At 37.1% G+C, this 144,179-nt stretch overlaps 3 protein-coding genes across 5 annotated transcripts; all 3 read left to right on the top strand.

Annotated features, from left to right (window-relative positions):
• Positions 1-3,253: 3,253 nt before the first annotated feature.
• On the top strand, positions 3,254-10,837 carry LIN7C (lin-7 cell polarity scaffold C). The gene is made up of 5 exons (XM_039866055.1): positions 3,254-3,359; positions 4,503-4,621; positions 4,876-4,947; positions 6,180-6,389; positions 6,982-10,837. Exons 1-5 carry the CDS (start codon positions 3,323-3,325, stop codon positions 7,135-7,137), a joined length of 594 nt encoding a protein of 197 aa, XP_039721989.1. The 5' UTR covers positions 3,254-3,322; the 3' UTR covers positions 7,138-10,837.
• A 13,406-nt stretch (positions 10,838-24,243) lies between these two features.
• On the top strand, positions 24,244-114,903 carry LGR4 (leucine rich repeat containing G protein-coupled receptor 4). 3 transcript variants are annotated; one of them, XM_039866035.1, is made up of 18 exons: positions 24,244-24,946; positions 71,496-71,567; positions 89,922-89,993; positions 91,213-91,284; positions 97,825-98,040; positions 98,806-98,877; positions 100,659-100,727; positions 101,596-101,667; positions 101,860-101,931; positions 102,267-102,335; positions 103,871-103,942; positions 105,022-105,087; positions 105,790-105,861; positions 107,510-107,581; positions 107,871-107,996; positions 108,820-108,935; positions 109,193-109,276; positions 111,706-114,903. In XM_039866035.1, the coding sequence occupies exons 1-18, from the start codon at positions 24,762-24,764 to the stop codon at positions 112,980-112,982; spliced, it is 2,856 nt and encodes a 951-aa protein (XP_039721969.1). In that variant the 5' UTR covers positions 24,244-24,761; the 3' UTR covers positions 112,983-114,903. The 3 variants fall into 3 exon arrangements, with proteins under 3 accessions (XP_039721969.1, XP_039721970.1, XP_039721971.1); XM_039866037.1 differs by lacking the exon at positions 24,244-24,946 and adding an exon at positions 25,080-25,461; XM_039866036.1 differs by lacking the exon at positions 89,922-89,993.
• Positions 114,904-117,484: 2,581 nt separating this feature from the next.
• CCDC34 (coiled-coil domain containing 34) lies at positions 117,485-139,073 on the top strand. Its single transcript, XM_039866042.1, has 6 exons — positions 117,485-118,036; positions 122,884-123,019; positions 128,739-128,846; positions 136,075-136,233; positions 136,744-136,885; positions 138,532-139,073. Exons 1-6 carry the CDS (start codon positions 117,696-117,698, stop codon positions 138,744-138,746), a joined length of 1,101 nt encoding a protein of 366 aa, XP_039721976.1. The 5' UTR covers positions 117,485-117,695; the 3' UTR covers positions 138,747-139,073.
• Positions 139,074-144,179: the final 5,106 nt, after the last annotated feature.

The raw sequence follows: 144,179 nt of genomic DNA, 5'->3' as shown, positions 1-144,179 counted from the left end.
CCCAATTAATAAGAATAATTCCTGTTCTTGCCAGGCAGGGTAGAAACACACAATTCATGGGGCCTTGGGTAAGGAATTTAGAAGGGCATTGCCTCAGAAGTGGGACACAATTAGTCCTACACAAAAGGCTGAACTAGGTCCACCTACCAAAGCTTAAAAACAATGCTTAAAAGAACAAAATTATTTCCAAGTATCCAACTGTATGTCAGAACAATCTCAAAAGTATTTATAGGACTACAAAAATATCTAGCACCCAAAAAAGTAACTTTCATAAAGCCTGGCATCCTATTTATATATAAATTATCAGTAATACAAGAAGCAGGAAATTATGAGCCATAATGAAGAGAAAAAATGATCAATAGAAACAGTGTTAGAAATAGCACAAATGATAGAATTAGTAGACGAGGTTGTTAAAACTGTCTTTATAATTGTGTTCTATGTATTCAAGAAGCTAGTGGAAAGATTAAGCATGTTAAGTAAGGACATAAAGATGTAGAAACACATGCACCATAAATCAAACTTCTAGAGAGAAAAACTACAATACCTGAGATAAAAAATGAACTAGATGGGATAAAGAGTATATTAGGTATTGAGAAAAGGAATCAGAGAAAAACTTGAGAAAAAAAAAACCAAAACGAACAGAGCATCAGTGAGCTGTGAGACAGTGTCAGGCAGCAGAATATACATGTAAGTGGAGTGAACAAAGGAGAAGAGCTGGAGGATGGGGAAGAGAAAACATTTCAAGAAATGAGGGCAATGTCTGCATTTGTCTAACTCTACATGGTATTCTCAGTGCCTAGCAAGGCACCTAGTAAATATCAGACACTCAGTAAACATTCCTTGAACACATTTGTGATAAGAGATTTGGATAATAGATAAGCACATGTGCACTATTGCTGTTATGAGGGCCATCAGGGACCAAAGAAGGGAAACAGTATTCAGAAAAGGAAGCTTAGTGGAAGTGGCATGTCTTCAGCAGGGACCTGAAGGATGAGTTCAGTTTGAGAGTGTATACAGTTTAAAGAATTGGAGGAGATGAAGAAGGGCATTCCACATAAGAACATAAATGAAGACTTGGAAGCAAGAATAAACGTGGCTTTGACTATAAAATAGTCTGCCCTTATCCATGAGGGATCCATTCCAAGACCCCCAGATAGTATGACAAACCACAGATAATATGACACCCTATATATACTGTTTTTTCCTATACGTACATACCTATGATAAAGTTTAATTTATAACTTAGGCACAGTAAAAGATTAATAACAATAACTAATAATAAAATAGAACAATTATAACACTATATAATAATACAAGGTATGTGAATGTGGTCTCTGCATCTCTCGTCTTCTCTTTCTCAAATATCTTATTATAACTGTACTCACCCTTCTTCTCATGATGATGTGAGATGATAAAATGCCAAACCTATTTCTGAATCTGTGGAGCCATCCTTACTTGGAATAAATGGCTTGGTATCACTTGCTTCAGGGGATTCCTTGCTGAAGTACATATAAGCTCAATGCTTTCTGGTGCAACACGCTGCCATCAATCAGAACATGTTTTCTGTTCGTGGTTTCCATCCACAAATTTAATGCCTTTAACATCTTAACCAAGGCACTTATCACACACTGTGGCCGTAACCTTTGCAAGTTGAGGTGCAACAGCAAAACTAGCACAAATTTTTTTCCTTCTTCACAATTTCAGAGATAAAAGATTTGTTCTTATCACATCTTAGCAACCTCAGCATACAACTTTTTTCTTTCCTTATTAAATCAAGAACTTTCACCTTTCCACTTAAAGGAAGCATTTTATGGCTTCTCTTTGGCATATCCACTTTGCCAACATCACTACTCTCGTGCTTTGGAGCCTTTATTAAGTAAAATAAAGGTGAGTTGAGCACAAACACTGTGATAATGGGATAATGGATCTGATAACTGAGGCAACTACTATGTGACTAATCAGTGGAAGTGTATAGAACATGGATACACTAGACGAAGGGATGATTCACATCCTGGGCGGGAAGGAGCGGGACAATGTGAGATTTCATGATGCTACTCAGAACGGTGTACAATTTAAAACTTAATTATTTATTTCTGGAATTTTCCATTAAATAATTTTGGACTGCGTTTGAACACAGATAACTGAAACCATGGAAAGTGAAGCTGCACATAAAGGGAGGCTACTGTACTACCTCTACTGGAGCAGTGGTAGCACTTGAGGGATAATAGAAATGAAGTTAAGTGGATTAGGGTCAGAGTATAAAAGATTTTAAAAATAGGAATGGAGAAATCAATGAAAGTTTCTGAACGGAAACCTTTGATGATGAAATCAGGGTTCAAGGGGGTGAGGAAAGAGTATAGTGGTGATGTTCACAGTGGATTAGAAGAAAATATTACTGTTGAATGGAAAGGGTGGGCCAGGGGCACCCAGGTTGCTGAAACAGCTGTGTAATGAAGTGTTGAAAACTTATATGGGAGAGCACATAACTTATCGGCATAGCCTAAGACTTGAATAAATCTTACTAGAATTTAAATACTGGGCAAATTAATAATTCATTTAAATTAAGGACTAACATTTTATAGATTTATGAAATTTTCAAATGTCCCTAAAAATCAGTAACGCATTAATAATATTATTCGCTTCATATTTTATTTATATGATTCTAGATCGACTTCAAAAAATTACTTTGTGGTGCGCTAAAGTGCCTTACTTTCTCTGTCACCCAAGTGTATTTCATGATTTGTTACTTTTCATCTTCACTCTCAAATAAATTTGTAGGGAAGATTTGCGCCTTGAATTTTTTAAACTAAAGCAGCTGCCACAAAAGGAAAATTTGTAATATACCATTTACACACTTAGGTGTCACGGAATCCCAGGGTTTAAGAATAGAAAGGACCTTGGAGATAGGGCTCTTTGTCGCACAGATGGAGAAACTGAGGACGAAAGCGGCTATGTGAAGATAGAGCCACAAATGGTGAAACTTGGACAAGGATCCGGACTCCTCCACGTGAGACGAAGGTTCCAAGCAGGTGAGATGAGGCTTGAATCCCGAGGCAGGGACCAAAAGCCGAGAAACGGGATCTTTTCAATTTTAGGAGGCTAGGATATTCGACACTTACAACCGCTGATGGTGCAGCGCACAGCCCACCTCCAGCACCTGCGCTCATGCACGTCCTCCCCTGAAGGCCTGGGTGAGACCCAGACCTCGCTGCACCTCTCGCGATACTGGCCAGACCTCGCCCTCCCGGCTACCTCTAGGCCCCGCCCCTCACCGCAGCCCCTCTGTCGTCATTTCCTGCGGGTCTGTAGGCAAAGGGAGAAGATGGCGGCGCTGGGGGAACCTGTGCGGCTGGAGAGGGGTGAGTGCGGCGGAGGCCCGGACCAAGGAGGGCGGAGGGGGTGGAGGAGTGCTGTGTCGCAACAGGGGAGGAGGAGCGGCCCAAGCTCCGAGACCCGGAGCCAGGCTGTCCCTCCAGCTGGCGTCGGTGACCGTCGACGTCCTTGCGCCCGGCCCCAGGGTGGGCGCTTGCGATCCTCTTGACCAACATCCAGACGACTTCTCTGTTCGCGTAAACTGTCCCAGGGCAGAGCACTGTTGAATACCACCTGTCCGCGTTCGCAGACACATGCCGCACACTCGGGTGAGCACAGCAGACGCAGCGTTCAGAGACGTATTAGCTCGAGACACAAACATCACACGCCCAGTTCGGACAGAATACCCGCTCAGCCCGTGTTTATCCGTGCACAAAGCAAGTGTACCCACATATCACACGCATCCCGGACTCACAACACCTTACCACAGAACCGTGTTATTCCCCTTTTATATGAAGAAACTGAGACACAGGGAGGTTAAGTAATTTGTCCAGGATCACCTAGCTAGTATTGAAACCAGATTGACAAAATTCACTTTTTATTTTTCTCTTTTGTAATCATATGTATTTGATTGTCTTAATTAAAACACTTCTTAAGTTGAAAACAGACCAGTTAATTTGTGTCCCTGCGACTAACTGTATCTGTAATTAAGCAGTTGGTATCTACCATATATATTGTGTTTTCCTTTGGAAAATGAGCAGTGATTTCACTAGCACACAGTATATTCTGTTGTTCAGTGCTTTAATTACTAACAATGATAGGTAAGTTTTGACTGAAAAATTACAGATAATACTGTCAGCTTTTCTGAAGCAGTACAATGTTCATCTATCACATTTGAGCCCCAGTCCTTTCCTGTGACATTTAGTATTCACTTTTCCTGTCTCTCAGTGATGCTTTTTCCCAGATTTTGTACATGTGCAAGATCAGTATTCTTAATCTACTATAAAATTGAGCCTTCTGATATTTTACATTCCCATCCTCACGTGAGTACACACACACTCATACTCTTATGCTTTTTTTCTCTGTGTTCTACATATGTTCTTCTTGATGAATCCTAATTAGTACACTGTAAAATAGGTATTTAGAGACTCTTTGGAGAAAATTATCAGTGTGTGTTTGTTTAACTCTAGATATTTGTAGAGCAATTGAATTGTTGGAAAAATTACAAAGGAGTGGAGAAGTACCACCACAGAAGCTTCAGGCTTTACAAAGAGTCCTTCAAAGTGAATTCTGCAATGCTGTAAGAGAGGTGAGTAAATGAGATTAAAATTTACTAAAAACTTGAGTTAATTAGATAATACTTTGAAATTTGGTTTCAGAATTTCTTAAGAAAACAAACTTTGAAAAACATTAGAATCTGTCCTCATTTTTGGAATTTCTAACAGAAAAACATTTTACAAAGATGCATAACTTTGCCTAAAATTTTAACACATTCATTAACTTCACAGAACTCAAACCTAGCATATTCTAAGATTTAAAATCATAATAACTTTCATTTTATAGGTATATGAACATGTCTATGAGACTGTGGACATCAGCAGCAGTCCTGAAGTGAGAGCGAATGCGACTGCAAAGGTAAATTTTGTCATTTACTAAAACATTTACTAAAATGATACTTCCTCATCAATAAAATAAGGATAGTAATTCATATCTCAGAATTTTGAAGAAAATTTACATAATATATGTATATTGCATATACATATGCAATATACATATATAAAAGCAGGGTTTATGTACGTGTTTTCCTCTAATAATTCCAACATTGATCTCAGTAGCCATCATATATGGTTAGAATAAATTTATGTTAGCACTGGATGACTTATACTAACATTTGTCATTAGCAAGTAATTTTTCATTGATAGTTAACTGGTTCACAAAAGGAAATACTGGATTTTCTGTTTGAATACAAACACTCAAACATGGGTGTAGTTTGGCAGAATAGAAAAAAACGTAGAAATTTGGCTTTAATTCCTGAGTTATATGACCTTTATAGCTTAATGAATATATGAGCCTTAGTTCCAATATCTGCAAAATGGGGCCTCTCTCAGAGTTTAGAACATAGTAGTAGTCAACAAATCTTGATTTTCTTCCTCTCCCCCCTCCCATTTTTGTTCATGCATCCTGATCTATCACGAAAAATGGTACCAGGTTACTTAATTACCTTTAAAAGAAAAATAAAACCAAATATCTTAACTTTGTGTTAGAATTAATCTAGATAAACCTAAATTTGAAAATTTTAAAGTTGTGGCTCTCTTTCATCTGTGCAGTTTTAGTAGTAACTAGAAAACGAACAAAAAGATTCATGTTGACTACATGTACTCCTCTTTTTCTTGATTCTTAGTTATTTGTTAATGAGTTATTTAGCATAAGAAACATAGTACAGCAGCCAAAATGCCTGCATATATAATGACACTTGCCTCCTTATAGGTTATGTAGATAGGTTGTGTTCTACACAAAAGCCTTTGAAGGAGCCGGGCTATCCAGCCCCAGAGCTCAAGACTGCTGGCATGTCAGGGTAGGGGTTCTCCTTTTTAATGTTAATGTTCGTCTGCCCAACAAGCCTGTTTCACAGAAGTTCTGAGCCCTGGATGGACTGACCTGAACAATCTTTACATGTCCTACATAGTCCCATGGTATGCTTCCCAGTCGTCTCTAAAACGTCCTCTTAGCTTACCTTCTCCTCGAACTACCAATTTGTGGGTATTCAAACATCAAAAGTAGGAACCTCGAAGGTAGTTTCTAAAAAGAGACTAAAGAACTGAAGTTAACAAAGGTCATATTTTTTAAATAGTAAAAATTTTTTTCAGGCTACTGTTGCTGCGTTTGCTGCCAGTGAAGGCCATTCTCATCCTCGAGTTGTTGAGCTACCAAAAACAGAAGAGGGCCTTGGATTCAATATTATGGGAGGCAAAGAGCAAAACTCTCCAATCTATATATCTCGAATAATTCCAGGTGGAATTGCAGATAGACATGGGGGCCTCAAGCGAGGAGATCAACTTCTTTCTGTTAATGGAGTGGTAAGGATGTTTTATTTCTATTTGTAGTGATGTGTTAAGACCACTTGGGGGTGTATATGAGTTAGAGAAATAGAAGATGTAGGGGGAAGAACAAAACTTTGTAGTTTAGAAATCCCATGGGAGAATTCTAGGCAGTACTATTTAGTACGGTGATAACATTTTAAAGCACTTTAAGTGTGTTTTGCTTTTTTCCAATGTAAATTACCACTTAGTATGATTTTTATGAAGTTAGTATGCTATTTAGTAGTTGAGGCAATATTTAAATTAGAAGTCTTATCTCATTTTAGTCTTACAGAATGGCAGCTGCTTGATTTACTTCTGGTTTATTAAATAATGGGGCATATAGATTGATATGCTAATTGCTTGGATCTTATAAACCAGTTCCTGCACTACAAAAGATTATGACTTAGCAGAGGATTTCACACTGATTAGCATTAATAAAACTGGGTTATTTCATAGGTTTATAGTGTTGAAATGATATTAAAACTTTTTACTTACATTAAAACTTTTTTTACTTACACGTATTTTAAGCATTTTTGCATTTTGAGTGACTTACAAAACCTAGTTACTAATTATGTATTTTTTTTTCTAGAGCGTTGAAGGAGAACATCATGAAAAAGCTGTAGAACTGCTGAAAGCGGCTCAAGGAAAGGTTAAATTAGTAGTACGATATACACCCAAGGTCTTAGAAGAAATGGAGTCACGTTTTGAAAAAATGAGATCAGCCAAACGCAGGCAACAGACCTAATGCAGTTCAAAACTTTATATTCCATTTTGCTTATACTTAGAGAAGTTTTACTTGTGACCTACTGATGGCTGCAGTGCCAGTGATTGTAAAAAACAAACTCCCCGTGAAATGCTCCTTGCCGTTTTATAAATGCCTATTTTAACATCATTTATGGTTCCAGAGATGCATACACTTTTTTCTGACAAGAAAAAGTAAAAGGTGATGAGGGCAATTTTGTCCCGCTCTTTTTACAGGCCTTTTTCAAATGCAGATTTTGTCATAAAGTTGTTACAGATTTTTAAAAATGCTTTTTTAATATTCAGATGTACTTTTACATTCTTAATCTTTTTTTAGGAAAAAAAGTTTTCTTCCTTTGGCTGCTTATTTAAAAATAACTGTTCTCTGTTTCTTTTTTTGCTTACTCTATTTTTTTTAACCTGTAAAATTTCTTTACAGTTTTCCAAGAAATTAAACAGTTTCAGCTATAGCAGTTCATTACACTGTCAGTGTTAACATCACTGCTGCATTTTGTACTTTGAACACACACATAATACGTATAATCATTGATAAATCATAGCACAGTGGAAGTTTTTTACTTTTAAACATAAATGGATAGTGATGACTCATTTCTACTGATTTATAAAAGTAAGTTTTTAAACACTTGAACAATCATTGCTAAAATATGTATTCTTTCATAATTGAGCACAAGGCAAAAGGATGTAATTTGACTTTTAGCATTACTGATTACATCTATATTCAATGGTATATCAAATTACAAATACAAAACAGGTTCAGGTTTTCATCTTTTGCAAATTTTTTAATGCTATTCATTTTTATTTAAATATGTTTTTCATATTTTGGTCCTTCTATTCCTAGAGATGAGCCAGTTAGTTTGTGGTGAGAAATAGCAGAAGCAAAGAAGAAAAAGTAATACTTTAACCTCATTAGCCTCTAGAGTTACATACACCAGCATGGTTTAAGGAATTGATTTTAAATAGGAAGATTATGCAAGGATCTATTTAAGATATGTAGGAATTATGAGGTAATGTATTCATAAGAATCTGTAGACTCTGTCAGAATGAGTAGGAACTTAAAATGGTTGGATTTAGAGATGTGATCTTTATGATTCAAACATAGTGATGGGAATTCTGAGGGATACTTTCGGTTGTCCACTGGATGTCACTGTTTTACTAAAAGGCAGCTATTAGTGCAAGACAGATCTTTTTAAAGGCTGAAATTAGAGTTGAAGTTCATTTTCAGTCACAACTTACAGGAACATTTGTATGGTTTTTTTTTAAGTGACAGATGCTAAAAAGAAGATAATGGTTTGAAATAATAAGGAATTTAGACCCTGTGTAAAAAGTGGGCATTTTGTAACATTCCTTCAGGAAGACTAGAAATGTATAACTTTTTCTGCATGTTGTGAACACTGTGCGTCTTAAAAGATTATTCCAGTATTCGGTGATTTTCAGAATAAAATCAGCATTGTTATTTATCATTTAGGTTTTGAACACTGGATTGCATGGTTGAATGTGTCTTTCGTCCACTACAAAATATGCTTGTTATTGATAGGATCATGTTGTTAAATTGTATATTTTCAAAATTAATTGTTTTTAAAATGTTGAGACCAAAGTAGCATAGAATTATGGATTTATTTTAATTTAATTGTAAAATTATTAGAGGTATTTGTTGTAGAGCTTTATATATTAAAGAGAGGTATTGGTGCATATAAAAACAGTAATAATGTTATGCTCATATTCTTGCATTACAGGGTAAGTAAACCCTGAAGAAATCTTATTTAAGTATGGCTACAGCTGCAGTAGCTTTTAAGGGCGTGTCAACATTTCATTATAAATTATAGCTTCCTAGTTCAGTATCTCAGCTGTTTCAGAACTTGAAGCCAAGTTAAATCTTTTTTGGTGTTGAAACTTAGTAAGTTGAGTAAGCTATTTTTTTTTTTTCTCCAGTAATCCACAATCTGTTCTTTGTGTGGGTTGGCACTTAATTATAATTCTTAAAATAAAGGTAGCTTAGAGGAGCCAAATACAGTAGTTTTGCTTGCTGCTGTTGAGCATGAGTAGCAGTAGTTTGTTTTCATTAATGCAGTTTTCACAGTGTATCCCAGAGTTTTAAATCCTGACCATAGAAACGTTTAATCATTCAGTGGCCAAGATGTACAGTAGTGGTTAGTGAGGAAATGAAGGCATTTTTTTGTCATGTAAGTAAATGTATGATTCATGAACATAACTAGGAACATAGTAAGTATATATAATAGGTGCTGATTTATAATTTATAATTATTCCCTGCTCCCCAGTTTCCATTTATTTTCTTGGTATTTCAAAACGGATTAACTCAGTGATTCTGAACCTTAGCTGCATATTAGAACACCCTGCAGAACTTTAAAAAGTGTTAATACCTGAGTTCCATCCACACCAGCTAAATCAGAATCCCTGAGGGTGGGTCCAGACACTTTTTTTTTTTTAAGCTTTCTGGGTGGTTCTGAAGGACATGACATGTAGGGTTGAGAACCACTAATTTTCCCCTTTATAAAATTACACTGGACTGTGTTTGGAAGTATCAGAATAGAATAATTCAATTTACAGCTGCTGTTAAGTAGCAGCAAATATAATGATTGGTTATATTTCTTAATTTCTTTAGGAATAAAAGGTACTTGACGTTCCTTATTTAAGAAGTAATTAGTCTACTTTTTTAAAAGAAAGAAATAAAATTTGCCAGTAGTTTAAACATAAACTTGATGTTTTATCTTTCTGCCCCCTTTGCCTTAGTAAAACTTACAAAGATAAATGTTCATTATTTGAGAAAGCATGTTTTAAAATTGTAGATGAGAAATAATGTCATTGATAATTACATGCTATCTTAACATGGCCACTGTATTAGCATAATACTAGATTATAGTGGCCTAGTTCTTTGGGGTTCGATAATTCAGATGTGTGTTTTTTTTTAAATCATTATCTTTTGAATTTTTGAGTTATTTTCAAGTACTTAAGCAGTTTGACTCAAGTACTTTGTTTACAATTTAAATAGATATTATAGCATTTAATAGAAGAAATGGCTATGGCTTATCGGAAAAGAATGTCAGCATGACTTATAGACTTAAATACATGTTGTGATTATTTTATAACGTGGAATGATCATTGAAATATCAAGGATTCTAATAATCGTATTTACTGAATAAATGTATGTTTATGAATTTTCTAATTTATATCTTGTCTCCTGCTAACAATCTGGTTTTATACTTTTATTGTCCAAAATTTAATTACTAGTGTTTTTTTAAAGGTCATTGCAGTTCTGTAATTGGTTAAATAGTGGAAAAAAACCAAATCGCTTGTTCATTAATTTTCAAGAACTTCTAAACATTTGTATCTGGATATAGTTTTTAAAAATATTAGCAAACAGTATGATTCTACTTTAATTCTTTTTTGAAGTAAAGAAATACCCAAAATGAGTTTAACACTTTAATAGATGATTTCATTTATCAATTGAATTCTGATTCTAAGACTTATTTAAAATAAATTTGTATTGTGTTCTTGTTCATTGGATTTGAAAAAAATGAAATAACTGCACGACAGGTGTGTTTTTTGAAAGCTATGTATAAAATAACTTTTAAATGAGGTAAAAGCAAAATCTATGCTCGTTAGTGGAATGAAACTTCAAATTCCTATATTTTATTTTGTCTTTCATAAAATATAACTAAGGAAAATGGTCTCGTGTTATTTTAAGAGAGACAGTATGGCATGTGATTGAGAGCACAGAATCTGGAGCTGGACTACCCTGGTTTAAATCCTAAGTTCACCATCACTGTATAACCTTACACAAGTTACTTAACTTCCCTGAGCTTTAGTTCCCTCATCTGTCATGTGTAATAAGAATGCCTGTAAGTGTAATATCATTATTTGTGAAGCCCTTGGAATGGTGCCTGGCATAGTAAGTACTATTTGTGTTTGCTATTATTTTCATGTAAAATAGCATTGGGACCTTATTAACTGAAGGAAGATGTTGTGGCCAGTAATTAAAATTAGCAAGTTCTTATTTTTGATGACTAGAAAACATGATGTTTAATTTGTGCTTATAACTTTAAAAGAAATAAGATTCATAGGAATGTTCAGATTTCTGTCCAATCTGATCAAAGAAACACCTGGAATTCTAAAATTAGTGGAGTTTGGAGGGCAAAGGGTTGAAGTCACATGCACAATAAAAATCATAGCACTATAAGTCTCAGTAAAGAATTTGCATAATCAGAAAAAATTGTAGGGAAGATATATCTAGCTCTAGAGACACTGGATTGTTAGAATAGGGATGAGACAATACAAGGTGTAATTCACCATCATGAATTTTTTAAATGTATGAAAATGTACCAAGCAACCAGGGATACAACAGAAAGCATTTATTGTTATTCCTGTTTCTTCAGAATTTCAGTAAACCAGAATACCTGTTATCTAAATCTTCCAATTCTGGTTTTGTTATATTCACTACATTGATTATTCTGGCATTAAAATAATGGAGTGGTGACCGAAGTTTGTACATATATTTCTATGCTGGCAGAAAACCTCCACCTGATGAAATCTTTCAAAATGTTATATACAGAACAAAAAGTAGATTCATACAGAATCCACTTGTCAATTTTATTCCTTTGATTTTAAACTTTTTCTAAAACAGCTTTATATCAACAAGATATGTATAAGAGCTCCCTTAATTATCACCTACAGAAGTATATTTTGGACACAATCAAGAGTTGGTCCTTTAAAAAAGTTTTTTTAGGAAAGGAAGTATGGAACAATTTTAGTTTGTTACAGTCTCCAGAATTGTTCTAACCAATTGGACAAAGATAAGAAAATGTAACCATTGGTTGCAGATAAGTTCCCCTTATATGGTGGTGATTAAAAATAATTTATCAAGTAACAGAAACCTCAAACTTCTAATTTTGTTTTTTATTTGGCAAAGAAATGCAATCTGAAAGCACGAAATAGCCAAGAGAAATTTCTAATTTCTGGTATCTCTTATTTGACATACTTTGAGCCCAGAGTTTAGATACTGATATTTGACTTTTGTGTTTTAAGGTGTTCTAAGTTGAATTGCCCCTCTACCCCAAAAAAATGTATGATGGGAGTCCTAACTCTTCAGAATGTCTTTATAGAAATAATCAAGTAAGATAATTAGGGTGGGCCCCAATCCAATGTGGCTAGTGGCCTTATAAAAGAAAAAGAAATTTGGACACACACACAGGGAGAAAACCATGGAAAAATGAAGTCAGAGATTGGGGTGATCCTTCTGCAAGCCAAGGAATGCCAGTAAACTACCAGAAGCAAGGAGAGACACGTGAATACATTCTCCTTCACAGTCCTCAAAAGGAACCAACTCTGAGGACACAACAGTTCAAACATATCCTCCAGAACCGTGAAACAAATTTCTTTTTAAACCGCCTATATGTGGTAGCCCTGGAAAACCAATGTGTAAGAGAATACATATTCTGGTGGCATCATTATCAAAAATGGATACTGAAGCAAAATTAAATGTGGCTTCTCCCAAAATTAGAAGTGTGCAATAAAGTTTTAGTAGAAGTGGTTTGGGTTCAGAAAAGATGAGATTCCTGGCCTTCGTGGTGAGAGGGAAATGCTGAGTTCTTTGTTTTCTGTGGTTGAAATGCTACCTTAGACACCTGTACACCTGTGTAATTGAGCTCGTGCTTCCAATTGGCCACCTGGACCCATCAGCCCATTAGAACTTAGTTTTTTCCCTCATTTTAGGCTGCCAATTACTGCATGGCTGCATCTTTCTCAACTCAAGGGCTTTCCAAGAGTTGGCAGTGGCAGGAGAAGATTCAGCACTGAGGAGAGATGTTTCTGCAGCAGCCCTTGCTCCAGTGGAAATGTGATGAGAATTTGTCTTTGGCCAGGGGTATTTCACCCATTAAAGATTTGAGTGGGTTCCTTATGGTCCATGTGCCTGACACAAAAAAAATTCAACCAGAACCAATTGTGCTGCTTCATCCTTAAGACTCTCCATTGCACTTTGGATAAAATCTAAATATCTTGCCATGATTGCAAAGGTTCTGCCTAATCTTTTCCCTGCTTCCACTCAAGCTTTATCTCAACCCACTGCCTCACTTGCTCTACTCCACACCAAATTCCCTTGGCTGGAAGCCTCTCCCTCTGGTTTTTCCATTGGCTGACTGCTCCCATTCATGTGTAAGCTAAAGTCACCACCTCTGTTAAGCTTTCTGTCCACTTCATCTATTGGTAGGACCCTCATCCTGTTAATGTGGCAACACCTGTTCATTTCATGCTTAATTGTGTCTTCCCCATTAGAATTTAAGTTCCATGACAGCAAGAAAGATCGCAATTGTGTCATTCACATCTTTTCCCCCCATCACCTTACACAGTTTGCGTAAAACCTGGGGATTTGTTATACATTGTTGAATTGACCTATTTTCCATAATTCCACAGGTAGATCAAGAACTTCCATGGGACCATATAAAAACAGCAACAATGACACACCTAAGTTAGACACAGAATTTGTTAGCTGATCTTGTAAAAACAAATGTCCAAGAGAGGACCAAGATTCTAAAGGGGTAACGCCATTGTCAATCTTTCATCCCCTTGCTCTGTTAAAATTTTGGGTCCCATTTGTGGAGAACAACAATGGAGGTTATTTTAATCTTGTGTTCTATGTAAATATAATAATAGCTGAAATTTTATAGTAACTAATGTCTGATTTTTGTTTTTAAGTAAAGCTTTTCTTTAGTTAGATATTAATTACCACAACCAGAACTACATGAAGAATTGTGCACTGCTCACTAAGGTCTGCTTTTTAAAATGTCTATTGTATAATTTTTAAATAAGTAACTAATGATATGCTATAGTGGAAGGAACACGGCTTAAATTAACAGTTCTGCCACTTAACACATGATTCTTGAGTCCAATTCCCTTAACTGTATATAATAATGGGAGTAGGAAATTTCCAATTTCCCTTCCTTGCTTCCTTCCTTCTTTCCTTCCTTCTTTCCTTTCTTCTTCCCTCCCTCTCTCCCTTCCTGCCTGCCTGCCTGCCTTTTCTTTCTTTCTTCATATGTGGTGAACTGGAACTACTCTGGTTCAAGGAATTGGGGGGCCCCGATGCTACCCCCTTTGACACTCCATCCCATGCCCCAAAGTCTAGAGGTTCCTCTGAGTACAGTTTGAAAATTTCTGTATTAGATGATCTCTAAAGTCCATTTCTGTTCTAAAAGTTCAATGGTACTAAAATGCTATTGGTAATGCAGATGATTTTTATCACAACATATAAACTACGCACAAAGAAGAATTTGCTATAATATCAGAAATATTGATAATAGCTGCCTTTCATTAAGCATCTACCAGGCACTGAATCTAATCCTTAAAACTACCCAAAAGTGATACGTATTATCCCAGTTACACAGAATCAGAGACCAAATAGTTTTTTTCAGAATCACACTGTGATCAACACAGCCAAGTTTCAATCTCAAATTTATTTTTGAAACCTATGCTTTTCTTCCAATGCCACAGTGCACTTTTAACTACTTTTTTCCTCATTCTTTTTTTTAGGTTTCTTGGCTTTTTTTGTTTAGATGTTTTCTTTTTTGAGCTAGAGTCCTGTGTTACACACACAAAAAAGCAGAATAAATTTAACCAGTGTATTATGTCAGTATTCACATGGGCATTTTTAAGTTGGCATCTTTTCTTCATTCTATAGGTATTCCATTAAATTGCATTAGCCTGTTGAAAATACCACTTTCTACCTGTTGGATTACTTTGTGTCACAAAATTAGAAATAACTAGATAGTAGTAATAACTGCTTAAGCATGATAGAAGGAACTAGCTGAAGAAATGACTGAGAAAGTTGGAAGAAAGTTATCAGCTATGGTTCTATTCATTTCAATTAAATGATTTTGATTTTTAGTCTGGGTAGGAATCATAAAAGCTATTAATTCACTCAACAAGTATTTTTTGAGCATCTATTATGTACTGGGCAGTGTGCTTAGGATACAGCAGTAAACAAGACAAAGTCCTGCTGATAAGAAGCTCATATTCTAGTGAGAGAACCAGAGGAACAAGAAAACAATGCACTTTCAGGTGGTGTGGTGAGTGATAGGTAGTTCAACAGAGTAGGAGAGCTAGAGAACCGTAGGAAGATAAGATTCAGGAATATTAAATCACTGTCAAGGTTCACAACTAGTGATTCCACAGTTTTTTCTCATAGTAGGCTGTCTGAGATGGGCTCGGGGACACAGCTCCACCATATCTCAGTGGCTAGCTTTGTGATTGTCCTTGGAACCTCCATACAGCACCAACTGCAATTCTCATAATCCTTGTGATGCTTACTAAACATTCGAGCTATTTTCAAAGCACCTGTTGCATGCTGATGATCCTTTTCTATCAGTTATCATGTCCATTGACCCCTCCCCCAATCCCAGTTGGAATAAAAATCTAAACATCTCACCATGACCCACCAAGCCCTGCATGGTCCAGTTTCTGCCTTCATCTCCAGCCTTCATTCAGTATTTGTTGAGAAAACAATACCAAAGAATGCAGCAGTGCTATTTTAGGGAGGACAGAGAAGTTCTCTCTGAGAAAATGATAGCTGGAGAGAAACCTGAATGGTGCGAATTGAAGCCACTTGTTTACCTGGGGAGATCGGGGTTTTTGACAGGGCCCAATAAATAGTATCTTTCTTCCCACGCTGGTTCTGAATACAGCAGGAAGTAAAACAAACAACTTGGCAGAGGGGGACCGAAATATTATCTTTATTATTTATCCATTTATATTACACATATTTGTTGAATGCTAGTCATGTGATAGGGGGTAGGAATACAGTAGAGCATGGAAAAAATTCCTTGCCTTATGGAGCTTCCTATTAAAGGCTGGGCAGGCACACCTGCCCTAGACTTCAGAAAAAAGAATATGCTCCCTCAAATTAGCCAGACTGACCCATCTACTCTGGACAATGACTGAATTCTCATCATCCCCAGACTGCAAGAGCAAAACTTGCTCACTTCTTACATGGATAAGGGCAGAGGAGTGACACAAATGCTTCTTCCTTCGTCCCACATTTGCCAATCAGATTCTCACCCCATCTCTCATGGGGTGAGAGTGTCAAGTTAGGAGCAGCCACTGAGGTAGAAGTAGAACCCAGAAAGTGTGATGTCCCAGAAGCCATGTAAAAATATGGACAAGTGAATAATTTTGTAAGCAGAATGGCTGGTAAGAAAATTAAAATATAAATTTTCAAACCACCTTTTAAATCATTTTTTAATTTGCAAATATTGGCAGAATTGGATTAAAAACCCAAATGCGTCTTATTATAGGCTATAAATATTTTTCTTTTAAAGTTGATTAAGGAGGGAATGCATCAACAGCACACACACATCTTTTTTCCCCATCTCCTTCTGTAAGTACACAGAATCTTAGTTTTATTATACTGCATATAACCTTTTCCTCCTACCTTTTTATATTTTACCACAAGGTGGCACCAAAGTGCTATTGTTTCTGTTTTCAGATTTTCTAGCAGTTCTTGCTGACTAAATACCAGGCCTAAGTTTAAAATAGTACCAATGTTTTCTTTTAAACTAAAAAGTAATAGTTAAATGTACTTCAGGAAATTCAAAGTTTTGTAAACGTGGAGAGAAAATTCTTTCCAAATTTACCCTAAAAGAAAACAAAACAAACCTGTATAAGTTACTAAATTACATGAATATCTATCTACCACTCCATATATAAGTTTGCAGGGGGAGGTAGAGGAAGAGATTGATTTAGTATTGTTTTGGTCCTCGTACAAAGTATGAACAACTGTAGTTGACTAGAAATTATCTTTGGCTTTACATCTCTTAGATATCTTCACCCAAGCTCAAATAGGATATTTGATCAAGAAAAAAGTCATTTTAGAAGGACATGGCAAATTCCTTTAACTAAAACAAAGACCATCTGAGGCATTAAATTAACTTGCTTTGCCTGACACTAAATATGTCAAAAAATTTTTTCTGTAAAATTAAAAATATTAATTAAAACAGGTATAGAGTAGAAAGCTCAATTGATCTATATATTAGCTTCAGTTCTGCCAATAACTAGGTATGTCGCCTTGGGTAATTTAGTTATCCTCCATGGGTCTGATTTCTCACTAGTAAATGAGATTTAACACATGATCCCCAAAGCTCTTTCTATTTTCTGAAGATTTTAAAAGTATCATGGGAAAATTTGGCAGAGCATGAGACAATTTCCAATAGCCAGAACTGCCCTGGCTGTTAGAAATTGTCTCATGCTGTGCCATAGACTCTACTACCAATGTGAATATGCCCCAATGTATCTAAGAGTAGCAGAGATACTGTTGAGCATTCCTAAGCCTTGGGCAGATAACTGAACTAGTCTTAAGGTCCTTTCTAACTCTAAGCCTCTAAATTCCATAAGTTAAATTGAATTGTAAGCTGGTCGAAGGGAGGGACTCCAATGTCATACCCTATATCTTGGGGCTGCTGTGAAAATGCAACTCTCAAATCTCTGACTACAGGGAGACTGATTGACTAACAGTCCTGTTAGGGAAATCTTCACCACATTTACCACAGGCTGCTCCTAGTCACTGAGTGAGCACAGCAGAAATACTAAGCAGGTCTTTTTAGGAGACAAGAGATTCCTCTGATGACTGATTTTGTCTTGGGGTCTCCCCGTTGGTCTTCCTGAATTTTGATAGAACTGCACTGTCATCTAAAACTCAGCCAAACCTTTTCCCTTCCTTCTCTCCCTGATGTGGAATCAGAACTGGTCTCATGGTTCTGGTTCTGTGTCTCATGGTTCTGGTTCTGTGTCTCTCTCAGCTCCCTCTCTGTTTTTCCTCGCCATCATTTCTCCTAATAAGTCTCTTGCATGAACAATCCGTATTGGTGTCTGCTTCCAAAGGACCCAAACTTGCACAATCTTCTGGCAGAGGGACATAAATTGGGCGGGGTGAGGAGGTACTATATCAAAATCAGGATATTCAGAATTCAAGGCCCCAATCTAGGCCTACTATATTAGAATCAATGTAGGTGGAATGTCTGTTTTAGAAATCTTTTCTAGGTGATTTATATGGAGACTGGCCAGAATTAATCTAAATTCTTCAGAATCTAACAGAGTAGATTCTGAGGAGTAGATGCATTGTAAATATTTCTTGAAAAATAAAGTGTTGAAAAGCTTGATAAGTTTGTGTTATTCTGGAATGAAAGGAGTAAAATGGCAAAGTTTTTACAATGTATTTCCCTATCACCTCAAGGTCTTCCATTTTCTCTTTGATACTGAAATATTTTAAAATTTTTCCTCAGTGTTCTATGAAATTAATACATATATTTTAACACTAACATGAGGCAAAAAAAAAAAGTTTAATAAATAGTATCAGATTTTGCCAACTAGACCCAAAGAATTGCATTTTTGACATCATCCTAACATCCAGCACCATTGACCTAATCTCCATAGCTTTCTTTGCTTTGCCCCTTTCCAAGGTATTATTGAAAATGACAGATGGTTGGCAGTCTGCTTGTGTTTTTAAAAGCATTTCCTTATAATTTTTTTTAAAAAAATGATTTAAAAGACATTTTCAAAACCCTTAGGGTTGTTAAAAGTTTCATTCTGACATGGTAGCTGTCACTAGACGAAAAGGAAGGTTTGGGAATCATACAAGAGGTGTTAATGAGTGTCTTTTCTTGAAACATGAAGTGTCTAGGTCAGGAAAAGAAAGACATCTACTGCAGCTTCTCCTCGAGTCTAAAATCTCTCATTGCTTTCTTTTCTAGGCTACTTTCCAAATATGTTCATGTAGACAGAGAAGAGATTCCAGAACATTTCAGTAGGAGCCGCAGAACCAACCCCCACCCCACCACAAGGGCTGCTTTTCTGTGTGCACATTTTTTTGTAGGATACACAGATTCTGCATGTAGTTTTTTTTTTTTAAGTAATTGTCTCATGCTAAGGTCTTTCTAAAATGTTTAGAGTTTTATTTGGAATTCTGAGGGAATGAAAAGGAACCCAATTCAGACTGAACTTTGTATTAATGCTTTGATCCCAACAACTTCTCCGCATGACTAGGTGATGATATTCCCATTTTTCTACTCTGATTTTTCTACCTTCGTTTTCCTATTACACTGTTTGGTTCCTTTAACACTCCTTTAATTTTTGCCTCATTCTGTTTCTCACCAGTAGTTTATACACTCAGACCTTAGGATCCGCACATGGTTCTGTAATTCAGAAGTTGTTCCTTTGAGGCTCATTCTCCTTTTGGGTTAGATTTGAAAGGGAAAGATCAGAAAAAGAAAATCAGTTTTAGAAAGAATCAGGAATAGGTGGGAACACTTCTCTGATATTTACCCTAATGTTTTGAAATTTCAGATCAATATGGACATTCAGAAGTATTGGAAAGGATACCTGTGGGTATCAGAGTAGGTCAGGAGACTAAGAAACTTTTTGGTGATATTTCGAAAAAGTCTGTCTTCAAGAATAGCCTTCAGCCAGTCACACCAGAAGCCTCATTGTCTGTCAGTCCTCACATGCCCCAAATTCATCTGTTCTGCACAAGTTGTATTCGCTGATGCCAACCATCCTCAAACCTTGCTCAAGCACCCAGTGGAGTAGAAGAAAAAGGGCCCAGAAGCCCAGATTTAGCAACTGAGTAGCTTAAAAGGATGTTTTTAATTTTCCAACAATTTTATATTGTTATTTTTTTGTGCTTCAAAGTGATTATTTTATATTATCCCTAAAAATAGGTGCTATTTCCTATACACTAGGACCACTCTAGGGATACTGAGACTCAGAAGGAAAGGACAAGTGAGTAAAAGCACCTATTTCAGACTGGGGCCCAAAGTGGAAGCTCTTCCATTCCAAAGCCCCAAATGCAAATATGAAGGCATCAGAGCATAGAAGCAATAGCATTTGTCTTGAGGACGCAATTATTAGAGTAGGTACATATCATCTTTGATAGGTAGGGATTAGACCTGATATTCTTTCCATATTCTGTGAATCTATCATGTTTTAAAATGTTTACACATATATGTGCACATAGATACCCATATATATGTATATGTACGTATATATAGATACATATGTATTATTAATATACATATTTAACCTCTAACTTCAGGTGGTGGGTTTGGCACTTGTGCTTTTATAAAGTCAAGAGCTATTTTTCACAGATGATGTGGTTGCATCATGTCAAGTATTTGGGGTGCCTTTCGGATGAAATATATGATAAACCCTACAAGCCTAGGACAAGTTCTGGGTCATTCATTTCAGAAAGAGGTGCATTTTAAAGCTTGTAATTGGTTCTTTTTGGCTCATTCTGCAATATAAATCTTATCATGAACTCACCATGGACCAGAAGTTTCAAAGTGTTTGCTCTAAACTTGCAAGAAAAGGTGGTCACCTTTGAGGTGTATTCTTCTAATTTTACATAATCCTGAAAATGGTTTTCAAAAATAATCAGATTTCAATAAAGGATCAGTACTTATGAAAGAGGGTTGGGAAACTATGGCCATGGGCCAGAACTAGTCTAACATGTGTTTTTGCCAAAAAAGTGTTACTGGAACACAGCCACAACTATTTGTTTATGTATCATTTATGGTTGCTTTCTTGCTACAATGGCAGAGTGAAATTATTGCCCATAAAGTCTAAAATATTTATTACCTGACCCCAAAAAACAAAAACAATATGAACAACCCAACAGAAAACAAACAGGCAAAAGAAATAAATAGGAAATGCATAAAAGAGCACACCAAATATCCAATGCATACATGATAAGATGCAGTTATGATCAGGGAAATTCAAATTAAAACTATATTTGGATTTCATTTTATATGTATCAGATTCACAAATATTTGTCTTACAATATCAGATGTTGGTAGGATGTAGAGTAGTGAGGTTTTTTTATTCTCTCCCGAAGGAAACACAAATAAGTACAGTCACTTTTGAGAGCAATTTGGTAACATCCAATAATGGTGAGTGCACAAAATCTAAGACCCAGCAATTCCAATCCTATACACACACACACACACACACACACACACGAAACGCATTTTAGAGAAACTCTTGCATATATTAACAAGGAGACTTGTACAAGAATATTTATGGTAGCATTGTTAGAAAAATAGAAATAAATTTAATATCGATGAGAAATGGATAAATATGGAGTATAATTTTTAAATGGAAAACTGTATAGTAATGAAAATGAACAATAGCCACATATTTCATAAACATGAATAAAGCTTATAGATTTAGTGAAAAAAGTAAGTTGCAGAAGAGTACAGAATGGTATTATTTATATATGCAAAACAATACTATATATTGTTTAGGGATACACACATATGAAAAACCTGAGAATATGCATGGTAATTAATTATAAAGTTTAAGAAAAGGCTTACTTCCACAGGAGAGAAAGAAGGAAAGAAATATGGTTGGGGAGAGGTACAAAGGAAGCTTCAATTACATTTGTAACATATCGTAAGCTGGTTGCTGTGAACTCAGATTTTTGTTCTTTTTGTAAATTGAAAATATTCCATAAAAAGTAAAATTCTTTATGTTTGAGGACTTTTATTCCAGTCAATCATTATAGCATTGCCAGAGAGCCCGACCACCACCCTGATCTTTCAAGTTTTTTTTCTTAATGGAGCTCCTTCAGCCCATTCACCCAGCAGGTAAGGCCTCTGAATATACTTGTGTAGTCTTTATATTTACAAGAGGGTGAGGGGGCGAGTGAGACAAAAGTCCAGCCTTGTATCCTTTGTACAAAGGACCTAAGGTGAGCATCACTCGCAGTGGGTGCCTTCTTCATTGTCCAAAAGCACCCTGCAGTATATGAAAAAAGGCTGAAGACAGGCTCCACCTTCTCTGATCTAGCTGGTGGATGCTACAAATGTACTCACCCAGAGCCATGAAAAACTAGAAAGAGGAATCAGTCTGAAGGCAGAGCCTCTATTAAGTTTTTTACTTGCCACCAAAGTTTAGTTTATCTTGATATTTTTATAGGTTCTCATGGTTTATGTGAGAGCTGATCATTTTTTTTTTTCTAGTTATCTGGAAGTATATCTTAAAAATTTGTTTTGCTCTCTCAGGATGTCTATCTAAAAAGTGAAGATGAATTGCCAATTTATCTTTAATGCAATGCACATGTAATGTAGCCAACTGTAAGAAAAACTAACACATTAACAGAAATTATCACTTTTCTTATCTATTCAAGTCCTTCGTTCTTCAATATATTGTTCTGGACAAGCTGCAAATTTGAATACTTTCTTATCTTCTTCATCTGATAGACAGTAGCAATTTAATCTTTAATAAAATCTAAATCTCCCCCTTTCTTCAAAATCTAAACTTCTCCTTTCACCTAAGTTGCCAGCCCTAAGATTTTATTCCTCGGAAGCAAAGAATAAAGTTTTGCAAGTGTGGTTCACGGACCACTTTCATGTGATGTGCATCAAAATGTTGATGCTCCACCCCAGGCATATTAAATCTCTTTGCATTTCTAATGAAGCATTGTAGGCAATTCCATTGCTCACTAAAGTTTGAAAACCACTTCTTTAAAAGAAAAAAAAGATGAATCAATTGGCAAAATAAAACCAATCAGTATAGTCTAAAATTGTTATTTAAAAACAGCGGAAAAAAGCGATGCCTCAGCAAGAGAAATTATCCTATTTCAATGTCGTTATAAAAGAGAGGTCTTAAAGGAATCAATTAAAGGATCCAAATTTATAATTTTTCCTCACTTCACCTGCTTATGAGAGTTGTTAGAAAATAATGGAAATGGTTTAGACAATGGAAGCCAATTTAGGGAAGGCTCCAAAGGCACCAAAGAGCCAGGAGCTGGGAGTTGTTCTGTGATGATCTCTGGCAGAACACAATATCTGAGAGCTTCAGATTTCTTATCTATAAAACCAGAGGATTGTCCACCTATCTTTAAGTTCTTTCACACCTACAATTAGAGGAAATATGTCATCCCTAAAACTTGAAGTCAAGGCATATCTGTATTCATTGACTCTCTAGCATGTAAATAAATTTATTGTATGTTAGCCATGTGCCCAAACGGGTATTACTTTTAAAGATAAACTCCTGAATGCAAAGACGATGAAAATGCTTCAGTTTAGGTTTGCATCAACTTGTTTTCATTTTAATTTTACTTACATGACATGAGTAGTCAACTTTATAACAGTGACATTTTTAACTCCGTCTGCCTTAAAGTAGCCATGAAAAATGTCTCTAATATAGAGTAAAACAACCCAAAGGCACAGTAGAAAACAGAAAAGGATGTGCCAATAAAGCAGTGTTTGGTACAAGTAATGATTCTGTGGGGTCTTTTAAACCACAAAAGTCCAGAAGGGGAAGGAATGCTGATAATTACCTAACACCGGCAGTTGCTGCTGGCTTCTCAGGGATAGTCTCCTAGCATGCAAACGTTTTGTCTGGAAAAATCATCCATTATCGAGAAACAGCACCTGCTTTGACCCTTACAAGGTACTTGTGTTTTAGGATTTTAAAGTATGTGAGAAAGCAGTCTGAGCTATAGTCACCAAAACTCAGTATCGTTGATGGTTAATTGCTAAGATTTAGCTACCAAGTGCATATCAAGATAGGTATAAAGATCTTAAGTGAAGTGAGAGGGCTTGTGGGAGCACACCTTTTTAACTTGGCATACAGTTAAAACCTAAATATTTATGTCAGATTAAGGGACACTTTTTCCCTCCTATTTAAAATCTTTTTTCCACTTTGCACAGCTCCCAAAGTCCTAGCCCTTTGAACAGTGGAGAATCATTTGAAACTTAATAGAATGCCGAGACAAGTTCTATTTTTCACGTCATCCAATTTAGGAGATTCAATTTCTGCAGAAGAAGACAGGTGAGGAGGGTAAAGTCCCCCTCTACTTCTTTAGATCCGTCCACCTTCAACCCACAACCTGCCACGCAAATGAAGCCAAGTCAGGGATTTTGCATTGAACCACCACCACCTTGTCACTCACGCCCGATAAACACGCCCCTCTGGTCCTACTGTTGGCCAATGGCGACTATCCTTCTTGCATAGTAATGAGCTCGAGACCTCCCCCGGCCAATGACGCTCCGGGAGAAGGGTTAGTTTTGCATGTACCTAAGTGATTTGCATAACCCAGCGGCTGGGGGCTTGGGAACCCGAGCGTGCAACCCTAGAAGGGAAAGGACGGGAGGAGATTGAGCTGCGGCGGCGAGCGAACGAGAAAGAGCCCGGGTGTTTGTGCGAGAGCCGGGCGGGGGCTGGGTTCAGGGGCCGGCATGGCTGAAGGCTGTGCTCCGCAATCTTGAAGAGCGGCTGCGGCAGGAGGCCGGAGATCGGGAGGCGGGTGCGATGGCAGAGTGCGGTCTCCGCAGCTGCGCCCGACCGGGCCGGCTGGCCTGAGCCGCCAGAGGAGCGGGGCTGGCTCTGCGCTTCCATGGAGCAGCGGGAAGGGCGAAACTCCGGAGCGCCGCGTCCCTGCGCTGCTGCCGTGGACTGTTAAAGGGGCCGAGCCCGCACGACCGCCGAGAGAGGAGACCCCGGCCCCAGCCCGCAGGCCGGCTGCGCGGGGGCGGCGGAGGGTAGCGGAGGCACGCTGAGCGAGCTGCGCCGCGGGAAAGGCCGGCGCGGGAGGCGGCCGCAGCAATGCTGGGCCCGCTGGGGCTGCTCTGCTTCTTCGCCCTGGGGCTGCGCGGCTCGGCCGAGCCCAGCGGCGCAGCACCGCCTCTCTGCGCGGCGCCCTGCAGCTGCGACGGCGACCGTCGGGTGGACTGCTCCGGGAAGGGGCTGACGACAGTGCCCGAGGGGCTCAGCGCCTTCACCCAAGCGCTGTAAGTGCGGGCGGTGTGGGCGCCCGGGAGGGGCAAACTGGGGGACAGTGGTGGGGCGGAGTCAGCGGTCAATCCCATCCCCACCCCCATTGTCCCGAGGAGGGGGCGCCGATCACCTGTGTGAGTGGGTTCTTGGCACCCACTCCCGCGCCAGGGCTTTCCAAACTTGGCCAGTCCGAATCCTAGCCTTGGGTAGCTCCTTTTTCCCAGACTTTCCGGCTCAGTCACCCTCCCCCCCAACTCCCAAGTGCATCTGGGGCCAGAGAGGAGGGAGGAATCTGGAAACGCTTGCCCTGGCAGCCTTTTCACGCGACCTTCCCTTCTCTCGAAGGCCCCTGTTCCTCTGGCAAGAGCTTTGTAGTCGGCGAGGGTGAGGGCGCCTAGAACTTGGCCCGAGTCTGCAGACCCAGGCACGTTCCGTGGGGAAGCACCTGGAGCCTCCTGGGTTCCAGCATGTGGGTAGAAGAAACACCTGTACCTCAGGGCGAATCGCCTTCCAGTTTGGCCCTATCCAGGTAGAGCGACCTGGCACCTCAGTCCAGTTCCTTCTGGCCTCACCCTTAAATGCCCGGGGTTCTGGAGCGCGCAGAGGAGCCAAGCCAAAGCAAGGGAGAGGGAGGGCGAAATTGCAGGTTTCTTTTGGTAGGAATATTCATACATAGCAAGGGCTTTTAAAAAAGGAATTCTGACCTGAAGTACAAGATGTTGGAAGAAAAAGTTCCAGAGCATATGCTCTGCCCATTGGAAAGGTAGGCAGCAGTTGTCTGTTGTTTCTTAACCAGCAGAACTTTCCTTTTGAGCTGCCTGCAGGTAAACTCTCAAATGGTTCTGACTTAAAAACACCCTCTTCAAACAGAGATCAGGGAGCTTTAGACATTCCCTTCAGAAAATAAGAGGAATCTGAAATTGGTGTTGGAGGTGGCATCGCCACATGCCACCAATAAAGAATAGGGTAATTGAGTGCAGGGCTTGTTGTGTGCTCTTGCAGTTGTGTGGCCAGATGAGTGATTAAATCGAGAGCAGTGAAAGAATTGTTTGAGAGAGGAAGGGATTCTGAGAGGCACTTGGGTAAAGGGAATTTCCTTTTACCTTATAGCCGCTGAAAGGGACCTTAGAAATAGAGTTTTAAAGGAACAACAGACCCTGTGAAGAAATCCTTTCTCTGCAGGCCAGAGCAGTTGCTGCATTTCCAGGTGGGTGGTGGGAGGTGTTCTGCTTGCCCTCTGCTAATAGGGTTTTATTGAGTAGGCCTGTTGACTTGGAACCTGTCTCATTCTTTGGCCTACAGGCCCCTCTCTCACCTCCCCAGGCCTCCTCAGGTGTGTTAGTTACACATTTGAAGTCATTTTCCTTCAATATGGTGAAATTTAACTTTTTACTAAAAAAAGTTAATTTTTCAGTGAAGAACAGTTTGCCCACCAAGGTACTTTAAGTGGGAAAGTTAGAGTGGGAGTGAGGAGAAGTAAAGGAAACAGAGGATGGGGCTATTTTTTCCTCCAAGTCCTCTTGAAACTTTTAGGGAATTCATGCAGGAGAGCTGAAACCTCTGTCAGGCCTCTCTATAATAGAAAAGCATGATTTTACTATTTTGACCCATTGTAAAAACCTTGTTTAGCAGATTCCTCGAGTTTTTATGAGTAGGCTTGCCCTATAAGGAAAAGAGCTGTTTTACATTAGTACCTAAAACCACAAAGAAATATCACATTTTTATGAGCACACACTCTGTGGAGCATCAGGCATCTTCCCGTAAAACTCACTGAAGGTAGTACAATACTATATTCTCAACCTTGAGCCTTACAAAATGTATTGTTCATGGCTTTGGGAAACAGAAAGATAATTGGCACCGGTCCAGATTACATTGCCTAAACTAGCATCATCATATCACTTTTCTGAGCTGCGGTGGTGAGTGTGTTATATTTTCCTTTCCCATTCATGACCTATGAATGGAGTGATTGTATATCCTGGTAACTTTTTATTTCACTCTAAAACTCTTCATTTTACTCTGAAAAGTATTTCAAGGGCACTATATTTGTGTTTTGGGAAACCAGCTAGTCCAGTGACTCTCAGAGGCCAAGTTGAGGAGGGACAGGTGCTGTGGATCTACACACTCCAGTGGACCGCACAGGACACCTTGAGATCATCTGAAGTCTCCTCCTAAGTCTGCTCTCCCATCACAGCCTTAGGGAGCCACAGTCAGACACCAAGGGACCAGATACATGGTCCCCAGACTTCTGTTTATAGATTCCTAATTTCTGGAGCATGTGCATCAAGGCATACTTAGTTATATATAAAATTACAAACACAGAAATGGAAGTTAAAAAGATGAGACTATAGTTATTAATGAAAGTTCTTTTATTTTCCTCTCATTCCTCAGTGGTGTACCCTCACCTCCCTTAGGGGTATGCGCATCCCACTTTGGACACCCCAGGACTGACAGCAGGGATTTTATTTTACTCCCTTTTGGAGTCCACAGAGCCTAGTACATAGGAGGCACTTAAAAATATTGCTGTGGATAAATAAGGACTCAGGCCACACTGAGGGCAGAATTGGGGCTTGGAATTCAGATGTCATTCCCACACGGGATTGCCAAATTCAGCATTCTCACCATTTTAGTCTTTTGTCCAGATCTGAGAAGGCCCCAGAGAGAAGATACCTAACTGCTTCTTCTCCTTTAGGCTCGTTTAAACTTGTTCAGTCTAACAGTGTCTATTTCCTGCTGAAAGCTGCTTTATCCGAGGCTGGGGGCAGAGTCAGATATAATCCCCAGTATTGTTGATGGGATTCCCATGTTCACACCATTTGCTGCACCTGTAGTTAGTATTTATATTTTGCAACAGTTTTCAACCCTGTGTCACAATTCACCCTGAGGTGTTTTAAAGGAAGTACTTTTACTTACATTAAAATTCTAAAGTTTATTTTATTAAAAGGGTTGAGGGTTATTCCTATATGATGGTAATGAGGGCACTCTTATTCACCTGCGTTACTAGCGTCTCGATTAGGGGAGAAAGAGATGAAGTCACAAGGGCGTTGGGGAGGGGATTGTTTACATGTGTCTTCTGGTTTGTGTGTTACTGCTACAAAGTTTGAGAACTATAGACCTGGAGCACAAATTTCCACATCCTTGATTATGTCTGGTGCAGTTTTAAGATTCTAAAGGCTGTTCCTGTGGCTTCATGGAGACAGTGGTAGGTCTGAACCCTTGATCATGGTCTGGACATTAAATAATTGTGTGGCCTTGGGCAAGTCCTTCTTTTTTTTTTGGTGACAATTTTCTCATCTGAAAAATGAAGTAATTGGATTCACTAGATTATATGTAAGGCTGCTTTTAGCTTCCAGAAATTCTTTGCTTTTATAATTCTTACACAATTTTAGGGTGGCAAGGTGATGATAATGTTATGATCCTCTTATAAAAAGATCCCAAGAGTAGCAGAATATCATTCTTAGCTGAAGTTGCACAAGCCCATTTACTATACCACTCACCTGGAGGAGTTCTTTGTGTTTAGAAGTTTGTGTTAGGAAATTTGCCATGGAGACTTGTTGCAGAATGCATGACTAGCTAAGGCGCTTTTCTAGGGTAGAATAGCCCTGCTTGTTTCCTGTGGGTATGGCTTAACACTTGGAAAATAAAATCACCCTGTTTCAGTAATTTGGATACTATACAAAAAGTTACTCAATGTCCTTACTTCCATATAATTAGTCATAATCTCTTTAACCTTCACAGTGTGTGTATCCTGTACATGGGCAGGTTATCAAGCTTTCAATATAAAATTGATGATTACCTGAGGGACTTTGAAGTGTTTTTAAAAATAATCTGTTGCTTTTTCTTCAGTTTTTGGAAGCATCATCTCAGATTCTTGCCTAAGGTGTATTTTTTTTTTCACTACACCAAACACCTTTCTTCTTTTAATAGTATCATTTGAAAGTATTTTCTTATGTTTTTCCAGTGTCTGCTGTATTCCCTGGCAGATCAGTAATCAGTGGCTAAATGTTTATATCTTTTTTGATGGTAGAGTTTTGATACCTCTTGATTACTGAATTACTATCCGTAATTTAATGTTAGCTTAGTTTGTGTGGAGCCTTTCTAGAGATGTATTAATGTTATATACAAGTGACCTTGGTTCTAAACAAGGCCAATATATGAACATCTTCTAAGTATAGATTCTTTATTTTATAAACCAGTGAACTTCTGGGTTCTCTTTAAAAACAAGAGAGAAAAGAGCATTCTGCTGAGGTTATGGAAAGCTGGGTTCCAGATCTGTCAATAAATCACAAGTGACCTTGAGAGGGTCACACACCTAACCCTTCAGGGCCTCAGTTTCTTCACCTTTAAAACAAGGACGTAAACAGCCCTTAATTGCCAAGAGTTTTCTTTCTATTTAATTTAATTTTTTTAAAATACATTTCTCAGATCTCTATGTTGTGTTAAGTGAAGTATCAGAGTCTAAATCATGGACTTTCACCCACCCTGGAAACCTCCAATCATCCATCCCTACTGGAATATTTCCGTTGAATAGGGAATTCACTGCCTCACATGGCAACAACGTGCTGGGTGTGGTCTGAGCAATTCCCAGTACTTGAACCAGTAATTCTCTCATTCTGGGCTTCTTAAGGCTTGTAGTAACCACTAACATTTTAAGATTTCCAGTCAAATTAAATGCTAATGACAATTATGGTATCACAATCATTTATTGTCCAGGCACTTGGCTCTTAACATTAGAGTCGTAAGGTAACATTTGACAACTTAATCTCTTAGGGAAGATCAAAGTTCTGTACTGGTAGGTGGATCCAGGCAAGTTTAGGCATTTTCTTGTCCTCTGTCAGTCTGTCTCTCAAATTCTTATTTTAGTAATCTTTATAATAGTGGAAAATATAGCCTGCAAGTTTGGATTTTGGTTTCTGATCTCTTTGGTTGTACCTATCCTTGTATTTTCATGGTCTTACCAATAAATAATGGATATTGGAGTAGATGATGGCTAATGTCTCTCAATGCTTTGCATTTCTCTGAATTTGTGTAGAATATTAAGCAAGTAAAGCTTAAGAATCGTTTACTGGCTCATTGAAATTTTTCTAAGACTGTCACTTTTTCTCTATAAAAAAGATATAAATTTTCATAAAAGCACAATATTTGTTGGTATACCTGGATTAAAAATTAAACCCTGCCAAATATTCCCTTAACTCTGAAAAATATATCTAATATAACTTAGAGTGTTCTTGATAAGAAAGCTTAGTTCTTTTAATTTTTAGACTAGATCTCAAGGTTTTGGCTTTAGAGATACATTTTCCAGCTTGCTCTTTAACTGCCTTCTGCAACCTTCAAGTTTTTGGCAATGCTAAAATCTTGTTTTTCTATATATAAAAGAATATCGATAACTTTTTTCTTTATTTGCCCCCAACTTTGTTCAGTGAAATAGTTTTTAAAAACTTCATTGAGAATAATAAAATGCTCTATTTTTAAATTCTGTCAGTGAAGAAGAAAAATCTGGGGCATTTAGCAAATCAGTACTCTTACACAATGGCTAATTTGTCTGCTCTTCTTGACATTTCTTTTGTGTCTTTTAAGCTCTTGATGGTCAAACTGTACGCGAGGTATCAGCTCTATTTAGAGTCTGAAATTGGGTGGGTTCAAAATTGAGTTTAGAAATCAGTCTTAGCAGGAGACAGATCATGATTTTATAGTTCATGTACATTTAATAACATATCAACTTTCTAAAGATGTTAGCAAGTTAGGACTTAAGTACCCCCTTTAAATGGCAAGATGGAATTATGTGGTGGTATATATTCTGGATTCACTTATCCATAGGCAAATATTTGTTATTAAACTAGGTACATGGCTAGGACTATTTTTAGCAAGTTTCTTAAAGCATACTGAAGTATTCTGTGTCACGTACAAGCAATTAAAACTCTGAATGTTTAGGATGGTTCTTAGTCTCTAAAGCATGTTTTGATATCATTACATATTTTAATTGTCAAAAAAGCACATGAGCAAGATTTGGCATTATGCATTTCTTATTTTAGACACCAGCAATTAAAGTTCAGGAATTCTCTTCTAATAGTCTAGGAAATGAACATTTTTCAAAATACATTTTTGTAGTTCTTTCTTTTCTGTGCTGGAAGATCTTATGGGGAAAGCATTGGACCCCACCCCCTGTGGCAACATGTTGGCCCATTAGAATATAAGAATATCCTTGTAAGGAAATGTAAACCATAGATATTTTGAGAGGCAGCTGGACCAAGACTGGGTATATGTTTAGGTCCCATGCTGGTCTGTTGCCTGTGCTAGGGACGTGCGGAGAAAGCGTACCTAATATATTACAAGATAGTTAATGACCCTTTATCCTGCATATTTAATTTGCATTTAAATATTCTGAGTCAATATAAGATCATATAAGCCCCTTTAGCTAGTGTTTTTTCCTATATTTTTATACTAGGAGGATGTAGCCTTTAAAAAAAAAGTTTTAAATATAAACTTGACCATTGAAAGAATGAAATCTCAATGTACTTTGACAAGAAAATATTTTTGATATTTGAATCAGGTTTTAGAACCCAGTATCCAGAAAAATCCTGAGTTAGATTCTTCCCATTCCAGTATATTTTTAAAGTTTTATTTGGAGAACTTTTCCCTCCTAAGAAGAGTGACATAAATTTGGCAGGGAGATGGCGCCTTTACCTAGGAGCTGTAGTAGGCAGGGCTAAGGAATGTGCCTGGAGTGCTTCGGGTCCCACTTCTCCCTTCCCCTCTGGCTGTGAGGTTCTTACTGTAGCTCTTAGTGTAAACCACAGAATAACTTTAGTACAAGTGGTGACATCAAAACTCCCCTGAAGAGCTTGATTAGAGCTGTTTTCTTATTTCCTAGGAAGGTGGATGGATGTTGTTAATTCTCACTCCCTTCATGGTTCTTATGTTCAAGGGGCAGGATAATAAGAGGTGCACCTCCAAGTTGGCAGTCTTTTCTCCAACTCGAGGGATCGGGCTATGATGTTAATTAGTTTTCTGATTCTGCCCGTTTTCCTAAGGGATAAGCTTAGGAGATCCTTGGAGAAATTATATGGATAATATGTGAAGGGCTTGGCAGACTAGATTTTCTTAATAGAGAGACTTGTGCTTGCCACTCTGCTCTAGATTGTCACCCTTCCTGTGTGTGTGAGCCATCTCAGAGGGCTGCTTTCTTGCAGGAGAATTCTCCAGAGACTGAGAGCACTATCTCTTGAATAATTTATACTTTAGGAACTCAGTATTCTAAAGTTTATCAACTCTTTTTTTTTTTTTTCGTAGTGGCAGGGGAGAAAACAAGTAATGTCGACTAACCTTTAGGTTTCTTAATATTCTTGAAGACTTCTCTTAGGCACTAAATTAATTACAGTCTTTGCTTTTTCTGAATGTGGTAATTGCCCATTGGATCATCTTTAAGCTCTCCTTATCTCATGTCAATTGAAGCATATATAGAATTCTCATATAATTTGATCAAAGTTAAGAAGGGAATATTAAATGAGTTTAATACATCTCAAATATTTTAATATCCTGTTTTAAAAATTATACATTAAAATTATACAGTTTACTAACTGATACTTAGCGATTTATCATCATCCTGGTTTTCTTCCTTGTCGAACTACATCTGTTAGTTCATCTCATTTGATTAGTTTTTTGAATCTTAATATTTTCCTATCTTCGTAATAAAGAAAAATTTTCTTGTTGGCCTTCTGTTCTCTCCAAGGTTATTTTGAGTCCATGGTCATGTAATCCAGCTATTTATGTCACTATCTACTTTCCAGTCTTCTTTTTACAGGCATATTTTTGTGAACAGGCCTTCAAAAATGGTTTTATTTTTGAGAATGTGACACTGAGATTTAAGACTCTTGAGTTCCTAAATCTGTGAACTTGGACATGTCACTTAACCAGTTAGGACACTGGCTTTCCCATCTGCAAATAAAGATAGCTTGACTTTATCTTCAAGGGTCACATGTAGGAAACTCTAAAGCATGACCTCTCTTTGAGTGACAGCGAGGACCCAATTTGTCATTTCTTTTGGGAGTGACTAAGCAGTTGTATATGTGTGTTACCATCTTATGATTTAAAATTCCAGAGCCTACTTCTCTGGTCCTTTGGATGTAGATCAGGTTCAAAGCCTGCAGTAGACATCACAGGTAAGCCACTGTGCTACACATCTGGCAGATTTTCCATTTAGAAAAGCGTAAAGATCCTGGTGGAGAAAGATTAGGACATATGTTTCTATCAAGATACCTTCTGATAGGTGGCGATACTCCCCTTCTAACAAGAAAACCCAACAACGGTGGGGAGTTAATTTCTCTGGAGGAGATACTAGGGGGAAATCATACTTCTTCGCCTGGTTCTCTGTGATTCCATTCTGCTGGTCACATAGAAAGATGCTGTCCCTACACAAAAGCAGTGTTTCTCCTCACAGCAAATGGGCAGGTGGCCTTCGTGTCAGCGTGGTCTTCAGATACTAATTTTCTGCTTCCAGACTTTTGAACACCGAGGATTTTCATTGAACACGTGAACTCTTGGGGAACCCTCACGCCAGCGAGTGCTCACTGTTGGTTTTTATGTCACTTTTCATGTTGGGGATGACGAAGCTTTACTCAGAACTGACAGTTTAGCTGTGTTCTTGTTTCTTCACATCATTTTGTTTCTTGAAATATGCAGATTATGAGAAAACTTTTTAAGTACTTTGAGAATGATTATTAGTTATGGGATACCTATGTATTCTTTTTTTTTTACATTTGAAACCAATGCTTATGTTTTGTAGATAAAGGAAAGCTTATTCTAAAAGTAATTTTAGAACAAAAATCCTGTCTTTAAAATTCTTTCATATTTCTAAAAAGTTATATGGCACAGTTAAATCTTTTTTAGAAAAAACTCTTCTGAGTTTTGATTCAGACCTGATTGGAAAATGAATTATAAAGCCAGTGCAGCAGCTAATGTATGCAACAGTGCTCACAACTTATTTAGATTGGACGAGTGTTTCAAATACAGTTGTGCATATTTTCTACCCTGCGTCTATTTCTTAAAAAATGTTTGAGATGTTTTTCCCATTACCATCTTGACGTCTGCCTGGTTACACTTGAATAGCTTGACCCAGTCCCTCAGCAGGGAGTCTCCCGTGGCCTTGCTTTCAATAGCCATGTCACTGACAAAGAAAACATATGGAATATTTCATTCCTGTCTTTTGCAAACAGTCTGAGTCAGTGAGGGCATGCGGCAGAAGGCTTCATACTTCATGGATGGCAAGTTTGTGCACTAACCACAGACTCTGCTGTTAGCAGTCAAACTGTGCTTTCCAAAGACTCATTCTGTGAAAAGAGAATCTCGTGTTTTGAATAAATAAGTTTCCAATAGGTTGAAATGAGTTTATAGGACATGCTTTCATGGTGGGGTTTCCTACTTAATCATGTATTTTACCAAAGAGGTAGCGGGGTAGAGAGAGAGAGTGAGAGAGTATGTGTGCGTGTATGTGTATGTGTGTATGACATTAGAATGCTGTTCTCCCAGGTTGGTTGTGTACTGTGTGTTTGATGGATACACATTGGGAATGAGGATGCTTGATTCCCACTAGAACATGCCTGAGGACTGTCTGCTTTTATGTTTATCTTCTTGTCAGTCCACAGAAAGAGATCAATTGATCATTCTCATGCTAGCCAAGCACTGCTGCAATGACCTTTAAAGGTTTCTATTGCATAAAATCAGCCTGCTACTAGGGGACTTGGTTTCAGTTTAGTGAGCATTAATGGCTTAGCTTTGTGGTTTCTGAAGACACAGTGTGGAGGCTTGTTAGCAGGTGTGGCACGAGACGGCCGAGAACATGGAAAAGGGATAAATTAATTGCTATCTTTTCAGGTCTTCTTCTGTACTAAAAGTATTTGCCTTTGGTGTCACCCTGACTGAGGTAGTATTCTAGAATAAGAAAACACTGTAACATCCAAAGATGATAAGATTCATGACTTTAGTGGAAGAAATAATGACATACATTTTATCAGGGTCCTTTCTAGGCCTCAAGTTACCACACCCTGAATTTCTAGTTTCATTTTTTTCTTAGACATATGGGCTGGTTTTGACAGGAGTTGATGATTTATCTAAAAAGAAGTGAGCTCCTTTTTTATCCCAGATACAGCCAAATATTTAAATGTTTATATGCATCTCACCTAGAAAGTATTTCTGATGATTCTTGTATCTGAACGTTACCTGTAAAACAATGTGCTATTAGAAATTATTACCTTTTACATTTTCTCATGAGTAATTCCTTTTGCAGTTCTTGATAATAGATTTCCTTCAAATCTGTTGGCTCTTGGAAGGTTATATTTAAAATGTTTAGTTATTATGGTTCTTCACAAATGAATCTTCTGAGGTCCCCCTTTCTTTTAGTGTTTCCATGTTTTTCTCCTAAAATAAGTAGTTTAATCTTGGATATTTCATCTTCCTTCCTTAACTGACTACTTAACTGACATTCACAACCATGAATTTGTAGGGAAAACTCCCCCAAATCTCTCAATCTTAAAATTCACCCTTTTTAGTGCATAGTTCTGTGAGTTTAGAAATGCATACAGTAATGTAATCGCCACCACTGTCAAGATCTAGAATATTTTGATCACTCTCCCTGTGTCCTTTGTAGGCAGCCACTCTCCCCACCTCTGACAACTGATGATTTATTTTCTACCTTAGGTCTCTTTATATTGTTTTGAGTTTGTCAGAATGTCCTATAAATGGAATGAAACAATGTAGACTTGTGCCTGGCTTCTTTTACTTACGCACTGGGGATTCTACCATGATATAGCATGTGTCAATATATAATATTCCTTTTTATTCCCATTATTTAGATGTGCCACAATTTGTTTATCCATTACCCAGTTGAAGGACGTTTGCCTCGTTTTCAGTTTGAGGCAATTACGACTAAAGCTAGTATAAATATTCACATAGAGGTTTTTGTCTAATATAGGTTTTCATTTCACTTGTATGAATACCGAGGAGTGGGATCCTGGGTCATATACTAATACATGTTAATAAGAAAATTTTGGTCTAGGTCTTAATGTCTTAGAGCTGTAATGAGGTTTGATCCCTCATTATAGCTTCGATATATTGTTAGCATGGTATGTACGTGGAATTAGCAAAAGCTGTTAAAACTGTTTTGTTTAAATGCTGTACTTTTTAAAGAATAGAATTCCTTGCCCTTTTTTTGATACCCAGCAATTACTATGATGCCCCCAAGGACTTGAAGTGATCCCAGTGTGGAGCATTTTCCTTGCAGTGAAAAAACTGAATTATTAGTGTGTCCATGTTTAGAAAGTCTGACTCAAAAAAAATGGAAATTTGATGAGGAATTGCTAGGCCTCTGTATTAGGCATGTTACATGTGTTAACCCTAATTTCCACGGCAACTATTCTAGGTCCCTGGCATGAGTCCCATTTTACAGCTGAGCAAACTGAGATCTGAAAGGGTTAGGTAACTTTCTCAGTGGTCCCACAGTTAGTAGGTGGTAGTTGATCTCTGAAGCTCAGGAGATCATTATTTGTAGTTTGCTTGGGTAGTTGACAGAGTTTATCAGAAGAGGAAAGGGTAATATGAGAAAGAAAATGGTGAGAAGCTATAGGCTATTACAGAAAATAAAACATCCTGAAAAAGCATACACATGTGTACATATAGTGGGAGACTGATTTGATTGAGGTGTAAACTATATTGAAAAATCTGCTTACTTTGTAAGGTTAAAGTCTTTTCTTCATAGCAGAACTTTAAAGTATCTCTCACTTAGTCTCTGCTTTTCATACATCTTCCTTTAAGAGCTTTATCATTTTCTGTGTTAATAGTGTTTTTCTGTCAGGGAAATATCATTCACGCATTTGGGCTTGCTTATTCTTTTGTGGAATTCACACAGATGGTATGTGAGGATCAGTTCTGTTTAGCATACACATTTTTTTCTTAAGGAGCAAGTTTCTGAATGTGCTTCTTTAAACCAAAACCCTGAAGTAAATTAAAAAGCAAAGTGTGCTGTATGATGGTTTCCATATAGCTGCCCCCTTTCTCTCACTGGAATTTCCTGCCTCTCCTGTTGAAGATGTTTTTATAGGGAAGTCAGCATAAAAGTGAATCACCCATGAGCCTTTTTTTCCCCCCAAGGCATTTCATCTGGTCAACTTGGTATTAATTTAGTTGGTACACTTTAGTTGACTTGAACACTGTGTTTGTTGATGGTGTGAGCTGATGTTTATTAAGCCGTTAATATTTTACAGACTGGATGGGTTCCTGTTTGGATCTATGTGCTCTTTCCTTTAGCAGCAGGGCTGTTCATGATTGAATCTTTGACCACAGTTCTGATTTTGCATGTACTGGTGATAGCCAGCCTTATCCTGGACAGTCATTTACTTGGTGACCTAAGGGTTGTCTTCTCCTGGAACCATTTTGCTTTTTCATTTTGCTTATTTTGCATTCTTCATTATAAAGAGCTTCATTATGGTCTGTCTTGCCATTCAGATAAACCATCCTCATCATTTGTTGCTAATAAGAATGAATGTTATCAAGTACAGGCATTATGTGACACGCTTTACGTGCATTATCTCTTTAATACTCCCTCTAAAGCACATACTGTTATTTTCTCCCTTTTAGAGATAGAGAAACCACAGGTGATCAGGATGCACAGGTTTATAGGTGAGGTGCTGGTTCTTGGTTTTTCAGACCAGTGAGTTGTATGACAGTGTCCTGTAGTGCTCCTCCTAGATACAGGCATTCGTTATCTTGTGTGTCATGGATATCATGAACTGATTATTTTATAAAGGAGAATTAGTTCTGGAGAGAGTTACATCTGTTTTGTCCTCTGAAGTGTTCTCAGCTCCTTAGAATGTCTATTTGAACTCTTCTAAATCTTAAAGGTCATCTGTTACAGTGGTCTTAAAATTCGCATGTGCGTGTGTGCGTGCGTGCGTGTGTGTGTGCGTTATGGGCCACTCATCAAAGAGGCTAGGTCTTTTAATGGGGGAAATGAAAAGCCTCTTTTCCCCAAGAACATGTATTTACAATTACATCTTTATCGACCTGGTATCTATTTGTTATTTGCTAAACTTTTTAATTACATAAATCATAACACCAAAGTTTCGCTATTATTTTTCAGATCTTCCCTCTCTTTTCAGTTCATTTCTTTTAAGAACTGGTAGGAAACAGTTGATCTGGCTCAAATTCTTCGTTTAACAGGGAAGAAATCCAGTTACATTTAGTTTTATGACTTACCCAGAATCGTTGGTAGCCCTCCAGAGTATGTTAAAAAACAACACAAAGCAGAAGGAAGCTCATGATGTGACTAGGTAGTCTTTTCTTTGACCGTGTAAACCCTTTAACATGTAAGACTTTTGAGTTCATTGTTTGTCAGATGATAACATTTCTTGTGCTTCTTCCTTATCTTTTTTGTTCAGTCGTTCTTGGGCCTAGTTCTTTATGAAATTGGAGGCGGTAGTTAATTTGTGGAAGTGAATAAAAAGGTTTCACGGAAATAACTTGATCAGTTAAAACTATTTTTTGAGAGCTACTAATATTCGTAAAATGGTTTATGGAATCAATAGTCTTTCATATTTAAAGTAATAATTATTGAGATAGTAAGTTAGTACTTAAAAAACTAATTTATTCAACATAAATTTCTTAAGTTCTTTATATGCCAGAAACTTCTTAGTGTCGGGGGTATAGATATCTAATGATATGACAGTGTCCCTGCCCTGATGTAACTCACTTGGCATGAAGTGGGGTAGTTATGATGTTAGACAAAAAAAAAAAAATAAACACAATAAAAATATAAGGTCAGGTAATGTTAAATACTGTCAAGAAAAATAAAGCAGGATGAAGGGGACTCACTAAGTAGGATAGTCAGGGAAACCTTGAATGGAGTGATTAAGATAATTACCAATTAAGATATGTATCTACTGGAATATGAATTCATCTTAAGCAATGGCAAACAAGATTTAAAAAGGTCCTCCCTACCTCATAGTGATAACTTGATTAAAACATAAAAAGAATAAACTCAATATGCCATAATAAACTGTTATCAATACAGTAGAATAGTACACAATAAAAGAACAAACTGTTGATACATACAACAACATGGATTGATTTCAAGGGCATTATGCTGAATGAAAAAGCCAATCTCGAGGTTACATATGCAGTACGATTCCATTTAGAACACTAGAAATGACAAAATTACAGTTTTGGAGATCAGGTCAGAGATGGGAGGACAGGGTGACTGACTATAAAGGGGTAGCAGTAGAGAGGATGCTGCAGTGACCACAAAGAGATGTCTTTGTTTTATTTACTTTTTAGTATAGGTGTAGTTGCATTTAAAGCCCTAAAGCAGGAAATGGAGATGAGAGCAAAATTTTCCTTAAGAGTGTTTTTTTATTTCACAGCAATAACAGGGGCAGTTCTGTTTCATTTTCTACGTGGAATTTTATGGAATTGATAGTGTCTATTTTCTGTGAGGAACCGAAAATATTCTGCCAGGAGGAATTGGAAGTATTCTACCTAGGACTTTGTTTCAAGTGGAGTAATATGCCTATGGGTTTTTTGTTTTTTTCTGTTTCATTTTGTTTCTGTGGTCATGGAGTAATTCCTTATTGTGATTATAGTGGTGATTACATGAATCTGTACATGTGCTTGAAAACATGAGTGCTTATAAAAGTAGTGGAATCTGAGTAGGGTCTGTAGTTTAGTTAATAATATTGTACCAAAGTAAATTTCCTGTTTTAGCTAATGTAGTACGGTTATGCAATATGGTGCCACTGTGAAAAGCTGGGTGAAGGGTGCATAGGAACTCTCTATGCTGTTTTATTTTTGCAGCTTTTGGTGAGTCTTCTGGTGCAGATGTACCAAATCAGTTTAGAGTCTTGAGAAATTTTAGTCTTGGCCTCATTCCTTACATAAAGTGAAGAAACTGAGTCTCTGAGGTGAGATGATAACCTGAGGTTGTAGATCCAGAGTCTGAAGCTAGGTCTTTTTACTGTGAGGTCAACATTATTTTGCTCCCTTAGAGAATAACCGGTTTTAATTGCTACTGAGCAGTTAGTTGTTGGGAGATTATGTGTGTGTCCTCTATCTTTCTCCCCAGTTAACCGCCCCATCTCCCCCACAGCTGCGTGTGTGTGTGTGTGTGAGTTCTTTTCTCTGTCCTACAGCATAGAAAATGTCATATATAAAGTGTGCATTAGGTTTATCATTTAAATGATTTTAGCCACATATTTGAGTAAAACACGTATGTATCTCCTATTATGGAGGTATTTCATTAGTGAGCGCTTGGTACAGTCTGAGTAGTATGAGGAATGATGTTGGATCTCTGCCTGTGAATTAGTAGCTGAGTGGTGTTTTACTTCTGATGATTCAGTATATTTGCCTTAATTGCTGGATTAACCAATTTCTTGCCTCCCACAAAGAGCACACACATTTGTATAAAGAGAGGATACATGAATGAAGTTTTAGGGACTAATTTTTGTGGTATTTAAGCAACAATAGCCTAGATTACTCACAACCTTAATTTCCTTTCATGAGTCCTATAGATGGGCTTTGTCACCATTTACACTTGATTACTTCATTGTTAACCCCAGTGATGTGATTTAGCATGCAAAGACTTAATTATTCCTTTCTGGCCTAGTGAGAAATTTCCTTCCAATAATTGCCTCCACTGCCCTTTAGCCTCTTAAGCATTTAGTTTGTTTGGAACAACATGGTTACTCAGTGAGCAATTCCAAGCTCAGCAGTGCCTGGAGCTGTCTTTGGACCATAATTTATACCTTTGACATAGTGACTTAGGCTTCAGTTCTTGAATGTTGTGACTGGTGGATGCTCTTCATTAGAATGGTGGTATGATGCGTTTGTCTGAAGTTGCAGGAAGAAAACATTTGTGACTTAACGGTACTAAATAGTTCTCTTCTGGTCTCTCTTTTTCAATTTAACATTTCCTTATTTTCAGTGAACTTCTGAAATAAGATTAGACTCTTAAAAACACTTTAGTATTTTTAAAAAGTGTTTTTGTAAGGCAGTCACATGTAGTCACAGTATAGAAGAGATCACGATGTGATGTGTCACTGTCAACATGAAGATACGGTTTGCTGGGTGAAATTGAGAGGTTTCTGCAGTGACTGCAAAGGGATGTCTTTGTTTTATCTTGTTTAGTTTTTACTGTAGGTGTAGTTTCATCTAGAGCCTGGAAGCAAGAAATGGAGGTGGAAGCAAAATTTTCTATGTGAGTTATTATTTTTTTTTAAATATCACGGCAACAACATTATGGAAAGTTCTGTTTCAATTTCCACGTTGGAAGTTTGTGGAATTCAAAGACTGTTTTCTGCCAGGAGTAATTGAAATTATTAATTCTATCCAGGGCTTTGTTCCTAGTAAAGTGATAATGCCCACATCTCTATGGACAATCTATAAGGCTTCTTTAATATTACTGTTTTTGGTAACATAATTTTAGAGCTTTACTTGTGAGACCTCTTTTATCCAGCTTCAAAACTATATTTCTTCCCATTTTCTTAAACAAAATTAACAGCTCCATTTCTCTCAGAGAGTATCTAGAATAACAATGGTATCATGGGCTCTTGGATGTTCTATAGTAAAAATACTTGTATGCTAATTACTTGATTGTTGGGGGTACAGCTACACTGTTAGAAAGTAGGATATCACATTTATCACACTACTTAAAAAGATTTTTAAGGGAGGTGTTGTTCTACCTTTTAATTTCCATGCTTACAAGACTTTTTTTTTTTTTTTTTTAAATCAGTATTTAGGAGAACCACTTCATTTTGTTAACATAAAAGTAAAAGGGAGGAACCCTTAATTTAGAGATGTTGGTCGTAAAGCATTTCCAATTGTTAAAGGATTGGTTGAGAAGCACAGCAGAAACACTGGAAGCCTTCCTGCAGTGTATGTACTGGAGTATTCTTAGAGTTTAAAACATTCAGCAGAGTACAGACATTAGCAACAGAATTTTGCCCGTAAATGATATTTTCAGAGTTTTACACAATGATTGAAATAGATGTCTGTTAAATTTTAATTATATTGATACTACAGTAAATTTTATATTATCCTTTTTAAACTCTCAGGGATGTTTTAAGGATTCGTTGTGTTTCAGTAGGGATTATTTTACAGACAGCCAAGAAATACCTGGATCATATTAAGGTGATGGGCACACCACTTTTTCTTGGATGAAAATATTAAGACTTTTGACATAGTTTGACTTATTATTATAGCTTAGTTAACTTAGGATAATTAGATATTGTCAACTAGGTGAGTGTCCCCCCTCTATTTGCATACTTCTATAGAAAAATTAGAAAAGCAACCAAAATTTATCATAGTATGGTTTTCTACTGTTGTTTTATTTGAATTTGAAATATCCATGAGTGAGTAAGAAAAGGCCTGTGTTACTGGTGTCTTCTGCCCTCAGGAGGCTTGCTCCAGAGGTTGATTTAAGTAGCTCGTTACTGTTAGTCTGCTATGACTCCTTTAAAGAGAATGAGATGTAGTAAATCTGCCTAACATTGTCAAATGCAAACATATTGGTAGCTTTAATGCATTATTCACACTCTCATGAAATTAGTGTTATGATAAAAGTTTGGGTCATGAACAAATGTGTAGCAAAATCACATACTTTTCAACTAAAGAATAACTAAAACTCTGGATAATTTACTTTACTAATGATTTTAATTCGTAGTGGTTTCATTAAAGTAGGTCTTACCAGAATTACTACATTAAGCAATGATCCTGTATTTAATGTTAAAGTTTTGAAAAGAGCATAACGGAAACAGTGATTTTGCTACAGTTTTCTTCATGATGCATATTCTTCTAATTTCATGCATCAGTAGTTTGGACTTTTCCAGTGCTCCAGAGACAGTAGTTGTTATCATAGACTGCAGATTATGGACCTGCAACCAACACACGTGCTGTTTTAATGTGGAGCATTAATAAGAATTAAGGGCTCATTGAAGTTTATGAAATATAATATCCTTAAATGCTCTTCTCTTTTGTTATTGAAATGAGACAATTTGGTTGTACATCAGTCTTTTAAATACTTGGCAATTTAATGCATTGTTGAGAAAAATGCACATTAATCAAATATATTGCGAAAGGATAGCATCAACCCTTAATACAACATATTTCCATTTGCCTCATGCTCAGAATTGCTTGTAAGCTCTCTGAGGGCAGGAATCAAGTCTCACTTAGCATCTTAGCTCTTTTCTTGTCTTTATCTGGGCCTTGCATGTAGCATACTCTTAAATGTTGAATACATAGAAGGACATGGGAAGGTTGACTTTGGGGCTTGTATTTTAACTGATGACACTTGCTTAGCGAAAGTTTATACCAGTGTGTGTGTATGTGAATTTATACGAGTGTCTGCCTATTAATCTTCAGGTTGTGTTACTATATTCGCCGTGACAGAAGGAAAGATATGGATTATATTTCCTGTTTTAATTTCGATCAAGCTCTTGGTGTGTGCCAGGCATTGTGGGAAGAGCTTTACATTTATTCGTTCATTTGATCATCACAAAAACTGTAGGAAAAAGGTATTCTTTATCCCCATTTTAAGCTAGTAACCCCGAGGCATAGAACGTTTAAGTAACACGTCCAAGATCATGGGTTTTAATCTCTAACTAGGGTTTGAACCCAAGTGGTTTTACTCCAGAGCCTGCGTTCTCCTCCATTCTGTTCGTGCCAGCCCAGCAGTGTCCATGGGTGATCTGGTTTGGTGGAGAAGACAGACATAAACACAAATAAAATCCAGTGTGGGAGCGCCATAAGGAGGGATGAACAAAGGGCTGTGGGAGCAAAGAGGAAAGGAGCTTGCTCTGCCTTGGGGAGTTGTAAGGCTTCACAGCAGAGGTGACATTTGAGCTGGGTCATTTAGTCTTCTTTGGGGCAGCTGCCTGAGTTCTGCCTGGTTTGAAATAAGCACATTTACAAGAGAACAGTGGAGCACATTCCACTTGATGGATTGGATTGACAGTTTGGAAGTAACTCCCCAGAATGATGGCTTTGTTAGGTATTTGTTCTCCTAGAGCCCTACCTGCCACTCCCCTTTGGTGAATTGTGGCAAGAAAGCTGTCACATTAAGCTGTCACTCAGGATATTTGTGAGAGGGAGAGGGAAGAACAAATTATGGGCAGAATGAGGTATTTTCAGAATAGTCTAAACCCCAGAAAGATTATATTTCAGGGTGTTTAAAAATGAGCACAACAGCCTTTCTTAAGTTGTGCAAAGAGAAAATTGAATAATGAAAAGCTAATGAGGCTATGGACATTTTTAAACTAAGGCATTGTGATTCTTATCCACCATAATTATATGAAGCTTTGTTTAGGCCAAAATGGGGAGGGGGGGGAAATAGAAGCAGAAATCATTTAAAGACCTGCACAAAGTTCTTATAGAGATTGTTTAATTGTAAAAATATTTTATCTTTTTCCATGTAGTTTTTAAAAGGAGATTGTGAGAAACAGATTCAATTCCAACTTTTACCCTTTGTCTCAGTTGTTTAGTTGTTTGCTTTAAGAATATCTCATGAGATTTGCTGTTTCTTTCAATGTGTACATATTAAGTTATTAAAAGGTATAGGATACCAATCTAGATATTTCTAAGTTATGTCTGATCACAGTTTTACTTCTGGAGAAATGGTTCTACAACACTTCCTCAATCTGGCACTCTCTTCTACCCCGGCTCCAGCCTTCCCCACCTCCCTTCTAAACAACCCCTCATTCACCCTCCAGTCCCGAAGCCTGAAATGGAAAGAACTCGCTTTGTTACTGATGATAATATTTAAGCTCTAAAATTTTAACAGTATTTCAGTTGCAAATAAATGGAAATTGTGTATTCTGTTTAATGTGTTTCAGAAAATCCCTGCTATTTTTTTTTTTTCTTTAAATACAAGAAAACAGGCATGTAATGCCTCATTGAAAAAAGCCTGTAGGGGTGCTTTGTGCAGGTCTTAATTAAGGGCTTTGAAAGACCAAACAAAAGGAAAAAGGAAAATGCTACAGGGTTATTGTTATTCCACCCCATTGGCTCAGCTAGCTGACCATCCATTGGAGCATTTTGTCCATTTTGAAGCTGAATGACACTTTTGTTCGTGATTAACAGAGGTGAAAGAAGCCAATTATTGGGCCGTCTTTTTCCATAGAGCAGCTGCTGTTGGATTTAACTGCAGGCAAATATGGCCTTTTACTACCACAAGGATGTTGTGATGACAGTTTATTTTTATAGAACTATGTGGTAGAAAACAAAATCTGTCTGACTCCTGTTATGAATATGCCCTGGAATTTATGAAAGGGCGATTTTAATGTTCTAGCTGTTCCACAGTTCTCTTTTTAAGAATAACATTTATGTGTGTGTGGGTATGTAATGCACATATGCACACACTTTTTAACAGCTTTTTATTCTTGGGATTCCCACATTTAAGTTATATGTACATTTGCTTCATCTTGCCCCTATTTTAATTTTAATAACCCCCTCCCCCCATTAATTATTAAAGTTGTAGAATAATTAGAGAAAGACAGTGAGTGGTATTGCCTGAGTCTCAAGCTATTTTGATATATAGACTGCTTAAGGTGACACAAATGAATCTCAGAGACCACCTACCTACCCATTAGTTCAGACTTCCAGCCTCTTCAACATTCAGGGTAGGAATGTAACCTGGGAGTAATCTCCCATGGTGCCTTGACATTAAATAATGTGTAATAATGGGATGTAGCTGGGGGAGTGGCACAGGGGTCAGCTCTCAGGATCCACCCCACTCTGATATGCTCTTAGATAATGGGGTAGGAGTTAGGGCTTGTGGGAAGAGGATCCGCTGAGATTTCCTTCAGTAAGGTCTTGCCATCTTTTGAGGCATCCTGGTGCACAGTACTGTGTCCAGTGTCATTGAGCAAGTTTCATTTATGACCCTCAGCTAGAATTAATAATACTTGTCTTTCACAACAGTGGTTGTAAGAATTAAATGAATTGAGCATGTTATGTGTCTAGCACATTGCCTGGCACACAGGAATGTTTGATCTGTGCTAATTCTCTTTCTCTTACTCTCTCTTCTTCCTCGTCCTGGGACAGAACTATCTTGACCCCTCCTCCCGGCATTATAGACCATCTGCAAACAGCCTGGAATATCGAGTTAGTCTTTGAGAACCATTGTTGTACTTCATTTAAGAATCTTCTCTGGCCTGGCTCTGTCTTGCTCTGTAACCCTGGGAAAGTCGGTTAACTTCTGTGTTTCTTTATTGGCAACATAGTGATAATACTTAACTCACTACCTACTTTTCAGGCATGTTTTCAAGATGATTACATCATAGGTGGTTTTAAAGAACTCGGTAGAAGTCACTACATTAAAATGGAAAGGTGAGATCTCCAAAATTGTAAAACAAAACAAAATAAAATTTTATGGCAAGCCAGGTAACCTAGTTGTGTAGTGCATGGGATTAAGTTTCAGCTGAGCAAGCTGTTTAATACTGATGTTCAATTTGTCAGCTACCGGGGTCTTAGGATAGCATTTCATTCCCATGGGAAAGTGAGTAATTCTGCCATGATTGTAGACTACCCAGAGCTGGTAGTGTTGGAGCTGGATTTCATGTCCCTTCTCTCCTGATCTGATTTCCCATTGTTCCTCCCCATCCCAAACCCTTGCCTCCTGTTCTCTGAAACACCGCTTCTCAGGTTGATACACTTTCCTGTATCCTCAGCTTCTTCACTTGTTCTTTTTTGAGGACTCTGCCTCTCAGCAGCCTTTTGCTTAGGTGCTGCTCATCTTTCTACAGCGTTAAGAGAGTAGCATTGATGTTCTTGCATCTCCTCTTTGCTGCCGGTAGGCTTTTATCTTCTCTTACCACCTCAGCTCCTTTTGTGTTGTGTGACCTTCAGTTCCAGCCCCTCACTAATACTACCATCTACTGGCTTCTCTATTGGTCCGCTTTAGAGAAAAATTAGATGCTAAGCTCATGGTCTTCTCATTTTTGCCATCCCTATACTACCATATGTTCTCTTGGTCACCTCACATGGCTAATCCTTCAGGCACCCTTACCTCTCATTTCATTTCTCTCCACCACAATGGCGAGCCCTGTTTCAATTCTTCTTCAGCCATCTCTCATGGCCATGTCCTGGATGTTGCTAACACCTAAAACTGCTAAATACCTCTTGATCACATTGTTGTTGTTATTATCATCTCGAAATTTTCAAACTCAAAATCCTAAAGTCCCTAGATCCTTTTACTTTCCATCATTTGTTCATTTCTTTTCTGATCAGATTAAGGTCCACTGTCCATGCCTTCAGTCTCTGGCCTTAACCTTTTATCCTATTGTTTTATCCATGCGAAGTACTTAGTAGGTCCCAAACTAAGTACTTGTCACAAGAGCCTCAGGAGATGAAAAGGTACTCATTGTTTGAGGGAAGGAGGTAATATCAGAGGCTTAATGCTCAGATGAAAACTGATGTTGTGTGGTCTTATTCAGATCCTGTAACCTTCTCTGTATTCTAGTTGCCTAATCTATGTAATAAGACTACTTGGCTGTGTGATCCTGTTTTTTTCCAGCCCTTCACGTTATATTGTGCTAAACATAATTTGTTCTAACTCTTCATTTCCTTAGCTATGTCACTTTAGATAAGTCAGATGACTGTTCTGAGCCTGTCTCCCCATTTGTAAAAAGGGACAGGACCCCTGCCCTGCCTACCTCACAAGGTTGTTGCGAAGTCCAAATAATATCAAGAGTATAAAAGTGCTTTGTAAGTAAGATCTAGGCCCTGGTTCTCAATTCTGCCACTTGAATGTGCATTTGCATCACCAGGAGGGGTGTGTAAAACTCCCACAGCTGGGCTTCATTCTCAGAGTTTCTGATTCAGTAGACCTTGAGTGGGGCCCAATAATTTGCATTTCTAATACATTCCCAGGTGATATGATGCTGCTAGTCCTGAGAGCACACTTTGAGAACCACTGCTTTCAGGAGGTCTAGATGTGCAAGCTGTTACCTTATTACCCTTTCAAACAGTTCCATGTAGGTATGTTAACCATACTTTTTAGTTAGAAATCAGGATACGCCTGTGGGAACAAAGTTAAATCAATTGGCCTTCAGACTCTTCCTGAATTGTCTTGGGTGTAATTATGTAAAACTACATTTCTCTAAGAATTAACTCATGGAAATGACTGAACTTGGATTGAAAGTCTACTCAACAGTAGTATTATACCCTGTAAAACAAGAATCTTTTCCCACGAGGTACATATAAATAAGAGATTTCAGAAGTAGCAAGACCCTTTTTCTCAAAGAAGGAGCCCCTTAGAGAAGTCAAGATGATGTGGGAATTTAGATGGTGACTATTTTTGTTGAAAATCATTCCTTAGGGTTTCTTTAAGAGTACTCCAATTTTTAAAGTATTGGCTCACTACCTGCTTCATGAAAGGGCAGAGAAGAATAGACAGAAGAAAACTAGATATTGGGAGCTTTGCCAATTCAAAATGCACCTGAAGGAATGCAAAATGTTACAGCCACTATGGAAGGTAGTAGGACAGTTCCTCAAAAATTTAAAAACAAAATTACCATATGATCCAGCAATTCTACTCCTGGACATATACCCTAAAGATTTGAAAGCAGGGTTTCAAATAGATATTTGCACACACACATTCATAGCAGCGTTATTCACAATAGGTAAAAAGTAGAAGCCACTAAAGTGTCTATCAATAGATGAATGGATAAACAAAATGTGACATATACATATAATGGAATATCATTAAGTCTTGAAAAGGAAGAGAATTTTGACACATGCTACATCATCATGGGTGAACTTTAAAGATAGTGAACTAAATGAAATAAACCAGTCAAAAAAGGAGAAATACTATGATTCTATTCATATGAGCTGCTTTACTAGAATAGTCAGATTCATAGAGATAGAACACAGCATGGTGGTTGCCAGGGCTGGGGGGAGTGAGGAATTGGGGAATATTGTTGAGTGGGTATAAAGTTTCAGTTTTGCAAGATGAAAAAGTTCTGTGAATGAATGGTGGTGATGGTTGCACAGCATTGTGCACAACTTGATGCCACTGAACTGTATACTTAAGAATGGTTAAAATGGTAAAATTTATGTTATATATAATATAATGTCTCCATTATGCAAATGTCAGTATTCTTGCACATTGGAGTTTTTCAACCTCAGCACTAACATTTTGAGCTGGGTAGTTCTTTGTTGTGGGGCCCGGTAATAGTCTAGGTTCTTCTGAGGAATGGAACCCAGTAGGAAATATATATGAGATATGTATGATTAATTAGAAGGAATTGGCTCTCTCAGTTATGGAGGCCGAGAAGCCTAAGATCTGCAGTTGACGAGCTGGAGGACCCAGAAAAGCAGGTGGTTTGAAGGCCTGAGACCCCGGAGGGCTGGTGGTATAACTCCAGTCTGAGATTGAAAGTAGAAGACTGATGTTCCAGCTTAAAGACAGGCAGACAGAGCAAATTTTCCCTTACTCTACATTTTGTTCTATTCAGGCCTTCAGCAGATAGGATGAGGCCTACTCACACTGGGGAGAGCAATCCACTTAACTCAGTGTACAATTCACATGTTGATCTCACCCAGAAATACCCTCATAGCACATCCAGAATGTTTATTCAAATATCTGTGGCCCAGTTGACATATACAATTAACCATTATTGGTTCTGTCTGTGCATTATAGAAGGTTTAGCAACACCCCTGGTCTCCGTTCACTAGATGCCAATAACACCCCCCACCCCCATCTCTCCAGTTGTGGCAACTAAAAATATCTCCACACATTGACAGATGTCTCCCAGGGTGACTCAAAATCATCCCCCAGTTGAGAACCGTTGCTATACATTCTTCAGATTTGGGTAAGGAAAATAGATACTCTTTCTAGACTTGCATTTGTTTTGCTGTCTTCTCATATGCTTTAAGATCTTGATGTTTGTATCTAATACACATTAATCACCCATTTGTACTGGGGGGAATATGGGAAATGCAGAGGCCTAGATTCTGATTTTATTTCTGGTTGTGCAGCTTGGAAAAGAATTTGTCCCGTTTTGGGCCTTAGATTAGGCCATCAGTACAAGTTCTGGGGCGGCAGTGGTGTTGGATAAACTAGATCATCTCTGTGGCTTCTTTTAGCATGAATACACCCCCCAACACACACACACACCCACCCTGTTCTTTATACGAGATTCAGGTAAAGATCCATAAAGACTTTAGAAGTAGAATTGTCTGCTTTTCATGCCTAGCATGACAAGGATTGGAAGGACAGATTTAGTCTCTGTTCTTGCAGGAAATACCTGACCAGGTGTCATTCAGTAAAAAAGTAGCCACTCTTCCTGAGTTTTAACTCACCGTTTACTTATAAAGCACTTTGTAAAAAGTGCACTTTATGGAGATAACATAACATGGTTTTAATGATTGCTCCTAGGTACCACTCTGAAACTTTTTCAACACTAGAAAATAGCATATCATTGGTCTGTCCACTGCACATAGATAACTATGATTTCTTTTCAAAATAGCAATTTATAGAAAAAAAAAAGGCCAAAACAGTAGGGTTCCTTGGCTATTTTTAAGGAAGAAATTACTACGATGCAAAATAAGTTTTAAAATAAAAATGAGTATGTGTATATTTGGACCAACTTACATGTTTACGTTGGTCGTCCTGGCTCAGCCACATAAGTGGTAGTTTGCACTCTGGGCCAAGCATTTTCTCCTTGCCATCCCCCAAAGTTTAGACCCATCCCAACTTTTATGGCTCATGTTGCTGTCTAAATATTGGGTGGAAACAAGAGAAGAACCAAAATAAAATGGGGGGGGGATTTGAAATTAAAACTAGTTAGTAATCAACAAACATGCAGATGCTTGCCAGGTTTTAGTGTCAACCCCGCTGAAATCACCCTATCAAACTCCTTTCAACATGCCACACCCACCTCTTCTCCTGGTTGCAGTGCAAAGGCTGGTTAAGGTACAGCCAAGTGAGAGGGCCATAACACAGATAAAGGATTTGCAAACACATGATATCGAAGCCTAGAGTTACTTGTAAGTATATGATAGTTGCATGATAACATTATGAACCAATAATATTTTAAGTTAACACCTGTGACAAAGGCAAGCAGTCCAATAGTGATTTTTTTACTACCATGTTATAAACTATAATTACGGAAATTGTAGGGCTCTTAGAAAACATCTTTACTGCTATCATGATTTATTTTCCTGAGATTTTTCTTTTTTTTCTCCCCATGATGAAAAACTATGGTAGAAAAGCTATGCAGTAAATGGTTTCATTATATAAGTGGCGTCACTTTCCACCAAACCAAAGGACTCGTTCTTATAGGATTAATTTCCTGTATAAGTGGATGGTTTGGGAGCATTTCTTAAAATAATTGGTTAGTGCCTGACATTTATTTTTATGTTTTAAAGAATTATAGTGTAGTGATTGTGGAGATGGGCTGCTTGGGTGTTAGAACCCTGGCTCGACACCTATGCCAGGCAATTTAGGACAGTTCTGTTTCCAGTTTTATAAAGTGGGGATAGCAGTGGTGTCCGCTTTTATGATTGTTGTGAGAATAAGCTTGAGAATCATTTGCCACAGCGCCTGGCACTCATGAAATGCCGGCTCTTTCTTATTGTTGAAAGTAGTGTTGACTAGTGTGGGAGGGGCCTTTGGTTGGATAAATGTAATGGTGTTTTGAAATTTGATCCTTTAAGAGAAACTGGAAGAGTCTGTGTCCAGTTATAGTATCATAATCTCTGAGTTTTAAAATTATACGTAGTCGGAAAGGCCATGTGACGTAATAGGATTGATCCCCACCTGCCTGTGTAACAAATTGCACGGTGAAATATGAAAACTAGGGGTCATGTCATGATTTTTAAATTAGTCTACTTTTAGTTGTCTTACAGGGCCATCTTTTATTCTAAGATTATGCCCTTTTGGCTTATTTTGGTATTAAATTTGCCATCCCCCTTTTAAAACGTGTTGATGAATGTATTGTAAATGTTCTCACGTGTCAGAAAGTTGGCAACCCTGCATTTGTCTCTCCCTATGTGTGGAATTTGGGTATTGGAGGTTGGGTGCTCTGTTGATTTAAGGTACCAGAATTCTGGAAGTTGCATCCATGGTAGAAGGCTTCTCATGTCCTCGACAGATGGTCTTCTAGCTACTACTTAAGTATCTCCAGTGACAAGGCAGAGACTTCTCTTACTGAACAACTCTAAGGCATTAACAGTGTTCTTTTCTGTTATATTTTGTGGTATACTCTTCCTCTCAATTTTATATAGTAGAAAGACCATTGGCTTTTTCTCCAAATATTATTTTACTTTGGGTACATAAGGCAAGAGTTATGAACGTTAAAAAGGGATGCAGATGTTAACATTAAGCACATATTAGGAATTGTTCTTTTTCTTTCCCATCTATAGCATTTGTTCATTGTACCTAATTCTCTCGTCTACAGCAAAAGAGATGCATCAGCTCTGATCTACATGAGAATTTTTATGTTCTTTCCTCAGTCTTATCTTCTCCAGACCAAATCTCCTGTATTTTCCGTGGCTCCCCTAGTCAGAGTTTCGAGGCCTCTCACCAACCCAGCTTTCAGTTTTGGAGGCAGACTAGGTTTCTATATTCAGTTCATGCATTCTGCATGGGTACCTCGTACATGCAGAGCAATAATAATAATACGTCAAGTTCACAGAGGGCTCTGTAGTTTTAAAAATGCTTTCCTGTCTCTCCAACCCTGTGGCAGAGTAGATGTGTTCCCACTGGCCCATGAGGAACCTGAGAGCCTTTCTAAGAACAGACATCATTTAATTTTAGAGTTGGAAGGCTTTGCATACCATGCCAGCCTCACATCCCAGAAGAGAAACTGGACGCTCAGAAGAGTTGAGGGACTCATCTCAGGCCACACGGCTAGAGTTTGGCTATGGCCCTGGGGAATTGGGCTCCATTTTGAAGTCTGGGTTTAGTCCAGAAGTTGAACCACTCACTACACTCTGCTGCCTCTGTATTGTGCAGTGGGTTAAGAGAAGCATGAAGCAAATAAAACAGCGTTTCTTAGCAGAAGCCATTTGCATAGGAATAGGCAAGTGATTAGTTTTGCCTTTCTGTTTAGTTCCTTAAAAAATGTCAGCAGCTGAAGTGACGATGGGCACAAACTTTAGGAAGAAGGTCCATGTTGAGTGGTACTGTTCAGCGAGGATATTTTATACGAGACCTTGAAGAAAATCAGATTTGGTTGTGGAAGAAAAAAACAGAAGAATGTCCCATGTGAGGAGTCGAATGTAGTGTTCCTTAAAATATCTGTGGTGATGGGCCAGTTTTGTTTAATTTCTAAACCAGCGTAGCTTGGTACTTTTGTAAAATATAATAAAGGTTAATTTTTAGAAAATTAAAGAAAAAAAATGGAAAAATACAAACCCAAAGTTTTTATCCTTTAAGACATAAAATTACTTAGATTGCTACGATGTGAACTTGCCATCTCTCTGCTTGTCTCATTGTGGCTAGTTAACAGTTTGCAGACGGGCCCCGCCTTTTGAGTAGCAGTGACTTCGTGTGAACACAAGTGGGAAGGAGCAGGCTGCGGTGTCTCGGGGGTATGGCACAGGGGGCCTGAAGCAGGAGGACCTAGCCAGAGCAGAGGCGTACAGGCGAAGCATGGGAAGAAAAAGAAACCTAAGGTGGTGTTAACTGATTGACAATCTCAACTGCGAGGGGGATAGGGAAGTGTAAATTTGGCGCTGTGAGCAATGGGGATCCTCTGCAAGTTCTTAAGCAGGGGAACTGGCTTGTCAGCGCTGTGCTATAGGATGCTTTTGGATATTCCCAGTGACTCTGAGTTATCTGCTATCTGTAAGCTCTGTGTATACTCTGTGTCTGTCTAGTTGCATGTCACTCTTCCATAATTTCTGTTTCTCTTCATTTTCCTCTGTATCATTCAAAGAGCAGAAGTGGGCTGCTTTTGCAGGATCTTCCTCCTTGAAATTTGCCATTGGGCCTTCTTCGGAATGGATGGACGCTTGTCTAGAGTAGGTCAGTCTGTTTCCCACACTCCCTCTCCTATTGCTTTACCACCTCTGTGCAGTTGCGTTCAACTGCAGTTTTCTTCCAGAAAATTTCTAATTTTTAAACAAATACTTGTTAAATTTCTGAGTATTTTGAAAGCAGAGTCAAAGATGTGGGTTGGAGAGAGAGGTTTAGATGGAAAAGGCTGCTGGAATACAGTAGGAACCTCTGAGAAGTGTTTTTTTAGGCACTGTAAAGGTAGCTCATTGTAAGTAGAATCGGTGTGCCTGGTGTGTGGAATGTCTTTTTGCTCTTTGCCCGTGAGAGAATGGCTGTGTTTTGCTATATTGCAAGGGTCTCCAACCCACAGGCCACACAGCAGAACCAGTACCAGTCTGTCGCCTATTAGGAACTGGATCACACAGCAGGAGATGAGCAATGGGCAAGTGAGCAAAGCTTCATCTGTATTTTCAGCCCCTCTCCAGCGCTAGCCTCAGCTCCATCTCACATCATCAGGCATTGTATTCCCATAGGAGCACTGATCCCTGTTGTCAGAAAGGTTGGGGACCTCTGCTATATAGGACCAGAATTTTGGTATTGAACTACCGTGACCAAGAATTTGCCAAAGACATAGGGCTAGTAACCAGCAAGATGTGACATATAACAGGTCATGTGTATGGAGTGCTTTCCGTAAGACAGGTGTGATCTAAGCACTTTACATGCATTACTTTTTTTCATTCTCACAGACATTGTTAGGTCAGTGCCATTATTTATAATTTTTAGATGAGGAAGCTGAAGCACAGAAGTTGATCTGTTTGTTGATCAGCTAATATGTGGTAGAGCTTGGATTCGAACCCAGGCATCCTTGCTGCAAAGCCAGCTTTTTTACCCATTACGGTCTGAGACTGAGTGATCTTACAGTGTGAATGGAATGCTCTGAAGGTTGGTCATCTTGCGTGGGTTAGTCAGGTCTATGAAAGGACAATCCTTTTATCCTGAGTACTGAGAAATATGAGGGAAAAAGTGACCTCAGGATCAAGAAAGAAGAGCATACCCAAGTGCAGCAATGTCTTTGGAGGATGATGAATAACCGCAGGCCATTTAAACATCTGTGAAGCTTGTGTAGTTTAGCCTGGATGTTGGTTATGGAATGAGATGCCTTCTCCCCAAGAATACATACAATGTATTAGTTCCTGGACTAGGAGTTAGAAAATTAGTGGTGAACTAGACTGACTCGATCTTTGCCCTTGTAAATATTCTTCTCTAGTAGAGAAGACTATTACCATATAAGAAGGCAGCATAATATACTGCAGTGGCTCTCAGGTTTGCGTGTGAATCAGAATCACTCAGAGAGCATGTTAACATCACCAGAGTGTCCGATTAGTAGGTCTGGATGGAGTGGGGCCCAAGAACGTGCATTTCTATCATAGTCCCAATTGATGCTGGACCACACTTTGAAATCCCCTGGTTGAGTGGTTGGTGCTCTCACATAGTAAGTGCTTTGTGAGAGTTTTAAAAATAAATGAAAAGTAATAGATCATTCAAATCATAGCTAGAAAGAAGAAATAAACTGGATGGTAAGAAAGGGTAAACTGGGAGCTGCTATGAGGGGGTTAAGGAAAGACTATCTGAAGGGGCGACTTTGAGATGAACCCAGAAAGTGAGAATGAGCCTGCTATGGAAAGGGCTGGGGAAGAGTAATGAAGGCCGAGAGAATGAGAGAGCAAAGGCTTGGAGAAGGAAAGGCTCAGAGTGTTAAGCAGAAAGGAAGCTTGGGTGAGCTGGGGGCTGGGAAATGAATGGTTTGGAATGAGGTTGGGGAGAAGTACAGGGAGTTGTGGCATGAACCGTTTCTTATCTTAAAAAGATTGCTTTGGTTCATTGGTGCAGGTTGAGTTGGAGAGGGACAAGCTTGGAAGCAGGGAGACCAGATTGTAGGCTACTGTAGTGGTCCGTGGAGAGATGGGGATGGCTTGGATTAGGGTGGGAGCAAAGCAGGGGTAGACATGTGCTGGAGGAGTGCGCCCGCTTTGTGTCTGGGTGTTTATCACAGCATAGATGCTCACCATGGAGGCCATGAAACAGTTAAATTATATTTTATATGTGCTGTTTTAGAAAGCGGGGGAAGTGCTAAGAGCATTTTAGAAAAATAATGGTTATCAAAAGTTATTTTAATGCCTGCACCTCATTCCCCTGAGAGTGAACAACCTTCAGCTATCTGGAAAACTTGGCGATCCAGGACAGCTTGTTTTCTGAGATCTCCGGTTTAGCTATATTAATGTGGAATATAATCTCTGTGTGTCATTGCTTAATTGTTGGCATGTAGTGACTCAATTGGTAATTTAAATTAATAGACTGTGTGTATAAGCGCACTATTGTTCTTCTTAGATCTCGATGGAGCTTTGATTGGCACTTAAGTGATGGTGTATTTGAATTAATTACTGTAACTGAGAAAGAGCTGGGAAAACACATTAGGAAAAAAATGGACAGTTGTGATGTGAGAGTGAGAGGAATCCATTCAGTGTGAGAGGGAGCCTAGAATGAATGCTCCTGGGCTTAGAGAATAAAGGAATAGGTGCCAAGAACTCACAGCCACCTGGGGCCCGGTCTACACTACACCATGCACCAGAGGAGGCGTGGTCAGCTGGTAGCCCCACCCACTCACTGATGGGGGAACCCACCTTCCTGTCCTCCTTACCCCTCCTAACCTTTCTCTTCCTTGCTGGAGAGAGAGTCACATTATTGGTCCCCCTTTTCCTGACTCAGGATCCTAGCCCAGTCAGTTCCACCTCAGGCGGTCTCTTTCTCACATGTTTACACACATCCTCTTTAAACCTTGTGTTTCTTTTCCTTTTCTCTTTTAAATCTTGCCCAGTTACCTCAGGAAATTCTCTCCTTTTCTTTGTTCTATTCCTGGAGCCAAAATAAGGGGGAAAAAAAATTCTAGTCGTGGTTAATATTCATGAGATTCATGCTATGATAAAACTATTGACAAATGATCTAATTACCAAATCCTGTGGCAAATATATAGTTACTGATTACTTGGCTTTATTTGACAGCACTTGCTCTCCTTGAAACTTTTCCTTCAGATTCTTCCTTCATTTTCCTGATTATTTCCTTCCTGTTTCTGTTCCCTTCATATTGAGTTCTTTCTAAAAACTTTTTTCAGCCATCTTTATTTTTCTGCATGTCCTCACAGGGCAATGCCATCTACTTCTGCAGTTTTAATTTTCCTTCGCTGACTCCCACACCTTCATCCCCTCCCAACATTTCTCCTCAATTCTGGGCTTGAATTTACAACCAACGACTGTATAACACCACCTGAACTAAGCAGACCCAATACACATATCTCCCCTGTTATGTCCCCAACTGATGGTGGCATCACTCTCCCAGCTCTGTGGACAAAAAAAAAATACAGTGTCATCTTCTAGGGTCATCTTTCCTTTTCCCCAGCCTCTAATCACTAAGTCCTGACTCTGACAGGGTTCTTAACTTTCTTTTCCTTTGTGGTTGATTTTTCCAACCTCAACCTTCTTGTCTCTATGGTCACTCTTTTTATACTGTCACCAACATGTGTTTGTGCATTTGTTGGCTTATGTATGCCAGGCAGCTAGGGAGTGCTCACAAAATACTAGGATAATCCACTTTATTCCAAAAAGAATTCAAGGTAGCTTACAAAAAAATTTCTACAATGCAATGCCAAATAAATCGATGAGAAGACTGTGACTTACCCCCTATCCTCAGAATAGAGCAAGAAAAGATCACCCGGTGACAGAAATTACTGAAGCTACCAGCCTAATGTATACACTTGTGAAAAGGAGGGTTTACAGTTTGGGCTCAGAGAATCTTAGTAGCTGATAGCAAGAGGAAGAAAGAATCCACTTCTGTGATTATATATTGCCCGAAAGATGAAAAGGACACGTTGTGCAGGAGAAACACAGCTGTTCCTGGAATCGAGGTCAGAGAGAACTTTTTCCCAAGGGCTCTGATAAAGGGAAGACTGTGTAGCTTCATGAATCATAACCTCATCGCATTCTTACAATATCCATAGCAAGCACGTTTCATGGAGCTGCTGCTGCTAACATCATTCAGTGCGGCCAGTAGAAGAGTGCCAATGTGTAATTTCAATAAGGGTCGTTGTAAAGGTGTAGAGAATGCAAAATTTTGTCCATCTATCAGAATTTCTTCGTAACGCAGCCTTCTTTATGTTCCTTAAAAAAAAATCTTCCATAGCTTCTCGTTCCTGTCCTCAGACTGTTTATTATGTGGACATTCAGCGTCCTCTGTCATTTGAGTCTATGTTATCTTTTCTGGGTTTGCCCCTGATCCCTGAACTCCACATCCCAGCTGGGCCAATCTATTTGCTGTCTCCTGACAGGCTGTGTTCGCTAGAATCCACCTTCATGTGGGCTGCTCCTTTAGCTTTAAGGACCCTTCTCTCTCTCTCTCCCTTTTAATCTGACTTGCATACAGGTCCCTTTTTTTTTTTTTTTTAAAGATCAGTAGGACTGTTTTACTCATCAGGCCATCAAAGATTTGCTGAACAACAACAAAAGCTATGAGTTCTTTAAGTAAAACTGAATATCCTGCCGTTAATAGATCAATACCTTTTAAAGTATCTAGAATTCTACTTTAGCAATTTTGCCTTATTTTAAACTTATTACTTCTTCAAGGGCTAGCATTCTTCAGTAAGAAGAGACCTTTCATACATTTATTTGGTTAAGTACAGGTAGTATTGGCTTGTTTGTTTCCAGGTTTTATTCATAAGACTCGTTTATTAGTTGAGCTACGGCAAGGGGCTCAGCCAGCTCTTACTCATTAACCTCAGACTCTAAGCACCATTTAACACAGGGCTTCTGGGCAAGTTGTTTTCCCGTGTTCCAAAACATGTTGTTAAAACATTACTGCCACACACTCCAGCTTAAGGTAGTAGAAAGAACTCTGGTCTGGCATTTATCTTTTTGATTTTGATCTTGACGCTTTCATTAATTAATTATCTAACCCCTCTGGGCCTCAGTTGCCTCATTATTAAAATGAGATGGTTAGAGTAGATGGTGATTGGGTGATAATGATAATAGTAAAAATAATTGATTTTGACTGAGTGCTAGTGGCTAGGTATTGTGCTGGGCACTGGCTGGAGGTCACATCATCTAGTCTTCACAGCAGTGTTTTGAAAGCAGAAGGGTTATCCCATTTACATGCAAAGAAACAGACCCAGAGAGATGAAGGGACTTGCCCAGCTAGTGAGTGAGCAGAGTTGTATTCAGAACAGGGCCCTTGGTCTGGCTTCTGGGAGGAACTTTTAACCACTATGCTTTCTAGTTTAGTGGTTTTGTGAGATGTTATTTATAGGACAAAGCCTGTATTTTGAAATTTTGAGGAGGAAAAATTAGTTTTACTGAAATCCAATTTTACGTCATTCCTCCCGAGCTATTTTTAAATCCAGGAACTTGTATCTAAACGAAAGCTTTGCTCTCTTGCTTTTCTCCAAATGTGCTTGGTATGTAAGGTTATTATTTGGTTATAGTGATAGACTTTGGGAGGAAATCTGTCATTAACACTCTGCTGTCCATGTTGTGTTCGTGATTGTCCCAGAAGCGAACCAGGTGCCACTTGTAAAGATGAGGATATTTTATATGCCCTTTCTTTCTTTCCTCATGTAGCCATGCCTTTTGACTTCCTTTACAAAGATGGCTGGGAAATTAAGCCTTTTTAAAAATGTATTTCTTTGGAAAAGCTAAATAAGTACTTGTTACCATGACTATTAAAACATTTAACCATTGTCTGGCATGTCATTCATTCAACTGTGGCCATACATTGTGCTGGAGGCTTGGGATACAGTAGTGAGCAAAACACAGCCCCTACCCTAATGGAGCATAGGGTCCAGGTGGAGGAGCAGGAAATGGATCAAAGTGATATTTACAAACTGTACATACAGATGCATGATAAGTTGTTTTTCATATTATTATTATTATACAGATAAGGAATTAGCCATTTATTCAAGCCAATACCAAAGCAATCCAAACCAAGATTTCTACTTTATCCTATCACATCCAACGTGATTCAATCATATCTGCTGCTTGTTAGTGGGATGATCATTTATCATCAGAATGACCATCTCTTTGAGCCTTAAAAAGAGCACTATTAATAATTATGCTGAGACAATAGATATAATAAACTGGGATTGCCCCAGGAACACTGGAGTGTGTTGTCATCCTCCTTATTGGCATCTGAATTGAACTTCGAATTTTACATTCTTTATGGAGGGAGAGCTGGTGGGGGAGGGGAAGAGGAAGGGGAGAGGGCATGAATTAGAATTGTGTATCTGGTTTCACTGGGGTTTGGGGAAATGAAATATTCTATTCCTTATAGGAGTTTATTTCCTCAGACATTATTTTTGCTTTATGTACCAATTTAGTAACAAAAGTGCATCAATAAAACATTAAGTTAACGGAAGAACTGAGAGATTTTCTTAGAAGAACATCCTAAAGCGAGTAACCTGGAATGTGTTTGGAGTTCCTAGAGTATGTGTCTGTCTCTCTCTTTCATTTTAATAAGAAAATTTCAGGATAGCCCACTGTTTTCTGTCCCAGGTAAGTAACAAAGGACCATATGAGCCATATTGATTACAAAAATTGAAAGGAATTGAAGTTTTTTGTTTTGGGACATTTTAGAACTTAAAGCCTTCTCACAAATGGAGCTGTTTTAGGAGTATTACAAAACCAAATTTGAGAATCTTTGCTCCCAAAGATTCATGGTCATCTCAGATTTGATTGTATAGCCTCTTCTATACACAATAAGTGACTTTAATTAGTTGTAAGTCATTCTCAAGGGAAGGGAATATCTTTTTTTTTTCCCCCAAGAGGTGAAGTTCTTGTTTATCATTGTGTCAGGGAATAAATATCTTGAATGACTTTTTATAAACTCATTATCAATATCTGTTGCCTTATAGTCAACAGACAGGATTGTGTCACCCATTTAATACTTTTGAGTCATTTCTTTGAAGATAGACTATGTTTTATAAACCTTTTTAAAAATGGCCATCAGAGAGGTGAAGGGGGAAAGCGTGGTGTGTGTGTTTAGGGAGGGGTATTGTGTGTGGCTTGAAGGCAAGCGGTTGCCTCACAAAGCTGGCCTTACAGGGATGGTGAAATCCAAGAGAGCCTTCCTCTGGGTTCAGTCCTCGATCATTGGCAACTGGCCTTCCAGGTACAGATTGCCTCATTTAGCATTTTCCTCTTGCCTCAGCATTTGAGATCAGTGTCTTAGAACTTGGAATGCCTCTTGCCTGGTTTGATTATGGATGTACAGTCAGTGCTCATTGGGAGACTACTATGGATTTGGGGCATTAGAAGGGATTTGCTAGAATGTAGATTTTTGGGGTTTTTTTTTTTTAATCCTTAAAATCATTACATTATCTAAGGATGGTTTTGTTAGGTGATTTTAAATGTTTTATGCACAGTAAATGAAAAATGTCATGTTATCATGTACTTCTGAAAACCCCAATAGAACGCAGGGCAGTCAAATAGAAAGCAGGGTAGTCAAATAGAAATTTAGCTGACTCAAACTTGCCAATTCTGTTGAAACAATTGGAAGTAGTTGTATAATAAAGTTTTTTAAGTGTATATGTCTGTTTTTCTGTCACTCTTAACAAAGAAATTTCCGAGTAGGCACACGTGACATTCTCTTATACCATTGCTGTCAGTTTTAAAGAACCTATGTCACTAAAACACGGAAGTACCGGGGTATTAACAAAGATGAAGGAAAACTTCAAAGGTTACTAAAGCCATTGGCTAACCTTGTGCTGGGAAAACAGCTGTAGCTTTGACTCCCATTTGGATGAGGGAATAAGAAATACTTGGCTTGAATAACCAATTCCTTGCAGTCATGGTTCTGGCTATATTTCACAGACAATATATATGAACCTGAGACTAAGTGATATAGTATACAGACTTGAGACTTTGCAGTCAGGAAGACAAGCGCACACATGCTAGAACAAAATTTCCTAAAACTTAACTTTGACTACATTGGTACATTCTGATAATTTTGTTTTATTCTATTCTTTATTTCAATTTTTTTTTTAAAGTTGACTCTGACCCATTAAGATGATTTTACAACCCCTTAATTGGTTGTGAGCCGAAGTTTAAAAAATACACATCAAAACAGAAGTTTTCATGGGAGTGCATGTTTGAAGGCAAGAGCCATGAAGTAATGTTTTCCTAGCAGTGGTGTTAATAAGTGTAGCCATAGTAAAACATAAACCGTTTAGTTAATTAGAATATTTACCATAATAAATGCTGTTGGATTGATTTCTTTATGAATAGTGCATTTTGTCTGCTAGGATGAAGTAATTGAGTGTTTCTAATCTGCACAGACGACAATCCTTACAATACTTCTTGTTGATGTTAAATGGACTATGGAAATAGCATTTCGTCTGAGTGTGTTGGCTGGTAATGAGCACTGTTTTGTCATCGTTAGGGTTACCAGAACAGCTGTTGATGCCCAAAGAATGTCTGAGAACACCCATTAAGTTAGAAGAAAACAAGGAATATCATAGTTTTAACCCTTATCTGTCCCATGTGATTCCAGATGCTAGATATTTGATCAAACTATAGAAAGGAGAGTTTATGTTCTTTTTGTCTTTGGAATTCATTTTTCTTTGCCATTTAGTAAACATTCTCAAGCTTTAGAACATTTTATATTTTTCTCTTTAAAACACATCCCGTACTTGAAAACTACATTCCGTTTTTAAAGATAAAAGTAAAAAAGCCCTGAAAACAAGCGGGACTTGTTTCACTATTAGAAAATATTGCATTAGCCTGACTAGTTTTATTTTTTAACATTACCCTTTTAAGGATGTGTAATTTCAGCCATACATACCTTTCGTTTGTGGTATGATATTTACACACCAGTGTCTTGTTCGCTCTCATTTTTAACTTGTGTTAGCATCTCCTTGAAGAACACACCCTTAAATGTCTCCTAGGCTGTATTGCTTCACCAAGAGCATAAACAATTACAGCATAAAATATTACTTTGGAGATGAAGTCATGCGTCTTTCTTAATTACCGAACCCTTGTAATTCTGAAGGGGGTATGTTTAAGTCTGTACTCATTCACACACTTGCTAACACAAGCAAATGTCCCTACACAGATAGGAAAAACGTGAATCTAAGGGTTTCTTATTTTCTGCTAATTATGCATGGAATGTGCAGGAGCAGGGATGCCAAAGTCGGAGTCATAATGATAGATTTGGAAAGGACCTGAGAAGTTAGCACAAAATATTTTACAATAGAAGAAGTTGAGTTCCAGGGGGGCTGGGTTTCTTCCCCTCTTTTTGGTCCCATCATAGTCTGTGGCTGCCAGAATGATCATTCTACAGCAAACTCACCATGCTTTTAGAATAAAGTTCTGATTTCTAGAGATCACACGCAAGGCCTTTTGGGATGTACTGTCTTTTTCTCTATGAACTCAGGACTACATTTTATGTATTCTCTCCCTCTCTCTCTAAATGTATGTATACATAATCTAAATAGTTGTCATGAAACAATACCTATTCTTTTTTTTTTTATGTGATGCACTTTGATGTTAACTATTCATTATATTTCTTTTAAAAAATGCCATTTGCCACCCTCCAAATAGGTTTCATGTCCCTCTCTGTGCTGCCAACTTGCTAAGGGAGGGCTGGAAGTGTTTGGGGAATGTTTTCGGTTGCAGTAATTAGCACGTGCGAGGGAAAGAGGGATGGCAGGCACCCTATAGTGAGCAAGATCGTCTTGAATAATGAAGAATTATCCTGCTCAACATGCTAGTTGCGTCTCTGCTGAGAAACAGTGCCAAACTCACGAGTGAGACCGCAGGTTGAAATAGCATCTCTTTGTAAAGCACAACAGCCCCATCTTTGGAAGCCTTTCTCCTGCTCCGAGTTTGATTGAGCATCTTCCCTTGCTGTGCTACATGGATCGCAGTATTTACTTGTTGTTTTATTGTTGCCTTGTTCACTGCCTCAGAAGACTCTCCAGGGGAGATACTAATGTCTTCTTGTCTTTAGATACCCGGTGCCCTGCACACAGACACAGCCTAAAAGATGCTTAATAAAGAGAGAATGAAGAGGCTTGGCCCAATGTCCTGTTGCAAGAGGATAGCAGAGGTTGGGAAAAAAAACAAGAAAACAAACAAAAGCAGAAAAAAACCTAAAAAAGCACTACTGTTTTCCTGACTCAAACCACTGCTGCTGCTCATATTATTCGATTTTGGGTAGAGCTGAGAAAGAGGACCTTTAGCCAAAGGATGAATTATTTTTGTACGTGTGTGTGTGGGAAATGTGAGGAAGTAATATTATATGTGCTGTTATTTATAAAAGGCTAATGCAGATATACGAGTTTGAGTTACATGTGGTAAAATTTGCACTTTTTAATTACAGTTCTAAGAGTTTCAATAAATGTGTGCAACAGTCATGTAAGCAACATCAAAATCAGAATACAGAACATTGCCATCACTCCAGAAAGTTCTCTCGTGTCCTTTTGTAGTCACCCTTTCTGCCAGCCCATCTTCCCGGCTGTTGGCCACCACTGATCTGTTTTCTGTCTCTAAAAGTTTGCCTTCTCCAGAATGCTACATAAATGGAGTCGTACAACAGGTAGCCTTTTGGATCTGGCCTCTTTGGCTTAGCGTAAGATTCATGCTTGCTGGTCCTTGTATCAATAGTCTGCTCCTTTCTGCTTTCTTATTATTCCATTGTACGGATACACCAAAGTTTCCTTATTCACCCACCTGTTGAAGGATATTCAGGTTATTTCCAGTTTTTTTTATAATTATATAAGTAGCATTGCTGGGCCATATGATTAGAAGCATATGTTTAATTTTATAAGAAACTGCCAAACTGTTTTTCAAAGTGGTGATATTATTTTGCGTTCCCATCAGCAGTGTGGGAGCTGCGGTTAGTTGCCCCACATCCTCACCAGCACTTGGTGTTGTCAGCTATTATTATTATCACTTACATTTTAGCCATTCTAATAGTTGTGTGGTATCTCATAGTGACTTAATTTGTATTTCTCTAATGACTAAATGTTCACTGTCTTTTTATGTGCTTTTTGCCATTTGTATAATTTTCTTTGGTGAAGTGTTTGCTCAAATCTTTTTGCCCATTTTAAAATCCGGTTTCTTTTCTTACCGAGGTTTGAGAGTTCTTTCTATATTATAGATACAAATTCTTTATCTAATACATGTTTTGCAAATATTTTTTCTTGGTCTATTTTGCGTCTTTTAATTTTCTTAACGATGGTAATGTACTTTGAAAGTGTTTAATGGAAAAATTCTAAAATGCCCTAAATAGATGTTTTAATCCACAAAAGTAGATAAATGAATTAAACATTTTCTTCTATAGAAAGTTTTTATTTTTATTATTTTTTAAGATACGAAGTTGGCATTCTCTTTAGCCCTTCTGTGTTGTTAGGAAGATTATCTACTTGTTGAAGCGCCTTAAATAGATAATGATGTTGCAAGGTGATAAGTTTTCCCTGCAGTAATTAACATTAATTGTTAAGTGTTAGCATGGTAATTGTAGCAGCTATGCTCTTAAGGATTGCAAGGGTGCAGAGAAGCAAGTTTTGGATTCTTTCCACTTCTTTCCACTGAAGAGCACTGAGCCTTTATGCTTGAAACACCAGAGAAGGTGCCAGATAGCATGGAGCCAGTTTATCCTGCTGCCTAAAACTTAGTAGAAATCTGAGAAGGATGTCTATTGTGACATTGAGTTGGATTCTAGCGGCACCAAAACATGGAAGGTCAGAAAAATATCTGGAGCAAAATCTGACTTAAATGGCCTAGATACTGTTTTGGCCCCATTTCAGCAGTTTAGGAAAGAACAGTATCTTCACATATATGTAGCTCTTCCTATTGCTTTCAAAATGTAATAATGCATTTTTAAAGGTTAAATTTAATTGAATATTGCAACAATGCCTTAAATAGTAGTAACAAGTTAAGAATAGAGTGAACTGGATAATTGAACTGTGACTATATCTTTTGATATAAAAGGTTCATCATCCTAGCCTAGTGCCTACACCTGAGCGGATAGTGGATACTTTGTAAATGTTTGTTAAATAGGCAACAGTATACCTCCTTTCCTCTTGTAAAGGAAAATCCTAATTAACCTTTTTTCTTTTTGGCATGGTGGCTTCCAGTAGCAAAGAGGTTCCCATCCGTGGTGTATGGCCTGCCGACAAATAGCATTGAGATATATTAGCTTCTATTATTTACACTTTCATTAAAAGACATAAGATTTATTTTTCATTTTGCAGATGAAGAGTCTTAGGTGTCAAGATAGAAATGTGTTCAGACCTATGGGATTTCATATTTGTAAAAAGTATAAACCATACATAGACAAATCTGTAATGACACCCAAAAATATGACAGTGGTTACTTATGGGTATTGATATTGTGGGTGGTTTTCTTTGTAATTCAGTTTTTAAGGAACAATTAACATAGGTTACTTTTGTTAGTACAAAAAGTTCAAGAAGAAAAGAGAATACTTGTCCAAAGATATGGAATCTTGTCAGAAAAGAAATTAGGTTCTTCATAAGCTTTGACTAGAACTTTGGTGTTTTAAGTGTATCTATATGTATATTACACGTGGACAAGTAAGGCCTCTTCAAATTTGTTCCACCAGAGAAATTTTTCAAATTTACTTTTAGTTTTTTTTTTGTTTTTGTTTATACTGTAGACATCTATCTGTTAACTGGAGATGGGCCTGAAATTTTTGGTTGATTACAAAAGACCCTAGAAGAGTCATTGGAATAGTATTAGTTCTTAGTCATTATCAGCTTGTATTTGTTGAGTTTAAAGACTTCACCACCATTTTCTCGAGAACATATTAGAGAACGCTGTGTTTTCTAGAACCTGTATGTAATTGACTTTTTAGACTATTGGGTAATTGTTGAGACATAATCAACAATACAGCAGCAGCAATATAGTTTTATCTAATACCAATAGGAAGCCTTACTCAAATTTAGATAATGTTGGGAAAGTCACAGTATATTTTGCCACAGTATATTTGTGGCAAAAGGCCCAGACATGACAAGTATGCAATGGTGGAGCTGACAGTGGTACATGCTTGGCCATCAGCAAACAGGTTAGGCTCGCTTAGGGAGCCTTTTACATGGATTTTAAAAGGTACCTTGTTGAAACATGATGTTCCTTCTTTACTCTCTAGATACTTTGGCATTAGTAAATTTTATGAGGGAAAAAAAGATGAGAGTTTAACCACTGGGGAGATTTAGCAGTTTAAATTAAACAATCACACCCTTTAAATTTTAATTTTGAAATCAGTGACTTGGTGTTTGAGTGTTCACCTTTATTTTTCTAGTGATGTGCTTTTGCATTTTTGGTTTCTGTAGTAAAAATTGGGGAGTATTGAATTGTGTGGGTGTGATATGTAGATGGATGCTGTGTTCCAGTTAGTGTACCTTGAGAGACCTAACAATGAAGAATTGTACTACAAAATGAATAAATATATATAGAAAAGATACATTCAAGAACCGCCCTGCCTTCCCCAGTAAAGGTTTTAGGTTCTATCCCATTTAACACTAAACTGCTTGAGGTCATCCTGATCTTTTTGAAAATGGCTCTTGTGTTCCCTTGTTTCAAAAATTTCCTATAAGACTGTAATTTTTTAAAAGGGTGCTTGACTCTGTCAACAGTTTTTCTTTTAAAATAGTGTTTGATCTTGAAGGGTTCTTCCAGCTTGAAATCCTTGGCACTTGGAGTTCTAGAGTTCAGAGTGTAGTTTTGTAGGTAGTAACAACTCCAGGTTCTAGGTCTTCTGCACCATTTTGTGTTTCTATTGTGTCAAAGGGTTTTCTTTCTGGGAAGGAAGGTCCATGGGATGCTTGGTTAGCTCTTAGCCCACTCTGGGTCCACTGAATTCATACAGCTTCCAGGAGTAGCTAAAACATGGACGATGATAGGATAATACCTATTACTTAGCTTATGTGTCACTTGACATTTTCTGATCTTCGTAATAAATGTTTAGTTATTACTGCTTTCTTTTTTCCAAATGAAAAAGCTGGGGCTCAGAGATGAACAGCTTGCCCACTGTGAATCTACAGGTGAACCTTGGTCTGTCTGGCTGCCAAGCCCGAACACTTCCAGCTATGCCAGGCTACCTTCAAGTAAGGCCATAGGTTCTCTTGAAATTACCCTTCAGAGGTGTTAATGAGTGGGTGGTGCTGTGATCTTGTGTGATTTTTCTTTTTTGGAGGGTTTCTATGTTACATTTATTTTCTTCCATGAACCCAAGATGGCAAATCACTGGTTTAATGTATCTTTTCTACACAATTTCAGATGTTACTGGTAAGCTTGTGTCACTTGTATGAATATCAGAGCCTTGATCTCAAGGTATATCTTCTAGCTGAAAATTTGCCATACACCTTTCTTTTACTTATGTACTTTAATAATTTCTATGGCTTATGGGCCCAGTATATTTATAATTGTTGACATAGGGCTTCCATCTGTAAATTGTTACAGTTAACTCATCACTACCAGCGTCCTTTCCCGACTTAAGCTCTTTTGCTGGTGTTGGTGACGTCAGGTCTGGAATGGGCTCTGAAGGCTGTCTGTAGGTTGTTTATCACCATTAGCCCTCATTATTTTAAATGAGTACCCACCCACCTTATACTCTGTAACCACATGTTTCCAGCGCTTCTCTGCAGATAACATCTTGTAGCTGCCTCCCTCTTCTTTCCAACCTTATTCACACGTTTTGTAACTGAAGCCCAGAAAGTAGGAGAGAAAACATATATAAAGAGAAAAACTCTCTGGGTATGTGAAATTCAGAACAATTTGGAAACAAGTGTTGCTCTTGAATCTGAAGCTTTGAAACAAAACTTCAAGTCGTGTTTAACATAGATTAGTTTGTAAATATGGAGTTCCACTAATTGCATTTATAGCTTACAGCAGAGCTACCTGTTATGTCTTGTTACTCTGAGGGAAAAAAAAAATGAGAGAATTATATAGATGTATGTGTTTTAAAAAATTGGAATGCAGAAAATAGTGTGGTGTAAATTCTCTCTAATTATGGTTGTTCTATTTTTTTTTTTATGTGAGATAATTAATCAGTTTTTCTGTTACCGTGGTATGCACCTGAATTCAGGTATGCTGAACTTCGAAGCAACTGTATAGCAATTGCTATTTTTTAAAGTAATAAATTATGGTTGCCTTCTTCCTCCTTTTATTGGAATAACTAAAGAATACCAAAATTGTGTGATATTTTATAGAATCACTACTTACTTAGATTGTTAGTTTGCCTTTCAATATGATTAAAAGTTTTGTTGTATTCCTGTGAGTGAGTTTATTGGTTAAGGCCAAATGTGTTTGCAGTGGGAGTGACCCAGTTTTATAATGGCAAATTAATAGTCTTTAACTTTTGGGTTATGGTAAATTTTTCAGAAACATGCCCTTTCCATAAAATGAAGCTCTTGTGTTTTCATCAGAACTGGTGAGTGCTTACATGAAAACTGCAGAAAAAGGTAAATCATGGAAGTATATAATGTTAGGCTTGAAAGCCACTCAACCAATTTCAATTTCTTCCTCTTACAGATAAGCAAACTGAGGCCTAGGATGACACAGCAGTGATGTGGCAGTGCCAGGAGCTGAGCCTGCTTCTTCCGACCCCTGTTTTATTGCCATTGCTCCAGTATCTTTCTAGAAAACAAAAGATTCTCTTCCCCTTCCCCAGTGATAATGGTAGCTGACTATAGTATCAGGGCTAGGGTTTATAAATAATTATCTAACGTATGTTAGTTTAACATATATTAGTTTGTAAATATGGAGACCCTGGAGAAGAATTATTCCTAAGAAGTATATTAATTTCATTTTTCTTTTAAGTTGTCTTTCATAGACTTTGAGTCATTTTCAATAATATGAAATTTTGGAATGCATGTAAATATGGTCATAGGGTTCATATCAAGAACAGTTTTGTGTTTTAGGACATTTATATGAACTTTGGTTCCTGAATTGCTAAAGCTTGACAGTTTTTTTAAGTCATCAAGCAAAAGTGGTTTTCCTTTGAGGTTCATTAATGATTGTGCCAAGGTCTTGGGGGCAGTATCGCTCCCTTTTTTTTTTTTTTTTTAACTTTGATAAGACAGAGGCTTTGCTGCATCTTGACTACCCCTGGAGAGAAGTAACAGGATTCAAATGATACTTGGGAAGACTCGGGGTCTGCAGATAAGATTAGGGACTCTGGAGTTTTCATTTTCTGTTGTTACACCACTTGTTGAGGGGCCTTGGGGAGATGATTTACCTCAGTCAGCCTCAGTTTCCCTATTTGTAAAGTGAGCTTTTGTGTGTAGTCTTATGTTATCAGAGTTCTCTACATGTTAGCTGCTACCGTGGTTGCTGTTTTTGCTGCTGCAAAATGATTGTTACTCCCAAGCCAAAAAGTTTTCCAGACCTGCCATGGGCAGGGCTAGTAAGAAGGGATGCAGATTTTATTTCTAAATTTTAGTGAGAGGAAATATGGGGTGAAGGGACTCAACTACCTTGGTACTGAAGTTGTCACCTTTGAGAGTAAATTCTACCTTACCTAAGTAATGAAAATTACAGTGTTATTTTTCGTGCTTGATTTCTGCCCTCTTATGCCAATATGTCTAACCTGGTAAAGGGAAGGTCACATGTGTGAATTTTCATGGTGATTTCTAGAAAGGAGAGACCTTGATGGCTCAGCCCTCAAAGATTTTAACACAAGGTTAAAAGGCGAGAGGCAGAAGTATCCGAGTGAAGCAACCAACCCATTGCAGGCTGGAACTGTCCCTTATGGGGCTGCCTTAACCTGCCTTTCACGGTGTCGATATTAAGTGAAGTATGGAAGGAGAAAGCCAGTTTTACAGGCAGCTGCCAGAGAAGAAGGAAGTGGCTAATAAAGTGTTTTTTCTAGCTGTTTCAACCAGTTAATTGTTGAGTTACTTCGTTGAGTGAATTCTCTCCTTTCTGCTGCCTCTGTAAGGAAAAACTGGACATGGACTGCATACCTGTCATGTATGCACTTGTCTCTAGCCTGCATCTGTTCATAGGCTAAAAATGAAATCCACTTACAACTATTACTTGGAGGACTTTTATAGGTTTTGCAGAAAATATCACTGGAGTACAGCTAGGACCTGTTTTATTGTTCCTGACACTGGCTTAAGGAGCTACCTTTTTTTTTTTAAGGAGCCAACGATTTTTTTTTTTTTTAAATGAAGTTCGGGGGTATTTGTTTATTTTTATTAGGTTATAGCTCTTCAGATACCAGAGCACTGGGAAGCCACACTGGCCCACCCATTGTACATAGTTTGAGACTTTTTTTCTCAAAGAAATCACAGGATCTCTGGGTATGTTTCTAAATCATGGGACACAATTTATGATAAAAGATTTAACCTTTCTCTTTTATCTGTATTCTGAAGCCAAATTATGACTATTCCTATGTCTGTCTGCTGTGCTCATTTTTTTGTGTTTCTTTACAAAATCTCAGCATGTAATTATTATTCTGTTGAATTAAGTGCTTTAAGTCTAGTGTTACTTAGTTAACAACCTTGTTAACTTTATGTTTTCCAGGGATATCAGTATGAACAATATCACTCAGTTACCAGAAGATGCATTTAAGAACTTCCCGTTTCTAGAGGAGCTGTAAGTATCACTTTGAGAAATGATTGTTTGTTTTCCCGCTTCTCTTCAGAAGCCCTTACAACAGATACAGTCTAATGTTTCCTGTTAGGGGACAGATAGCTTCAGTGGGCTTTATACAAAGGAAATCATGTGTTTGGGGGAGAAACACACTGGATTTTTTTAAGCGGTGTAATTGCTGAAGTTATTTTTGAAAGTCAGGACTAAAAAGGTTACTTACATAAGACTTTTTTTTTTTTTTTTTTTTGCTGAAATTATAACTGTGGGTGCTGCAGTGACACAAGTTAATTACAGTGCTATCCTGAGATAACAAGGCTGCTGTGTAATTACTATTGTCGTCAAAGGAGTTGCTGTATGGGTAACACAACCATAAAGAATAATACAAGGCATTTCAGGGTCATGATGCAGCAGACGATATCAACACAAGTGAGCAGAAAACTGGGTGTAGATCCCTTTGGACTTTTGCGGATGGGGTGAAGGCATGGAAGAGACATCTTCCAGGTCTCTAAGAACACCTGTAACTTTAAGAATGTTTCGGAACTTGTCAGCTGCATATCATATTTCCCGTTTAATAGTTTAGATTGTGGAAAATTTATTTTCACTTGTTTTAAACTCTAATGTGTTTTGCTCTCCACACTTTTGTGAAGTTCATAGTTAAAATAGGCACTTTTAGATTTTAAAGGAATTGGGAACTATCTATCTGCAGAATCCAGGTGAAAGAAATAAAATCAGACTTGAATCAAGTTCGATAGACTTTTAATGACCAAGCTAATTGATTATGTAGTATGTAGAGGTAAGAAGATTACAGTTTGATACTAAGAACAACAAAGAGATACAGCCCTGGAGGAATCTAAACTCATATAACAGATTTAGTCCTACAGTCCAGCTGTTGAGTATTAGATGCAAGTCAGTGAATGTCTCTCCGATTTAGCTCAGCCCCTCCCCAAGCTGGGGCACAGGAATCAAGTATAAGACAGGCAGGTTGTGCTCTCTGCTTCTGACCGAGCATTGAAATAGCAGTTAAGGATTTAATAAAGTTAAGGAGAAAGTTTTCTTCCCACAGTACTTAGCTGAGCATAATGTTCCCACAGCAAAAACTAAACAAAGATTATTTGCCACTTCCAAGCTGGTGACCAGGTTCAAGTTACTTAAGTTCCCTCTGCTCAGTTTCTTTGTCTGTAAGGTACAGATAACAACAGTCACTCTCTTGTAGTATTGTGGTGAAGACAATGAGTTAATAGATGTTAAATACTTAGGATAGTTACATAAATGCTAGCTAGTATTTCTATAACTATCTTAAAAGTGCATTAAAAAAAGCAGTGGAATACATACCAAATACTATCTTTGGGTAAAAGGGTTAAATATTTATTTTATTTTGGGGGGGGCCTATGTGTTTTTGTTTAGTGAACATTAATTATTTTGTAATAAATACTTATTTTTAATTAAAATTTTAAATTGAATTTAAAAGGAGTGAACTATGCGCTTTTGAAGCCTGAGTCCTCACCACTCTTAAGCTTTGAGATGCTTTACCTATTCCCTTTTATTTCACATATAGTTTTAGATTTAGGATTAGTATCCCTTTACAGAAGTAATTATGCAATGAAAGAACATTAACAAGTGGTTTGTTCTGCCATTGTGTAACCACTGTGGGATGTGTGACAGACCAGATAGGAAGCGGAGACGTTCTTTTCTTTGGGTGGGGTGATTATGTGCCTTTGATTGCCAGTTCCACTCTGAGGGGTCTTGTAGCGAGGACTTGGATGTTGAGTCAAACCCGGTTAATCTCTGCTTTGTGAAGTTCATCTCTCGGATTTCTTAAAATCTCAAATGACCAAACATATGTCAAGCTCATGAGTTCTGTTAGCCGAGTCTTTTAATTGGCACCGAATTGAATTTGACCACTAGTTCTTTGTAGCTAGGTCATGTTTTTTCTGTATTTTGCTCTTGCAGTGATGGGAGCCTATCAAATCAAGTCAGTACGCCTTCTCTAAATATTGTATGGGATTTCAAAAGTACATTCGGTTAGGAGAGCTGATGGTTAATTTTAACAAATGGTTCAGAGTAGTGTTTCGTAGTCTGGGAATACTTCAGGCATTCAAGGGAATTTTTTTCCATGTTAATATAAGCATGGTAAAAAAGCCCATGTTTTTTCTTTACAAAACATTGTAGTTGATTTTGACATTCCGAAATGATGCAGCCATAACTATTGTAATATTTCATAAACAGCGTAACCATTAGTCAAGAAGTCATCTGGAAATCATTTAAGAGTAATTGTGAAGCCAAAGTGCCCTGAGTAGAAATGAATGATTTACTGCGGATTTTTCTCCATGATATTTAATGAGGTGTGCTTTACAAATTGTGACTGGTTGGCCAAATATTATATGATAATCCAGAATGCTTGGAATATTGGGTGGAATCACTTCCCAACCATACTTTAGAAGTATTTATAGATATTTAGACTTTCACGACTTTCACTTATTGTTTCAACAAATACTGAATCTGCTACATGCCAGTGTGGTGGGTGCCAAGGATACAGAAACCTGTAAGTATGGTCTTTGTCCTTGGAGTTGACAGTCTGTCTAGGCTGTGGTGTCCAGTTCCATAGCCACATGTCACAGGTAGCTATTTAAATTTAGATCTAAAATAATTAAAATTAAAGAAAAATTTAAAATCCAATTTTGTAATTGAACTAGCCATCTTTCAAGTGCCCACTAGCCACCAGTAGCTAGTGACTGTTGTATTGGACAACACAGATAGAAAACTTTTCCAATGTTTCAGAAAGTACAATTGGATAATATTGGTCTAGAGGAAGAGAGAACTAATATAGAAGTGTGTGCAGGGTCAGTGAAAGTCTGAAGCAATATATTTACTTCAGACTGTAGGATTTGAGAAAGGTTTCCCGCAGTAGCTTCAACTGAGTCCTAAAGGGCACATAGGAATTAGCCAGATGAGGAAGAGTAGTAAAGGAGCTTCAGGAAGAACCTTGCGGCATATGCAAAGAGATAGACATTTCAGAAACATTGGAACCTATGAAGTGCTTAGTTTTTCCTAGTGAAATACCGAGAAATTTGAAATATTGAAAAATAGAGAAATGTAAGAGATGAGGCCAGTTCATGAAGGGACATTTTAAGCTAAGGAGTTTAGACTTTATCTTAAAGGAGCTGAATTGGATATGAGGGTGAGTAATGGAGACGATAGTAAGATTTTTGCTCTGAATGATTGGGTGACATTCACTGAGACTAGGAACCTGGAGAGCCTCTCTGTTTGGGGCATGAAGAATTCAGTTTTATAAAGATAATGATGGTTAATAGCATGCACAGAGAACTTTACAAGGTATGAAAGTTCGTTCTCATAACTCTGTGAGGAGAAGCAGAAGCTGAGCTTCATTTGAATTCATACACCTGGTTTGTAGTTTTACTGGGACTTGAGGTCAGATCTCCAAAGGCTTGTGAGTGATGTGAGTGGTGTATATGTTTTCTTAGGGGCTGTTTCATCCAACTTTTTCAATGAAATATACTTTAGATACTACTGTTGCCAGTTATTTTTTTTTCCACATTTAACCTACTTTTGAAGGTTTTATAATTTATAAGAATCATAACCACCCCTTCCTCTCAGGTATACAAAAACATAGGTTTTAGCTCTAAATTCAATACCTACAAAGTCTGAAATCCTGATTTTTGCACCTCAGTTTCTACTCTTTAAAATGGGACCATTGTGAAAGGCAAATGAGGTAAATTTTGTAAAAGCGTGCGACCATATACAAGAGCAAGGTAAATTCTACTACTCCTCTTAAACATTGCAGTTTTTCTTTTTCTTAAACTGTTTGGGAGAGAGATCGTTGTATTTGGGGTTGAGAGTTAGAGTGGGCCTACAGGTTTCTGTTAACGATGTAAAAGGAAAGTCAAAATTCTTAGAAAACATTTATTTAGCATCAGCAGGATCTGTTGTCTGATATGATGCTGCCACAACTATTTTCGATTCTCCTTAAAACCTGCCAGGGCATTGGTAACCATTAGGGGAATGGCTAAAATATAGAGTTGTGAAATGAATTTAATTAGAAAACAGCGGAAGGTATGCCCAACTACTTTTCCATAGGCGACCAAGAAAAATCTGTGGATGTGACTTTGAGCTTAGGTGTTGTAGCAGCGGTAGAAACCGTTGCCAGCTTTGGCACTTGTACAGTTATTGTTTAACACGTACTTTAAGATGAGGATAATTCCGTTCATTTCAAATGTGCTTTGACTTTGGAACTCTTCACAATGCTTAAGTGAAACTTGGGTCTCAGAGTACTAGTTCAAGATTACTATTTTTTTTTTTTTATGTATAGATCAATTCTAAATGGAGGCGTTACTTTACAAAGGATGACTGGTAAATAATTTGAACAGAGAGATTTCAAGTCAAGTACAAATAGTGGGTCAAAACCGAATAGTTTAATATATAAATATTGGCAGTATATGTATATATGTATACACAAATACACAAAATCAGACTTACAAAATATTGTAGGCTTAAAGAATCTTTGCACATAGCATTGAATTAAATTTCTCAAATGTTAACATTCTTCTGTCTCTCTCTTTACACACATACACACATACAATATATAATGTGAAATACACGTATATTTTTTCCTGAACCATTTGCGAGTAAGTTGCAGTCATAATGCCCCTTTACCTCCAAATATTGCAGTCTTTCTTTTTTAAGTCTTTCTTGTTAATTCTAAAAACACAAGGATATTGGCTTAAATAACTGCAGTTCAGTTGTCAAACTCAGAAAATTAGTACTGATGTATATCTATCTATAGATAAATAGATAGATGATAGATAGATAAATATCAGATCTATACATAAAATCATCTGATCTGTGATTCTTATTAAAATGTAACAGCTGTTCCACTAATGTTCTTTATAGCAAAAGAAACAAATTTATGGTTTAGGATACAATCTAGAACAAGTTGCATCTGGTTACTGTGTCTTGATAATTTTTTTGTTTTAAATTTCTAAAACTATTTTTTGTTGTCTGAGTTAATGCATATAATTAAAATTGATCAAGCGTGGCAAAGAGAAACTCTTTTAGGGTGCAATAGGAATAAATGACAGCCAACATTTATTGAGAGTTTATTATATGCTGAAAACATAATACATACTAATTGATTTAATGCTCACAAAGCCCCTATCCCTATGGAGCACGTAGGACATTTATTATCACCCCAATTTACAGATGAGGACATGAAGGCTTTGGAGAGGTGAAAAACTCAGTGTGGTCATAGCAGAGCCAGGATTTGAGTCTATGTTGATCTGATTCAAGTCTTTCTTCTTAATTTCTAAGTTATAATATCCTCAAGAGGCACAGGATTAAAAGAGAACTTAGGAGACCATGTACTTGCTATCACCTACTGCTCTAAGTATGTGGTTGGCTGCTCAACATTTCCCCTAATTAGTTCATTGAATAAAAATTTTATTAACAAGGAGTTCTTCCTAGAACACGATTTTTTTTTTTGACTAAACATACCATTTTATAGATGAGAATATCAAGGGCCAGCAGATGAGTGGCTTGTCCAAGGTACCACAGTGAGTATGTAACTGAGCCAGAATTAGACCCACATAGTTCAATGCCATTTCCACTATATCCTATCAGCTTTCATATTTCTGAGATGTATAAGTGATCTCAAATGTTCTTACTGGTTTGTTTAGAGCTGTTGAAAGTAGCTGACTATTGTTCTCTTCTAATACAAAGAATTTCCTTTGCTTCTAAACTAAAGTTTGAGTCGTTTAATATTCCCTTGATGAAGACTTCTCAGATCAGCTCTATCAACTGCAGTAATTTCCCAGGAAAAGCAAAAAATGGTCCTCAGTTGCTCCAGTGATATTTGACAGTTAAAAATATTAAATTCTTGGAAGCATTTTCTTGTTTCACTTTCTAGAGCTTTGCTAGGAGGACTTGGTAGCGAAGATCACCGCCTTTATGTACTGAGATCACAGAGTGTTAGTTGTCTCATTCATACCTTTTTCAATGTGTCATTTGGGGGAATTCTCAGATTAAGGAGTAAGGGTGAAAAGAGAGAAATGGGAAGGAACCTGTGCTAAATGGACCTTCTATGTACCAGATAGACCCTCCTAAAACAAACTTTTTTTTTTTAATTATAAGACTCTGTGAACTATATTTGTTCCTATTTTGCTGATGAGGAGGCTGGTGCTTTTTGTTGTTTTTTTTTTCAGAGAGGATAAGTAACTTTCCCAAGGTCACACAACTTGTTAGTAATGGACCTCAGGTCTGACTATGTTCCTGTAGATGTAGAGAGGATGAGGAAAGACTTATTAGACAATTTATTAATTCAACAAACTTTTATTAGGTAAAACGCTGTTCAGTGTTGAATTAAATGAGGTTCTTGCCTTCAAGAGAGATGAACAGTGTCCTGGAGTTATGGGAGTTCAAAGGAGAAGGGAAATAACTTTTAGTAAGAAGGATTAAGGAAGATCTCATCAAAGAGTTTGCATTTCTGGAGAGCCTTGAGAGATGGTAGGAGTTACGAAGAGATAAAGAAAAAGGAGCAAAGACATGGAGACAGACTGGGCTAGGTAGGCAGAATGATGTGGTGGTTGGTTTGGTTGTAGTGCTGAACTCTCGAAAGGAAGTTATGGGAAACCAGAAAGGAGTTTGGGGCCAGTCTGAGGGTCTTTCTTAGCTGACTAACAAGGAATTTCAACTTTCGAGTGGTTATTAAAGGTTTTTAAGCTAGGAAATGACTTGATCAGATACGACCTTCAATTAATGTAATCTCATAGCAGAGAGTAGGGTGTTTGAAATCGAGAGAATGTAGGGCGACAAATGAAGATGCTAATGGCAATGGTGTAAGTGGGAATAATGAGAATCTGAACTAGGGCAGATGAGAGACTGAGGGGGATGGGGGAGCCTATGCAAAAGATGCTGTGGAAATAGAATCAAGGATGTCTCAGCTGGGATGACATAAGGTGTCACTGATAACACATAATTTTAAGATTACCGTGAGTCTGGTGGTGCTTTGGCAAAATTAAAGATAATACAGAAAGATAAATTGTTTCAGAAGAGAAGATATTACATGCAGTTTTGAATATACATAATTGACTTTAGGTGAGATATGGGTGGGGACATGCAGGTGTAGAGTCTAGAACAGAGATTCATAGGTTATAGATTATGGAATAGAGTATTATGGGTATAGATTTTGGAGCCTTTTATTTTGAGATGATTACTGGAAACACTAGATTGAAAAAGCTTGCCAAGGGAGAGAGGGTAGATGAAAAGGGAAGGGAGCCAAAGACAACTCCTTGGGAAACACTTGAATTAGGGTGTGGGAAGAAGACCAAGTGCCAGAGGAGCAGGAGAACTAGGGCAGAACTATGCCCCGGGAGCTGTGGGAGGAGAGGTTTTTCACCAGAAATGAAAAATCAGCACTGACGTGCTGGAGAAAGGAGCCCATGGCCAGATATTGAGAAAAGGCCTGGGATTAAGCTTCCTGAGAATCATTTCAGTGAGGTTGTTTGAGTGATTTCGGGGTAAAGAAGTTCATCAAGAAGCAGGCATTTGGGAACTGCTAGTAGGTGGTTTCTGGTTTGGGGAAGTCGATGAAGCTTGGAATATGTACTCTATTTGACAGGAGTCCACAGGGTTTAAGAGGCAGAAACCCAGCTGAGGCATAATAGAGGATTTATTGTTTCATGTAGAACTAGAAAGTCCAGAGGTGGGTTTGGCTTCAGATGGTACTGGATCTCAGGGTTTAAATGTTATGAGAGTTTTCTCTTGCTCATCATTTCTTAGCTTCAATTGGCTCTATTTTTGTATTTTGGCTTCATTCTTTTGTGTTGCAAATAGCTTGTCTCCGTATAATGGGAAATGTAATCTTTGGTAGCCCCAAGCACATCTTTGCATCTTGAGATCCAAAATGAATACCTAAAGTCATCCTCCCTGCATTCAGCTGAAAACTATGAAGACTCTGGTTGGCCAGACTTCCCTCATGTGCCTGTCCTTGAGCCAGCCATGCTACTCTGTTCAGAGTGGTCCAGCTCAGCTTGGGTCATGGCCTCATCTCCACTAGGACTACTTGGAGTGGAGAAGTTTCCCCAAATGAATCAGAAGGGAGAAGAAAGACATGCTTGGGAGAAAGAAAGAGTTGTCATAGCCCACTAGAATCTGGTGATTAGGCACACTGGGAAATAACTTGTTTAACTGGATCAAGCTGAAATGAACCAAAGATTGCTGAAGAATAGAAAGGTCCTGGTTAAAGCCTAGGTAATTTAAATTTAGAGTAGAACCAAAGAGCTCTGTAACTTTGTCCTGTAGTGCTTGTAGCCTAGAAGTAGAGGTGATGAAAGATGTGATGTACTCAGAATTTGAGATAGAAAAGTCAAGATTTCATAGGGGACTAGGGGAAATCAAGCAATTCATTGTTAAAGTGTTTGACATGGATTCGGAAGGTGTAGAGAAGCAAATGAAACCATGGTTTGTTGGCTCATTTATTTATTTTAATCAAAGCTAACAATTTGTTCTTTGACTAAAAATAGTAGGGATGACAAGTAAATGAAAACATATTTGATTTTCTACTAGCATGTTTGAATTTTCCAGCAAAGAAACAGTTTAAGTCATTTCTTTCTTGTCTTGTTCACACCAAGTCAAGCCATGCTTGTTTAACACAATGTTATATGCTTTAGTAGAACCTTTAACTCAGAATTTATTATATTCCCCTGCTCACTACCAATTAGTTTGTATTATATGTATACATCAAAGAAGATTATGTCGGAGATGCTAGAAATATTTGTATTACAGATATATTTGGCTTTTTAAGAAAATGGCCATAAAATTAATGGATACTCAATTTTAAAAATCTGGACTCATAGAAAAAGAAGAGAGGAAAAATAATCACCCATTATCTCACCACTGAGAGAGTCCCCTGGTTAATATTTTGTTGCATATACTTCCAGATTTTGCTGAGTATATGTATGTAATTTCTTTTTTAAAATAGAATTTTACTATATTGATCATTTATGCTATACTTATCATTTAGCACATTATATTTCCATATTAATAGATCTAGTCTTTGCATTCATTGAATGAATATATAGTGTTTTATCATTTAGATGCTTCACATTTTATGTAACCATCTCATACTAATCAAGAGTTTCTTTACTCTGTATCATAAACAGCAATTTTAGAAACATTCTTATTCTGCCTGTTTTTGTGTTTTTAATGCAGTATCTCTACATTGCTTTTACCACAGTCTGCTGTGCAGTTTTTCTAAAGCCTCGTATCAGGATTATATTTGATTGTGTGTATTATATATACATATATATGTGTGTGTGTATATATATATAAAAAACTCAAAATAACAGTGGCTTAAACACGTACGGCACTCACACACACGCCCACCGCTACTGTTGTTGTGTTACAAAGTCATCAAGGAAGTAGGACCTAATACTCAGCTCTGCAGTTTTAGGGTATAGCTAGCTACCATGTCAAGGTCAAAAAGGTAACTGTCTGCTGGAGCTGCAGCCATCATGACCCAGTTCCCAGAGGAAGGAAGGATGAAGGAAGGAAGGAAGGAAGGAAAAGAGGGAGGGAGGGAGGAAGGAAGGAAGGGAGGGAGGAAAGAAGGAAGGAATATTTTACAGTAGCCAGATATTTTACAGTAGCCAGCTTCAAGAACCATCTTGAATATACTATGCGATATTTCTACTTACGTGTCATTGTCTAGACCTTAGTCACATGACACACTTCACATTGGAATCTTGGGAAATAGGACCTTTGAGATGGGCATATTGTCTGGACTAAAATACGAGTTCTAATACTAAGAATGGTTATCGATTAGGCAATTAATTAAGCTATTTTTGGCTATAAATAAAACACCTCAAATTATTATCTTGAATAGCAGGAAAACAACCCATAACCAATCCTATAGGATTGGTTAATGGAATTGTTAGGCCACCTCAAGAACCCAGGTTCTCTCCATCTTCCTAGTTTGCTGTCCTCAGAATGGACAGCACCATGGCTGCAGTCCCTCCACATACTATATTCAGACACGATGTCATCCAGAAAGAGAAAAGGGTCATTCCTTCCAGTGCATCTCTATTGAAGAAGAATGCTACCTTTCCCAGAAACTCCCAGCAAACTTCCTGTGACCAGAACATGTTCAACTCTAAGTCATTCACTGGAATGGGATCAGCATGATTGGCTAAGACCGGTCATATACTCATGGAACTGAGTCATGTGAAGGAGGCAATATTTGAACAAATCCAGGATATTTGGTAGGCAACCAAAAATGTCTGCCACAGTTCCTCTCTGTACCATTCCTATCATACCCATTTTATATAGTTCATTTTGAGACCTTTCTGCCACAGGAAGCCTCCCCTGGTTTTTCTTTTCTGAGTTCCTTTTGCATTTTCTCTGTTCCTCACTTCTTACTGCTGGACTGAGTGCCTTGTTATTTTATGCTCTTGGTGTATCAGTGTGTACTTTTCAACTCCACTCACTTTTTTTCTAAGGGCAAAGCCTGTTGTCACATGCTCTGTATATGATCTTTGGTGACAGGAACCACATTTTTGAAGTTAAACTTGAGGGAGATGTTAAGATACAGTGTTTTTTCTTATTTTTAATTTACTGGTTTCAGAGACTTTATCAGACTATATAAAAACTAAATGCCATGGCAGTTTTATGTTTAATTAATTAGCCTTATTTAAAAGAAATGAAATGAGAAATGTCCTTGGAAAACTCAGTTCTTATTTTGCCGTACCTTTGGTGCTTGGCCTTTAAGAGTAGGTCAATATTTGTTGGTTGATATTTGCTGTAAAAATTTTTTAAAGCTGTAACATATTTCCTCATATGGGTGGATATTGTATGTGTTTATTGTAAGAGAATAAATGACTAGGTTGTCAAGATAACTTTGCTCAGGAAATATAACCACGGCCAAGGTTTTTATTGATTTATCTATAAAATAAGTCTTCTGTGGGTTGCTACAAGAGGAAGTGGAAGATACAAAGGCCAATTGGTGCAGGTGGAACTTAAGGGTCTTTAAATTGAATAAGGCTCTTTTAGCATGTAGAAGAGTTGTAGGTGGCCTATAAACTGAGTTTCAGCAAGAACAGGCTTATTTTTTTTTTTGTTAAGCAGTATTGCTTTAGTTTTCATGCGTTTAAACAGAAATACTTACTAGGATGTCTGTCTGTCTGCCTATCTATCATCTATCTATCTATCTATCATCTATCTATCTATCTGTCTGTCTGTCTGTCTGTCCGTCCGTCCGTCCGTCCGTCCGTCCATCCATCCATTCATCCATCCATCCATCCATCCATCCATCTATCTATGTATCCTCTTTATGAAGGAAGACTACTTTTAAAAACTTAGGAATTTCCATGATAGGGGTTCTTAATACCTGCATGTTCATAAAACATACTCACTTTTTGCATATACTTACACAAAAGTTACATGAACATGTAAATCTCTTCCTGGTATGTGAAGCAATAAGGTAAATAAGTAAAACGTTAGTCAATTCAGGAATCTGTTATATTGTATCGGATGAGGTTTATTTAATGGAAAAGGATGCTATTTAGCTATTTAGCTAGCCCTCTGTATTCACTAAGAAAATAACTACATCCTTTGGTTCTCCTAAAGTCATTTATAGAAAATAACATAAGACAACATTGTTCTATTTCTAGAATTTACATTATTTTATTTACCTTGTGTTATTTCTAGGATTCACATTTTTAGTGGTGCTATAGGACCTTGAACAAGACATGAAAAAAGGGGCTTACTTTCCTCATTTGTTTAAAAAAGAAAATACAGGGTAGAGGGTGTGGTGCTAAGACTTCCTGGCCCACTATCCAGGGTTGTTTTAAAAGCCAGTAGAGTAGGATTATGAAAATAAAAAGTGCTTCACAGATTTCAGTTTTTCATTGATATGTATTGACACTAAATGTCCCTAGATGGGAACCAGTAAACCTCTTGAGGTCTTTGTTTTTCACAGGCGGCAGCAGAATTCTGAGCACGTAGAAGGGCCTTAACATGTAAATAAATATCTGATTAAGGACTTATATTAGAAGTATATATTATGTTTTTTTGCTTTTACTTTATAAGGCTTGTCCAAATTTTAGATCCTGCTGATTTCAAATTATATTTAATAAGAGAATGTCACTCACCTCCTGTTGGATGCTTTCCTGTGGCCATACTTGCCCAATTCAGTTTTGATCTGGAACTGCTTTCTCTGAAGGCAGCGTCCTGGGCTGGTGGTTGTGTCTGTTGTAATTTGCACGTAGCATTATGCTGCGCTGATCCACCTACTTGAGAAAATTGAATGGCATTGCAAGAGAGGCAGCCCAGACATGGTTGGGTACAATCTGTGTATTTTGTATGTGTGGCTTCAAATGAAGATCTGCTGGGTGGGGAAACATAGGTGTAGAAAGAAATGGTGAAGGAAGAGAGAAAGTATTGCTGAGGGGTAGATAAAGGTAGCTTGGTAGGGAAGGGTGGTTCTCAAAGTACTTTTCTGTCAGGTCTCGAGAATAGCACAATTCCAGGCCACCTGGTAAGTAAGCACTTCTGCAAAATGAAGGTAGTCATATGAATGCACGGGAGGCTGTGGCTGCTCTCTCTTCTGGGTTTTCACCTACTCCTCCAAACTCTCCATAACGTGTTAGAGAAATTGCCAGGAGTAAAGCTCCCTCTTGTTTGTATGGGAAGTGTGCTTTGACCTTACTGCCGCAGTTACTTTGCCTCTGTCTGCTTGCTCCACCCCAGGCTCTTCACAGCAGCTGCTGGAAGCTACCAAACCCTCCTCTGCCCTCCCCGCATCTCGGTCCATATGTCTAGTCAGTGTAGATTGTAGTCTGTACTCTTCTGATTCTTGGCTAGAATTCCAGCCACATGGCTACAATGAAATTCCTGTAACAGACTAGAAGAAATCTAAATCCAGGCATTTCTCAGAGAAATAAACACCAATGGTTTATTCTCTATTTCATACTTGCCTGTCTCGTTTGTTTAAATGGCTTTCCAAGTGAAGAAATCCCAGTCTAATTCAGCACATAGATTACCTTCTGAAATGTGGCCTGCTCATTCACACACACCATCAACCGGTGTCCATTTAGCCAGCGCTGTTACTGCTTCCCCCTCTGGAGGGATGGCAGATAGAAAATATCATGTAGCATATGCATTCAGAATACAGGATATAATTGAACTCTGGCTTCCTCTGGAAGGAGCCCCTAATATGAATTTGTGGACCTTATGAATAATAAATGCACACAAAACTGATTCACAAAGACATTATACACTAAGCCACTTGTATCCTGTTTCCTGGAAAGGTTCCAAATCCACAGGGGGAGCGGAAGTCTAGTGGATTACTGTTTTCCTCTCCTCGACCCTTTCTCAGTCTCTCTCCTCTCTGCCTTGGCTCTCTGTGCTTCTGGGATTGTTCTAACAAGCAGAATGAATGAGAGTTGCTTTGAGGTAGCCTGAGGCCCTATATGAAGTCCTCCTAGACTTCTCTTAATTCTGTGTGATCATGCGTGTGACCCAGATTGTGTTGAGATAATACTGTTGACCACTGGACTGATGTGCCCGTGTTTAAAGTCCACCCTGCCTCCCTCTCCTTAAGAAAATATACTACCATTATATGTTAAGAAAGAGAATTGTTGCCGTAGCATTTTAAAATCTAGCCAAGTAGTTCTTTCTTGTTAGGAGAATGGAGTAGAAATGAAACAAGAGAAGAAAACCTGTCGGAAAGTGAAGAGAATCAGAATCAGTAAGTTTTTCGTACTCTTTAAGTAGCAGTATTACCTTTTTGAATCCAGAGACATTTCTCGGAGATTAGTTAAGGCATTACAGCAAATACCAAGGGTATTCTACTTGTCAGGCCCCATGCAAGAGGTTACAAAATTAATATAACCTAGTCCTTGACTTTAAGGGACATATAACTCAATCGAAGGATTTGCAACAAAGTCATAGTAACTAGAGACAATATCAGATGTGTATAATGAGGGAGCTTTGTGGAATCAGAGGAAGGTGATATAATGGTTTCATATGACGATAGTATCCTACTTAGACAGAGATGATGAATAAGGTTTCAATTGGCAGAGGCTGGAGTGTGGGTATTTCAGGTGAAGGAAGTGTCATGAGCAGAGTCAGAGGTGGAAAAGCATAGTGTACTAAATTGCAGATACAAGGAACACTGGAGAACTAGATGGGAAAGGAAGAAGAGGATCATACTGAATGGGTTATTCAGCAGGGAAAAAAGCCTTTGGGAAAATGCTCAGAGTTGTGCTTTTTAAGATTTAGATCTCAACGGTATTATAATTAAGTGGTTGGAGGCAGGAGTCTTGTGGAAATTCATGGCAATAACCCAGGTGGAAAAATAAATGAGGGCCTAGAGTTAGGTGACAGCAGGAAGAGTAAAAGCGTAGGTGGATTGACACCTTACAGCCAGGCTTTTTATGGTCTTTGGAGACTGAGAAGGTTGAGGGTAGAGAGGGGAGAAGTAAGTGATTCCTGGGACTGAATACCCTCAGCAAGCATGAAAGTATACCACTTTCATTTCTGTGTTCCCACCTTACTGATTTTTTTTTTTCCTTCAGGGCTTCACAGAAATTGGAAGAATAGTAAAAATTTATAAATATCATCATTTACCAAGTTGAAAAGTTTTTCTGGAGCCAGCCAGTAGGTTCTCATGACGTGAGAAGCTTAAAAAACTAAGTCTAGCACAGACAACCTCAGGCATAGAATGGAAGTAGTGGGCTTTTGGTAGGAGAGGACCATTGGTGACACTCTTTCTTGAGATCAGCCACCTCTTTTTCCTTGGGAGTTGCTAAAAAAGCACAAGAGAATGCTCTATCCCCCACCTTTGGCACCCAGAGGTCCCATCCTCTCCCCTTCCCACTGGTCATCTTTGGCTGTGGGAGAGATGGCACCGGAAACTCCTGTATAAACTTGCAGTTCTGAGCTCCTGGTGCCGTGATCCTTGCTTGTGAGCGCTTGTCTGCTGTGAGAGCTGTTGCAACTCAAACAAGGCTATTAACTTGCCCAAGTCCAACTCTTTTCCACTTCTCTGGGAATTATTTCCCAACCTCTTGGTGACACATCAGAGGCATCACGCACGGTGCAGGAGAAAGGGGATAAGCGTTGGAATGCTGGCTCCTCTGCTTACCAGCTGTGTGACTTATGCCAAGTCACCTAACCTCTTAGGGACTCAGAGAAGTGGGGCTATTGTTATGAGATGATTAACATGAAAAAAAATAATGTCTGTAAACCCCTATCATGGTGCCTGTATCTACTGTAGGCTCATTGCAGAGTAGGTTTTTCCTTCCAGAAATACTGACTTTGTCCCTAACCCTGTTATTTACTCCCTTTCCCTCTCTGGATCTGCGATTTTGAATGTGAAGCGTCCCTAGGGTCTGCTCTAAGAAACACTGCCTCATAAAATAAACAAAAGAGGCTTCGGAGGGTGCAGTTGCTAAAGCCGCAGAGCCTTTACCTGGCTGCTGCATTGATTATTAATTAGCACAGCAGCTTGGTAAATGTGCGTAGATGCATTCCTGAAGGCTCTACGTGGTATGTGTACTCCAGTAAGCAACGAAGTAATCAAAGTAGCGTGAGGTAGTGGACCCCCTTCTCAGCATCATCACCGCCCACCGCATCCTAGTAACGTTGATTTCTCCAGGTGATGGGCTCGCATCTCAGGGTAAGCCACATGCAGAGACCGGTAGTTTCCAGTAATGATAAATAGTGGAGAAAGAGAGGATGCTTTTTGAAGTTGGTTACTTTAGTTTTCCCACGACTTATAAAGGGGCAGAGATTTAGGAAAAGGAAGCAAATGTTTTGGCTCATGTGGTTAAACACTCTTTTTTGTTGACAAGTAAAGGTAATCAGGTTCTCTGCATTTTGCCACTTCCTTTGTGAAATTATAAAATATTCTTTTTCGTGAGCTCCAGTACAATAGACTGAACTCTTCAAGGAAAGCTCATAGATATGGGGACAGTAAAAGCTAATATTAGAGACAAAATAATAAGAATCCTGTAACAACCTTAGTCTGTTTATAGTGTTTATTTGTTTGGCAGACTCGACAGTTTAAGGCTGGTCTTGCAGATAAGTGGAGGAGCCGTCATAGTTACGTGGCTTCTTGCAGACCTGTGGGGGGAAGAAAGCTATTGCCTCTTGTAGTCCTTATGGTACAATTTGATCTTTTAAGGGTGTGATCTTCTGAACACTGCATTACAGCTGTGAGCATTATCAATTGAAAGCCCCCTGAGAGAGTGTGCACTAAGCCTGCACCAAGGTAGACTGTGGGGTGCTAAGCACAAGAAATTCTGAGAAAGCGGTTTCTGAGTAATGAGTTCACCTAGTGATGAATGATAACAGCGGTGTAAGATGCATGCCCTGTTCTTGGAAGTGTTCGTACTTGGCCTCCGAGACTATTGTGCAAGAAACAGCCAGTAGAAGGTAATTTGTGACCAAGTTCGAGTTCTAAGAATTTGCACATAAGAATGGAAATGTTCATGGGAAGTAACACTGGAATTCAGTATTTAAGGGGTGAAGATGAGATAGTGAGGTGTGAAGCATTTAAGGACATAGTAATGAATGAAGCTGGCTAGTCCAGAACCAAGAGGATTTGTTGAGGAGAAACATTTTTAAACGGAAGGAAGTCCTGAAGAGGTCTTAAAACCATTTTTAATCCCTCATTGTACGTATGGTGACTTCTCAGAGGTAAAATGCTATGAGCCTGGAGTGTGGGAAGCCTCAAAAGGCAGGCAGTATAGAGCTCAGGTGCTAGGGTGTCTCGTGAGAAGCAAAGTGTATGGCGACAGGTTTTTTTAGGAAGAATTTAGTTTAGCGGCATGAATCCTCTGTTAAAACTCTGGTGTCTAAAAATCCAGCATTGTTATCTTTGCTGTTGAAGAAGTGACATACTCACTTTTGGTTTCTGAGTCTTCTGCTTATTTTTCTTTTTCACTCCTCTACCCACACCCTCACCCAACACACACACACACACATCTTGATATGTTAATACTAGGTGAAGATCAAGTATTATCCTTTCCAAGGCTGTTTGCATTTTAACTGAGAGAAAAACTACAAGAAAATAACAATGCATCTAAAAAGTAGAGTTTCAGATCTCAGTGACTTCAGATTTTAGGAAGAGTAAAGGAGCCTTCCTGTGTTCCTAAAATTAAGGTGTATAAGAGGAACAGATTGGAAGGAGGGGAACACCGCAAGTCTAAGAAGACACTGTTGGGTGCCTGACACTTAGTAGGCACTCATATTTGTTAATGAGTTAAACTTTTTAGTGAATGAATGAATTGATGGATAAGGCTCAGGGGTACAGGGTGCTTACAGAGAGAAGAGAAAGGATGATGGAAATAGAAGCTTTAAATGAGGAATTAATATGACCTGGTGACTATGTGATCCCAAGACATGAGAGGGAGAGAGCATTTTTTAAAAAAAAAATTATATATGATAAAGCTCCTCACTTGTGAGAATACTCCTGAGGGAACCAGGAAACCAGAACAGTGCTGTCTTTAATCATTTGGGCACACAACTATCATTTTAAGTCAATACTTGAAAAAATTCCTTCTGTTCACCTATTTATAAGTTACTTATGTGAGTTGCTTTCCTACTTCCTGCTTCTTCTCCTTCAAGTCCTCTGTTCAACTTTTCCTCCCATTTATATGTCTGGGAAATGGGAGGAAACGTAGGCCTCAGTATGAATGGTGTGCTCAGATCTCTTCGAAAGGACCCAAAGTATTCTTGTCCTTATTCTTACTCCCACTTAAATTTGTCATTTCAAAATTTCTTTATGGCAATGTTTAAGAAAAAAAACCTATAGGCCTTCTGTTTGGGAAGCTGTGCTTACAATGACTTTTACTTTTTGCCTGTCTTTTGCATGGAATATGCTGCCCTAGGTTATGGAGAGATAACAGGCTGACTTGCCTCTTGAAGGCATTCCTCCTTGACAGACTGGTTTGCTCTGATCTGAATAAACAGGACTGTCTACCGACCAGTAGTCTGTATTTATGAGGCACTTGGAAAACACTGCAAGCTGCAGAGAGTGACCATGAATAGCAAACTTAATTTGGTTTAATGTGTTTTGGCTTGCTTGACCTCACCAGAATAAAAATGTGCCTGTTTAAATTATTGTATTGGGAGTTTAAAAAAAATTCTAGAGACATTCATCTCATTGGAAGACTCTTAGGATTGCTTTTGCAGAGGTTTAAGTCTATGTTTAATGTCACATAGACTTGAGAAATGTTTAACATAGAGCTTTAATCACAGATTAGGTAATTGTGAGTTCTGAATTTTAAGAGTCTGAATTACAGTTTTTTTTCCTCTTGCTTGCTACTTTTTTTTTCTCCCTAGACGATTGGCTGGCAACGACCTTTCTTTTATCCACCCAAAGGCCTTGTCTGGGTTGAAAGAACTCAAAGTTCTGTAAGTAATGCAATTTTAGAGTTTCACAGCTGGCTGTGTGTTTTCTTTCTGCATAGTCAACATGCTTGGAGCTAGGTTAAGCAGAGTTTCTTTTAGTTCAGGATTAAAAGATTTAAGGAGTGGCCAATGGTAGTGTGGGAGGCTAGAGGTTGAGTTAGGCAACCTTCGGTCTAGATAACAAAAGTTAAAATCTAAATAATAGGTATTCTGACCTATAGTGCATTATGGTTAGGCTTTTTGTGTGGATAAGGCATTAAATAAAAAGCTCTACTGGTAGGGTTTTGTTGATACTTGTTTTATAGCTATAAGAACTTCGAATTAGCTGACCTAAAGGGAAGAAGGCTTACAAGAGCTCCAAATGTTAAAATAATTTTAGAGCTAGAGAACATTGAGATGCCTGTGATTTATATAGCCTGTGGAGTGACCAGGACATAAATTCCTGGCAGTGGTCAGGAGTTTGGAAGGTGGAGGATTGGGAACCAGACCACTGACTGCCAGCCCCACTTCTACCGCTGCCACTGCTTTGCTGGGTGACTGCCTGCAAGTCACTAGGCCTCTCTGGTTCAGTGAGCTAGGTGGGCCCTTTACCATTCCATTCTGTGATTATGATTTATGACAGGCCGTTATTTTATTAATGTGACAAGGAATAGCTTTAGGCAAAAACTATAAGGTCTTCATTTTTCGTACTGATCCAGTCCTTAACTATTAGATGATTAAAGCTCTGTTTTTGCCATGACCCTGCATTCACTGAGGATATGGCTACTGCCCGCTAAATGCTCAGGGTTTTTTATCCTCTTGGCAAAATCAGCTCTACCTAATGTCTATGTTTCTGGGCTGTTTTATTGTTTTGAAAAGGCCTTAGTGATTCCAGTAGATTTGCTGTTACTCCTCCCAGTTAACTTGTTACACCTCCCAGTTACCATGAACAGTCGACCTAGGGTGATGCATATTAATTAATTCCTGAGCGTGACACAGCCCCTGGAGATGTAGCTCTCCCAGCAGGTCTGTTAGGAGATGGCTTGGGTTTCATTTCTGGCTTTACAACAAATGCTTCTTGTTTTTTTGCAATTCTCTTGTCTTGGGTGCTTTCCACCTTGACCCTCCCCCCGCCCCATCCCTGCCGTTGGAAATATTTTTTTGGAAAGAAATGACTCTGAATTCTTCTAAGAAAAAATGGTAGCAATTGCTTGTTATTTACTAACCAAAAATTTCCTTGCAGAACCCTCCAAAACAATCAGTTGAAAACAGTACCCAGCGAAGCCATTCGTGGACTGAGTGCTTTGCAGTCTTTGTAAGTAACTTTTCGGTTTTCTGCATTCTTGAATCATTAGGAGACCATCTGGCTGCTAAACGTGTAAAGAACTGGAATTTCAAGGAAAGGAGGGATTTATCCTCTCATCTGGGATGAAAATGGGGTTGGCCAGTTGCTTCTATCGAAATTTCCTTTGGTGAGAAAGAAGGGAGTGGTTCAGTTTACCTCCTCTCTTGTCTCAAGGGTGAGAGAAAGCTACAAGTGTACACGGCTGGGTATAATTTCGTGATCTTGTATGTGGCAGGTGATCATCACCTCTTTGGAATTAGAGTTATGTGTGTACAGAAGGCCCAGTGTCTTGAACCATGACAGTCAAGAAACAGCCAGAAAGAGGTTTCTGTTTCAGGTGGTAATGATAATCAGAACAAATTGATTATAGTTCCTTATCTGTGGACATGGAACACACATTGAGGGTGGTAATTTAATCTCTTTCTTCCCAGGTTTTTCTTTTTGAGGGAAGTTTGGTTTTATGTGGCGTGTTCAAGATTTCAACATTTGGTTTTTACCATGTTCAGCTACTAGTTTCAGAAGCTTTTTCATATAGCACTTCACTTTGTTCTTTTTTGCATTCTTTCCCGTGTGTGTGTGTGTGTGTGTGTGTGTGTGTGTGGTGTGTATTGTGTGTGTGTGTGTAAACCCTGGAGAATGGTTATTGTTACTGCAGGGTTGGGTATGTACACCCTTCTTCCCTTTTTATTGGATGGATCAGGTAAGCAACAGTGGTATCACAGGGACCATGCAAATCCACAGAAGATTTTGAAGATACCACTGTTTTTCTATTACACACACAGATATTTGTTAATGACTAGAATACATGTTATGGACTAGTGTCGAGGCTGCAACTTTAGGTTTCTCCGTCCCTGGGGTAGAAGATCAGCTTCCTACGTTGTGGGATGGGGTCGGGGGGAATTTGAAGGAAAAGGGTGAGAAGCACTGAACTGAAACATATGGTTACTGCGATTCAACTTTTTCCAATATTAAGAAAAGACCTGTGCATATTTGTCTGTCAGAATGTTTGCATCACTCTCAAAAAGAAATTCAGATAAGTTCACATTTATTAGAATTCTGAAACAGGCCTATTTGGTTTTGAATTTCCACTTTGCTACTTACTGTCTGTGTGATGCTGGGCAAGTTATTTAAAATTATACAGTAGTTTGCTCATTACTCACTTTAATGCATGAAAAGACTTACGACAATATCTGACGTAGTAAGAGCTCAATAAACATTTGCAGAATCTATTAATATTAATAATGATGATATATTTTATCAGCTCTTTCATAACTAGTTTATTCAATTTGCATAACTAGCTGAAGGGAATGTCTTTGAAAGTAATGAAAAAGCATTCTTCAAAACAAGGAACTTTGTTATTTATTCTATTAGAACAATGAATACAAATACCGTTGCTTTTGTTCATGTTCTAATACTAAATACAATGGGACTAGGGCAGTTTCTCAAAGTATAGCTCTTTGACTCTGCAATAGAATCACTAGGGGGAAATTGCTAAAATGCACATCCCTTGTCCATATCTTAGAAGCGGTGATATTTTCTCTTTAAAGGTAAGATTCAGAAAGCTTTATTTAAAAAAATTTGCCCAGATAATTCTCATCTACATGGAAGTTTTGAGAATCACTCTGAATCACATTTATGTGTTTTGAGTTATAAAATTAGATTTTAACCACATCACATATTTGAATACTAATTTGTTCCATAGGTTTTTTTTTTTTAATTTATTGCCCTTTGAAATGACTGTAAATGTAAGCTTTGTAGGAGATGCATGTGTTACAGAAGACTCAAGTGAAAACAACTGAGCCGCTTGTCCCATCAACTTGAGAATACAAAACCATTTTAACTGCACTCAAAACATATCACTGGAAGTTATAAATTACAGATTACCTTTTGATTTTAGACTAGATATTCTAGTAGTTAATGGGAAGTGACTGTTTAATAAAAATATGTATTAATAAAGCATATTTTCTACTGTAAAGATTAAACTTTACGGTGTATCTAATGTCATAAAGAAGGAGTATCCAGGGTTGGTCATTTAATGTCTAGTTGAAATAAAAGTTTAAAGTAAAAATATGTATATTAAGTAGCTCATTTCACCAAAATGACAAGTTATGGAATATAAGAATTTGTTATTCACCATAACGAATTGAGCAGATTCTGAGTAGACTTTCAATGAGTTGATTGGAACGAGCTCCTTTACAGAAATGTAGCTTTGCTGCCTCTACACCCTTTCCACCTTCAGACAGTTGTACACAGAGGAAGCCATCTTTCCTCACTCAGATCTGAATTCATTAGACATTTTAAATAGTTCCCCATTTTCTTGTGCTTCTTCAGAGTTCGTTTTACTTCAAGACCTTCATACAGAATTATTTTTAGTTCCCAAGACTCAATCATTTTGTGTAGTTTAAAGGCTAAAAATGAGAAGACTAATAATAATCTTTGAACTTTAGAAGAGAAAAATTACCAAGAAAACATACAAATAGATTCTTTGTAATTTGTGGTCAATAAGTACATTAAAGGCATTTATTGTCAACTTAAATGATTTAATGTGTTTTTCACAGGAATCGTTGATTTCTTCCTCTGAAATATGGTTTTAAACCAGCGTACTGTGCTCATTACTCATTGGGCGAGTTGCATTGTTTAAATTATGTCCAAAATTAGGATGGAGGGTTGGGGTGAGGAGAGGAATCAAAACAATATTTTTTTATAAAAAAAGGCATTGAGATGTTTTTTATGTATATCAGAAACACAAGGAGCTATGTGTCAGGCCTGTTTTATTTGAGAAGGAAATGTTCATGGGTTTGTTAGCTTAGTGGGTGTAGTGGTCAAGTTAGATAGAATTGAAATTCTGTCACTGTGTAAAACAGTCTTATCAGCACTTGAGTCAGTTTGCAAATCTGATCTTCAGACCTGAATTACATGAGAGATTTCCTTGTGGTTTTGAAGTAGTGCTTAAAAGGTGCAAAGTTCATTAGGGTTTGAAATTGACCAGAAGTGGTTTGATGCAAGTGAGTGATGATGACTATAAAATTTGAAAGTGAATTGTTCATATTCATAAAGACAGTGTGTAACATTCTTCCACAAAGCCATGAAAATGGCTAAAGCATTGCCTGAGGAGGATATTAAAATGACATGTCAGAATTTGCTCCACTAGATTTTTTTTTCTTTGCATTATATCATACTTATATTGAATATTAAAAGATTCCAAAGACTAAGTTTTGTAGGTTTTCCACAATAGCAGAATTTCTTAACTATTTTAAACTAGAAACTGGGAACAAAATATATTTACATTATCGTTAAGTTAAAAGTAGAAAAAGGGAGAGCCGTCGATTGCACGGATGTTTATTGATAGTGTAGACATTCATCAGTAAATATCTGCTTATAGAATTATTTAGTATTGTAATTGCATTTAAAGCAAAAAAAAAAGTATGCAAGTCTCATTAAGAGGTAAGAAGGATTTTGAGAATAGGGAATAGATGCATGTTTTAAAGACAGATATTAATAGAATCCAGTTAATACATTGTTAACCTTTTAACAACTAAAATGCACTTAAATAAAATAATAGCTATATGGAGTTTAAATGATAGAATACATTAACCAAGCCCACATCATCTCCAACTTTGTGAGCTATCTGATGCCATTCACTGCATCTACTGAATGAATCAATTACAGTGTTTTCTTTGTTAGGATTAATATTAATAATGTACAAAGCCATGGCTCTAAAACAAAGTCTCTGTGAAACATTAATCTCAGTGTAAGTGCAATTCTTTGTGGGCTTGCCACCAACACCCACATGTGAATTGAGGTATAAGGATTAATCATTTGAGTCACCACAAACCCTTCTTCTCATTTTACTTCCTATTTAAGGGTTTCATTTTTCCAGAGTTCTTCCTTTTGATCTCAACTTATGTGTGTGACTTTGCAATTTGGGGAAAGTTTTAACACAGCAGAAATTGTGTCTCGGCATTCTTTGTTATTTTGCCTAGAAGATCGTTTCATTACTATCTTAGCCCAAAACTCACCTTGCTATAAGTTCAGGCTATCCCTTTGATGTTTGTTATATGGCACAGAATTCTGCAGGAGCGTAAATGATGCATGTAATACTGGACTTAGGTTAAAAAGGTACTGACAACTTATTATGATATTTTACCACATCACAATGAAACATTTCAGTGGAGATATCTGTGTGCATGTGGGGAGAACATTGCTCATTATTTTGTTGAATATGAATGCAGATTATCATCAGTATGATAACATAAGCAGTTTCAACTTTTAAACTGCTACAGCACTGAGAAACTAAGGAGGGACTCCAATTTGTACTTAACATCCAAATCTGTTACCTGGCCCACAAATAATCACAGACGGGGATGCCAACAGGGACCGAATAATCTGGTCCCTGTTGGCATCCCCATCTGTGTTTCTGTGGACCCTCCACTCCCTCCTCCTGTATACTAACCACTCTGACCTTCTCGGAGATGCTGGGACCACACCCAGCTGGTATCTGCTACTGAATCTGGCCTTAGTATTTCCTTTGCCTTTCACACTCCTGGCCCAGCTCCCTCTGCCATTCGCTCACTCGCTCTTGCTCCTTACAGCACCTTCTTAGAGATGTTTTTCCTGACCAATTCATTTTAATAGCTACCCTCCCTTTCCGCCCCTATTCATCTCCATCTCAGTACCATGTTTAATTACTGCGTAGCACTTTTAACCACTCAATTTGTTTATTGTATTGTATATCACCCCCACTAGAATGTCAGTCTCCTGAGGACAGGCCTCAACATTTTATCTTTTGTGCCTGAGGAGATGATCCACTTAAATGTGTCAAATGAATTGTAGATAATTAAATTAGCTACAAGGAGAATTTAATTGCATTAACTATTACATTATATGGTTAATTGTATGATTATATGTTCAGTGTCTCTAAGTGGAAGTTTCTTAAGGTTGTGAAGTGTGTGTGTGTGTGCACGTGCGTGTGCCTGAGTACACTCCTATCTCCTCACTAAAGCGAATCTAAGTAGCTTTGTAGCCAGGACTTTACCAGTCTGTTTTATAAAGGATGCCTGTCTCTTCTCAGGTGTAGGTTCTAGGAAGCCCAAGGAATAAACAAGACTGAAAATGTTTGTTTCTAAAAATGTTTGATTCTTAAGACAGCCGCTCAGTTTCCTGAGCTCTCCCATTTTCAGTGCCCTATCAGTTATCTTGATTTTATCAAAAAGAATGCTTCCATCAGATCCTCACCAGGACCAAGGGCCTTTAACCCCGGCTAATCTGCCTGTTGGAAGGAGACTGCATCTGGGGCTAGGGTGGTTAGCTGGAGCAAGAGCTCCTTACTTGCCTGGAGGGGAAAGGGACAATTATGGCAGAATCTGAAATTGGAGCAGTGTAAAGAAACAGGAGGCACAAAAAGAATTTCCTGAATTTGAAAGCTGTCAAACTCGATTTCTTTAAAAATATGCTGTCATTTTGACTTTTCACTAGTTCCCCTCCCCGCCCCGCCCCCATCCCGCCCCTCTAATTTTTACCAAGAGGTCCAAGCCTGTCAGGTATGAATCTAAATAGTGAAGATATATCAACAAGGGGTTTATGAAGGAAGTTGTGATTTGCCTGATGCACACTGTCCCTTATCATATTAATACCAGGTTGTCTTTGTGTTGAAAAGCGATTATTCCAACAATTAGGCCTGGCTGGACCAGCAGTAGCACTTAGGACTTAGTTTTTTTGATTTTCAGATGGAGACTTAGTTTTAAGTATGAGTAATCCTATTGGTGATGTGTGCTTAATTCAAAAGTTGTGTAAAAACTGAAGAAACTTGAAAGCCACAATAACACTGATCAGAGTAGCTGTTCAACTTTTTCTGTGGACAGTTGGTTCTATTTTTAATAACTGAATTTTGACAAAGTAATTTTATTAAAAAAGTACTTAGTGCTAAAAGAAGTGGAGAAGGTTGCTTTGCCAGTACATGATACCTATATTTTTAACTCGGCTGGTGGTAATCGTGATTGTTAAGAATGTATTGAAATGGTTTGTTTCAATAAAAAAAGATTTTAAAAATATTTTCTTATTTTTCCCTTTTGGTACCAAGTCAGAACAGCAATGAAAATTAATATCAAATATTAGTTATGATGTAAAATTGCTTAACTTAGTGTCTTTTTTTATGTTTTTGATAAATATATTCTGAAACGTAAAATTCCAGCTTGAACTTTGTGAGGATTTTCTTTCTTTTAAACATCTTTCTGCTCTAAAATTGCTTCAAGCCAAAGATTCTTAAAGAATCCAGATTTAGATTTATTCCTTTTTTTCTAAAGGAAAGGAATGAACTGACTTTCATACACTAGTCTTAGAAAAGTTGTTAGATTTTATGAGAACTTCTAGTAAAATTAAAGACATTAGGATGCCTCATCCCTGATTGTTTTTATAACTCCTTTTTGTTTTAAAAACTCAGAGTTGTGTGAGTTGGATTGATTCATTCTGCTAGAACTTGTTATTGAATGTGGTCATTTGTGTTTCTGTCAGGCGTTTAGATGCCAACCATATTACCTCAGTCCCCGAGGACAGTTTCGAGGGGCTTGCTCAGTTACGGCATCTGTGGCTGGATGACAACAGCCTGACGGAGGTGCCTGTGCATCCCCTCAGCAATCTGCCGACTCTGCAGGCACTGACCTTGGCTCTCAACAAAATCTCCAGCATCCCCGACTTTGCATTTACCAACCTGTCAAGCCTGGTGGTTCTGTAAGCATCCACCCCTTTTAATACCATATGTTTGTGTTAATTTGGGGGCAAAAACAGGTTTCTTGTGACAAATTATTATGAAAGTACCTCACTGATTATGCTCCCGATGACTAGGGTTTGGGGGATCTGGCTTTTTTACAAAATTAAATGTGAAGACTTTTAAAAATACAAAATAGAATAATTTAAAAAATTAGCATCTGATGATAACTTTTGAATCTCTCTAAAATATATGGCCATTTATAATCATGAGAAGAAACTAGGTCATTCAGCAAATACTTGTACAGCTTTTACTTGTGTATCAGCAATGTATTCAATGTTAAAAGAAGCAGAATCGTTTTGAGAACTTGGACATAATAAAATGGCATTTCTTTTAAAATCTGTTACCAAATTCTCGATAGAAGCTCACTTGCCCCCCTCCACGCCATTCCTCACCTGCCCATAGGAGAACTCACCACAGTTTCACTTTATATGATTAAGAGCTCATCAAAACTTTTAATAAGAGTGACCAAGGAATCTTTAATGTGCATTCCCTTTTTCTACTAGAGATATTTTCCTTTGTCATTGGTGTTCTGTCCAGGGAATCTGAGTCCATAAAGTGAATATGAAGAGATAACTATCCATTGCTCTTTGTTTTCTATCAGTCAAGTGTTGAAATGTTTAGCTAAACCATTGCTTTAAGCCATACATACCAATTTAGATGCGTAAAAACATAATAGTTGCTGTTGGGTGATGTAAAAGTCATTTCGATGCTTTTTTTTTCTCTAGGCATCTTCATAACAATAAAATTAAAAGCCTGGGGCGACACTGTTTTGATGGACTAGATAACCTGGAGACCTTGTAAGTTTTTCCATATTTTGGACGATCATGTTATGATGTTGATGGTGCAGTTTTGTATTTCATTGCAGAATAAAAGAAAAAAGAATGGTCTTGGGTTCATTTCATTATAATTTGCTTTAATACCTGACTAAATTTTACCATCACATAACACAGTTATGAATACTAACCTAAGTTTATGGTTAAAAATGGTACGCACAAGTTTGAACTTGAGATTAATTTCAAAAATACACATAAAAAGTAGCTCAATCGGCCAAGCTGTATATGTTTTCAAAACTTTGTTTTGTTAAAATGTATGATAGACAGTTTTGGAACTTTGAACCTTATAAAATTAATTCTGGAGAAAGTTTTTGTTGTTGTTGTTTTTCCCCATCTTCTCAGTTGCCTTGCTAATTGTTGACACTGGGTTTGAATACTCTCTCAGCTTTCATATGCTAAATGCAATGTTTCTTTCTTTCTTTTTTTTGTTTAGGATAGCTTTGTTGTTATCTACTAGTTAAAGTATTTGGGGATTCTGTCTGTTTCAATTGTACTTTGTACCACTCTGTAAACAAAAGACTTTGTTCAGCTGTATGTAATGGAGAATGGGACCCTTAGTTTTGTTGTTTTAGTTTATATTAGTTGCCTTTATTCCAAGATTTATAGTATTTGCCATTATGTAGTAAATGATTCAGAGAATGTCCCAATTGGATGGGTAAGTAACAATTGATTGGAATGCTTAGGGTTTGTAATATTTTGTTTAACTAAATTTTCCGATTAACTATTGGTTACTGAGAAGACTGAAAATCTTCTAGTACTTTATTAATCCACTTTCCTGTCTAAACAACTAAAGGACGGTTAACATCAATGGGTATTTGAAAGTTGAAGCTCTTGAAGAAGATGGTTCCAAACTCAATTCTCCTTTTCTAATTATGTCAATACCAGTGTTACAGGAGACTACACGGGTCTCTGATCCTTGACCATGTATACTATTCCAATTTTGTTAAAATTAAACCTCTTTTTCTTGGTTAACTTTTTACTTGCCATTTTTCTTTCTGTGTAGTAAAGGAAAACAAAATAGATCTCCAAGGAGCCGAACATTTGATTTTGTTTTACTCTCATTCTGAAAGCAACCATGCTAATCATATGCAAACATGCTGTTTTGGTTAAAAGGATCAACATTTAAACATACTCAGGATTAACATTTAAACATACTCAGAATTAAGACTTGTTAGTACAGATCACTATGGCTTTTCTCTTTCCTAAGAAATCTAACGGTTTCAACAATTCATAACATACTAGAGGACAATAGTTGTTTGAACCCATCCTGATCCTTGTCCTTATTCATACTTATCTCGGGTCATCCTGCTGATGGTAGGGCCGAGCCAGCTGCCCTGATGCCAGAATGTCAGGAAGCCACTCTAAACCCCAAATGGAAACATCTATTGCAAGCTATCACTTATAAATGGATATTCAATAAGTTCTGTTTTACGGTAAATTTCCTGAGAAATGCCATTCAGATGATTTGTTTATTTAATGCAATATGTTTCTGCGAACCTTTGAACTTTTAAAATTAACTTAAAAACATCATAGAAGAATTACGATTTTTTTCTGTTCAATATTCTAAGAAAAGCTGTAAATTCAATTAAACTCGTACAGGGTTTTGCATGGTGATATGGTTGGTAAAGAAAGATTACCATTTAGAGGATGGGATTTAAAAAAAATACATTTGTACCAAACCGTATCATAAATTGGGACCACTCTTTAGTATTCTTACAGACTTTTCTCATTTTTTTTTTCTTTAGGGACTTGAATTATAATAACTTAGGAGAATTTCCTCAGGCAATTAAAGCCCTTCCAAGCCTGAAAGAGCTGTGAGTATTGCTTTTCTCTTTATGCCTTAATATCCCTTGAACTTACCATTTAATGTTCCAACCATAAGGTTTTTAGAACATCTTTGTTCCATTATACACACCATAAAACACATATACACAGACATACATGATCATGCAGACTGGAATATGTTAGCTAGCATGGGCAGCTCTGAGCATGGATTACTGTATAGGGCTAGATTCTGGTGAAACAAAAGCTATGACGTGTTGTACGGTCTCTGCTGTGTAGGAACTAGTCTCATTGGGGAGGCTGACCATGTAAGACAGACAGAGAGTTTCTAGGTAGAAGTAAGTGCTGAACATTACAGAAAAAAGTCTTCATTGAGGCTTGGTGTCATTAGAAAAGGCATCACTAAAGAGAAGGAATTTGACTCGATTTGAAAGCATGGACATATTTAAATAAATAAAAAGGACGGTGGAGCATTTTAGAAGTTGGGTTTGTCAAGGGCAGAGATAGGAATGTATATGGCATAACAGAGATTATGTATCATGAGTTGAAAGCTAAAACTCTAAGACGTATTGCTTAAAGACTAAATGCAGAAGATAGTGAGAGAGATTTTGGGGTTAGAACACCTGATTCTTATGGTCTAAAGTTCTTTGATGATGAAGGTACAGTTAAGTAAATATGAAGCAACTGATAGTAGGCTAAGCAGTGGGTTTAAAAAGAATGATCTATGTCCTGAAAAAGATAAGATAGAATTAAAAATTCAGTTTCCCCACATTTTTGAAGTTTTCATATAGTTGTTATCAGTTGTGTGTTATATAATACTGAACAATAGTAGGTAGTTGGGTTTTAGCTTGTTTCACAAGGGGATATGCATTTCAGAATAATTTTCTCTCATCGTTTTAGGTTATTTCATAGTAATTCTATTTCTGTTATTCCTGATGGAGCATTTGATGGTAATCCACTCTTAAGAACTATGTAAGTAGTTTTGAAATTTTCTTGTAATATATAATTATGTACAGCTATGTCAGTGTGATGCCAACCAAGCATCTGAATGAAGAAAAAAAATTCAGGCTTTTAGAAATAGGACTTTTTGAATGTAGATTTAGTTTTAGAGTCCTTGAACTATGAAAACTGATTTATTTATTTTTTTTTTGGATATTTTTACAGACATTTGTATGATAATCCTCTATCTTTTGTGGGGAACTCAGCATTTCACAATTTATCTGATCTGCATTCCTTGTAAGTATTATACAAATTTTAGAACAAACTTCTATGTTTATATAATTACTTTAGTGGAAAACTAGAATTTATTATCGTAGCTCCAGAAAACAAAATCTTTTGTATTCTTTTCCTTGGGTGGAAGCCAAAGGACAGTTCTGAAAATTTATGATAGCTTTTACTTAGGTGAACACTTGGCCAAATTATCACACTGTCAGGTACATTCACGAGATGAAAGCAATTTTATTTTCAGGTCTAGTAGTATTGTAATTTTAAGCTATTTAAAAATAAAATGCCTATAATATCTACGAAAATCTTTTATTTTAAATGACTTATTCTCTCCCAATTTCTTAAAGAGTCATTCGAGGTGCAAGCATGGTGCAGCAGTTCCCCAATCTGACCGGAACTGTCCATCTGGAGAGTCTGTAAGTGTGGCTGGCCCTTTGAGGAAGGGTTGTGTAAAGATAACACACTGGCCTGCTAGTAACGTGCCAGTGTTTTTGGTGATGATGAAGATGTTATGCTGATTCGTACAAGCTTCCTTTGTGAATATCATTCATAGAGAGGGATATATTGGGTTTGGGGTTAGTTGGCTCAGGTAGAGTACAACCTCGTATGTGGAGATAAGACCTGAAAATGTCACTTAAAATATAAGGCAGTAACCAAGTGCCAAATCAGAAGCTGTACTTTAGGAATTCAGAAGTGGAGCAATCAATGTAGACCATCAGAGAATGCTTCGAGGAGGAGGTGCAGTGTTTCAGAATTGAATACTGTCAGGTTTCCCAGAGCTGGGTCTTTTTAGAAAGGCAAGATTCAGTAAAATGGGAAATGCTGAAAATATACTTAAGAATGGCACACAGATAATCAAATATAGCTAGAATTGCATGTTTATTATGCAATAGGGAGTGGTATGGAGAAATTTGGAAAATTATTTGGGTGTAATTTTAAAATGGCAATCCTTGTACATTTGGTTATGGCAAAGTTTCTCAATTGGTGGTGTGTGAATGGGTTACACATGCATTCAAGATCTTGATGACCTCAGCCCTCGAGACAGCCAGGTGGGGCTTGAGGTGGCCAGGGTCTCCAGCCACAAGGAACCTTACCACATTATGCCACATAAATGTTATGATTTCCATGTGGGCAAATATAAGAAAAAAGAAGTTGAGAAGTGCTGAGCTAAGGAGTTAAACTTGTCTCTTAAGGCAGTTGGAGATGTTGAGAATGATGGAGCAGGTGGTGTGAGGAGGATAAGAAAGACTAGAGGTAGAGAGAGGAGGCTATGGGAATAATCTATTTGGATAAATGGGTACATTTAACCATGAGAATTCTTTGACTGCAGTCCATCACTGGAGTTCTTCCATGTGGCCTGTCTGAGATTCCTCCACCCCTTTCTGTGTCATTTTACCTTTGATCTGTATAGCAGCAGGATAGATCAAGAGAGAGAGTCAGATGCTGGAAACACTACAGAAAGGAATACAGACCAGGGCTTGGTGATGGACTACAGAAGGGAACAGAGAAAGGGAGGGGTGTAAGAGAAAATTTGAGAATATTGAGTCAGGTTGACTGAAAGAAAAGACAGAAACAAGGTGTGGGGCAGGATGCCAAATTGATTTTAAATGTTTTGGGTGAGAGGGTTGTCGACAGAGCTTGCAGATGATTGTGGTCCGGCTGTGACTATGGATTAGTGTTTTTCTATTGGTTCATGTGATAAATCAAGCTTTTTGTCTGGACAATAGTAACATCTAGTTTTACAAGTTTTTCTGCATTACTATGAAAATGATACCAGTATTGAGGGTTAATTCATCTTCCCACTTTAGGGAGTCATTAGGCAGTGGGATACATAGACTCTAAGCCATAAGCAAACATGTGAGCATTTATTTTTCTATTTGAGAATTGAGAATAACATTTGTTTACTATCTCAACTTAAATCATTTCTTAGATGAACAATGTTTTTCCACAGGACCTTGACAGGTACAAAGATAAGCAGTATATCCAGTAATTTGTGTCAAGAACAAAAGATGCTTAGGACTTTGTAAGTTGGATTTTTCTTCCCTTCGCATACCTTTCTTTTATGTACTTCACAATGTTAAGTTTTATTTTTAATGAACTATTTTCATTGGGTGAATTTAAAGTATAATTATTTCTGATTTGTTTTCTTTGTGGAAATGAGTGGCCATTTTAATAGCCCCCGGGGCAGGTAATGTGCATTTGTTTTTAGAGTTGTGTATACATCATACATCTTGTGACTTTACTTTGAACAAGGTAAAACCAAGCTAGATTCTCCTTTGATTTTTTTCCCCTTATCCTGACTCCTTGTCCTTATTCTAGTTTCCTAGAATAAGTGTTAACTCTCCATATCCTGCTCTTTCATCCATAACCTAAGCAGAGTCCAGATCTTTCTTGGATCAAGAACCAACAGAGCATGGAGCTTTCCAAAAACCTTAAGCTCCCCAAGAAATTAAAAGTAAATAAATGATGTAAAAATGTCACAAGAGCCAATAATTAAGTTACTAAGTTGTTAATAAGTATTCAGTGGAAAAGAGATGGTAACAAAATAAGTAACTGATTGATTAAGCAAGTAATTAAATGGTGTTATGAAGTATCAACAAAATGATGACCACTGAGAATAAACTGCCGTGGGATTAACTGAGATTTAAGTGATCTCAATATTTAATATAAATGTTTCTTAAAAGCGGGTACACACATACCACTACTCTTATAGCTTTGTAGTTAAATAACAACATAGAAATTATTCATGCTATAAACAATGTTATAAAAATATAAATTAAAAAATCCATAACACTTAAACATAATTTTTATATTTTCTGTATTATATTTTATATATTTAATTTTATATACTTATATTTTAAAATATATTTTATATTGTCTATATCCAACATTATGCACTTGAAGTCTGCCAATCTTAAGCTTGTCATATCACTGAGGTGCTCTAGAAGCTTATAAGTTTTAGAAAAAAAAAAGTTTCTTTTCTTGTTCAGCCATATCTCTTTATTATAGATCTTAGCACTGCTTTCAATGCTTCTGAGTACAGCTCTTTTAATAGATTTTTCAGATAACACAACATAATTTGTTAATTTTTATTGTTTTAAGGGACTTGTCTTACAACAATATAAAAGACCTTCCAAGCTTTAATGGTTGCCATGCTCTGGAAGAAATGTAAGTTGTTCTTTGACTTATGCCTTTTGCTGTGGTGTCTTGTTAATTCATTGAGCATTTCCTATTTTAAATAAATGGTTTTAATATTAAGAAATTAGAGGTTCATGTAATTAGCTATTCCTATGAATAAATGTCCCATTGTACCAGGTGTGTTCACACAAGCAGCATTTATTAGACACCTACCTATCAGGCATTCTCTGAAAGAAACACTGTGGGGGGAAGGCAGTGTACACACACACGAAAAAAGAAAAAACGCAAACAAAAACTTGACCTGGCTGTTGAGGGAAACCAGATAGGGGTATCTACTACGTAGGACAGCTCTGATGGAGTTTGCCGGGAGGCGGGGAGACGGAGGCATTGACTCTGATCCCCTCCTTCCTCTAACTTTCTTTCTCTGGTACTTGGTATGGTCGTGTTGTCTTGGATCCTTTCTTACTATGTTATCTGCTCTTTTTCCTGAGCAGGGTTGATAAAGAATTTAGATAATGTATGCATTAATTTGGGACAGAATATCAATTAGACTAACCATTTCATCTTACAGATGAGGAAATAGTAGTTTCCTTTAGGTTCAACAAGGTCAATCAATATTACTTATGAATGAGTAAACAGAAAAAGTTTAAGAAATGTTCTTTTTCAAAAAGGAAAATACTTTTTCTCTTTCCCCCCATTTTTCTTTTTTCTTGTTTCTTTTTTCCTTTTTAGTTCTTTACAACGTAATCAGATCCACCAAATAAAAGAAGGTACTTTTCAAGGCCTGATATCCCTAAGGATTCTGTAAGTTTCTCTATGATTATTAGAGAACAATTTTAAAGTAAAATTTTTGTCAAGTTATAAATTAAATATATCAGCACAATGCCAATTTTAATAGAAATATTTAAAGATGTGATTTAGTATGTGTAAATATTGTTGTTCAAACTTTAGCATATGGTACTTTATAATCTTTCAGTATTTTTTACTTTAGCTAATATCTGATATTATACATTCATGAGTAAAAAAAGTATAATGTGTATAACCTGAGAAATGCAGCTTGTTTGTTTTCAAGTAGTAATAATGAGGTTTGAGAATCCATAAGGGCAGGGGTAGGCCAAGTGTGGGCCAGATCCAGCCTGCCTCCTTTTTTTGTAAATTAAGTTTTATTAGAACGCGGCCGTATTTTTGTTTAAGTGTTGTCTAAAGCCGGTTTCATCATACTGGCAGAGTTAGTAGTAGAGGCCATATGACCCCCAGAGATGAAAAATATTTACTATCTGGCTTTCTACAGAAAAAGTTTGTTGACCCCTGTACTGGGATATCTATCATAACAAATATAGCTAATATGCAGCAGAAGCATTCATTTAAAAAAATTATTTGTATCTGAGTGTATATTAATGCCAAGTACTCGATTTAGCACTTGGGAGTATAGAGATGACTAAGACAAACTTTGTCATTGTCTTCCTAGAACTTGAGTGCAGAAAACATAATTCACTAAATTAGTGAACGCTTTTAAAATACGAACAAATTTGAAAAACCGACAGTGAAATGAAGTTACATATATTGAATCCTGTTTTTCTGTAGATCCTCATTAAGAAATGAAAGATGCATTCTGTTAGAAAATGTTTTATTGGTGGTTGGGTCACTGGGTCTTTCCTTGTTGCTGACAGGCTTACTGTGGATTTGGGCACTAGTGAGGAAGGACTGGCTCCTAGCTGCCATTGCTTCTAGAGCACCAATAAGTGACAACAATGAAAAAGCTGGCCTTTTCATGATTTGGAATCAAGTTTGTCGAGTTTTCCTGTTATCTAGGAGATGTGTCATAGAATAAATTTATCCAATCTCTAAATTTCCGTTAAGGCTCAATTTGAGTGTGGTTTCAGATTATCTGTCTAATTCTGTAATATGAGAATTCTTCAGGGCGTGTTCCTGAATACAGTATGGCTCAGGTATTGATATGATTTTTTTCCTGCTTGGGAAAAAAAAGATATCTGAAGCTCTTCTGGAATGTTCTTGTTTGCATATTGATTATTTGTCTTCCCTCAAGGCTTATCACTAACCTTTGAGAAGGCAAATAATATGAAACCTGTTTTTATTTTCAGCTTTGTTAGGAGCCAGGCTTTTCCTCACCTAATTACTAGTTCCAAAGGTTAATATCATATCATTTATATTTTTGAACTGGTACCAGAATGATAAGGTAGAGAAAATTCACAACTGTTTTGAAACAGATGCCAAGTGGAATTACTGCTGCATGGAACACATTCCAAGAAATAGATTATTGTGAAGGAGAGACATTCAACATAAACATAAACATGTCAGACAAGATTCAAGAACTTTGTTATCTTATCAAGGACAATATGACAACTTCGTACTCTAAACTCTAAAGTATAGTCAAAGTAACTGCAATTTGAGTTTATTTGAAAAGGTTAACATGGTATTCTTATAATTGCAGAGATCTGAGTAGAAACCTGATCCATGAGATTCACGACAGAGCTTTTGCCAAGCTTGGGTCAATAACCAACCTGTAAGTTGCCAACTTTAAGCAGTAATATCAGGAAAGTAATGAACAGTTTACAGAAACTTGTGTTTTAGCATTGACCTAGCAAATTATTTTTCTGTTTAGTTGTTCCCTGTATAAATGCTAAGCTGCATCGATATAGTACCAGCTACTAAGATGGCAAGATGAATGCTAGATCTGTTGCTTTAGCACACTTAAGTTTCTTGGAGCTCTGCTATTTATGACAACACATGTAAAGATTGTTTAATGTGATTTGTGTCTTAGGAGTTAATTTGAAGTCTCATTTACATTTTAGAGATATAAGTTTTAATGAATTAACTTCATTTCCTACGGAAGGCCTGAATGGGCTAAATCAACTGAAACTTGTGGGCAACTTCCAGCTGAAAGAAGCCTTAGCAGCAAAAGACTTTGTTAATCTCAGGTGTGTTTTTGCTTATTTTTCTTTTTTGTTGAAGTTCTGGTAGGCCCCCAAATTATAGAGTGTACCAGTTTTTTGCTGTGGTTTCTAAATTTTTCTGGGAGGCTATAATTTAAGGGTATTTTCTACTTCAGTCTTCACAGATTGGGTAAAAAAATAGAACATGAGCATTTAGTTTTTGAGAACATGAATATGAGCCCTTGATGCTGTCAAAGAGATAATGTACTCATCAGAGTGTTTTTTTTATTCAATGGATTTGTCATTAGCAACAAGATGGCAGAAACCACATAGGTGTGAACCTACAGAAAATTGAACAATGCTGTAATATCATAAGAGTGGGGACCTCATTAGATGTACTGGAGAGGGCTTCGGAATATTGTTGTGGGAGAAGAGATGTCTTTTCACTATACTTATGTGAACAAAAAATTTATTTAATGGTGTAAAGTCACAAATGACTTGAGACATTAATTTTAAATGAAATTACCAGTTTTATGTGATAAATTGAGTGTGGTTAATTCATTTATAAAAGGAGTCTGATAAGCTTTTACTTTAAATTGTAATATTGCTATTAAATTTTAATATGGTTTACGTCCTATTTTTTTTTATGCGTATCTTATATAAATGTAGAAACCCATGGTGTCATCTGATACCAGAGTTCTTTTCACAGATGAGGAAACTGAGGCCCAGAGAGGAGAATGACTAACTTAAAGCTATGACAGTCAGGTCTTCTTAGGCTAGAGCTTTCGAAGGAATTAAAATACTTTTTCAAAACAAAAGCATGTCTGCGAAGTTGCTATTCAATGAAGAATATATAATTTTTTTCCAGGTCTTTATCTGTACCATATGCTTATCAGTGCTGTGCGTTTTGGGGTTGTGACTCTTATGCACATTCAAACACAGAAGATAAGAGCCTTCAAGACCATAATGTGGCAAAGGATAAAGGCAAGTGCATATACTTTTTAAAATAGAACATTCTTTAAAGCATTAATCGAAGTCTCTGTTATTATAATCCGTTTGTGAAGGATCGGTATGAAATCTGTGAGAAAAATGGCATTTACTGTGTTATTGCCATCTTTAATGTGTTATCAAGCCTCATACAAGCTGAACTTACATCACGTACTAGAGAGAAAATTGTAGGAAAAACTCTGGTTTTTTCGAATTGCAGAAAGCTTGAATTAAACGATGTGTTTTATATTCAGGTCCTGCTGATATAGCAGGTGTCACTGGCAGTGCCGAAAATGAAGAACACAGTCAAATAATTATCCACTGTACACCCTCAACAGGTATGCTCAATGCATTTTGCTGTAGTTTCTTGCTTTAAATGAACATTAGGCAACTATATCTAAAACTTCTGGAAATAGATGTGATTTCTGTAATAAGATTGGGGTTAGGTGATCTCATAAGGCTTTGGGACCCGAAATGTGGTTTATGTACGAGAAGCTTTAGGCATCTCTTGCAGAATCTCTGGTCCAGACCCACTGAATGAGAATCTTTGTGTTCACAAGCTCCCCAGATGAGGGTTATGCACATTAAAGATTAAGATGCACTTTCTAAATGATCCTTTAACTCTCTAACTACTGTTCTACAAGGATTTTTAGTGTTAACCTTTTTTTTTTTTTTTTTTTTTAATGCAACCTTTCCTTTCGTTTCTGTTGAATTCATTGAAGTTAATAGACTTGGGAAAGTTACTAAACTGACTTTTGGGACTTGTAATAATGTATTCTGCCTAATCTGGCAGAAAAGATGAATTTAGAATTTCACTGTTAAAGAAAAAGATAGTTGGCTAAATTGTGTGCTATGAAGTAGATTCCTTTTTTAGTATATTGACATAGGATGATCTGGACATTATTTTATAATTCAGAATCATATATATTATGATTCTTAAATGATTACTGCTGAATTGTGAGCTACTTGAGGGGCTGTGTATATATGCTTTTAATACTTAACACAGTGCCTTGTGTAGAAAAGAAGCTTAAAGCGTCTGTATGAGTGAATGGGATTGGTGAGAATCGTTTATGTTTATGCAATTTATTTTATCTAGTTTATATATTAATCATCGGAAGTCAAGGGGTGCAGCTCATGCACTTGCCTCCCTGGGGTTCTTGTTTTGGATAATGTGCATAAGGAACTGACAACTCAGTGAGAAGGGAGCAGCTTTATTAAAGGGGCGACTAGACCTGAACATGCAGAGATTCCATTTCCTCCATACTAAATTTAAACCTTGGGGTCGACCAGGAGGAAAGTTGACCTGAGCTCATCTCCCCAGGCTGCAGTATGGATGAACTGCAGGCCTGCCTCCCCTACATGGTAGTGCTAACACAGAGACACTAATGTGCCTGCTAACTCAGAAGCAGGAAGTGGAAGAAAGCACGATACTTCTGGAGGAGGCAGCTGGTATCCAAAGACAGAGATTGGGAGGAGTCTGCTTCCCAGGCTTTTGAGAGAAAGTAACTCCTCCCACTACTCAAACATTTCCCAGAATTTTCCCAGGTCAGCTGAGCTATTCTTCTTTGAAGAAGGATGCATTCGGATACAGAGATGAAGGTGAAAGCTTCTTCTTAACACTTCCCTGAGGGGGAAATTTTAAAAATTAATTGATTAATTAGAAACAATTTTAAAAAGTTTCTTGCATTATGTGGAAGTTAGATATAAATGGTGCAGTCCTGGCTTGTTAGGTCTGTGACTATCTCAATGATTGAAATGCTTTATGGGATATATTATATTTCATGACCTTTCAGAAAGATAGATCAACATGTCTCATAGGCAGTTTTGATACATAGTTTTCTTGTGCTTTATAGATAAAACTTTGTTTTTCTTTACTAATTTTTAAGTAAAACAATTGTCATTTGTGACATAACTAGCATGTCAAAGTTAGTTACTGGAACATACAATTCAGCTACTAAATTAGTTCTTGCAATCCTGGTTTAAGTTACGCAGAGTTGACTGGATATAGCTTTGAATGAATAGTTAATATCAGTGTGGTTTAGCCCTCCCTGTACTATCTTACTGAATAACCTTCGTCAGGTCAAACACTTTGAAATCTCAGTTTCAATGGATGATAAATGGGATAATTACACTTAACTTGCTTCATCAGATTACCTTTTAAAGCCATAAGATATGTGTAAAAAATATATGTGTACATACATACGCATGTATAATTAGTATAAAGTATACTAGTATTAGGAAGGAAGAAGAAAAGGACCTCATGTTAAGTCCAACTATGTGCCCAGGAGCCTGCTTAGGGACCTTATGCATGTAATTTTATGTAAGCTGCACAACTGTATGTAACAGGCATTATTATCCTCAAGTGAGAAAATGAAATTTATAAAGGTTTATATTGCTTTCTCAAGAAAAAGAACGTTATGAACCCTAATCAAGTCTAGTTTTTCAGATCCCAAAACCTTAGTATATCAAGTACCTTTCATGTGCTAGACGCTGTGCTATGTATATTAACTTAGATATAAGAAAACGTGAAAATTTTCTTTTAAATATCACTATATGGATTAAAAAAAAATAGTCAGTTATTTTTAAAATAGCCTAGTCCAGTGACTAAAATATCTAAGAAACAGTAATCTTTTCAACATGGTTCAATTCAGTTTGGTAGCAGATTTAATTATCCTAGATTAACTATCTTTAGTGCCTCTCTTAAGCCATATCTTATGGAGTATGACATTTTCTAAATTGGTTTTTATTTCTCTGTTTTTCATTTTAGGTGCTTTTAAGCCCTGTGAATATTTACTGGGAAGTTGGATGATCCGTCTTACAGTGTGGTTCATTTTCTTGGTTGCATTGTTTTTCAACCTGCTTGTCATTTTAACAACATTTGCCTCTTGTACATCACTGCCTTCCTCCAAATTGTTCATAGGCCTGATTTCTGTGTCTAACTTATTCATGGGAGCCTATACCGGCATCTTAACTTTTCTGGATGCTGTGTCCTGGGGCAGATTTGCTGAATTTGGCATTGGGTGGGAGATTGGCAGTGGTTGCAAAATAGCTGGGTTTCTTGCCGTTTTCTCCTCAGAAAGTGCCATATTTTTATTAATGTTAGCAGCTATCGAAAGAAGCTTAGCTGCAAAAGAGATCATGAAAAATGGGAAAAGCAATCATCTCAAACAGTTCCAAGTTGCTGCCCTTTTTGCTTTTGTGGGTGCTGCAGTAGCAGGCTGTTTCCCACTTTTCCATGGAGGGGAATACTCTGCATCCCCACTGTGCTTGCCGTTTCCCACGGGAGAATCGCCATCGTTAGGATTTACTGTAACCTTAGTGCTGTTAAACTCACTAGCATTTTTATTAATGGCCATTATCTACACTAAACTTTACTGCAACTTGGAAAAAGAGGACCTTTCGGAGAACTCACATTCTGGCATGATTAAGCATGTTGCTTGGCTGATCTTCACCAACTGCATCTTTTTCTGCCCTGTTGCATTTTTCTCATTTGCGCCATTGATCACGGCCATCTCCATCAGCCCTGAAATAATGAAGTCTGTTACTCTGATATTTTTCCCATTGCCTGCTTGCCTGAATCCAGTCCTGTATGTTTTCTTCAACCCAAAGTTTAAAGAAGATTGGAAGTTACTGAAGCGCCATATTACCAAGAAAAGTGGATCGGTTTCAGTTTCCATCAGTAGCCAAGCTGGTTGTGTGGAACAGGATTTCTACTACGACTGTGGCATGTACTCACATTTGCAGGGTAACCTGACTGTGTGTGACTGTTGCGAATCATTTCTTTTGACAAAGCCAGTGTCATGCAAACACTTAATAAAATCACACAGCTGTCCTGCGTTGGCAGTGGGTTCTTGCCAAAGACCAGATGGCTATTGGTCCGACTGTGGCACACAGTCGGCCCACTCTGATTATGCAGATGAAGAAGATTCCTTTGTCTCAGACAGTTCTGACCAGGTACAGGCCTGCGGACGAGCCTGCTTCTATCAGAGTAGAGGATTCCCTTTGGTGCGCTATGCTTATAATCTACCAAGAGTTAAAGACTGAATTAATGTGTTTGAGACTGTTTCCCCATCAACCAAAATCACAGTGTTTATAGAGTGAACCCTACTCCGATCTTTCATCTTGGAAGCACTTCTGTGACCACTGCCCGGTGTCCCTTAAGAGGAGGAGAAGGTGGCAGTTTACTTCTTAAACCAGACATTGTCAAAGAACAAGTGCCTAAACTATCAATTGGTGAAAACTACAGTGTCCAAGCAATGTGTGGTCTATTTGGAACAAATTTGTAACTTGAAAAGATTTCATGTATATCATAACATTATAACATTAGGTTTTTCTGATCCATAAGAAGCAAAATTTTACCTATTTCTGAATTAAGTGCAAGATAAAGAACAGCTGTTAATATTTTTTTAAGACTATTTTAAAATGTGATTTTATACAACTGAAGAAAAAGTCTTGCTAATTTTACCTAATGTCTGATCATTAATCTCAGGACAACTTACTGCAGGGCCAAAAAAGGGATCATCTCCCAGTTAGGACTGTGAGAGTATATGTAGGCATTACCTTATTGCGTTTTCTGTTTCCATCTTTGACATAATAGAATCACAAATTTGTTGAAGTCATTTATAAATCTTAAACCTGAAGATGTTTTAAAAACAATATTAACAACTGTTAGATTTTAAAAGAATAACCGAACATTTGTTTTCGGTCATTTTACATTGCTTTGGTGCAACTGCAGTCATTTTTTCCTCAGTGTTTTGTGATCACACTACTAGGGAAAAGTAAAGGGCTAATTGCATTGTGGGTTTAGTAGATTTGGCTAAACTATTAATATGGGATTTTAATAGTATCTGAGGGATTCAATGGCTCCGTGTAATGTTCCCATTAATAAACACTTCCTAGTATCATTGGCTCTACTGGTATGTTCCAATTTTGTTGGTATGTTATCTACTTATAGTTTGAATTATCCAGAAAGTAAATTGTGGTAAATAGTTACATTTAATTGGAAGAAATTGGGAGTGATTATGACACAAAGCACTTACATTTATTTCTTAGCTGGATTCTCTTGAACTTGTGCTATTATATGGAAGTTTTCATACATTTTCCCTTTACTGTAACTTACAAAAGAGCCTGTGCAACAGTTCAGATATTGTGTTCTTGTGAGACAAATGTGTCATTGAGAAAAAGGAAGAAAAATAGGAAATAAAGCTTAGGCCTATGTCTTTAAAAATTAAAAATTTTACTTGATCCTTATCTACAGACTTTTGACTTGGCACTATGTGGAGTCTTAAAAGTTATAAATGTTCAATATGTTTTTTGAACAATATGCTAAATCAATAGCAAACCCACTGCCATATTAGTTATTCAGGATATACTAAAAAACATTAAGCTAGATTGCAGTTTAATAATTAAACTGTATATACTGTGCATATAATGAATTTTTATCTTATGTAAATTATTTTTAGAACACAAGTTGGGAAATGTGGCTTCTGTTCATTTTTGTTTAATTAAAGCTACCTCCTAAACTATAGTGGCTGCCAGTAGCAGAATGTTAAATTGTGGTTTATATACTTTTTTTTTTTTTGCATTGTAAATAGTCTTGGTTGTACATTGTCAGTGTAATAAAAACAGAATCTTTGTATATCAAAATCATGTAGTTTGTATAAAATGTAGGAGGGATTTATTTACAATGTGTTGTAATTTTGTAAGGCCAACTATTCACAAGTTTTTAAAATTGCTATCATGTTTGTATATTTACACATTGATAAATATTAAATCATTACTTGGTAAAAATATACTAGCTAAAAGTTTTTTCTTCAAAAATTAAGTTACTGAAAACTTTTCATTGCATTCATTTAAGAAATAGAATAGCAGATACATAAAATATGCACTAAACTATGCTATACATATGGCTGGAAATACAAAATTGTATGCATTGTTTTGAATTATTAAAGTTTCTAGAAAGCAATCTGTTTTGCCTTAATATATAACTGGTACAATAATGAATTTGCTTAGTGTTAAAGCAGGTAAATTAAAGCGAAACATTTTTTTAAGTGAAGAGTGTTAGAAGAAATGATAGAAGAACACTGCTGAAATTTAGATTTTATTGTCAAGTGCATCATACTTACAGAAAACAAATTGTGAAATTTAAGAGAATACCATCAATTAGATCTTTGTTTAAAAGCAAATGATTAAAAAACCTGCATGATACGAAGTGTAGTCATGTCTAAATTCTTAGACATAACTCAATATTCATAATCATCAAGCCCTCCTTTTCTAGGTGAGAGGATAGAGTGCTTAATGAGATTTAAGTAAACACTTGAGTTATACAGCACATTAAACCCAACCAGCACCCAGTTCCTCTTAATTTGAGAGTTTTTTTGTTTTTGTTCGTTTTAAACTTGAGTATAGGTTTGGAATTCCCATAACAAAAAGTAGAATAGTATAATTACCCTTCTTCCCATCCCCTCAGCCTTCACTCCTTAACCCCCAGTATCCATCATCCACCCCGAACGTCAGCAATTATCAACTGCATATGCTAAATATTGTTTCATCTTCATCTCATTACCTAACCCTTTCTAATCCTTCTGCTCTTTAGATTATTTTGAAGCAAATCTAAAATATATTGTTTCATCTATAAATGTTTCAATATGTTCCGGAATAAATTGTTTTAAGTTGCATAATATATTGCCACAGGGCTAACTGATAATGACATTACTTTTATAAGATTTTAAAGCAAAATCACTCTGCACTTATACACGGTTACAAAGCCAGCAAAAAATTATAAATTATCTCAAATATACCATGAAAATGAACATAAACGAGTAGTAAGAAGTAAAGTTACTAAGTCAATACCCTATAACTTAAGGGGAGAATCCCTCTTTTGAGCTATTTATACATTTATATATAAATCTACCAAATCTGATTATGGCTTCTCAGTCTCAGTAATGAAAAGGCACTGTAACAGAGGAGACCACTAGACCAGATTATGTTCAAGCACCAATACCAGCACCTTGCAGCTCTTTGCCTCATAGCTCCAGTGTTGTGACAGCATAATGCCATAGTTGGTCACGATGATTCTGAAGCATCGAGTATAATTTGCTTAGTAAAACATTTTAAGGAGGCAGAGAAGTATATGATGTTTTAGATTCCCATACCAAGAGCTTAAAGTATAAAAGTTTTGGAGTTTAAGTGACATAACTTACTATCTACCATTTTCTCTGTCAGGTCCTATGATAGAAACTGAGGATTAATGTGATAATATGACTGGGAGGTAGATTATTTCCCTGTTTGCCAGCCGGTTAAGTTAGGACTTGGAAATGCCAAACAGCCTGTTCGAGGAAACCTAATGGGTAAGAGGAAACCACTGATTAAAATGTTAGTCCCTTCCATACTAAAACTTTTTTTTTTTTTTTATAATGCTTCGGTTATGTCAGATTATGTCTGTTGGGAATAGCTTCTCAAGTTTACCGCCTCCTGAAGCCCTAAAGTGGCCCTCTGATTCTGTTGTCATCAATTCTAGAGAGACTCATGAAAGGTATTAACCAGATATGCCGATAAGTTAATAATTAGGATAGAGAATGAAACCTCCATTAAGCCAGTTTTATTCCTTGATCAATTTTATTACTTATTTAACTTGCTCCTAGTCCATTTCCATTTTATTTTTACTGAAAATTATAACAATTAGCATTCCATTTAAACAGTTTAATCATGCCATATTTTATCATAGCTTCTGCCTTCTGAATTGCCCTTGGTTGGTATTATTTCTACCATATTCTCATGTCGAATTTTGCAGCTCAAAATTTCATCAAAGACTTTGTATCACTCGGGTCGATAAATTTTGCTGTTTTAGCCATTGTCAATTTTCACTTTGTGACATTTCTACCAGCAATATGCATTATGGACAAAATCCATATTTATTTACAAATATACACAGTTTTGTCTATCTCTTCTCCCTTGCTACCTTCATCCCCATCCCCATCCCTAAAAGTGCTTCTTCTGAGGTCTCGCACTTTTTCTTTCCTCATAAAATTCATATCATAGAATATTTTAATTGTATAATTTTCACCACGAAAGATTAGAGAACTTGTAAGTACCGGGTTTTTATCTGATTTATCGCTACCCAGCGCCTAGTACAGGTCTTAGCACACTAAAGGATTCCAAGAGGCCCCCACATTCACATACATAGAAAAACTAGTTCCCTTAAGACACCAGGCAAACGAGGTGTTAACCAAAAAGTGAAAAATTATCCTAAAAGTGTATTCATGGGCACATTCGTAAACTTAGATAAAATTCGCCCCTAGCCTCCCTAGACTGTGGCCGTGTGTTGAAAGAAATCACGACTGATGCTTATCATCCTGACCTTGTAATGATATGGGGGTAGTTTCGGCTTTTGCCTCTTTCCCTTTAAAAGTATCTGCCAAATTCAATGACAGCATATTTCAGATACCAAGTGAACTGCAACACCACAAACAAAGAATAGGCCCTCAAAGTTGTCAACGGCGAGCAGGACCACTCCGGTGAGCAGAGACGCAGAGCTAACCCGAACTGCCAGCGCGGGGGCGGAAAGGCCAGCCCACAGAAGCCCTCGCGGAGGAAGCCACTCTCCGCTGGCCGGGACAAAGCCCGCGCCGACTCCACGCGTCGCCATGGCAACGCGGGGCCTGGGCCTGCCCGGATTGGCCGGGCTCAGCCCTCGCGGGGGCTGCTGGGAGAGCACGTCCCCGCCGCCGCTCCGCCGGTTTGAACTTGGCGGGCCAGATGTGGGCGGCGGGGCTGTGCGGGACTGCTTCGTCCCCATCTGATACCCGGTACCCGACCGACTGCAGGGCAAAGTCTCGGCCCTCCTCGGGTTCCTTCCCCGCCCTCATGGCGGACGCCGGAGGGCAGGGGCTGGAGGCAGTGGTGTTGTGTTCACCATCTCCACCGCTGAGCTGCAGCAATTCCACCATGTCGCTGTTGTCTCCCCTCCGCCACCAGAGCTTCCCATTTGACGACGACGATGGCGACGGGGAAGATGAGGAAGACGTGGACGAAGATGCCCATGATTCACTGGCCAAGGGGGTGAGCCTGAGAGGAATGGATTTACGGGGGTGCGCCAGGTAAACCCAAGGCCGCTGGGCCGATCGATACAGCCTCTCAAGATTCCTTAGATCCTTCTGTGTACCTTCTGCAGCCAAACACTCTCCTCTCTTCCGCCTCAAAGGCTGTGCAAGCACCTGCATCGTGAGGTGCTGCTCCTGTTTGCACATAAAGAGACCTCAGCCAGTTCTTAAAAGTGACCTCACATTTTCTATGGTCCTTCAATTCTTTTTCATACTGAGAATATGATGATTGCTGCACTCTCCCGACAAAAACGCACGTAGTCTCAAACAAACATTTGCTACTGTTTCAAGAATTTGATGAATACTCAAGATGTCTGATTGTGGCCACCATAACTCTTGTCCAAACCCTTAACACCAAAGTGGGGTTTACTGCATCTCAGTAGTACCTGTAGCTGTTTTGAAAAAAAAAAAGAAAAATCTGATTGCCAGTGAAGTAGATTGTAGTAAGCACTATACTTTTTATTTCATAAATTAGGAGCTAAAGCACAGGTTAGCAGTGTCAACCTCAGCATCCAGAGACAACTTTGGGGTTGATCTGAGCACTTACTTAACAGTGGAATACAAGTCATTGAATCGAATATTAGAACCAAAGAGATTAACACCATTGTAATTTGTTTACTTCTACAATTACTCATTCAGCAAACAGTTTGTGTCACATACTAGTCTACTGGGGACTATAAACAGGATAGATATGGTCTCTACTTTCATGAAACTAAAACCTAGATCAAGTCACTCATTTTACAGATAATAAAACTGTGGCTTAGAATACAAATAAAAAGTCCGATTCAAAAGGACACACCTAGTTATTAGCAGAGCTGGGCCTAGTACCAAGCTACAGATTGTGTTTTCTCTATACTAATGTGTATGATTGGATATATAGAAATAGGAGCAAAGGGCCTATCCCTGCGAGAATATATTTTTCTGAGGCAAGCCTGGCAAAGCAGGTTCATTCTGGGATTGGCTCATTATGTCATCTTCAGAAAACATTTACAAGTTTCAGATTGTCAATATGCGTAAGGTATAGTACAGGAGATCTAAGAAATACAGACCACACGACCCACCCTTTATCTGTGAGCAGCAAGGTAGCCTACTTCAAATAAAGCATTCATAACTAGAGTGACTGGGATATAGAACCATATAAAGTGACTCATATACTCAATTACAACAGTGAGTCTCTTAAGAATGAGAAGTAAAAGTAAGTACATTGGTGGGAATGGAGATCAGTAAGAGCAACCAAGCAAGCCACTTGTCCAGACTGGTTTTAGCAACAAGAAACAGGCCTTTGATCAAGCTGATAGTAGAACTGATGGTAGAATTAGACTTTCAGGAATTTATTTTCATGTGGGCCTTTGTAGGGATTCTTCAGGACTGAGTTGGCCCAAAGATTTCTAAAATAAATTTTTAAGGTACCTTCTGAGTCTGATTAACAAGACAATGTAGAAAAGTTTAGCAGCCTGAGGAATGACAGCCATCAAAAGTACAACCCAGCTACTAAGACCTTGCATTAGCTTCCAAGAACCAAAGCCCTGACCACCAGATAGAGCTTACCAAGAGAGGAGGCAGACAGATTTTTGTCTCCCTTTAGCCAAAGCCGGAATGAGCTGGTGGCATCCTGGGGCCAAGGCTGCCTTCCTTATCACAGTTCATTCCCTATGAATCAAAGGAATCAGTAGGGTGTGGTGTGGAAAGAATGCAGGAGTTGTCAGGCCTTGTGTGTGGCAAGTGTGAGATGTTTATTCAGTGCTCAATAAATGTGTGCTGTGAGTGAAGGCCAGTTTCCTACAGATAGATACAGTGATTGTTTTTAAATACTTCAGAAAACCTAGCACTTCTTTTCAGTAATGATATATGTGGAGGAAATTTTTTCATTTCTCCTCCCTACTTCTAACCTTAAGTTGAGGCCTTAGACACTTGGGGTGATGGGATGAGGAGAGCAGGCAGTCTAAGCGATTAGTCCAGCCATAGTTCTGGGTAATGAGCATCTTCTCTGTGGACCAGGGAGTAAACTTAGAGCTGCCTGGGACTTTATGCCTTTTTTTCATCCTTCAGCTGCCATGGTGATCTGACTGTGGCAAACTTATAGGATAAGACTTTTTTGAGCTAGATTTAGGCATCAGCTGCACATGATGGATATGAGCTCAAGATATTTTAGGTGTAAATAGAGCCATACTTAGAGGATACATTGGCCTTCATGTGGACTGAGTTGAAGCCTACAGTTGCATTCAGACAAAATAATGAGAAGTATTTTCCTAGAGTCTTAGAGTATGTGTTGGACCTGCTGTTTATTCAACTTTATCCTGTATTTTTTCGTATCACTCTATCCATTAGAAAACTTATGTCTTAATAAATGTCCTGATCATAAACAGCTATTTATCAAGCCTCTCTTGATTATGGGTAGAGCTATAATACACATGCTAAACATTTTGAACATACTTGTTAAAAATGTTAAGGGAAGAAATTTAATATTTAAAGTGTCATTTTCCAAAAGACACTGTTGTCACCGATTTCTTCTCTCAATATACATTTCTTGGGAGCCTAACATACCTCAGGCTCTAAGCTAGACTCTTGAAATAAAGAATGAGTTAAGATATGTTTTCTGTCTGTAAGGAATTCATGGCCTATGGCAGAGATGGACAAGTGACAGAAAGCCCAAGGTACTTAGTCCAGATTTTTTGCAGAGAGTTTCCCTATGAGGCAGTAAAGATAATGCCTGAGTTCAATCTTGAAGAGAGAGTAGGAATTAGCCATACTCTTCCTCTTACTACTGCTAAATGAAATATACCGAACGTTTACTGAGTGGCTGGACCGGTACTCAGTATTTCAGCATGGCCGTTTCATCCAATAGTAACTGAGGTAGGCAGTACTTTTATCTCCACTTTACAGATGAGCAATGAAAGCTTAAAGAGGTTAAAAATGTATACCAGGAAGAAGCAGGTAGAGATGTTCATCCCAGATGTTTTACTCCCAAATCTAAGTTTGCTCTTTGGCCACATATGGAGGTAGAGGAAAGGAATTTCAGAATTTTAGGCAAAGCTGCAGAGCACAAGGGCATGGCACATTCATCAATCTGCCTAAAATCAAGAAGACTGAAATGTAGAGTATGGATCAGCTATTGGCTATAGAAGAAGCTGGAAGATAGACAAGGCTCAATTCCTAGGTGTCAGAGGACATGGAGTTTGGATTTCATCTGTGGGCTGAGAAGCTACTGAAGAACTTTGAGATGAGAAGTGACAAGATAGAAGGATGCATTTGAAGAATGAACCTGGCAACAGTGTGGATAACGAATTAGAATGGAGAGGCAGTTTTGTTCAGACAGTGGTTGCAAGGTTGGAGGAGAGGAAAATGGCTTGATAAAATTGAAAGAAGTGGAATTGACATAACTAGGTGATTACATGGGTGTGGTAGGTAGAGGGATCAGATGTGAATAGGGAGCAGGAGGAGTCAAAGATTTGGGTTTCTGGCTTGGCTACCTGGGTAGGTGGTGGTACAGTTTGCAGAGGCAGGATTATAAGAGGAGGAGTAAAATTTTTCTTGGTGGGGAGGGAGTGTGGTAGGTGGATGGTGGAAGATAATTAGACTTATTTTAAACCGATTGAGTTTGATCTAAGTGGAGTTGTCTATCAGGAAACAAGGACTTGGAGCTCAGAAGAAAGATTTGGCTTGGAATGACTGATCTGTACATCGGCACGTAGAGATAGTTTAAACTATGAGAGTGGGAGCATATGTTTGTTCTGCAAGACTGGGAAGGAAAGACATAAAAATATATATAACACATCAACAGTGTTTCTTTCCTGCTGAAGTAAAAGTTCCATCAGACCATGGATGAATTGAGAAATAGCAACAGGAAAAAAAAGAGCTGAAGCTATGCAGTAGAAAAAGTGCATTGCAGTGGGTTAGGCACTTGGTTGCCTGAAGTAGGAAAAGAGGAGCTAAGTCTGTAATAACCTGGTCTGTCTTGCTGCCTTGGGTCCTGAACAACCTTTCTTTCCATGGGTGTCGATTGGTCAACTTTTCCTGTTTTAAGAGGCTTATGTGTTCGACCAATCCCTTGTGTTCTTTTACTTATATATTACTTATATTTCCCCTCCTTACTTCTTTTTAGCTTGAGTGAGTAGTTACTTTTCCCTAACTCGAAAGAGACAGAGAGGTGCTTGCGTTGTAGGAGGTGACCAAACTGGAGAGTCATGCACACCTTGTCTAAGAACTGGCAAAAGAGAGTCAACCAAACCCTTAAAGAGTGCCAGGGGTGTGTGTGCGTGCGCGTGCGTGCACACACACGCACGCACACATATATATTGTTGGTAAGTTTTTATTTCAAAACAATTTCAAACTTACAAAAAAGTTGAAGGTATACAGAACTTCTGTTCACCCTTCACCCAGAATCCCCAATCATTAACACATTTGCTTTATCATTCTGTCTGTAAATATATATATTCTTTTTCTTCTTAACTATTTAAGTGAGGAAAAGGGAAAAGTCTGCTCCAGGACCTGATTAGGATCATGTGTTGTAATTAGTTATCCAGATATATGTATGATTTCTAAGAATAAAAAATTGTCATTGAGGCAAATGGACCAGGTGTGGTTTATCCCAATAGGTTTTTTAAAATAATGTAATTTTAGAAGATGAAGGAATTCAAAGGCAATTTGATAAATTAATTCAAATATTGGTGTTTCTTTTTATGATTTTTCAAATGTATATACGATTCATTCATATATATTTAAAAACCATAGTATTCTAAATATATTGTTAAATTTTGTTTTCACTGTACTGCTGAGTGATTTCAACTGTTAAGCTAAAGAGTTTCGAGTTCAAGTGCTATATAGTGTCCTCTCTTTTGTAATAGTGTGGTTGTATCCAAAGATAACCAAGAAGAACAGAAACAGGTGCACTTACCAGAAAGCAGCCTGACACCATGGGAAGTGTGGTTTGTTGGCAAAGAAAAAGAAGAACGTGACCGTCTGCAACAGAAAGCTCTAGAGGTAAAACTAGACAGTTTTCTTTTTATTTAATCCATGAGCTCAAAAAGTAGAGCTGCTGTCTAAATTAAAGTGTTAATGTTATTCCTCAAGACACAGTTTTTGCATTTGTTTGTGTCAGTTAGCTATGTCAATTTAATAACTCATTGTAGAAACAATACATGGTTATTATCAGAACATTTCGAAAATAAAGCTAAGCAATAATTAAGAAAATTAAAATCTCTAATCTCACCATTTCGAGATAACCATTGTTAATATTAAGGCATATAGCTTTCCAGATTTTCTTCTATATAAATTTAAAAAATAAATATATACAAGTGTATATATACAAGTACATACAGTGGAGCTTCACCATTTGTATGTTGAACTGAAATAAATTCAACTGCATATACTTCGTAAAATTTTTAGGAAAAGAGAAAAACAAAAATTGAAATAGGTAGGAACCCCCATGTCACTCAGAGCACATGCCCTAGAGTGAGTTTGTGCTGGGAGATAGGAATCTGCTGGACTTTCAGAGCTTTTCAGTGTCTCTGTGCTTCCCTGCCTTGCTTGTGGACATTTCGTTGTTTGTGATTTTTTCTGAACTCTCTCTCCAAACTCAAAAAATAGTTTGAGATACATTTCACATGAATCCTTCATTCTTTGAACTCTTACTATTTGCTTTTTTGAACCTAGCAGCCAAATAGATTTGGATAATTTGGCATCCCCGAGTATCCAGACTCATCTCAATTCTCCCTGTCCGAACACAGAAAACAAGTAGATTTAAGTGGTGAGAGACACTTCTTGTTTTCAATGAAATAGGAGCAGACTCTTTTGTAACCTGCTTTTTTCTACTTGTTACATTAATATATTTCTATATGATTAAATATTTTTACAACATCATTTATAAATGGCTGGCTAAGATTATTAAAATATATTTAAAAAGTATTAAATGTATATTAGAATATAGTTAACAGGTTCGTTATTGTTAGAAATTTAAATTTATTCTAATCTATTAGTAACTGATGACATAAAAATTCTTAGAACTATAGCTTTGCCCTCCATTATCTTCTTAGGAATAAATTTTCCATATCAGTTTCGAAACTAGTTGTTATTTCTTTGATGCGTTTCTAATCAGGAGGTTTGGCATGATTCACATGATTGTAGTAACCAGTACTTTCTGCTCATTGCCTATTGCGTGATACTTTGTATCTAAAATGCAGATTTATTCCTGGAAAAGTACACAGTGATATTTGTTTCCCCATAGAAGGCCCTGAGAAAGACTTTATGGTTTGATCAAGTTAGGCAGCCTTATTTAAACTTTTATGCTTCTTTCAATTTACTCATCTGTAAAATAAGTGGAAAATAATATCTATGTCACAGGATTTTTGTGAGGATTTAGTGAAAGTATTGCTGATGGTGTTTCATGGTTATTGGTATCATTGTTATTCATAGCCTCGCTAAAGCTTTTTCATTTATTTTCGGAATTAGTGTGTATTGTTTAGATCCCAGACTCATTTCTCTTATCTCAATCTCAAGTTTTAACATTACTAATTCCATTACTTAGTGCAGCAGCTTTCAAAATATTTATTCACAGTGAGAAATCTACTTTGTTTCATGGCACACACAGGCGTGCATACATACACACACATACATATTTAGAATAACATCTTAATTTTTGCATAACCTGGTATTCTATTTTATTTCTTTTTTCTTTTTTGGTAAAGACTGTTCATAATCCATTAAATTGATTTTAGGCTCACAGTTTGGAAAACACTGATACAGTGAGTCGGTGGTAAAGTGGAGCTCAGTTTATGGTATCTAGCTTCATCTCTTGTCTCACTAGAAGTCACTTATTACATTAAGAAAAGGAGGATCACTTCAGGTCATTTTTAGAGTCAGCATACAATAAAAGAAGTTAATTAAATTCATAAGGGAGTTTGGGCTTTGGAGTCATACAGAAAAGGCCTGAAATTTTAGCTTTGCATTCTAACTCTGTGACTTTGAGAAAGTTACTTAATTTCTCTGAGCCTCAGTCTTTGTGTCTGTAAGCTAGTAGAGTGGTTAAAAGCGTAAATTCTCGAGTCCTACTGCCTGCATTCAAAATTTGTACCTTGGGCAAATCCTTAACCTTTCTACCTCAATTTTCCTATCAGTGAAAGAGAAAATAATATTTACTTCATACTATTATGAGGACTAAGTGAGCATCAGGAAATGGCCTAATATGTAGGAAGCACTCAATAAAAGTTAGTTGTTGTTATGTATTAAAGGAGATAATAATAAACCACTGAAGATTTGTTTTGAGAACAGACTAAAGTAATAAATATAAAGTCCCTACCACAATGATTAAGCATGTAGCAGAGTATAATTGGTCGAAAAATTAAGACTTTTTCATGTATTTAGTAATATGACATTTCTTATGGCTACGTCATTACTTAACTCTGAAGCAATTAAAATATTTTCACATGAATCTGATCATATCAGTCATGCCAGGGATATCATTAACATATAAGCCAACTACTCACTTTATTATAAGCTTATTTCAAGCTATTGTGATATTCACATTCTTTTCATGCCTTTCTCTTTGTTTTATTTTCTAAGTCATGCTTTCCTTATTTTCCTATTCTTATTTATTGTATTCTCTAATTTGCTTACAGATCATATCATTAAAAGCACAGATTTTTAGTCATAAGGAACAATTCATCTCAGATTCCCATTAAATATGAGGACCAGAAGATAATTTTTCCAAGGTTTCAGTTAGTGGCTAAGCTGAGACTGGATCCTAGTTCTTTAGATGTCCAATTTAATAAGTGTTTTTTCCATAATACCAAGATGTATTTTAGAAATAAATGGACCAGACTTAGTATTTAATTTTGAATTTACCCTGGCTTTCTTATTTTCTTCCTTGAAAAATTAAAGGAAAATTTAAAGGATAGTTGTATCATTAAAAAGATCATTCCTTCTCTTAAATTTGATTTCATTAACAGATTTATTTCAGACACCTCTATAAAATTAAGAAATTACATAAACCCATCAAAATTACCTGCTTACAACTTTTTTACATTTGTAACTGTTAAGATGACAAATATGATAAATGTTGAATATTAATATTGTGAAAAACTAGCATGTTGGTTTTGTAGGTCATATAAATTTTATTTAAATTTTTTTATTTTAAAAAAGTCTGTAACAGACTGCCCTAAATTCTCTATGGCTTTAGGCTCATTCTAATTTTTAACATTTGCTATAACATTTTTAGTACAGTCTGTCCTAATTATAAAATGTATCTAGTTTATGAATAATCCAGGTGCCTTTTTTTCCACCACCTTGCCTTTGGCCATTTCATTCATCAGCCCTTAATGAAGAAATGAGGTAGGATATAGAGTTTGTGAAACTCAAAACTCAGTTTTTCTGTTACCTTCAGTGGTAAAGAGTTCTTTGGAAGTTGACAAAAGCCATTGAAATAAAAAATGCTGTTTAGGATCCTCTTTGGGCTTTGGTTTTCCGTAATCAAGTGTTTATTCTGTGGGAAAACAGCTATAATCCTGTTGAAATTCAGTGGTGTACCAGAAGACGACATAAGGGCCTTGTGAGAGAAGACTCCAGCTGTCTGGAAGAGGTCTGCCTTGGTGGTAAACAGATGGAGGCATTCAGGGTGGGAAATTCTGAGACGGCCAGCCTTGGAAGGGAGGGTTGTGTCTCAGAATGTGATGTATATTCTGGGGTGGCAAATTACTTGAACAGACATCCTAAGATTAGAGCACTGTCTGGGTCAGTGGTAGTATTTTCTAGGTACTGTTGACCCTTCCTTTATCTTTAACTCTTATGTCAACATTAACTAAAATTTGTGAGCCATAAAATAGAAACACAAAGTCTGATTTTTTTTGTTTTCTGATTTTCAAATTTAATTATGTGAAGAATCTTAAAAGGATACATAAATATAACAATCATATCTTTAGTTGTATATTTAAATGATTTCTTGAAAATAAAATTTGGGACTGTTTAGGAAAATAAGTTGGATATATGGTTGTCAGATCTGTATCTAGACTGTCATACACATACACATACATATAGACATACATAAATACATATAGACATATATTCCCCCTTTTTGTTTCCTGACACAAGTCCAGACTTCTCTTACGGCTCATACACTGTGGCAACCTCCTAATCAGTCTCCCTTTAATGTAGTCTTTAACCTTTATCATTAGGAGTTCTAAATCATCCCTTTGCTATGTATTCCTGCTTCTTAGTGTTTGATTTATACTGCCTATCTCAAAAGACCTTTATCTATCTAGTTACCACCCACTACCCCACCATCCCTTTTCTCCCTCCTAGTCAAGCCAGTTCCTCACTGTTCTTCATATGGTGTTCATTTCTGACCACCCTGGTCCACACCGTTTCTCTTCTCATCTCTTTCCTTCTTTTCCCTTTTCTAGACTCCTGTTAGACAAATACCTCACAACGTAGCACTTAATTCTTTTGTGTATCTAGAAGGAGATTAGATCAGAGACTTCTGGAATTTCATCCCTGTATGTCTCAGTTCACGCTATCTTTATAGCAGGCGCTCCATTAAAAAAAAGTATTAAGTGAATAATCAAGGAATAGCATCTAATGAAAAGTATTTTTAAAACTAAGATGACTATTTTACTTTGGGGGATGGGATGGGGGTAGTGTTTAAAAATTGGAAGATTTTCTGAATGAGTGAGGGCAGCTATTTTCTGTGCAGCAGATTTTTAGGATGAAAGATCATGGAAGACAGGTATCCTGCACTAGTTGTTCTAACGTGCAAAAGATATGTTCTTGGTGTCAAGTTTTATCTTGATTTCATTTAACACACTGGAATTGTCTGAGAATTGAAAAATTGTCCTTCCCATTACCACCCATGCTCAAGTAGGTAGGTCTTTGGGAAAGGGAGGGGTGGGGAGGAGGAGTGAATTTCAGTGGAAGAGATATATATAAAAGTATCTGATTATTAGTACCTAAGAATAAAGAAGAAAAATAACCAGTAATTGTGATAGTAGAGTCCTAGGAGTCTAGTTTAACAGCATTCTCAACTAATGCAGTAATTTAACTGATGAGTGACAGAGTGGTGGCGTTCAGCTTATAGTTTTATTTGGCCATACCTTACACATTCTTTCTGCTGAGGAAGTGCCCAAACGTGTAGATTCGAGCGACAGCAAGGCAGTTAAATAATCTGGGATATGAATGTGGTTTTGTTTTATATTCCAGCAGCTATAAAATCAGTGAAGAAAAATCTGGATTCTTTTTTTCCATAAAGGAAATTGAATGGCATGTGTGCATTTCTTCTTTGGAATGACTCTGAATTAAAATTTTTAAATTTAGGGATTTTTTAATACCTACTCTTTATCTTCATCAAGAATCTAGAAGCTTTTTATAACTAAAAAAAGTTGCAATTCCCTTGAGCTTCTGCCAATAGAGTACAGTGATGCCAAAATTTATGTGTGGGAAAGTTGATTTCAATGAGGGTAATTTAGCTGAAGTTTAGTCTAAGAAACTAGTGTATTGCTGCCAAGCAATTATTTGCATTTCTAAAAAAATGACATACTTTTTACCAATGCTTTCTTTTCATCATAGACTAGCTAAGTAAGTTATTGTCACTAACGGTATGTTTTCTATAAAGGAACTATATTCTTGTTTAATTTGGTTAACTTTAGCCTTTTTAAAAATATGTGATTAGAATACTTCTATTAAAAGTTGCCTTTCATTTGAATAAAATTCACAGGAACTAAATCAACAGCTAGAAAAAAGGAAAGAAATGGAAGAACGTGAAAAAAGAAAGGTAATTGCTGAAGAAAAGCACAAGGAATGGGTTCAGAAAAAGAATGAAGAGGTAAGGAGAAAAAAATGCACACACACACTGACATTTTTTTTTACTATGTTCTTCCTAATACTCCTCATTAAGTAAGTTTTTCTTATTTTCTCTTAGAGTTTTTCTTCTCTAATCTGATTTTTTTTTCCTAATCTCATGGACATTATGAAGTCTCTTTCTTCTGCCCTTTGCTTTCTGCTACTCTCCCTCTTCCCTCATGTGGCTCTGTCTTGTATCTGGTTACAGGTAATCATGAAGTCTGTCTCTAGACCTGACCTCCTGAAATCTTGGATTTCCATCATTAAGTCAGCAGGCACCTCTGAGTGTGCAAATCTAAAACAAGCTATTTTTGCCCATTCTTTGGTAGAACTCCTTGATTTCTGTTATTAGTCGTACTGTCATCTCAGTCACCCAGGCATAATCATAATTCTTCTATTGTTCATAGTCATCCTCTCCTTTCCTTTAAATGGCCACTCTCCTGTTTGTGATCTCTTTCTGTCTGATCTCATTACATCTTTCAACGTTTTTTGTTTGTTTGTTTATTCCCATGCTGGAAAGTAAGTTCCATAAGTGCAAGGATTTTTGTCTCTTTTGTTCATTGTTTAGCGGCTGGATCAGTACCTGACACATAATAGATGCTCCCAAATGTTTGTTAAATAAATGAATCCACCCTCTGTGTTCTTGCCAGACTAATCTTGCTGAAACAGTCAGATGTCATTTCCTAGTTCCAAATATATTTTTCATGATTCCTCGCTGACTTCTGAATAATGTTTTAACAATTCTAGCCAAGCCATGTTTTCTTCCACCTGTGGTTCCTTCATTCTATGCTGTTGCTTCTTACTGACATGCTTTTGGGTGTACACACACAGGATAATCATGGCCCAAGTTCTTGGAGTATTAGTTTTACTGTAGAATTTTGAGAGGAAAAATGTTATTTTTATGTTAAAGTAAGCACAGATATTTAATGGAGTAGAACATAAACTTTATGTGATTTTTAAGATACACAATATATTTCAAAGAAATCTTAAGCTTTGGACTGTGTTCTCCAGCCCCTGGGGATATGTGTTCATGAGAAATTTTAAAAACATTTTTGTTCTGTGTCTTACTTCCTAATTTTTTTAATATATTTCATCGGCTTGGAATCTGATCATATCCTCCATTCTACACTTTATTATTCAACTCGGAGCATTTACTACATGAAGCATTCTCTGATCACATGTTAGAAACTCCTCTGAATCTGTGTTCAGTTTTATCACTTTGTCATATACTGCCTTGTATTATGTACATATTTTGTTGCTATTTTGTATTATGTATATATCTTCACTTCCTTTGTAATTTTAAGATTTTTAAGGACAAGAATTAATTTTTATATTACTTTTTAATCCCTTACAAGATCTAACATAATGCTTTATATTATAGTAATCATTTGTTGTCGAAATGAATGAATGCATGGTATTATCTTTCTTTCAATTTTAATACATTCTTATATTGGATCACAAATTAAAAATTTTTTAAATACTTAAGTTTGTTATTTATTGTAATATTTACATATTTAGAACGATACATCTTTTATTATAACCTAATTTTATGAATTTAGTCAAATGTTTCAGTTGTAAGACAAAGTTTTAATTTTTAATTCTAAATTTTAATCTTTAAGTATTGTTATATCTAATGCCCATTGATATGAATAAGAATACCTAGTAAATCATTTCAGTAAATTGAAGATGACATAAGTTTCTTCATCTAGGTATTGTAAGAAGGAAATTGACGACACATGTGTGTGTTATAGCCATTAATGTATTTGTTCTTCACTTCAGAAGTTTATTATTATTATTATTATTATTAATTTTAAGTTTACATCATCCTAAATATTCTTTGTGAATAAATGCCAAAACCAAAGTAAGCCTCTGTGACCATTACCAAGCTTTGGGCAATACTTTTTTTGAAGATTATAACTTTAAAATAAAATAATTTTACACGTACAGAATAGCATGCTCTCTCCTCTAAAAGCTTTTCTTATCTTCTAACTCCATTAAACTCATTTTACCATGCCAATCAAATACAGTTGTTGTTTGTCTAAGAATGTAAGATACCGCTAAGAGATGATATATTCTCTGTTTTAATTAGTGGTAGTAGATCTAATCCAATTATTTGAGAAAAAAAATTCTTTCTTTTGGAGGGAAATGGCTTCCCCTGACATAAATCACTAATTATTGAAAGCAAAATTCCATAAGGTTGAGAATAGTTCAAAAATGAACCCTGAGAAATTAAGTTTATTCTGCAGAACTCTTGTGCATGTTAAAGAATAATTGATTACTTGAATTTTTTTTTCTTTAAGACCTATCAGATTTCTTATTTCAGTCTTAGTTACATTTACCTCTATTTGTAAAGTCTGCTCTCCTGGTTCTTCTCTTCCCTTCTGGCATCTAGCTTTTTTCTTCTCTGTTTACATTTCATTGTGTGTGGTCCTCCACTGCCTCCAGCTTCATTCACGTTTTAGCTATATCTGTGGAGCTATTTTCTCTAAGTCGTTTTCACTGTGTTCTATCAAAAAATCAGACAAAAAGAATTTATGTATCCATTAGCAAAGCTAGTTTCTTATACTATGACTGTAAATTGTTAAATCTGTTTCAAATAAATGACTTATCTCATCTGGTACTCTTATAGTTGTGTTGCCATACTAATTCATTTTTTAGATTGTGTTGCAGTTTGTTACCACATGTTTTATATAAGGGCCTTTATCCTCAGTATTTTTAAAAATTATTGAAAAATAAAATGATTTTTATTTTTCAAAACATAGAACTGATTTTTTGAATGTAGAAAATAAATTTGGATCAGCAGAGCATGTGATTGATAACACTGTTATCCATGCATCATTTATGCATTCAACACTTTTACTATGTGTCAGGTACTATTGAAGGAAACAGAGTAGAAATTTAGAAACTTTAGCCAGTCGTTTTGTTAGTTTCCTTTAGTTTCAAGAAACAAAGGTTCCCTCAGGTCACCTTTTAAAGAGGGAGATTTATTTTTGTGTTCTGTGTGGTATAGAACTGGAGTGCCAGAGATCTGAAGCCACTTAGTGGCTGGCTACTCTCTCGATACTTCTGAGTGCCTGCTCCATTCTCCTTTTGCTAAGTGAAAGTATTCTATTCTCTCTTCTCTAGTTTAAATCCTACAGAGAGTCTGTTTGATGTTTTAAAATCAACTTCTTTGAGCTATAATTTTTATACAATAAAATGCACCTATTTTAAGTTCGATGAAGTTTGACAAACTTATAGCTGTATAACCAGCAGCACAGTCAAAATGGAGAACATTTCCATCACTCAGAAAAGTTCTCTTTTGTTGCTTTGCATTCAACCCCTGCTCTCCCCTCCCCCTTACCCCCAGCTAGCCCCAGCTCCAAGGAACCCATTAGTCTGCTTTCTATCCCTGCAGATTTGCCATTTCTAGAAGTTCATATAAATGGAATTATAAAATAGGTTTTCTTTTGCGTTGGGTTTCTTTTGTTTTTAAAATTCCCTGATATTTCATGTATTGATTGTGTGTTTTTATTGCTGAGTAGTATTCTATTGACAGAATACCACAAATTGTTTCAATCTATTCACTAGTTGATGGCCAGTTGTATTGTCTCCAGTTTTGGGGTATTATGAATAAAATTCTGTGATGACTTATGTACAAGCCTTTTTGTAGACATTGGTTTTCATTTCTCTTGGGTAAATGCCTAGAAACTGAATTACTAGGTTGTATGGTAAGTATATGTTTAACTTTATAAGAAATTGCTAAACTGTTTTTTAAAGTGCTTGTACCATTTTACATTCCCACTACTATTGTATGGAAATTCCAATTGCGCCACATCCTTGCCAAACTTAATATTGTCTGTCTGATTCATTTTAAGTCATGCTAGTAAGCATGTAATGATGTGTCATTGTTGTTTAATTTTCATTTCCTTGAGATCTAATGATATTTAGCATCTTTTTATAAGCTTATTTATTGTATTAGTCTACTAGGACTGCCATAACAAAATACCTCCGACTGGGTATTAAACTACTCATTGAAATTATTAATTTTCTTAGTGTTTTGGAGGCTAGAGGTCCAAAATGAAGGTGTCAATAGGGTTTGGTTTCTTCTAAGGCCTCTCTCCTTGGCTTGCTTATGGATGCCTTCTCTCCATACCTTCATATGGCTTTTTCCCTGTGCTTGTGCATCCCCAATGTCTCTTTCTCCTCTTAGAAGGACACCAATCCTATGTGGTTAAGGTCCCACCCTTATGATCTTAATTACCTAATTATCTTTTTGAAGGTCCTGTCTCTAAATACAGTCACATTGAGTGTTAAGTCTTCCCAGCCATATGAATTGGATGGTGGCAGCATGGACCATTTCTGCATCTCTTTTCCTGTTTTATTTAGTGTTTAAATTTTTGCCCATTTTGTGGAAAGATTGTGTGTCTTACTAAGTTTTAGGAGTTCTTTATATATTCCTTTAAGTCCTGTTACATATATGTATTGCAAATATTTCCTGCCATTTAATCTTCTTAATGGTATGTTTTAAAGAGCAAAAGTTTTAAATTTTGGTAAAGTTCCATATTTCAGTTTTTTTTTTTATAGTTTGTGGATTTTGTGTCATATTTAAGAAACATTTACCTATGCCAAGGGTGTAAACATATTCTTCATTGTTTTCTTCTAGAAGTTTTATAACTTTATCTTTTACCTGTATGTGTATTTTGAGTTAATTTTAATGTATGGTTCGAGTTAAGGGTAAAGGTTAATATTTTTTTGCATATGGATATCCATTCGTTCCAACATTATTTGTTGAAAGGTAATCTTTTTCTTACCTTGACACTTTTGTTTAAAATCAGTTGACCATGTACCTATGAGTTTATTTCTGGACTCTCTTCTGTTCCATTGATCTATATTCTATGCCAGTACGATACTAGCCTGTTACTATAGCTTTATAATTCTTAAATTTATAATTCTTCCAATCATGTAGAGTAAATCCTCCATCTTTTTCTTTTTCAAAATTGTTTTAATTACTCTGCATTTTCCATGTACAATTTGGATTTTCTTCACTAGTCATGCTTGCTTGAATAGTGCCTGTGATACCACTGGGATTGCAGTAAAAATATAGATCATTTTGGAGGAAATCACTGTCTTAACATCAAATTTTAAATCTAGAAACATTTTTATTTGTATTTATATAGGTCATCTTTAATTCTCTTAATGATGTTTTTAGTTTTTAATGTACAGGGATTTAATACATTTTTTTTTTGTTAAAGGTACCTCTAAGTATTTCATGTTTTTGATGATGAGAGCAATTATTTTGCCTTATTCATAATATTACATTATAATTCCTATACCTAGTTTTGATAGCAGAGTAATCCTGGGCTCTTCAAACAAGCTTAGATGTGTTTCCTGTTTCTCTGTTTTCTAAAACAAGTTGTGTACTAATTGATGTTATTTCTCCTTTAAATGTATGTTAGAATCTACCAGTGAAGCTATCAGAGGCTGAACTTTTCTTTGTGGGAAAGTTTTAAATTCTGAATTGTTTTTACAAGTAGACAGTTATTCAGATACTCTATTTCTTCTCGAGTCATTTTTGGAAAGTAGTATATTTTAAGGGATTTTGACATTTTATTTAAGTTGAATTTATTGGCATAAAATTGTTTTTAACATTCTCTCATTTCAGTGTCTATATAATCTATAGTGATCTGACACCATCTATGTGACTTTAGGCAAATTATTTAACTTCTGTGCCTTAGTTTCTTTATTTGTAAGATGAGATCACAGTAATGTCTACCTCATATTGTGGTTATAAGAATAAATTGATGTAGTACATGCATATAAAGTGTATAGAGGAACAAAAGGCAGAGTTAGCACTGGATAATTGCCGTTATAATTGAAAACAATGTGGAGGCTCATTGACTCCTATTGATGAGGTCGTGGAGTCTCATGAGTCAGACAGACATTGAACGAGATGTGCTCCAAGGTCCTTTTTAATCTTGTAGATTTTCTGACAGTACAAAGTGGTTAGAATCCAGTATTTAGTGGATAAAAGTCAGTGGATATTGAGTTCTCCGCAAGAAAAGATTCCTTTTTTTGCAGCTATTAGTTGCCCAACAGGAAGGAAATATAGCAACTAGGGGAATGATTGGACTGTGATTTTTAAGACCTGTCTTTCTTGAACAGCACTGGAGATATATTGTATGTAACTGATGTTTATTACTTGGGTGTTAATTGAATTGCTTATAATAAAGTATTCTAGAAGATACTTTCCAGGGAAGAATTTCTTTTCTTGGTTCATATTTTCTGCTCCATGAAGGGTGAAGTATATGACATTTGTATTGCATACACTTTGTGCCTTGTGGATTATTTTCTAAACCTTTGATAAAGCTAGCCATGTCATTGGTTATTTAAAATTTGGCTGTGTTGGTAGATTTCTTTTGAATGAGAAAGGAAAAACATTGAGTTATAGTCCATGTCAAATTTTTTCTGGAAAGGGCTAGATAAATATTTTAGGCTTTGCAGGCCAATACAGTCTCTGCTACAGCTATTCAGCTTTGCTATTGTGGTGTAAACACAGCCATAGACAATAAATCTGTAAATAAATGGGCGTGGCCACATTTCGGTAAAACTTTATTGAAAAATATAGGTGGCAGGTAGACCATATTTGGCCTGCAGGCTATAGCTTGCGAACCTCTGGTCTACATAAGACTTACAAGAATTGCAGAGCCAAAGATTTGTCTGTATGTGCCCTTATAGTGGTTAATGGGCCAAAATATCATTTATTTGTCCTCTGTAACTCACTGATGGTGAAGATTTATTCAAGTATTCATATTGGCAAAATGTCCAGGAAACGTGTGCATATGTGGCTCCTATTTCAGAGGGTAAACGTCCATTAAAACACACTAAGATTCAGGTCAATCTAACAGGTTGTAACTTCTGTTCACTAATTTATTCAGCAAATCTTTATTGAGTGCCTGTTGTTTATTAGCACTGTCCCAGGCTCTGAGTATACTTCGATGAACAAGATCTTTATTACTGCCATTATGAGTCTTATAACCAAGCCAGTAGACTAAAATTGACCAGGTAATTGCAGGTATGTTATATATTTTCATAAGCCACATTGTGTCAACTACTGTGTTGTTATATATTTTAAGAAATAACTAGTTTAGAAAATTATTGTGTATAACACTCTTTTCTAGCGTGAGGATAATTATAGATATTTCAATTAAAATTCATTATTTTTATTTAAGAAAAGAAAAGAAAGGGAACAAAAAATTAACAAAGAAATGGAAGAAAAAGCAGCAAAGGAACTGGAGAAAGAACATTTGCAGGAAAAAGCAAAAGAAAAATATCAAGAATGGTTAAAGAAAAAAAATGCTGAAGAATGTGAGAAGAAGAAGAAAGAAAAGGTATTCTTATTAAAGTGAGCAGTTAGAATACATGGCTTTGGTATTCATTTGTGCCAAAATTGGCACTGTTTTAACATAAAAATAAATGACACTGTCCCTACTTAATTGAACATATTCAAGCTTCAAAATTCAGAAATGAATATGCATTTGTGGTTTTCTTAGGTTAAGAAATGTTAATATACCTGTTGATATTCTTTTCACTTAGGTTCAAACTTTTTATCATTGTGAATGGTTTTAAATATTTTGATGTACTTTTATTACAGTATCGTAAATTACTACACTATTTTAAAACAGCAAATTGCTTTTTTTAATGACTTGTTTAGAGGCAGCCACTTTCATATCATATCCCTGATGTTCAGTTTTGTTCTCAAATTATAGAAATATGATTCATTATTTATCATCAGTAAGCCATTAGAGTGGGAAGCTAATAGAGAAAAGAATCAGTAGAATTTCAATAGAATTTTTAGTTACAGAATATTCCTGGAGAATCTTTGGTCTTGTCATTTTAAGGAAAAAGAAAAACAACGGCAAGCTGAATTACAGGAAAAAAAGGAAATAGCAGAAAAAAAGTTTAAGGAATGGTTGGAAAATGCAAAAAATAAACCTCGTCCAGCTGCAAAGAGCTATGGTTATGCCAATGGAAAACTTACAGGTTGGTTTTTATGTCATGTGGCTTACATAAATATGTCTTACAGGAGTAAATATTATGCATTATATTTTCTTTTGACAGAAATAGAAATGTGTAAAAATCTTTTTTTTTTTTCAAATTACCATTTTCTGGAAGATTATATTATAACATATGATGTTCCTGTGGAGATACAACAGATTTATTGTCTTTTTCTTTGAATCAGATATATTTTAAAGGCATGAGTTACAAACTGCAAAGTAATTATTCTAACATTAACAAGTTAAATTTTCTTACATTTCTTAGATTTTAAAGCCTTAACAGGACCCATCTAAGGGGTGATTTTTCTTCCCCTTCTTCTAACCGTCTCTGAGGCAGAGCTTCCAGTGTCTTTGACACATTCTTTTTGCAGGGTGGAATACTAGACAGCATATGAACCATACATAAAACCGGGTAGCCTTTAGGCTTGGTCTGATTATAAATGGTAGTGCATGTTTTCCTTTGTACTTTATGTTGGAAGCTCATACCTTGCTGACAGCTGCCTTCACTTATTTAAGTGATTTATTATTAAAAATACTCCCATTCTGTTTTGTTCACACAATAGAACATATTCCAGACTTTGTTTTGACCATCTTGGTGAAGTGTGTGTTGACATATCTATGCAGTCAAAGTGGGCTGCCAGTGTCTGAATGACACATTCCTGCTGTCAGGATTTAGGCCTCTCCTACATGTCACAAGGGTCATCTGTTAGAGCTACTGAGCATGATCTGCTCCATTTTTTTTCTTTCTTGTTTGAGAAAAGAGTAATAAACAGTGATTTTAACCAAATGATTGGGTAGTAAAGTTAAAACTTTAGGTGGGAATATACATACTGACTAGAAGTTAATTGCTAAAATAATGGATTGTTTTATTATTTTGCATATTTAATGTTGTTATTAAGCAGCATATTTGTTTGCAAATGCTCCAATGCTCTTAAGTCTATTCTTTATGCTCATGTCAATTTTACAAGTTATGAAAGAAATTTATGTGCACATATAGGGACTAGAAGATTTTAATATGATTTAGAAAATGTTCCTCCTTCAGAATTATTAGATATTGGGTGTCACAACTCATTAAACACTTCATATACATTATATTAGGAGAATACTCCATGATCAAAGTTACAGTGATATTATGAAATCTTAGAAGTCTGTGTGACAGTAATTTAGAATTTCAGTGAATCTAAACAAGAATCTTGATTCACTATAGCTATATACACAATGTACATTTTTGTTTTTCTGTAAACTTTTATGTCTGACTAGGGAATACAATTACACAGTTAGTGGTTTCCTATATTTAGTTAAGAAAATGAAGATTTTATTTAATTTAAGGGTTCTAAATTTAATTTCTTAGTAAAATTTTTATGAGTTTTTATATGTTTTAAAAGTAACATTTTTTTCTAATCTTAGAATTACCATTTACATGTTAATTTTTACTACAGTATTTACTGTATTTGAAAAGTGTTACTTGTCTGAAAATATCGAGTTCATTTTAAATGAGTCAAATTGGTTTATCAATGATATTTTTGCCCTTATATTTTAACATTTATCTAGGAATTTTAAAATAATTAGTTTCTTTGATCTCAAGAAATTTTTTTCTTGTTTTGCTTTGTTCTGATTTTTTAACAATTTTAGGTTTTTACAGTGGAAATTCTTATCCAGAACCAGCCTTTTATAATCCAATTCCCTGGAAACCAATTCATATGCCTCCTCCCAAAGAAGCTAAGGATCTATCAGGAAAGAAGACTAGAAGGCCTGTGATAAGTCAGCCACATAGGTCATCATCTCTGGTAATTCATAAAGCCAGAAGCAATCTTTGCCTTGGAACTCTGTGCAGAATACAAAGATAGTAGACATGAGAAATTGCATGCTTTTTCCTACAGATATTTAATTTTAAAATCAGAAATTGTTTTTTTACTGCTCAGTCAGTGGTTCAACATTTGGTGTTGTGATTGACAAATTCAGATTTTTGCATTTACATATGGAGTCCTTAGAGTTGATTAAGGAAGATATTTTATACATTTTCAGTTTTATAAATGCTTCAAGGTTGATCTTGGCATATTTTTTCGCAGGATAAATGACTGGATATCTAGCAATTGTGTTTGTATTTAACTTGTGTTAAAGCTACTGTGATACCAATAAAACCAACAATTTTTCTTGTGTTCTTTCATACTCTATGTTGTTTGTGTTTATGTTTATGAACATAATAAAGTTAAGATTAAATTGTTCAAAAAAGCATTTCTAAACTACATGCTCAAGATAACTCTTAGAAGAATCTAAATCCTAGAGCATAAACATCGTTTATGCTCTGGATCTTAGATTGTTATTAGCAGTTTTGAGATATTAATAGTATTTTGCTGTACTTTGTATAAATACTAATTATTAGGTTGTTAATTTTGAAATTAGGATTATTTTGATGTTAACTATTAAATGATATTTTACTGAAGATGAGATCACAGATCTTATTAATAAATAAATGTTAAGGATATTCAAAGGATTACTAAAATAGCACTCAGCACTTTTTGTTAAATTTTAAAAGTCTATATCTTTTTTTAGGGGATCATCAAGAAATGAAAATTTGTTGTGGCAATGTAAAGTCAGTAAGTTCATTTAAAAGCGATTTCTATTTAGCATATATTCCATGTTTCATACTGTTTTAGTCATCTGCCAGGTTTCTTGTGATTAACATGCAGTGGAGTTGTTAATCAATGCAAGAAAAACAAAAAAGAGGATCTTTAAAGGGAATTCATGTCTTTAGAAATCTAGGAAAATTCTAAGCAGAGAACAGTTTGGGAAGAGCCAGTAGGGGTTGTTAGTCCAAAATATTGGTGAGATTTAGAGGCCTGGCCATTTTTCTCAGAACCTCTTAGATACAGTGAATCTTGCAGATGATCATTCTATTTGAGCAAATTCACCTATGTAGAGAAAATGTAGAATTTGTCAGGGTAGCAGTAAATTTGTGGGTAAAAAAACATAGCACACATAGGCCTGAATTCCAGGGGTTTTAGATATAGTTATATCCAAGACACGTTCAATTTCACACAGCAGATTGAGTCATTTAGCTAGTCTTGCTCAAATCTGGGGAAAGAGGGAGCAGCTAATACGAAGGCCCTATGGCGTAAATGAACTTGGTGTGTTTGAAAAAGGCCAGCTTGCCTGGAGTGGAGATAGTGATGGGGGAAACAGTAGGAGTTAAGGTTGGAAAGTCAGGCGGGGCCAGATCATATATAATCCTGAATTCAGTGGTTCAGAATTTATTCTAATTGTATCGGGAAGCCTCTGGAAGGTGTTAAGTAGGGAATTGATATGACCTGGTTTATAGTTTGACATACTCCAGTTGCTGTGAGGAAATTGGCTGTCGTAGACAGAATCAAAGCAAGGAGACTCATTAAGAGAATTTTGTGGTCTCCAGGAAAGAAATCATGATGCTTTGGATTAAGATGGTAGCTGTGACATGGTAGGGTGGATTTGGGATATATTCTGCAAGTAGAGCAAACAGGACTGCTAACATTTGGATGTCATGTTAGGGAAGGAGGAAAATGAGATGATTTTTAGTTTTTAGGCCTGATCAACTGGGTGAATGATGATAAATTAGAAGATGTGATAGGAACAGGTATGTGGGCTGAGGTGGGGAGTGGGGCATCCTTAAGAATTCTTCCTAGATCTGTTAGGTTTGTATTACTAACTTTATATCCCAGTGGCAACGCCAGTTAGATATTTGTGTCTGATGCTCAGGAGAGAGCCAGAATTGGAGATAAAATATAAACAACATCAGTACGTAGGTGGTATTTAAAAGCATGAGACTAGATCGAGTTGCTTAGGAAGAGTTTAGATAGTAAAAAGACAGGCTTTTGTATTCCAATATTTAGAAATCGAGCAGCCAATATGGATTTGGAGAAAGAGCAGCCAGTGGAGTAGAAGGAAACCCAGTAGGTTTCGATGTCGCAGAAACCACAAGTAGAGGTGTTAGAAGTGGGGAGTAGTGAACTCTGTCCAGTGCTGTTTGAGAGAGAAGAGCAGGAAAGAGCCTTCATTATTGGATTTGGTACAGTGAAGGAAGGTCATTATTGACCTCAATAGCAAACATATTGAATGCTTTCTACATGCCTGTCAGTATTCTAAGTGTTCTTATATGAGCTAATTCTTAATCCTTACAACAACCCTATGAGATAGTTACCATTATTATCTGCATTTTATAGTTGAGGAGACTGAAACACAGAAAAGTTACACTGCTTTTATACCTAATGAGTTACAGAAGAGGGATTAGAACTGAAGATGTCCAAGTCCAAGCTTAACCGTATTCTGTTTTCCTCTTGTATAGTATATATGATAAGAAAAACTGGTTTGAAACTACAGTCAAAGTCGGGCGAAGAGAGAATGCGAAGTGAGAAAGTAGACACCGTGCCTGCAAACAAGCCTTGGGAGAAGTTTTATAGTAAAGAGAAGATAAATGGGATGGGAGTTGGAAGAATACATCAAGGACATTTTCTGTTCGTTTTGCTTAAGACCGGTGATATTATACATGTTTCTTTGCTGATGTATATGATCCAGATGAAAGATGGAACTTGAAGATTTAGGAGAGACCAAAGATGGTTTTTGGAATGCATTTTGTAAAATGCAAAAAATGCTGGCTTATGTGGAAGCAAGGAAATTCTTTTTGTTTTAACAAGAGAGAACACATAGTACATAGGTTCAGATGTAGCTGGAGTGATAGCATTGGTGGTTAGAGGATGACACAGGTGGTTCTTGTCTGATAGCTGCTGGTTTCTCAATGAAGGATGAAAGGGAGGCAAGGTCATCAGCAGAAGAATAAGTTGTTGCAAGTAGAAGAGAAAAAGAAAAGGTAATAGATTTTTCTATTTTTCTAAGCATCTTGGAGAGGAGAAAACAAATTTACCAGAGAAATGAGTGGGACTGACTTGATAGGATTTGCTATTTGTTACTTTGGTCCAGAATGGAACCAAATTCTGCCATGTTTTTCACCACTTCTGGATAAAAGTTTAGCTATTTGAGTTTAGGAGGAGAGTAAGGCTTAATTAGGGATGGACAAGAAGGGCAAGTAGGATGGAAGGAGATAGGAACAAAACATTTAAAGAGTGTTTCCAAGGGAGTAATTTTAGCTTTGAAACGTGGTACTTAACAAGGGATGAGTGATGGACGGTAAGGAAGAGGCCTTTAGCTGATGCATGTTTCCAGTGCTCTTGCAGAATGTTGGGTCGTGTGTACATGAGGAAAGTTGGAGAGGTAGGAGCTTGTAGTCGGAGGGTGGTGAAGACAAGGTCCAGAGCATGGCCATGGCAGTGGGTGGCCCATATGGAGTATATTGATGGAGTTGAAGATATTAAGAAACTAAGAGGCCAGGATATTGTATTTTTCAATATGCATGTTGAAATTGCCATGAATTATTACAGAGGTAGTGGTAGAGAGAAAGATAGTGAGCTGAGTGCTAGAATTTCATTGAACCAAGGTAAGTTATTAGCTAGATGACAGTTAAAAAGAGCAGTACTGGCTAGTGTGGTCAGATGAATATTCTCCAGAAGAGCTGGGAGTTTTGAAGCAGGTAGGAGATAAAGTGGTTTGGAAGTGGTAGTGGGGGAAACACCTACCTGCTTCCTCCAAGCCCCCAGGTATAGACCCTGCAGGTGGGGTCTGCAAAGGTAGAGAGCATTGTCTGGGATCTATTGCAGACATGAAGAGCTTTAAAAAGCATTTCAGGCATGGCTTAGATGGGCAGAGATCAAGGACAGAGCCACCAGTAGTGATATTGTGGAACCATTCCAGGGAGAGGCAACAGGATCAGATGAGGACAGTAGCGATAGAGAGGAGAGGAAATGTGTGAAAAATCTATCCGAAGTAGAACTTGTAAAGAGTTGTTTTAAAGCTAATTGGTGATGGTAATATTAATGGAGAAAAAGAATACAGAAAACATATTTGGGTGTAAGAAAATGAGGGTTTTGTTGGTTTTTTTTTTTTTTCCTTTTAAATTCTTTATGAAAACAGCCATATGCAAAAAGTCAAAAAATCAAATAGTACAAAAAGTTTTTTGTTGGAAAACTGTTTTGCCTCACTTCTCACTAACCTACAATCCTGCTCCCAGGAGAATATTTACTTGTATTATTTCTTTGCTAATTTCCTGCCCACGATTACTCAGTTATTCTCTTTTCTCTTTTTCTGGAATTCATTTAAATAATTATTAGTCTCCCTAAATCAATTCTCTATTTTTTTAAGTGCTTTTTTTTCCCCTCCAATCTTTTTAAAACTTTTCCTGGTGAGAGAGACTACTTCCTGTGACATCTCTTTGATGTTATCTTCTAATTCTTGAATAAAATTTTATGGGTACCTTATTTTAAGTTTCAAGTGCTCTTTTTCTATTTATTCCTTTTTCATAGCATCCTATATTTATTTTGTGAATGTAATATATATTTCTCATCTCTAAGGACATTACATTTTTTTCTTCTTCTTAATTGGCTCTCTTTCCTCCAGGTGCCTTTCTTCGTTTTCTCTTTTTTGGTCCTCAGATATTTTTTCATCCCTGTGTGACATTTCTGTTCATAATATGAATCCCTGTCTGTTCATACTTAAGAATAGGGCAACAAAAAACTGAACGGAAGCTCTGGGCTCAGGTAGGGCTTGCCGATGGTGGATCTGGTTGTCGAGGGAACTTCCACATGCCTGGGAGTCTTCCCTTTAGGCTATTCAGTTTCCTAGAGAAAAATCTAATCTTCCTGAGGGATGGATATAAGCCAAGTGCCAATTTTCCTGAGTAGAGTCTGGGAAGGTGACTGTATATCACAGTTCATCATGTAAACTGCCACTTTACCTGTGTTTCAGTCCAGCTAGTGCATAAGTCCGATTCTCCTTGGTACATATGTCTCCATATGCTGAGCCCTTCCAAGGTTCTGTAGGCTGAATCATTCCCCCCCCGCCCCCACGCCAGTGTCTATTTTAGCATTTAGAAACCTTTAAATAGTAAAAGAAAAAGAAGGATAAAAGGCACTGGATGAAACAGCCAGTTTAAAAAGAAGATTTGCGACCATCATTGATATTCTCAGAGATGAGAAAAAGTACTATATTCATACTGTCCTAGCCCCAGTATTCTCCTCATTCATCTCTATTCACTTTCCACCTTCCAAAAATACATTAAAATCTTTAGTTATTGTATTCTCTTCTGGTTTTTGTTTTTGTTTTTCGTTTTGTTTTTGACCTCACCGCCTCAGGATTTGAAAAAAATTTTTTTTTTTTTTTTTTTTCCTTAAAAGAAATTCCTTTGCCATCATTTAGGA

Source organism: Pteropus medius, unplaced genomic scaffold (assembly GCF_902729225.1).
Source record: "Pteropus medius unplaced genomic scaffold, Ma_sr-lr_union100, whole genome shotgun sequence".
NCBI lineage: Eukaryota > Metazoa > Chordata > Mammalia > Chiroptera > Pteropodidae > Pteropus > Pteropus medius.
This window is presented reverse-complemented; position numbering and strand designations above follow the sequence as displayed.

Bases quoted from the DNA above. Each gene is read 5' to 3' on its own strand.
- LIN7C (XM_039866055.1), top strand. From the start codon at position 3,323: ATGGCGGCGCTGGGGGAACCTGTGCGGCTGGAGAGGG. The intron at 3,360-4,502 runs GTGAGTGCGGCG...GTTTAACTCTAG, and splicing joins ACCTGTGCGGCTGGAGAGGG to ATATTTGTAGAGCAATTGAA. The intron at 6,390-6,981 runs GTAAGGATGTTT...TTTTTTTTCTAG, and splicing joins TTCTTTCTGTTAATGGAGTG to AGCGTTGAAGGAGAACATCA.
- LGR4 (XM_039866035.1), top strand. From the start codon at position 24,762: ATGCTGGGCCCGCTGGGGCTGCTCTGCTTCTTCGCCCTGGGGCTGCGC. The intron at 24,947-71,495 runs GTAAGTGCGGGC...TATGTTTTCCAG, and splicing joins AGCGCCTTCACCCAAGCGCT to GGATATCAGTATGAACAATA. The intron at 105,088-105,789 runs GTAAGTTGTTCT...TTTCCTTTTTAG, and splicing joins TGCCATGCTCTGGAAGAAAT to TTCTTTACAACGTAATCAGA.
- CCDC34 (XM_039866042.1), top strand. From the start codon at position 117,696: ATGTGGGCGGCGGGGCTGTGCGGGACTGCTTCGTCCCCATCTGATACC. The intron at 128,847-136,074 runs GTAAGGAGAAAA...TTTTTATTTAAG, and splicing joins TTCAGAAAAAGAATGAAGAG to AAAAGAAAAGAAAGGGAACA. The intron at 136,886-138,531 runs GTTGGTTTTTAT...TAACAATTTTAG, and splicing joins TGCCAATGGAAAACTTACAG to GTTTTTACAGTGGAAATTCT.